The following is a 132,973-nucleotide window of genomic DNA, read 5'->3' as shown; positions in this document are numbered from 1 at the left end:
GCAAGTTCCTGCTCTTAGCACCTGGTGTCCCTGTTGCTTCACCTTGGTTCAGTGCAAAGCCTTCAATGACTGGTGGCAGTCACACCACAAAGGAGAGAACTCTCTCTCCTTCCCTCCTGCACCCCCCCACCCCACCCAACCCTCGCGGGCTAGGGCAGGAGCCCAGCTCTCCTGGAGGAAGGGTAAGTGTCGGGTAAGGGTAAGGCAGAAGGATGATGGGAGTGCCCCCTGGTGAGGGGCTGGGAGGAGGGGCCTCCTTTCCCAGAGCACGGCCTGGGCGGAACATCAGATCCCAAAACTGTGGGTTGTTGACCTCGCCAACATTTTCTTAAAGCTCAGAATTGCTCAGAAAACGATCACACACATGCACACAAAAACACTAAGCGTCGCTTGACATCACATTGGCACAGTGGCAGGAACACAGGAGCCATCCACTCACGGCTGTGAGGCTTGCCATCTCCCTTCTTTTTTTTTTTTTCTTGCGGCATCTTAATTCCCTGACCAGGAATTGAACCCAGGCCACTGCAGTGAAAGCACTGAGTCCTAACCACTTGGCGGGAACTCCTCGTCTCCCTCCTTTTTAACACGTTGGCCATCACGCCTTTGTCAATCCCCAGTGCAGGACTTTGCAAATTTTGTCTGCTAAGAACACCTTTTGGCAACCCAATGAATGTTCTATTCCCTTTTAGTGAGTCTAATTAATTAGCATCATTAAACTTCTCCTGTCGTGCTCCATCTCCGCGATCTCTCTCAGCCTCTGCTCTGTCTCTCGTCAAACAGCTGCCAGGCTCCTCTCAGCAAGGATTTAATGAGCTCCCACTGGACTCTGGGCTTACTTCTGCAACCACCCCCCCTTTTTGTCTCTAGAAGATTCCTTTGTCCTTGAGGTTCTCCTGCGGGTGAATAACCCTCATGGGCTCAGTGATTCCTCCTCTGGGGACACAGATCTAATATTCTTCTCATAAGACACGCAACTCCTTCGCCACCCACGAGGGAAGGTGGTTCAGGAGAAGCCTGACAGTGACAGACCGCACAGGCTTAGTGGAGACGTGACCCAGGGAGCGCTGGCATGGGGAGGGCCACCTGCCCAGCACAGCTGCCCTTCAGCTGCCCTTCAGCCACGCTCCTGCTGCAGCAGGTCACAGTGTCGCCAGCCTGGAAGGGACAACAGTATCTCACTTACAAAGGCCTGTGGTTACCTTGATGTTGCCCGGTCCCTGGCTGTCTAACTGGCTGTGCTGAGTGAGAGCCCCCGGGAAGGTGGGGCGTCCCTGTGACCTCCTGCCAGAATTGTGACACCTCCACGCACAAGGGAGCGGGGCTCACCATTTCTCTGCCACCCCATCTTTGGAAACATCTTGTAAAAGTGCATCCGAGGAAACAAGCTTTTCACTCTACCTCTTATTAGTTCCTGGAACAGGGAACTGTGCAGCCCGGCAAGTCACGCCAGAGATGGTGGAGGGCTCGCATGATGAGGGGACACAAGGGGCCAAACTACCATTTATCCCACTTCCAGGGATGAGACTGTTGACGCCGAGGTCAGGAATGAGCAACACTGACCCACAGTACCATGGGGTGCTGTGTCCACAGCATGTCCTCCTTGCTCTCAGGCACCACCTCTGGGGCTGCCGACGGAAGCCCTAGACTGGAGACTGGTGAACTGACCCAAGTGTAACAGAGAGTCAGGTCATGCTCTTCTTGAAATACTTCCAAGTACTTTATGACAACGGTCTCATTGATCTGACCAACATCCAAGAAAGGAAAGAAAGAAGGGAAAGGGAAATGGAAGAATAAGCCTTCTCATTTCATCGAAACAAAAGTGAATGGTTGGGGGGACTTCCCTGGTGGTGCAGTGGCTAAGTCTCCACACTCCCAATGCAGGGGGCCCGGGTTTGATCCCTGGTCAGGGAACTAAGATCCCGCGTGCATGCCGCAACTAATAGTCTGCATGTCGTGGCTTCCCTCGTAGCGCAGTGGTTAAGAATCCGCCTGCGCATGCATGGGACACGGGTTCGAGCCCTGGTCCGGGAAGATCTCACATGCCACAGAGCAGCTAAGCCTGTGCGCCACAACTACTGAGCCTGCGCTCTAGAGCCAGTGAGCCACAACTACTGAGCCCGTGAGCCACAACTACTGAAGCCCGCATGCCTAGAGCCCGTGCTGTGCAACAAGAGAAGCCACCGCAATGAGAAGCCCATGCACTGCAACGAAGAGTAGCCCCCGCTCGCCGCAAGTAGAGAAAGCCTGCGTGCAGCAACAAAGACCAAACGCAACCAAAAAAAAAAAGAAAAGAGTCTGCATGCCACAACTAAGACCTGGCACAGCCAAAATAAATAAATAAATAAGTAAGTAAGTAAGTAAATAAATATATATATATATATATATATATTTTTTTTAAAGTGAATGCGGAGGGGGAGCTTTGGGGTGAACCAGCCACTAGTCACCTGGGAACTCAGTGAAGAAGTACAAATGAATTAAAAAACCCTGACCCCAGCCCCATGTTTCCAGCAAATCAGACAGATAGCTGATGACATGCGTGTGTGTGTGTGTGTGTGTGTGTGTGTGTGTGTGTGTGTGTGTGTGTGTGTGTGTGTGTTGTGAGAGAGGGAAAGGGAGGGAGGGAGGGAGGGAGGCAGGGGTCCTCTCTGGTAATCTGCCAGTTCAGACTGACTTTAAAAGATGGGCTGGGGCTTCCCGGGTGGCGCAGTGGTTGAGAGTCCGCCTGCCGATGCAGGGGACAGGGGTTCGTGCCCCGGTTCGGGAAGATCCCACATGCTGCGGAGCGGCTGGGCCCGTGAGCCATGGCCGCTGAGCCTGCGCGTCCGGAGCCTGTGCTCCGCAATGGGAAAGGCCGCAGCAGTGAGAGGCCCGCGTACCTCAAAACAAAACAAAAACAAAAACAAACAAACAAAAAGATGGGCTGACTTTGACCCCTCTGTGCTGGAAACGATACCAAAGCACAAATCCCCACCCCCCCCAACCCCCCTTCCCCAAACTTTATAAATAACAGAGACGCTCACTAGAGTAATTAGAAGAAACAACTGTCAGCCAAGTGGTTTAAGAAGGTGTGGCTGGAAGCATTCTGTGTGTTTTCTCTAAAGCAGGACGTGTAGACAGTCAAACACACGAGTTTAATGAGCTTATGAATTTGGAGTGACTCTTCACATCTTACAGTGAGGTCTGGGCTTCAGCTATTTCACCTCTGAAATCAAAGAGGCTGCCCTGGGGTTCTCATCCCTGAACAATGCCTCCAGAGTCTGTGCCGAGGATTTCTTCCTCAGTTTATCTTCTTTTCCAGGGTAACTGACACAAACAATTCAGCCCCCAGTGTTTTTGCAGAGGGAGGTAATAATTCTTGGTATTCAGAGATGTTTTCTGATGTTTTATCTCTTTCCTTCCCTCCTTAGTCTGCCCCGAGCTACCTAAAATACATCAATCAGCACCGATATCCTTTAGGAACTTACATGCTTCTTAGAAGAGACAGGTGCTCGTCCTCGGTAACTCCTACAAATGCGCAAGGTTCTCTAATGCTCAAGTTCCAAGCACTCTAATCTCAGTACTCATTGTTTACTACAGTGCTTTTCTAGCCTTTTCTATCTACAGTATTTCTAAACATTAATTTAATTGAATTTAAAAGACATTGTACATAGTGTGCTACAATTTGGCAAACAAATAATGTCAATGGTGTCCTGCTGACAGGGTGAGTCTAAGGCGGGAAACAATGCTGTCAGCAGTATTGTCTCACATATGACTCCAAGCCCAAAACAGCCACAGGGCTCCCTGTGAGGGAGGCACACGTGCGCGATGTCATTCATCTGGGGCCTCGCTGCCCTGGCTGGATCTAAAGGTGCTCTCCCGCTCCAGGTGGTTTGTTCTGCAGAATTAACACTTGGGGTGCCACTTCAATATTTTACTCTCTGTCTGGTGCATGCCGGCCTGGACACGAAGACAGAGCAAGCCTGTAGCTGAATACTTTGTCACCTCTTTTTTTCAGAGCCCCAGGACAGCATTGCTAATATTCAGGGCTACACATGACCTTGCTGCCCTCACCATGGAATAATCTGTTAACTAAACAGATAGACAGACAATCTCATAACCAGGGCCACTACATATACTCCGACTTACGCCCTTGGTTCCATTCCTTTCTTTTTATTTATTTATTTATTTATTTATTGGCTGCATTTTGTCTTAGTTGCGGCACGCGGGATCTTTCACTGCGGCCCACGGGCTTCTCTCTAGTTGTGTCGTGCAGGCTCCAGAGCGCGCGGGCTTAGTTGTCCTGTGGCATGTGGGATCTTAGTTCCCCAACCAGGGATTGAACCCACGTCCCCTGCATTGGAAGGCGGATTCTTAACCACTGGACCACCAGGGAAGTCCCTCCATTCTTTCCTAAGATTATTTAGAGGGAATTGCTCACTGGCCAATAATGCAGAATTGTTCTCCTTACACCCCAAGGTGGACTTTTCGTCCACAGCCACCCTCAAGTATCCCAGAGCTTCTGTCATCTGCCCCAATAGTCTGAGCCTCCTCTGTGCACTTTTGTTTTCCAGACTCTGTCATTCTCATGAGTTTTTCTGTGCTTCTGAGGATATAACCAAGACAAAAGAGATGCCCCAATCCTGTGCACACTGGATGAATGGGTAAAAACTTTAAGATAAGGGAACTGTGGAGAAACCTTGTAACATCCTAAGGATTCTTGGTGCAAAAGTTCCCATTGCCACTCTCCCCCTACCAAACCAGCTGGAGGCACAGACCTGCCCTTCCCCAGGCTGATTTAGCTCGAACAGAGAGCCGTCTAAAAGCTGTGCTATCTCCCTCCCAACTGAATCAGTGCACAACCGGTTACCTCCCTGGACTCCTCGGAGACATCACCAAGCAGAAATCCTTTCTAGGGGTGACAGCACCCTTTGGGAAGCCTAGCATCACCCGAGAGTGCCGCCCCAATCCCTCTGCCTTTGGCAGGTTCGTAGGTGGACTCAGAAAGGGTCCTGAGGAGTGTCCTGGGAGGTAGCAGCCCAGGTGCGAGTGAGGAACTGTGCCCAGGGGGCAAGGAGAAGGCCTGAGAATGAAGGAGCTTCCAGAGACGCTGCTGCACAGGTCTGAGCTGGAAGGCTGAGCTAGAAACTGAATGATGAAACAGAAACGCATTCTTAGTGACGATCAAACTCCCAGATTAACTCAGCTTGCTTGCTTTCTTTTTAAATTCATCTCTGTAGCATCTGTTTCCCTCCAGGCACGTGAAACTTTTGCTTTCTCTCTTCTTGTTCAGTCCACTTCCAGAGGCAAGAGGAGTGAGAAGCACTGGCTTCTGATTCTGCGCCAGATTAGGTCACAAGTGGATGTACCGTTCTCCTTACATGCATCAAATCTAACCGATAAACACGTTGATCTGACAGTCACTGAGTGCTCTGAATGAGGAACCACAGCGGCGAGGAGCTGTGAAAGGCAGTCTCTGCTTTGAGGAGCTCCTGTGGGACCGATCAGGCCAGCATGGCCATACCTGGCTTTAGGCACCTGCCCTGAAGTCTGCACGGGTCAGATTTTTCTAAATGGAGGTCTCAGCCCTTACTGCCTCACTGGGTAATCAGACCCTTTGTTTTCATATAAGACTCATCTTCCACTGATAACAACTTTTGATAGTTAGCCTCTGGTTTTTCTGTTCTCCCTGCTACTTACATGCCCCAGAAAAGTTTCATATTTAAATAAGTCTAAGCATGAATCTCTGGTAAAGTGAAGACTGTTTCTGCAAAAAGGGTAAGTCTTCCCAGATTTGTGTGCCTCAGCTGGGACTGCCACAAATCTTTTTTTTCCTAGAATTGGTCTCCATTGCATGTTCCATTTTCTTTTCATCTTTGATTTTTCTTTTTTTAATCAAGAAAGAAGAAGTTGGCCACCTAAACTGAAAAAAAGGTAGATAACCAATTTCTGTCTTGCTGCATCAGAAATTCTTTCAGGTCCTACAAATGCAGGTAATTATTACCAAAAGACTTGCAGTTTTAGGGAAGAGGAGGAATTCAGCATACCCCGACGAGTGCAGGGACTCGGGGCTTCACAGCCTGGGTAAGGTCATTCCTGAGGAGATAACATCTGTCACACTGCTAACAGGCCTCTCCAATGACCACATTTTCAGAACTGAGAACTGGTGGCAGTCTGACGCGTGGCCTGGCAAAAGGCCAGTGTCTTCTGTCTCAGAAGCTGAGATTGTCCCAGAAAGCTGGTGCCACATGGCTGCCCACAGCACAGCGCGAAGAAACCTCTCACTGCTGCACTCAGCTTAGTAGGTGGACCCGGGGATCTCTCAATCGTTTCGCCCCCCAGTTCTCTCCCGCTGCCCACTCTCTTGGAGTACGTTCAAACAGTACTCCAAACTGACCTATCCACAATTTTCATTTTTATTTTTTCCCATCAAATCAGCGCCTGTCCCCCCCCTCCCTTTAAAAAGAGATATGTCAGCAGTACATGAACATAACTTCGGCTACTGATTCCCAGCAGGAGGTGTTTCTGCTCTCTATCGGACTGGCTCTTTCCAGATTAAAAAGTAATTCTTCCAAAAGAAGGTTTTATGGTTAAAATTAAACCACAGTCAAAAAAAAAAAATTAAACCACAGTCCAAAAGCTATTAGAACCTGGACTTTGGACAAATGCCAAAGACGACAGTCCTGGCCATCTTCCAGACAGAAGAGAAAAGAGACCCACTAGAAGGAAGAAATCTTCAATGATCACATAAAAAGGCTAGGTAAAATGTTGGAACCTGTTCAACCACCTTCAGTTAGAAGGTACTTTTTAACAACATTAGGAAAGCGAAACTAGCTGTGGGTGGGGTGGAAATGCTGCCAGGTCATCCCGCTTCAAGAAACCCCAAGACTGTGCCTACATGATGGACGTGCTGCAGTGGCACCACGGTGGCACCGCTGCACCACGTGGCCATGAGGATCACACTAGCATTTTCTGGACTCCTGCCCGGGGGGCTCTACCAGTGTTTCGGTGACCACTAGCTCATCACTTGAGGTCACTTGGGTTACTAGCCCTGATTTGTTATTCCACAGCATGATTAAGAAACAATCATCTAGGAAAACACAGATGCACACATCAGTGTGCATGAAAAGGCCCGAGGGTGCTGAGAGCTTGCTGGGTCAGGCGTCTCGGTGGGAGGGTGGGAGGGGAGTGGGCAGGAGGGCGGGACCCGGGGAGGTCTGGCGAAATGACTCCGAGGCCAGCCTAGCAGCACCTCCCCTGGAAGGCTGGGAGCACGCCATCTGGGCTGGATGGATGCCGACCAACCCGGCGCGTGCCTCCACGTCTTCTTCCAACCAGGTGTGCGACTGCCCTCTATTGGACAAAATGCTTTTCCATTTTGCCGGACAGATGGCTGAAGGGAAACATTGGCTATAAGGGCCGCCAGTTGGCATTAGGCAAGGCAGGACCTTCTAAGTCTCAGTTTCCACATCTATAAAATGGGAGTCATGGTAACAGTATCTGTCCTTGAAAGGGTTGTTATCAGGAGGAAATGAATGAAGTACCACTGTTTTCTACCTTTGCCTGCCTGCTCACTCTCTGCCCTGACATCATCCAGGTCCCTTTCCTGAGGTGATCTTTCACTCCAGTGTCTCTGAACCAGAGGCACGATGATAAAAACAATATAGTCATGTTATTCTAAGCTCTAATAGCTAGTGGCATCTCACTTCTGGTAGCTTTAATAACTTCACAAATGTTTTAAACATAATTTTCAAAGCATTTTTTCTTATAAGCATTTATATCATAATTTAAATCAATTTTCTGATAATTTATGTTCATTGTCTAAATCCCCCAGTGGATTATGAGTCCTCCAAATGCAGGGACCTGTGTGTCCTCTGTAACCCCAGGACCTACCTACCTACCTACTGCACAGCAGATGCCTGATAAACAATCTGCTGAATAAACACATAGATGAATCATAAGAACTGGAGAAGGCCAGCCAGGAAGGGCAGTCAGATATGGGGAAAAAAGTCCTTTTTCAAGAGTGGTGACATAAACTAATATTAAAAATGAAAAGGCAGGGTGATGACAAAATTTTGGAACTAAAGAGAGGTAGTCGTTGCACAACAGTGTGAAGGCACTAAATGTCACTGGATCATACACTTTAAAATGGTTAATTATACGTTATATGAATTTCACCTCAATAAAAAATGATAGGGCGGAATCGTAATATAATAATTACGATCCCTGATGATTTAGACATTCTACAAATACTTGATAAGTCAATATAAAGAGAATAACTTTGATACAGTGCCTGATGGTTTACGTAAATGTTTCCACATAAGTGATTTCATCTGTTCCTCACGACAAGCCCGTGGACTTGCAGAGGAGGAAACCGAGAAGTGCAGAGGTCCCGGCAGTGACTTCTGTTCCTCTGACAGACCAGACGCACTCGCCACTGGGAGGCGCTGTCCGCGAGTCCTCCTGCCTGAAAAGGACTTCCTCCAAAAAGGACTTCTTCCAAAAAGGACTTCCTACTTCTCTCTCACCTCCATCTGGGCCCCACTTGGAGAGTCACTCCATCAGAAAGGCCTTCCCCAACCACCTTATCTAAAAGAGCAGCCCAAACACCCCACTCTTGTCATTCTCTCTCCCTTGCTCTGCTTGGCTTTTCTTCAAAACTCTTAGCTCATATTACATATTGACACGATTTTTCTGTCTCCCCCTTACAGTAGCGTAAGCAACAGAACAGGGATATCTGTCAGTTTTGTTCTCTGTTACAATCGTGACTTCTGGAATAGTGCCTGGCAAATAATCGGTGCTTGATAAATATTTGTTAAAGAATGAATAAGGAGTAGAATTTTACCATGAACCTGGCTGGCTCTTCTGGGGAGCCTAGGCTTTTTAAGCCACACCACGAAAATGAAACTGTCATGTGCCTGCGATACAATACCAGTTGTTATAGTGGAAGCAGCTGCATTGCATGGAGGGATCAGCTCGGTGCTTTGTGACCAACTAGAGGGGTGGGATAGGGAGGGTGGGAGGGAGACACAAGAGGGACGGGATATGGGGATATATGTATACATATAGCTGATTCACTTTGTTATACAGCAGAAACCAACACAACATTGTAACACAATTATACTCCAATAAAGATGTTAAAAATAAATAAATAAACAGAGAAAGGTTAGGGAAAAAAAACCAGTTGTTAGAGCACTATGACAAAGTGCTACGTTGTTCAGGAATGAGCCCCTTCGTGCTCCTCTTGTCTCCAAGGGTGGGGCACCTGTCTGTTGTATCTCTGGCTCAGCACAGTGCCAACCACCTAGTATGGGCACTTGTCCATACGATATCAATAAAACATGGTGGATTCTGGGCAATACAGTCGAGAATGGAAGAACTGACCACAACACGCGTCTGGGACCCACCCTGGGAGTGTACACCGGGGAGTCTCTGAGGAGGAGAGGAAGGAGGAAGGAGAACGTGCTAGGCAGGGGTCAGAGTCCAAGGAGCACCAGGGTACGGCCTCGCAAGCCTTGAGTAATCAGGGTAGAAATGGTTCCTGAGACCAAATTGATCTGCAATGCCAACCTTGTACAATTAATTCAGGCTCTCAGGGAAAGCTTGCAGGGCTGGCCTCTTGACAGTTGGGTCAGGGTGGTCTGACAGGATGGGTGACCCTTGTGAGATGGACAATGAACCTCTGAGACCCAGTGGCCATCCCAGAATGGTACCCAGTGGCCTCTGAGAGATTCGTGCCCACAGCAGCAGCTGCCTTTCTTCAGCCTCTGAATCAGGCAGCCAGGCATGGTGGAAAACTGTCTGGGCTCACACCGATTAGGGGCCAAACTCCTGAAGCTCTGGTGTCAGCTCTGTTCCTTGCACCTGTTTGAACCTGTGTCTCTAAGTGCAGTTTTCAAATTGCGAACAAACTCACACAAGCATAAAAATCTATCATTTGTCCAAACTGACTGCTGCCATGGGCCTTGTTGCATGTTAAATGGAACAAAATATTTAACATGGACAGATACCTGTTTGCCATCCTGTGCCTCACATTCTAACTTAATGGTATGGAAACATGTTTTCAACTTTTAGTAAAGTCGTAAAACCTTTTAAAAATGTTCTGAAATTGAATTTCTGCAGAGAATTCCAAGCTATGTAAGCTACGATACACACACACACACACACACACACACACACACACACACACATTTTCTCTAGAAGCTTCCTTATAATACGTCCAAAGTACACAGCTCAAAATTCAAGCAAATTATTAATTACAAAACAAATTAAACAAAATAATCACAGCATGATTTGTATAGCTGCCACTACTTTGGCCATTTTCCATGGGATGATTGATATTTCATTTTAATCGGTGCTGGTGTCAGGAACCATGACCATTCACCTTTAGCCTACACTGCCTGTATGTAACCCTCCTCCCTGTGGGCACTCAAGCATGGGTGGGTATTTAGTTTTTCTCAATTCCCACAGCATGAAAGACAAAACAAACAAAGCAAAACACGTTACTGTTTTTATCTTATATTCCCTAACATTCAAAAAGAGTATTTGGTCATCAATGGAGGCCTCAGCTTGACATGAGATCAAATGCACAAGCACAGCTTGGCATCAAACTGGACCGGCAAACTCGGGCACCTGCAAAGGTGGGCAGGGACCCCAGGCAGGCAGACAGGCTCTGCCCAACTGCAGAGCACAGGAATGCAGACAGGCAGCAAGGGTTGCCATATGGGCCCAGGGTGGCCAGATCTTCTTACTTTTCAAGAAAAACCAGAAACCCAGGTTTTAATATGAACTCTAGGGTTTTAAACATTAGCAGTTCATTCTAAAAACTGCTTTAAGAATATTCTATCCAAGCACTACACGTCTGTGGTTTGATATGGTGTTTGGGCAGCCTGTTCCTGAATCTGGGGAGTAGTAGGTGGTTCCAGTGGGTTCCAGCCCGAACCTGCCACTCATTAACTGCTCCCTGGTTGGTTGCTTCACGTTCCTCCCTTGGGTTCAAATCCTTAGGTTCAAAGTGACGTACCTGCCTAGTCACTGTGATTGACCAGTCCAGGCTCCAACTTCCTCATCTATAAAATGCAGATAATAACACAACCCCGCTCATATGGCGATTATGGGAGTAAAGGAGATCCTGCAGGCAAAGCACCTAACTGCAGAGTAAGCATTTGGTGATAGATATCAGCCACGATCAGCTGTAAGCTTGGTGCCTCCCTCCTCACTGTCACTCACAATTAATCAGCAAATCCTGTTAAATAGGTCTCCTAAAACCCTCTCCAGTCTATCCTCTTGTTTTCATCCCTACTTTCTGTGCCGTAGTTCATAGCCTCGTCCCCTCAACCCTGAACTGTTCCTTACATCGATCTAAGGAACATACCTCCTGCTTTACTGAGCAGGGGACTCTGTGCCGGGGAGCTACTTAGTGTCCCACTTTGACCCACCCTCATACTGCGCCCAGCTGATTCGATCTCTTGGCTCAGCAAATTACTTAAAGCAAAGATCTGCTGGCGTCATTCTCCCTGTCACCTGCAGAACAAAGGCCAACTTCCTTAGTCCTGCATTCAAGGTTGTCCCCAGGCTCTCCCCCAGCTCACATCCTACCAGTCTCTATAATGCTCTCTCTGCTCCGGCCACACCAAACTACTTTTCTCGTCTTTTCCAGAACGAGCCACACGGCACCTAGTCATCATACATCAGCAACACTATTCTTTCTGCTTAGAATGTCTGTTTCTCTTCTTCTCACCCAACGTCAATCCATTCTCACCCTTTGAAGTCCAGCCTTAAATGGTCATCTCCTCCATGAAGCCTTCTCTGATCAGCCCCCTAACCAGCCCCCAGAGTCAGGCCCTCCCTCCTCTGCGTTTCCCACCACACTTAGTACCTATGTCCCTTGAAGCCCATCACACAATGTGTGGTAACTGGCTTACTGAGACATCTATCTCAACGTGAGATAGACAGGAGGCCAAGGGCAAGAACCTGGTCCCTTATATTTGCTGCATTCCCAACTAGCACATGGTGAGTTTTCAGTGCTGGCTGAATGAATTAATGGGACCAAGAGGGCATTTGAACAAAAGCCAAACAATGGGGTCACTTTTAATACAACCTGTTGTTAGAAACAGGGATCTTTGGGAATATGCAAACAAACAATAATAAAAATACATAAACTCACTCAGGAGCTCTCAATTGCCTGTGATGTGTGCATTTTGGTTAAGCTTAGTAAAAAAGGATATTTATATATATATATATATATATATATATATATATATATATATATATGTAAAGTTGTAACTACCCAGGTGATTGAAAATATCTGCACTTACAAAGCGGTGTCACAGTTTCTTGATCTTCACTTTTTCTTTCTGTGGTCTTGGTGGAATGCATCTGATATTCCAGGAGAAAATGTAATCCAGCCAAAGAACAAGTCTGATTATTTGGCTCACAATTTATATACAGCGAGGCGCAATCTGAGAGACAGACCCACACAACCGAAAACTGCTCGTCTTGACCTGGTGCCTGTGCAGGCTTCTTACAAGAAAGGCAACAATTTCTCGGTACTCAGATAATCACCAGAGGAGGCCAGCAGTGGATGGTCTTGGGAAGGCAGAGATCTGGGAAAGAAAATAAACATCATTTTTTTTGGCATTTATGTTCGTAAAAACTTGTCTCTGAAGCGCTCATTCAACAAGCATTCACTGGGACTTCCCTGCTGGTCCAGTGGTTAAGACTCCGCACTTCCACTGCAGGGGGCGAGGGTTCCATCCCTAGTCTGGGAACTAAGATCCTGCACGCCTTGCGGCAGCCAAAAACAAAATTTAAAAAACAAAACAAACAAAAAACAAAACAAAAACAACAAACATTCACTCAAGGGATGGAAGGGTGGCTCCACGGCCTCACTCCCCGCCCCCCAAGCAGGATGGCAGACCTCGCTTTGGCAGCCTAGGAGAACAGGTTGTGGGGTTTGGCTAGTAAGAACAGAGGCAGCTCAGCAGAGTGGTTCCCCATGCGGGTCTGGGGTCGGGATGCCTAGGCTCAGGGCCTGGCCCGCGGAAGTTTCTAGTTGGTAGAGCTGACAGAGTGATAGTTTTATCTCAGAGAGTTTTTGGAAGGAATAGACGATAGAGAACATGTAAAGTGCTCAGCATGGTGCCTATGAGATGATTCTGATTATTATAAGAAGTCAGTAAATGTTAGCAATCCTCATTTGTTAAAAAGATCCTACTAATAGGCTTGAGCCTCTGCAGCTTATCTTTGCAACTCTGCCCACACCCAATATCTCTACTTTATTGTCTTAACTATGAGATCAGAGCTCCTAGAGAATGGAAAAAAGAGCAAGCTATAAACTTCTGAGCGATAACTAAGCAGAAATAATGGAGCCAAGGAGAAGAAAACAGCCCACGTACACTGAACACCTGGTTGTGTACAGTGGCTCAAGCATAAAATAGATCTGGATGCTTGATGGCCATACTTGAAGGGAGATAACGAAGGGACATGCCTTCGAACCGCTGAAGGAAATTCTTTACCTAGACGAGCCTAGGCAAGTGTGGAGTAAGACATTTTCAGGCATTTGAGCCTTCAAAAAGTCTGAGATATTCTAAGGAACAGCATAAATTATTACAGTAACTTCTCAATAGATGTTAAATAGTATTGAGACAGGTAAAGTCACTGAATGTGAAGGACTGATTCATACCACAAATACATGCTGAGTGCCTATGATGTGTTGGTTACACAGTGGACTAGAACAAGTAACCCAACAGACATATGTCATTCCTTCATGGAGCTTACATTCTAGTGGGGAGAGATAGTAGTAAACAACCACAGAAGCGAAACTCCGATTCAGATGAATGCTCCAGAGAAAGAAACTGGGCCAAAAGCCCCAATTTTGGGGTATACAAGAACTATAGCTGATAGAACATCCAGCTAAATGACATCATCTAGACGCAATCAGATAAATCCAGAATGTTGGCCATCTATAAGAATACAGGTCAGAATTCGTTAAAAAGTCAAAGTTGTTAAAAACAAGTGGGAGATTAATGTAGATTAAAGAGTTAACAATCACATTCAACATGTGAGCCTTGATTGGATCCTGGACCACAGGAAAAATTTTATAAAACATATTTTGGGGACAAGGAAGGACATTTGAATATAGATTGAATATTAGATGATATTAGGGAATTATTCTTAATTTTTTTTTTTTTTTTTTTTTTTTTTTTTTTTTTGCGGTACACCGGCCTCTCACTGTTGTGGCCTCTCCCATTGCGGAGCACAGGCTCCGGACGCGCAGGCTCAGCGGCCATGGCTCACGGGCCTAGCCGCTCCGCAGTGGGATCCTCCCGGACCGGGGCACGAACCCGTGTCCCCTGCATCGGCAGGCGGACTCTCAACCACTGCGCCACCAGGGAAGCCCTATTTTTAATTTATTAAATTAAAAAAAAATTTAATTTGCTTAGGTATTACGGGTATGTAGGAGAATGTCTCTATTCTTAGGAGGTATATGCTGAAATATATAGAGATAAAGCAAATAGGGCAAACTGTTATCAACTGCTGAATCTAGAAGAGAATATTTAATTGTCTATTGCTCTAATCTTTCAACGTTTCTGTATATATTAAAATGTCCAATATAAAAAATTGGATAGGTCTTCCCTGGTGGCCCAGTGGTTAAGAATCCGCCTGCCGATGCAGGGGACACGGGTTCAAGCCCTGGTCCGGGAAGATCCCACATTCCACGGAGCAACTAAGCCCATGCACCAAAACTACTGAGCCTGTGTTCTAGAGCCCGCGAGCCACAACTACTGAGCCCACATGCCACAACAACTGAAGCCCACACGCCTAGAGCCCGTGCTCCGAAACAAGAGAAGCCACCGCAGTGATAAGCCCATGCACCGCAACGAAGGGTTGCCCCGGCTCGCCACAACTGGAGAAAAGCCCGTGAGCAGCAACAAAGATCCAACGCAGCCAAAAATATATATATGTATATATACATATAGATATATGTAAAACTGGATAAAAAGGAATGGAGAAGTAAGCATAGATAACTTTTTGGAGGAATTTAGCTGTGAAGGGAGTGTATTAATTTCCTAGAGCTGCTGTAACAGATTACCACAAACTCGGTGGCTTAAAAGGACAGAAATTTATTCTCTCACAGTTCTAGAGGCCCAAATCAAGGTATTGGGACAGGCCACACTCCCTGCAGAGGCTCTAGGGAAGAACCTATTGTGTGCTTTCCAACCTCTTGTGGCTATTAACATTTCTTGACTTGTGGCTGCATCACTCCGGTCTCTGCCTCTGGGGTCACACTGCCTCCTCCTCTTCTGTGTATGTCTGATCTCCTTCTGTCCCACTCCTTATAAGGACACCTGTGCTGGCATATTGGGCTCACCCAGATTATCCAGAATAAGCTCCTTCTCTCAAGGTCTTTAACTTAATCACATCTTTTACCATATAAAGTAACATTCACTCTTCTGCCACAGGGGTAATATTCACAGGTTCCTGGGATTAGGAAAGGAATATATCTTTTGGGGTCACTTCTGTGCCTAGCACAGGGAGGAAGAAAAATGGGACAGTAACTAGAGGGGAATGTGCGGCCAGAAAAGGTTTGGTTTTGTTTTAAGATATGAGAAATTATAGCATATTTACAATAACTGATATGGAACAGCTTGTTGTACACTGCAGTAGCAGTACAATAATACAATTTATTTGTTCATCGTGTTAGCCACTTGCACACAGGAAAATTCATAAAGAAAATAGCAAGGCCATCATCAAAAAGCCTACAAATAATAAATGCTGGAGAGGGTGTGGAGAAAAAGGGACCCTCATACATTGCTGGTGGGAATGCAAATTGGTACAACCACTATAGAGAACAGTATGGAGGTTTCTTAAAAAACTGAAAATAGAGTTACCATATGATTCTGCAATCCCACTCCTGGGCATATACCTGAAGAAAACTATAATTCAAAAACATACATGCACCCCAATGTTCACTGCAACACTATTTACAATAGCCAAGACATGGAACCTAAATGTCCATTGACAAATAAATGGATAAAGAAGATGTGGTATGTGTGTGTATGTATGTGTATATGTGTGTGTGTGTGTGTGTGTGTGTAATGGAATATTACTCAGCCATAAAAAAGAATGAAATAATGCCATTTACAGCAACATGGATGGACCTAGAGATTATCATACTAAGTGAAGTAAGCCAGACAGAGAAAGACAAATTTCATATGATAATGCTTATATGTGGAGTCTTAAGAAAAAGAAGAAGAGGGCTTCCCTGGTGGCACAGTGGTTGAGAGTCCGCCTGCCGATGCAGGGGACACGGGTTCGTGCCCCGGTCCGGGAAGATCCCACATGCCATGGAGTGGCTGGGCCCGTGAGCCACGGCCGCTGAGCCTGCACGTCCGGAGCCTGTACTCCGCAACGGGAGAGGCCACAAGAGTGAGAGGCCCGCATACCGCAAGATGAAAATAACAGTTACTCTTTGAGAATTTGATTAAGAGCAATGAAAAGGTAACAGAGGAGAACTTTTGTCAAACATGGCAGATTGAACAAATATATATGTTTATCTCCAAACCCCACCAAGATGAAAATAAAGGAATAGATATGGTATAAAACCACAAAGACAAAAGGAGCAGGAGAGCAGACAACAGTGGATCAGAGAGGTCAACAAAATTTTGGAGATGGAGGGGGAACTAACTTAGCAGAGTGTGGGAAGCTGGGACTTAAAGAGGAGAATACAAACCAAAAGAGTAACAGTTCACTCTACTTGTCCCCCCAAAAGTTCAGGACCTGAAGGGACCAGATACTTCAGGTGGAAGGAGAAAGTCATGGAGCTGAAAACAGGGAAATTGATTAGAAGTCTGTATATAAATCAGTTAAACTCACAAATCCCCTCTTCAGGCCTTTTTAGCCTGGCAATGACCCCTTGCAGGGTATCAGAGGGTTTATTCTTTGGAGAAATTGAGTCTTCAAAACATTGACTCAGGGCCACTAGGCACAGCTGAAGGTAGTGGTGAGCACTGAGCTGAAAACAAAAGGACTGGGTGAGAATAGGCGCGCTGAATGTTGGATCCAAAACCCTATCCTCCTTGCCCTGCTGCCAGAACCTCAGCAGTGGTGGCCATGCAAATGATCCCCAGACAGGAGACTGGAGAACCTTCTCTGGAGAAACTGAAGAGTTCCTGCAATGTGATCTACAGATTCTGACATTTGAGGGTACCCACTAAAAAACCCAATTCTCCAGTCACCTTAGAATGAAGCGCATCAATTAACAAGCCCCATCTGTGCACCTAGAGTTTCCAATTAGCTCTGCTCAGCGTCCTGTTCTTAAATATTAATAGACAAATATCAAACATTTGAGGAAAACCTCCAACAACACACACACACACACACACACACACACACACACACTCACACACCAGAAAGGGTCGAAGGGAATTCAGAGCAAACAATGTGAAAACCAGAAGAAAACTTAAAACCAGGAAAATTCCTCAGAGAGCTAAGAGCACATGTACATGAAACAAAAACAGAAATGCTATATGTAAAATAAGAAGCAATCAGTGAACAAGAGAGTTAAAATTAAAAATCCAATAGAAAGGATAAGACAAAGTTAATAACATTTTCTATCCAGAGAGTAGAAGAAAAAGAGGGTGACATAAGTAGAAAAAAAAATGAGTATAATGCAGGCTCCCACACCCTGAAAATCACAGAACATGGGGTGAGAGTGCAGGTTGGGCCGTGGCGTGGTAGAAAACAGGTAATTTACATATGAAAGGAAAACAGATCACATCCATAGAGTTTAAAAAAGAAGAAGAACAAAACTGTACTTTTAAACAGCAGCACTTGGAAGTTAGAAGAGTGTGCCTGTGAAATTCTAAGGGAAAAACATTGCCAACCTAGAATCGCACACCCAGTTAAACTATCAGTCAAATATGAGAGAAGAGTCAATATTTTCAGATAGATAAGGTGTTACAAAGTTTACCTCCCGTGGTTACTTTCTTTGGAAGCTATTAGATGATGTGGTTGACCAAAATGAGGCTGTGAAACAAAAAAGGGGAAGAAGATCTAAGATCCATGCAGTAGGAGAACCAACACAGAAAAACAGAGAGAAGTGTTAAGAAGCTCAGGAAAGCAGCTCTGGAACAAGCCTAGAACGAGCCACCCTACACTAGACCCAGAGGACAAAGGACTCCAAGAAGGAAATTTCCAGGAAAAAAAAAAAAAAAGGAATTGACAGATTATCTGTTAGATTTGACTATACGAACAAAATTATGGCACAGAGTTTAACAGCACTTTTGGAGATGGGAAAATTAGGTAGGGGTGTGTAGAAAACTTAACAATTAAAAAACATGAGGCTATTATAAATTTGTGTTATGAGACTTATGATATGATGAAGTTTCTACCCCTTAGAAATTGTATAGACTTTAAAAAGTATGTGGAGGAGAAAGGGTGACGTATTCCTTTCATCCTAAGTATCCATGACTGCTTTTTGCCACCTCTTAGATCCCTACCCAAGAGTCTTGATATTGATGCCTTGACACTAGATACTCAGAGAATCTTCTCTCTTACCTGGGGTGACGATGGATGGTGGATGACATGTGGAAGACATCAAAGAAAGCCCCAAAGGAGACAGACACAAGGGGAAAAGTCCATGTGATTAGATGCATCATTAAAAGTCAAAGATGGAAATAATAATAATAATACAAAATAATTGAGACCACTTCAAATTCAAAGTTGATGTGGAGGTAAGGGGAACTTGTGGAAATGGTGATCATGGTGAAGTGATTAAAAAGGTGGAGCCCAGGGCCTTCCCTGGTGGTCCAGTGGTTAAGAAACCCAGAAGCGGGTTTGATCCCTGGTTGGGGAACTAAGATCCTACATGCCGCAGGGCAACTAAGCCCACACGCCTCAACTACTGAGCCCGCATGCTCTAGAGTCTGCGTACCATAACTAGAGAGCCCACGTGTTGCAACGAAGATCCCTGCATGCCACAACTAAGACCCGATGCAGTCAAATAAATAAATAAATAAATATTTTTAAAAAAATAGTAGAGCCCGGGAATTCCCTGGTGGCGTAATGGTTAAGAATCCGCCTGTCAATGCAGGGGACATGGATTCAATTCCTGGCCCAGGAAGATCCCACATGCCGTGGAGCAACCAAGCCCATGCGCCACAGCTACTGAGCCTGAGCTCTAGAGTCCGTAAGCCGCAACTACTGAGCCTGCATGCCACAACTACTGAAGCTCACGAGCCTAGAGCCCGTGCCCTGCAACAAGAGAAGCCACTGCAATGAGAAACCCATGCACCGCATCGAACAGTAGCCTCCACTCGCTGTAACTAGAGAAAGCCCGCGGGCAGCAACGAAGACCCAAGGCAGCCCAAAAAATAAATAAATAAATAAATAAATTTGTATATATAAAAAAAAATAGTGGAGCCCAGCAATTATTCTGGATACAATCTGGGGGCTAGTTAGAGGGAAGATCAGGGAGGCTGGGCTCAGTCCAGATATACAGGGCCCTGCGAGAGGCCTGTCCCATTAAACTATAAAATTGGCTACATGGGAGAGGAGGGTACAGAAATAGTAAAGGAAATAACTTTAAAATCCAACAAACATAATCACTATTATGGGATTTGGCTTCTTACTTTTTTTCTTCACTTCTTTATTTTCTTATCTCTGCTCTTGCCTTTGTCACTTTGGAGCCCTTCATTATTCTTTAGGATCCTCTCTCAGAAACTGCACTCCAGCCTGCATCTCTGTCCACAACCTCCATGACCTATCCTTACCCTGCTGTACCTTTCCATTTTTCTCACTGTGCATTCTCCTACATCTCATAAACCCAATCATGTGTTAAGCTAAATCCTTCTAGCCTAACCTAAATCCATTTCTCAAACATTTCTCTATAAGCTCCTCAGTCACAGTTCTTTTCCAAGAAACCAATGTCCACTCTTCCTCTACCTATCAACACATTAACTAATCTTCTCTTTCTTCTCAAAATGTTCCATTTCCCTCTTTATCACTCTTCTTCACTTCCTTTGGTCCTGGTCTCCACCTTCATCCCCAGGAGCTCTTCATTCCCACTCTCTCTTCTCTTAGGCAAAGATGCTCTCCTTTCCCTCTCATATTTACCCCTTCAGGGTCAGTAATGTTCTGCTTGTCTCTAATTTCTCCTCTCTGACTTGCAATACTTCCCCTACCTGCTTCTTTCCTTCTTTACCTTAAATCCTTCATCTGCCTCATTCACTGGTACCTTTGTCTATAATCTTTCTCTTCCATAGAAATGGATTCATCAGTATTATCATTCACTTCATCCAAGACATCCTCCTCAACCCCCACCCCTTCCTCAATCTCTTCATTGTTCTCCTCTACCTTTTCAAAAGGAATGTCCATCTCAGCATCAGTAATTTCTATCAATCTTTCATCACCAGTAACTTTCACTCTTTCAATTTTCTCTTCATTTATGCTCCCCATTCTTGAACCGTCCAATTTCTCTCCACTAGTCCCCAGCTTCTCTCCCCTGGATCCCCGCCTTTCCCCGCTGAACACCAGCTTCTCTCTGCTCAACCTCAGCTTCTCTCCACTCGACCTCAGCTTCTCTCCACCTGACCTCAGCTTCTCTCCACTTGACCTCAGCGCCTCCGCATTCTGCCCTAGTTCGTATTCTCTGGATCTCGAGTCCTCTCCACTGGTTCCCACTCCAGTAAACTTCAACCTCTCTTTAAACCCAGGTCCCCCCCTAGACCCCGCTGTAGTCCCTGCATTCTCAGATTCAGCCCCTATTTCGTGTCTGACTTCTTGCTTTCCCCACACCTCCTTGGAGTTGTCTTTCCGCAAACCCGCGGAAGCCTGTAATGCACTTGCTACACTGAGCACTCGTTTCACATCCATCCTTCCCTGACTCCGGCCTGACTTTCCTCTCAAGACTGCCTTTTCCACATCTTCCAGTCTCCGGTCCTCAGACTCAAGCTTCGGGTCCCACATCCTAGGCTTTTGCGTGTTTCTACCCAGGAGCTCCATTCTCTTCCCGATCACGAAGAGCCCGTTCCAGGGCATCCACAATTTTTCTCGCATCGTCTGCGCCCCTCTGCTTCCAGGCTCCAGTTGCGACCGCCCGAGGGTCCGCGCCTGGCCTCGGGCGCCCTGGCCGCGGGCCCTGTCGCGCCCCCTCGCCGCCCGTTGCGGCTTACCCAGCCACTCCCTCATGTCCCAGAGCGGACGTCCAAACGGAACCCCTTTCTCCAAAGACATTAGCCCTTGTCCTCGTCCCCAGTCCGCCCCTCCAAACCAGCTCCCCCTTCCCCTCACCCACCCCGCCCTTCCCCCCAGCCCTCTGGCCTGCCGCCCCGCCCACCGCCTGGAGGGCACGAGACTAGGGTAGTGCGCACGCGCAGGCCGCGCCAGGCCGTTAGAAGGCGCGGCCCAGAGGGGCGGCGGGCGGGAGTCAGCCAGCCTGGGGCGTGGGCTGACGCGACAATAGACCTCTGCGATCCTAGAGCCCCCCCCCGGCCCCCGACTCCATTCTCCAAGCTGTGGGCTGTTCCCGGCCCTCTCAGTTCCGCGCTGCCCCTTAAAAGCTGGGGCCCAGGCACAGGAACGACAGGCGTTGCAGCCAATGGCGTCCCGCACGGTAAACCTGCTACCCAATCAAAAGGCGCGGCTGCGAGGGAACGGCGTGGAACCACGCCCGGCTCCAGGTGACTCCTTGGTAGGGAGGGGAGAGTGCCTCTGTCAGCTGATAGGATCCCCACTGGGTCCGTTCCTCGGGGCGATTTACCGGGGACCAACCTACGGGAGCGCGCGGGCAGTAACCCGCCGCGGAATTCTTGTGTGCTGTAGTCGAGAACGAGAGTGATGGAGGAGCACCTAGAGGCTGGGAAGGAGAGCAAGGTACAGAAAGGATGCAAACACCCTCCCAACCTTCACCTCACTCCATGATACCCAGTGATGCCCAATCAGGGAATGGTGTGTGTGTGTGTGTGTGTGTGTGTGTGTGTGTGTGTGTGTGTGTGTGTGTGTGTGTGTGTGTGTGTGTGTGTGTGTGTGTGTGTGTGTGTGTGTGTGTGTTCGTGCCCACGCATGAGCTAGAGAAAGGCGAGACCTGAGCAAGGGGGTGGGGCGCTTCCGTGGCATCAGCATGGGGGCTGGTGAGGATGTCAAAGGAGGCAGGGTTTACCGTGGCCCCGACAGATGGAAAAGGACCCGTCACTCTTACTCATCCCCTTCCCAGGACCGACTCATGCTGGTTTGATGGGGAAGAAGGAAGGATGTTAGGGATTGAGAAGGGGCTGGAGTACCCTCCTCCTTTCCCAAGGTGGGGGAATACTGTTCAGCACTAATGGCTTCACTTGTGTATCTATGTTCATGTAATCATGAGACCATTCATTCTTTCCTCTTGACTTCATTCAACAAATAGTTTCTGAGCATCCTTGTGCCAAGGATGGTTAGGGGTGGGGCATACAGAGGTGCACACTTTTAGGGGTAGGAGGAATGTGCCTAGTGGACTGTGACTGAGGATAAGGATGGAGCAGCTGTGGTTCATCTTTGAAGTCCCATCTCCCTCAAGCAGTTACCAAGCAGGAAGGAGACAGGGGACTTGGGGACCTAGTGCACCAATGAGCCAGACTTTGGGGGTGGGGGCAGTTGGACAGAGGCAGGGCCTGCCATGGGGGTGTCGGAGAAGCCAAGAAGTGAGGAATGGGGATCAGTGGAATTTGAAGAAGTGAGAGGGGTGAGAGACCAAAGTATGGAACAGAAAGCATCTGTTTCAGTGTTTATCTATGTTCATATTCATCGTTAAATTAGTTAACACAGGGACTTCCATGGCGGTCCAGTGGTTAAGACTTTGGCTTCCAATGCAGGGGGTGCAGGTTCTATCCCTGGTGGGGGAGCTAAGATCACACATGCGTTGTGGTCAAAAATCCAAAACATAAAGCAGAAGCAATAATGTAACAAATTCAATAAAGACTTTAAAAATGGTCCACATCAAAAAAAATCTTTAAAAAAATTAGTTAATATATATAAAATGCTTAGACCAATGCCTGGCATATAAGTAGAGCAAATATAAGTGTTAGCTATTATATTACTATTACTGTTACCAGTAATAGTGGATGCTATGTGTTCTAAGGATATACTGGGCTGTCAAACTCATGGGTGCACCCCTAACCTTTGTAGATGCCAGACTCTTTGAAAATCTGTTATTAGACCATGTCCTCCAGAGTAATCATTGGCTTCTTCAAAATTCTCCTATAAATATAGAGAAATGAAAAGAGTAATAAATGAATATGTAAGTAAAAATATAACAGAGAAAATGAAATAACATAAAATACTTGAGTAATCTAACAGAAATCAAGAAAGAAAGAATAAAGCAACTATACTCCAATAAAAATTTATTTTAAAAAAAAGAAAGAAAGAATAAAGGAACAAAAAACAGATGAGATGAAGAGAAAACAAAAAGTAAGATGGCAGGTTTATAGCCTACTATATCAGTAATTACAATAATAATGAATGGAACAAAAAGTACAGTTAAAAAACAAACATCTGGGCTTCCCTGGTGGCGCAGTGGTTAAGAATATGCCTGCCAGGGCTTCCCTGGTGGCGCAGTGGTTGAGAGTCTGCCTGCCGATGCAGGAGACACAGGTTCGTGCCCCGGTCTGGGAAGATGCCACATGCCGCGGAGCGGCTGGGCCCGTGAGCCGTGGCCGCTGAGCCTGTGCGTCCGGAGCCTGTGCTCCGCAACGGGAGAGGCCACAACAGTGAGAGGCCCACGTACCGCAAAAAAAACAAAAAAAAAAACAAAAAACCTGCTATAAGGACATAGAAATATTGAAAAACTGATGGAATATGTACACTATGAACACACTAACCAAAAGAAAGCTGGTGTGGCTTTATCAATTTCAGACTGGAAGACAAGAAAGAAGTATTACTAAAAATAAAGAGGAACATTTTATAATGATTAAAGAGTCAATTCAACAGGAAAACACTCCTCAATTTTATGCACCTAATAACAGTTTCAAAATATGCAAAATAAAAAATTACATATGCCGCAGAGCAGCTAAGCCCGTGCGCCACAACTACTGAGCCTGCACTCTAGAGCCTGCGAGCCACAACTACTGAGGCCTGCACACCACAACGAAGAGTAGCCCCTGCTCGCCACAACCAGAGAAAAACCGCACATAGCAACCAAGACCCAACACAGCCAAAAATAAACAAATAAATAAATTTATATATATATATATAAAAGTACTGAGAAAAATTAAAGAAGACCTAAATCACTGGAAAGATATTCCATGTTCATAGACTGGAAGATTCAGTATTGTAAAAACATCTGTCCTTCTCAATTTGATCTATAGATTCAATGTAATCTCAATCAAATCCCAGAAAGTTCTTTGGGGGTAGAAAATAACAAGCTGATTCTAAAATTTATGTGGAAATGCAAAGGACCTACAATAGCCAAAATGATTTTGAAAAAGAACAAAGTTAATTCTACCTGATTTCAACGTTGCCTGTCAATTACAGTAATCAAGAGAGTGTGATATTATCAAAAGTATAGATATATAGATCAGTGGAACAGAATAGAGAATACAGAACTGATCATACTTATGAGGTCAATTGATTTTCTACCAAAACAAATCAATAGTGAAAAAATAGTGTTTTTAAACAAATAGTGGTAAAATCACTGGCTATTTATAGGGCAAAAATGAATCACAACCCATACCTTACACTGCATCCAAGATGAATTAAATGGATCATAGACCTAAAACTGTTAATTTCTAGAAGAAAACAATAGGAGAATATCTTCATGACCTTGGGGTAGGAGTGCTTCTTCAAGAGTACACAAACCACAAAAGATTGATATGTTGAGCTTGTAAAATTATAAGCCATTAAGAGAGTGAAAAGGCAACCCATAGAGCAGGAGATATTGGCAAAACATATAACTGACAAAGGGCTTGTCTCCAGGAGATTTAAAGAGTTCCTGCAAATCAATAAGAGAAAGATGATCTGATTTTTAAAAGAGTATGGCAGGGAGGAGCAAAAGACATGAATAGGCACTTTACAAAAGAAGATATCTGAATGTCTAATAGGTACATGAAATGGTGTTCAATATCATTTCTCACCAGGGAATACAAGTTAAAGCCACTATGCACTATTTTTTTAAAAAAAGATTATTTATTTGGTGGCACTGGTCTTAGTTGTGGCACATGGGATCTTCGTTGCCGCGCGCGGGATCTTTGTTGTAGAATGTGAGATCTTTTTTTTTTAGTTGCGGCATGTGGGATCTTTCAGTTGTGGTATGCGGGATCTAGTTCCCTGACCAGGGATTGAACCCGGGCCCCCTGCATTGGGAGCATGGAGTCTTAACCACTGGACCACCAGGGAAGTCCCCACAATGCAGTATTACTGTACCTCCACCAGTAAGGCTAAAATTAAAAGGACTAACAGTTCTAAGTATTGGCAAGGATGTGGTGCAATTGGAACTTTCATTCAAAGCTGGAGGGAGTGTGAATTAGTACAGTCACCTTGGAAAACTGTTTGGCAGTATCTATGAAAGCGTTTTAAACACATGCCTACCCTCTGACGAAGCCATTCTCGTACCCAACAGAAATGAGTACTTAGGTCCCTCAAAAGATATATGCAAGAATATTCATGGCAGCTTTATTCATAATAGCCCCAAACTTGAAATAATCCAAAAGACCACCAACAGTAGAATGGATAAACTACGATACGGTCATATGATGGAACACTACACAGCAATGAAAAAGAAACATTGCACTCAATGACATAGATGGGTCTCACTGAAGAACATGGACACAAAATAGTATATACAGTGTAACTGCATTGATATGAGGCTCAAGGCCAGGTAAAATTAATCTATGGTGCTAGAAGTCTAAGAGTGATCCCACAGTGTCCCAAATAAGTGCTAAAGCCTGTGAGAGGAGAGAGGGAGGCGTCTGGGTGTGAGAGGTGGGCAGGTGTCAGTTTATATACTGGTGAGTAGTACTTGAAGGGAGAGTGGCTTTTGAGCCTCTGCCTCTCTCCCTAGTACCTCTTGGCACAATGGTGTGGACATAGCAGGTGTTCACTAAATGCTTGTTGAGATAGCTCAGTGTAAGGATGAACTAGTAACTTGGTGCCTCAGGGATCTTTTCACTTAGAGAAAAAATACAAGTGCTTGGCCTCCAAGTCAGTGCCTCTTGGTACCAAACGTAGTGAATGGAATGGTCTCAGGAGCCCCTCAAAAGGGGTGGGACCATCTTATCCAGCTCACTTTACACCTGGTGAAAGGTACCTGAGGTAACCAGCTGAGAAGGGGTGGGCCGGTAACTGAGGAAGTGCATGGGGTTTGGAACCGAGAAACTGTTCAAATCTGGCCCTGCCGCTTTGCACCTGTGTGATCTCGGCCAAGTTATTTCACCTCTCTGGTGGTCACAGCTTCCAGGCCTATCAAACAGGGAGAGTTCTGCCTACTTCAGAGGATGGCAGGGTGGGAAAGTGTCATTGTGAATCCCTGAGCAGTGACTTATCAGGATCCCTCGGGGGGTGGGGGGGAACAGCCAGCGACCCCAGGGCGTGGTGGGAGTAATGCTGCTGAGGTGGGCTCTGCAGGAGGACCAGAAGCCTGCGGCAAGGATGGGCGGGGGGGGGGGGGGGGGGGGCGTGGTCAGTCATGTCAGGGACCTCCCTTCCCCCACAGCCCTCCTCCTTGTCCCCGGACCTGCAGGGAGACAGCTCGTTACAGGTGGAGATCTCTGATGCCGTCAGCGAGCGGGACAAGGTGAAATTCACTGTTCAAACCAAGGTGAGGCTGCGCCGGAGCAGGGGGGGTTCAGATGGCTGCTTCAGGAGCCCGGCGCGGATGCCCGCGTAGCCTCTGGGCCCGGCTCCTCAGCCTGGCTCTTGGCCCCTGGCCCTCTGAGAAAGAGGGCATCTTGTCTAGTCTCGTACAGCCTTTGCCTGCCTAAGGCCCCAAGTACTACCATCCCCTGTCCACCCTCCTGAGGGTAGTCATGGACGCGTGAGCCCCAACTTGGGCCTCCCCTGGGATGTGGGATTGGGGAGGCCCAAAAGTGGGTGCCCAGGAAGCTTGGTGGGTGTAGGGTTTGGGCAGGGGAGGAAAGACACCTCAGCTAGGTTCCCTGGCTTCCAGAGCTGCGTCCCTCACTTCGCCCGGACCGAGTTCTCAGTCGTGCGACATCATGAGGAGTTCATCTGGCTACACAACGCCTACGTGGAAAACGAGGAGTACGCCGGTCTCATCGTGAGGAGGGGCCGGCCTGGGCACCGGGGGGCGGCCGGGAGGCTGGGCCAGGCTTCGGGGTGCGGGTGACGGCCTTCTCAACGACGAGAGGACTTCCAGCTCTGTCCCTCCTTGGAGCAGATCCCCCCAGCCCCTCCAAGGCCAGACTTTGAGGCTTCAAGGGAAAAACTGCAGAAGTTGGGTGAGGGAGACAGCTCTATCACGCGGGAAGAGTTTGCCAAAATGAAGGAGGAGCTGGAAGCGTGAGTGCCGCCTCCCGTTCCTGTCTGTGACAAAGCCCCAGCCCAGCCTCTCCTGACAGCCCCAGGGTTTCTCCCCTGACTGTCCCCCGTGGACGCTTAGGACCCTGCTCCTCGCTCCAGGGCTGCCGAGGGGGAAGGGGGCAGGAGGGGGGAAGGAGCCAGGGAGGGCCCGCGAGCTGCCTGCCGTCCTCTGCAGGGAGTATCTGGCCATCTTTAAGAAGACAGTTGCGATGCATGAAGTCTTTCTGCAGCGCCTGGCGGCCCACCCCACCCTGCGTCGAGACCACAACTTCTTTGTCTTTTTGGAATATGGCCAGGATGTGAGCTGGGCCACAGAGCTGGGGTCCCCCCGGGGGTGGGGGGCAAGGTTCTAAGTGGGCTCAGGCCTCTATCTCATCAGCTCGGCGAGTGGTATATGCCCGGGGTGGGAGGTGCAAATGCCCACCCTGACGTCACACCCTCCCCACGTGTGCCTCAGCTGAGTGTCCGAGGAAAGAACAGGAAGGAGCTCCTTGGGGGGTTTCTGAGGAATATTGTGAAGTCTGCAGATGAAGCCCTCATCACTGGCATGTCAGGGCTCAAGGTGACTTGGGGGGCCCCCTCTCTGGATTCAACCCAGGGCCTCAAGTCCCCAGCAAGGATTGAGACCCTGGGTCCCTGTGGGAGGGAAGCCACTGATGGGGCCCTGCCTAGAGGGAGATTGTGCCACGCCCGGGAGCCCGAGACTGCGCTGCTCCTGGTGACTCGGTGTGAGTGGGTCCTGTCTGGCTCCCTTAGGAGGTGGATGACTTCTTCGAGCATGAGAGGACCTTCCTGCTGGAGTACCACACCCGCATCCGGGACGCCTGCCTTCGGGCAGACAGAGTCATGCACTCTCACAAGTGTACGCAGGGCCCCAGGGGCCCTGGATTCCCCCCAGTGGCCCTACTCCCCAGGGGAGAGTAGAGAGCAGGAAATGCCCTGTGTCTGTCCATGGCCACAAACACCAGGGGTGGGACTTGACGTGCAGACCAAGGGGCTCTGATAGACGGCTCTTCCCCAACAGGCCTGGCAGATGATTATATCCCTATCTCAGCTGCACTGAGCAGTCTGGGAACACAAGAAGTCAACCAGCTAAAGACGTGAGGACACCCTCTTGCCCCTCTGCCCTCTTTCTTTGCCTGTAATACTGTGTCTGTCCATGAGGGGTCACTCCATGGAAGCCTACTATGAGCTCTAGTGGGAGATGCAGAAGCTCCTCTTGGGCTTTGGGAGAAAAAGAGAGGGAAGGTTCACCAGGGCAGGGAAGCTTTAAGCAATCCCTAAGACCCCTGCCCTAACTCCTCCCCACCGCCTCCTAGGAGCTTCCTCAAATTGGCAGAGCTCTTTGAACGACTAAGGGTGAGTACTGCCTTCTGTGTTGAAAGGCCACCCAATGATCCTTTGCAGGGAAGAGAGTGTCCCGGGAGAGGGGAAAGCTCCAGGGTCATTTTGGATTGTTCAGTGATAACTTGGGCTCAGTGAGGCCCTGGACTCACTCTGCAGACTAGTTTAATAAGAGATGGAGTGGAGACAGGGAATCCAGCCTCAAGTGTGGGTGTGTGGTGATGGGGGAGGAGGTGGGAAGTGGGCTTGGCGAGGCACTTACAAGGATGTGCCACGTGCCTCTGGCAGACTGTTCTGTGCTGCCAGCATCCTGCCCCAGACACGCTCTTTCTGAACTCCTCTCCAAGGAAGTCACCAGAGTGTGCCCGTCTTCCTAAAATGTCCGTTGGACCCCATCTCTTCCCTGCTCAGGGCCCTTCAGTGACCCTATCCCTCCTTGAATCTATCCAAGACACAAAGCCCCAAGTCTCTAGCTTGCATCTTAAGCCTGTTGTGATCTGGCCCACTGCTGCCCAAGTGCCCCACTGAACTTATGGTTCCCTGAAAACATACCAGGCTTGCACACCTGCAAAGCCTTTGGCTGTCGTCTAAGCCCTGCTCAACCCCCAAGATCCAGATCAGATGCCACCTCCTCTGTGAAGCCTTCCCTGGCCTGCTCCCCTGAACCACGGGGCTTGACATAGCGTGGGTATCAAGTGACCCTACTTGGTATTTAGATGAACAGCAGCACTCCCAGTCCTTAGCTGCCCCCCCACCAGCTCCCTCCCCAGCCTCCACTTTCCTGATTCAGAAACTGGAGGGCCGAGTGGCTTCTGACGAGGACCTGAAGCTGTCGGACATGCTGAGGTACTACTTGCGCGACTCACAGGCAGCCAAGGTGAGAGGTGGCCCCAGAGCAGACCTCAGGGCTGGAGCCACCAGGGAGGGCGGGCAGGTAGGCAAGGGCCTGGGCCAGGGATCCTGTGCCCCTGCCGGCCCCAGGACCTGCTGTACCGGCGGCTGCGGGCGCTGGCAGACTATGAGAACGCCAACAAGGCACTGGACAAGGCGCGCACCAGGAACCGGGAGGTGCGGACCGCCGAGAGCCACCAGCAGCTGTGCTGCCAGCGCTTTGAACGCCTCTCCGACTCAGCCAAGCAGGGTAAGCCCCACGGCCCTGGAGCCCCTGCCACTGCACTGCTGACTCTGCCGGGGTCCCCATTCCTCTCTTCTCCAGAGCTCATGGACTTCAGATCCCGCCGCGTCTCCTCCTTCCGCAAGAACCTCATCGAGCTGGCGGAGCTGGAGCTCAAACACGCTAAGGTGAGCCCTCCAGCCTCACCGAGCCTTCTTGCTGCTTTCCTGGCCTCCCACCACTGGGCCTCTAGGCCCTTATCAAGTGTCTTGGCGCGTGGAGGGTGCGGTGGAGCTCGGGGGGAGGTCAGGCTGCCAGGAGCAGCCCCAGCTGTTCAGGACCACAGTTCCCCATTTTGGATCAGGACCATTCCCTTCTGTCATTGGTAGTGAGGCCTCAATAAATGGTAGCTGTTATTGCTGAGAACAGGGATGGGGACAGAGGGGCTACCCAAGGTGGGGAAACAGAGGGGGTAGCGGCAGATGGGAGCCATCAAGAACCTCTCCTCTGCAGGCCACCACCCTGCTTCTACGGAACACCCTTGTCATCCTCAAGGGGGAACCTTAGAGCCACCAGAGTGCCCCCCGACCTCCCACCCCAGCAAGATGCCTCCTTCCCCACCCCAGGAGCCACTCACCATGCCCCGTGACTTCTCGGGGCAAGGCCTACCCCTACCCCAAGGTGCCAGGCCCTGCAAGATAGGGCAGCATGGGCACCACACTTGGCCACAGGTAAGCAGAGCCCTAACCTGGGGAAACCCAGGGGCCCTGACCTCCCTCCCCAGAGGCTATGGGGCAGCCTCAACCCACCTCTGGCCCCTGAGTTCATTTGTCTCCAGCTTGTTCACAAATAAAAAACCTGGTTCTGTAGCAAGGAGGCTTGCTTGTCCTGACTTCCCAGTTGGAGGGCCCACCAAGTACATCCTCTATCGGGGCACCATGGTAGAGACCAGATCCTGGGGGAACACGGCGGGGGACACCCCTGCAGGGTCTTCAGCCACTTTTCAGAGTGCCAGTGGTGCTCTCTGTGGGAAGGTACAAGACCCAGAACTTGGAATCCAGGCGCAGTCTTCAAGGCCACCACCCCCACAAACCCTGGCACAGACCACGCATAAAACGAATTATAAACTCTCTACACCCATTTCCTGATCAGTAAAATGGAACTACCCCTTCCTGCCTCCCTACCAGATACTGGCCAGCTCCAAGGAACTAAGGAACCAGCTCTTTAACTCCAGGTTTTTTTAGTTGATGGCGGGAGGGGGGGAGGGGGCAGGGTATAAATCCTCCATCACCACCACCCCTAGGGCAACACTTCCACCCTACCTGCAGGGCAGGTGAAAACCCAAAGCACAGGGCTGGAAAAGAGCCCACAGCAATGCCAGGAAGAAGCGTGGGGCTCCAGCCAACACTCTCTTGGTTAAACACAGGAAGGTGGAGCCCAAGACACCTGGGTCTGAAGTCCTGGACTCCACCTGGCTGGCCCCACCCTGGCCCCCAGCCACATCTGCAGAAGGCCAAAGACTCAACCTGGCTTTGGACTCACAGCAGCCACTGGACCCAGCCCTTATAAATGAGTCAGCCATCCAGGGGAGAGAGCAGAGCCAAAGACCAAATACTGAAAGTGGAGAAAAAGGTCAAGAAGCAACCAGTAACTTGCAGTCTCGGGGCCCACATCTGGGCAAGACTGCACAGGGGATCACAGAATGGGCCTCACTGTCCTACTGCCCACCTGGGTCAAGGCAACAGAAGAAACCAGTTCAGGGATTAAGCCCCTCTGTTCAAGGAACCCCTGCAGCCAGTAGCAGACACACCCTGGCTCAGCTACCTTCCAGGCTGGTGCCAACTATGACGCCAGGATATAGAGAGGGAACTGTCAGAAAGGAGACTCAGCTAGTCACTGGCGCCAAATGAGGGTGTGTGGGGCTGGCTGGAAGGAGGGTTAGGGAAGAGATGCTACACATTCTCCCAGCCTACCCGCCCCCAAGGTCCCCTGGGCCCCAACCTCCAAACAAACATCCCATTAGTGAGCCTTTTTATTGTTGTGTGTTTTTTTTGTTTTTTTAATTGAGGGTCCCTTACTGGTCCTGCTTCCATGAGTGGCTGTGACCAGGGGCAAGGGGGAGGGGAACCAGGTGGCGCAGGGAGGGGTCATCTCCACAACATTCCATTTATACACAGAACTAAACAGACAAGCACAGAGTCACTATTGTGGTTAGAAGTTGGCAGCATGGGAAAAGGGAGGAACAAGGGGGGAACTGGGGTGTCGTTAAAAAAAATACAGGTCCCCCCCAAACAGGGGTTCCTGGGGGGAACTTGGTCTGTTTCAACCCAAGAGGAATCAGAAGATCAAAAGCGGTTTGGGAAGGCCAGAACCGTCAGGGATGGAGGAAGAGGAGGAAGGTCCAGGGGGTGGGGGGGCTGTTTGGCAACTGGGGTGAAGGGACTGCCCTCCCCCTGCTGGGTTCCCCCCAGCCCCTCCGGTCTGGCAGGAAGGGGGCAGCCTGCAACCCCCATGGGCAGGTCTGGGGCTGCCAGATGCTCCAGGCAGGGGGCTGGAGGGGGCTCACAAAGGCTTGCCCTCCAGAGAGATGACGGCGCTGCCCCCCAGCTTCTCTGCCAGGGTGCAGCGGTCCTTGACCTCCTCATAGCAGTTTGCTTGCAATTCATGCTTGATCCCTGTGGAGGAGAAGGGGGAGCATCTGTGAGAGGGAGCCCTGGGGCGGGGGTGGGTGTGCTGCAGCTGGGAAGGAGCCAGCAGAACAGATGGCGGGATAAGGCTACATCCAGCAGGCAGGGAAGAGGAGACAGAGAGAGAGGGCTCTCCTCCACCATGCCGTCCACCCCACCCTGCAGCCAAGGCCTGAATGCAAGGGCTTACGGCACCACTAGCGCTGGCCCTTACCCGTCAGCTTCTTCTTGATGGCGTCCTTGGAGCTGGCGTAGATCATTTTGCTCTTAAGGGGTGCACACTCAGGGGCCCTGGAGGGAAACAGAATCAGAGAACTTACCGCAAAGTCCCCTCCTCCAAGTCCAGCAAGTGCCCTGAAGCGATACAGGACTTCCAGAAACCCCTGAGCTGGCCCCTAACATTCAAGCTTTTATCAAGTTCCTCACTGACAGGCATTTTATTACAACACCCTCCCCTGAAACGCACACCTCTGCGTTAACAAGGAGCCACAGACCTTCCTGTCCCGGGAAAGCAGGGTGGGGCAGAGCTACGGCAGGTGACAGGAGAAGGTGCCTGCAGGAGAAGCTCACCAGAAGATGAACACCAGGTCCTCCTTCTTGCTCTCCTTGGTCTCATAGGTTGCGTCATAGAGGGCGTAGCGGCAGTCCTTGTCTGGCAGCATCTTGACAAAGGTGGTGTAGGGGTCGTCTACAGTCTGGCCCACATCACCTACCAGGATCTCCTTGCCCTCCTCCAAGATGATGTTCTTCTTGTCCTCGCTCAGGCAGAAGAGCACCGCCTTCTTGCGCTTCTTCACCTCCTCTGGTGTCGACGACTTACGCACCTTCATGTCGTTGAACACTTTGATGACCCCATCAGAGACAGCCACGCCAGAGGCCTAGAGGACAAGCCACACGCACCTCATAAGGAACAAGTTTCTGGGACGTGCCCTGAAGTCCCTCCTTTGCTTTCTTAGGAAATCTGTCTAGATGTCAACAAATATAGTCCTCAGCCCCAAGAGATCATTAATCCCCTTCCCAAGACAAGTATCACTAGTTTCCCACCCAAGTCACTGTCAAAGGATCAGATGTGACACAACCCCAGAAGAGCCGCCACAGAAGAGACCTCTGATCACATAACTCAACACCATTCCTCCCCACTCCGACATCCTGCAGGCTAGATTAAAGACCTGTGAAAAGCAAAGTCTTGGCCAAGATGTGAACCCAGAATTAAAAGAACCTACAGACGCACGGTACTCAGTCTCAGCTTTTGCATAGTGCTGACTCAGAACTTCACAGAGAGTAGAAAGGGACCCAGACAACCAGGTCATAGTCATCTACGAGAGAACCAGGACCCACAACGCTAGAGGAGTCACCAACGGTACTCAACAGTTCTAGCAAGCCCATCAGAACTGTTCAACGCAGTTATCACACAGGTATCCCTTTCTCTGCTGGAGTCTTCCTAAACCAAAGGAAGAACAAACCCCTAATTACGGCCCTACCCGACAACTCCCTGTTCTCCGGAAAAAAATGCAGGCCCCAAAGGTCGCTGATAGAAGTTAGCAGTCCAAACTCAAAGGCCCAAACTCAAAGAGCTCCGTGAGAGCTCTTTAAACTTCTATTCTGGGTCGTATTGGGGTCCACCCTAGCCAGGAATGGGGGTGAGACTGTCCACGGTGAAATCGGCCCCCGCTCCCGGAACTGCAGAGGAAGCCGGCCACGTGATTGAGCCGCTTCCGGAGTAGGCGGGGAAAGGAGACCGGCTAGACTCAGCCCCCTCCCCGAAAAAAACCCGAACCTAGAGGAAGCAACACCTCCAGGGCCTCAACCCTAAGGAAGCGCCCTTACCGACAAGCTTATCGCCCCCCTGCGCTGCGGGCCTGGACAAATTACCCAACCTTCGGCTCTCGCAGCCCTCGGGCCGAACACAGGGGACGGGGTGGTTTCCGGGCGGTGCCCGCCTGGGTCACTTCCCTAAACTCGGCTCCACCCTCAGGCCCCATCCTGGAAAGCCGACAGCCCCGCTGGTCCACGGCTTCGGGCCCAGCAGCCAGGCCGGACCGTGTGCGCACGCGCCGGCCGACAGCGCCGTTCCAGCCTCCGCCGGGTGTAGTCTGCGAACCCAGCTCGCCTTGTGGGCTCGCTAGCTCCCGAGCACGGCCGTGATCTCCGCGCTGTCCGCTCTGTGCTGCGCGGTGCAAGTCTCTAATCCCAGGCGCCTGCGCTCGGACCCGGACACCCCCGCATCCCCGCCGCCCCCGCCCCTTGCGAGCATCCCTGCCACCTGCTCTCGAGACAGACCCGCCTGAGAGGGAGGGTGACGCGGAGATAGGAACAGCCCCTGGGTGGGGCGCGCGCGCCGAGACCGCTCGCGCGCTTTTCCTTCGCCGCCCCCGGGCCAGGTTTGGATGCCGCGTGCTCCCGTCGAGCGCGCCCCCGTGAGCCGACTCTCTTCGGCCCCGCCGCGACGCGCGACACCGGCTGCTCAGCGAGGGACGGGCGCGCGCGCCCTGGACCCCTCCCCCACGGCCCTTGTCCGCGCGGGCGCAACAGCGGGGTGGGGGAGGGGAAGGGAGTCCAGGGGGCGCGCGAGCGACGTCCAAGCCGGCCCTCACCGGCGCCCGCGGGCGCGCACGCGCGTCCCGGCGCCGCCCGCCCCTCAGCACGAGACCCTCATCCCGCCCGGGGAGCTGGGGGAGGGGATGCCAACGTCGCTCCCCCGTTCCCTTTAGCGCGCGCAGATGATCGACCCGCAGCCGCCTCCCCTCCGGCGCCATGGCCTGCCGCTCACCATGTTTCCGGAAGAGAAAAGGAGATAGCAAGGAGAGCCAGAAAAGACAAGAGCCGCTGCAGCTGCTGCCGGGATCCGACTGAACGCGGCCTCTCCCGGCCCCTTCCGTTTAGTACGAGCCGCACAATGAGGGGCGGGGCGGGCTTCCGGCGCTCCCCCCGCGGGCCGACGGGAAATGAAGTCCGACGGTCCTGCGCCGTCTTCGGGCTCGCTGGGTAACAGAGTCTTTTTCACCTGACGGCCTCCCTGCTCCACGTTGCATACTGGGAAATGTAGTTCAAAACAGCCGAGAGAGGCGGGGCTATGGCACGGAGAGCGCACCCGTTGGTCGAATTTCCCAGGAAATGCTCGGAGCTGAGCGAAGGCCTCGGCGTTGGGTAATATGACCTGAAAATGAGCCCCGACTTCGCGCTCTCTACCTCGGAGGGAAACGGTTTTCCTAAGATCCATCTTGGCACTATCTGGATCCTTTGGTCTGAAAATTTTCAGTGAGTTAGTATTTTGGTTTTCCGAATTGAAGCACCTATTCATTGGCCTGGAATCCAGCCCTAGAGCAAGGAGAATCGCCAGTATAAGGCACCTTCTATCCAATAAACATTTGTTAAGCATCCTCCATGTGTAAAGCCACTCTTGTCTACTGAGAAAAGGCCATATGCAACGTCAATAAAATAAGAGAAAAAAACGCAAGGGAAAGGCTACGAGGAAATCTTTGAAAATAGAGATTTGTACTTGTTTTTAGGGTGTTTGGCAAAATCATGAGGTAATAAGCCAAAATCATGAGACAGGGGTTTGTGCATTCAATTCAAGGATTATGTGCCTTTTACTAAACAGTGAAAAGCGGAAATAGATATTAAACCAAACTTGAGTCTCATTCTCGAGTTGGTAACCAGGCATATGGTTAATTAGTACCGGCAGAAATTGAGACAGAAACTCTGTGGGAGCATAACCTTCAAAAAAAGAAACTGGGGTGGGGGAGTCCGGGAAGATTTCTTTGGCCTCGAACAAAGGCCATGCCCTCTTTCTCTGCAGGAAGAGAAGACAGGGTCGCAAACAAGAGAATTGGGGGCGTTGATCCCATATGCAGAATAAAGGGTGTAAATGAAGAGCCAGAAGGCTGGGCTTCAGGACCCGGGGAGCGACTCCCGAGAGTGGGGTACGTCGCAGAGCATGCCGGGGGTTGTAGTCGGGGACCTTCCGCCGCATCGCCCACCAACCGAGCTCCCGGGAGCCTCAGCCGGGGGCCACAGCTCAACCGCCTCGCGCAAGCGGCCCTGCCTGGAGAGGAGGCTGGCTCCACCTTTTTTGAGCTTCGGAGTTTCCTAGAGCAACGACGAGGGGGAGGGAGACTTCGCAGTTACCCTGGAGACGCGCTCCCGCCCGCCCCTAGCTGCGGGATGCCCTAGATGTCCTTATTAGGACATGAGGCTAGAGGGGGCGGGGCCAAACCGAACGCCCGCTGGAGGCTCCTTATAAGGCAGCGTCGGGCGGGAGGCGGGAGTGTGGAGCAGGCTGGGGGGGGGGGGTGAGGGATCGAGGCGGGGCGGAGTTTGAAGGGGCGGGCCTGGAAGCTCTGGCGCCCGCCTCTCCGCTCCAGTAAGGCCTCAGATCCGCACCTCGCCACTTCCGGTGTAGCAGATGAGGGCTGCTCTCATTTGCTGGCGAGACTCTCGTGCTCAACTGGGACCCCTCTGCATAGTTCCCATCTTAACCTCCCTGAGGGTCCCCCACCTCCAATGAGTCTCAAAAACGATGAAGTGGGGCTTCCCTGGTGGCGCAGTTCTTGAGAATCTGCCTGCCAATGCAGGGGACAAGGGTTCGAGCCCTGGTCTGGGAAGATCCCACGTGCCGCGGAGCAACTGGGCCCGTGAGCCACAACTACTGAGCCTGCGCGTCTGGAGCCTGTGCTCCGCAACAAGAGAGGCCGCGACAGTGAGAGCCCCGCGCACCGCGATGAAGAGTGGCCCTCGCTCGCCGCAACTAGAGAAAGCCCTCGCACAGAAACGAAGACCCAACACAGACCCAAAAATTAATAAATAAATAATTTTTAAAAAAAACAAAAACGATGAAGTGTTTTCCCCTTGTCCGGGCTTCTTACTCCCAGGCTGCTACCCCGAATCCAACAACGCGACCACTTCAGCCCCTCCCACATATTCCGATGTCCAGTACCTCCTATTTGTTCCCTCTCTACTTGTCCTCTGTCCCCCTCTCCCCGTCCTGCAAGCTTTGGCCTTCCCTGCGTGTCCCCGACTTCGCGCCCCTCCCCCATGGAGGCCCCAGCTCGGGATCACCATTTCCTCGGAGGGTCTTTCAGCTGCTCTCGCGTTACCTTCGTGTCCTCATTCCCTGTACCCATTCCTAATGTCCCTCCGACGAAACTACCTGCAACCCATTTGTTCCCCCACCCCCCCGGACTCTTCATAAGCCCAGTCTCTATACCGTCCTCCGCTAGAGCGAGCCCGAAACTGACAGCCTTAGGTTACTCGGTATGCACCGCCCCAACCAGACCTCCCAGCCACAGGGCGACGCTGTCCATCTTCCTCTCTCCCGCACAAAGAGGACCCCACCCCTCCACCCCCGCTCTCGAATCTGGGGTGGGAGGAAGGGGCGGGTCAAGGCCTGGGGCGGGCGGGGCGCGTCCGAAAGGCTCGTCCTGTCCCGGGGCGGCGGGAAGGCGAGAGGCGGTAGAGACTGTGCTTGGCACCGACCACTTAGAGTAGTACAGGGGCGGGGAGGGCAGCAGAAATCAGTCCTCTTGGTTAGTTCCCCGCATGGGACCACGTGATTGGAGAGGTCCCGCCCTCCTCCGCCGGAACCAGGTGTTCGAATCCCGTCTCCAGAACTAGCGGCATTTCAGTCCTGCCGGCGTGAGGGCTGGGGCTCACGCCCTGGGGCTCATGGCAGCGCCGGTCCGCCTGGGCCGGAAACGACCGCTGCCCGTTTGCGCCAACCCGCTCTTCGTACGCTGGCTGACCGAGTGGCGGGACGAGGCAGCCAGCAGAGGGCGCCGCACGCAATTCGTGTTTCAGAAGGTGGGTTCTGGCCGGGCCTGATGGGGGACAGGTGCTGGCCGGGCCAGACAGCCAGGTCCACCCTGACCCGGTACTGTACCCCTACTCCGCCAGGCACTGCGCTCCCTACGGCGGTACCCACTGCCCCTGCACAGCGGCAAGGAAGCTAAGATCCTACAGCACTTCGGAGACGGGCTCTGCCGGATGCTGGACCGGCGGCTGCAGCAGCACAAGGCATCAGGTGGTGAACGCTGGGAGCAGGGGTCTGTGGTCCCCTGAGCCTCCCTCAGATGCAGCTTCTGTAACCACCTGGGATACTTTGGCTTCAGGCTCCCTGCTCCTGTCCAAGTTGCTGTTTGACGTCGGGCTAGTGGTTGACTTTTTCAGAACCTAACCGCTCTCACCAACCACTTGAGCTGGCCGCGTCACAGACCATCCTACCTGCTGGATTCCAGGGTCCAGGGTTGACTCTCTTCTACTCCCGCAGGTGACCACGCCCCATGTTCACCACCTGGAGCGAAGAGTCCAGCCCGGGAAAGGCCTGCCAAAGTCCAGGATCCTTGCATGCCAGTGAGGAGAGGGCAGGGGGGTAGAAGGGAAAGCGGGAGCACCAGGAGTAAGATTTTCTGGCTTGGGGGACTTAGCTGGGCTGGGTCCAAATCCCACCAGTGACACCTGGCTCTGGGCAAATGACTTATTCTGTCTGATGCTTAATTTTCTTATCTGTAGGTGTAGATAGTGAGTTATAATAGAGTCAGTTGAGAGAATTCCATGATCAAGCTATTTAGGGGGCCAAACCCAGTAAGTTATGGGATTTGCTGTTGAGTCTTCTTGTCTTACCTTCTCTGTCCTGTGCTAGAACTGAGGCTGGGCCAGGCCGATTACACCCCTACCCCACCCCCCACCCCCTGAAACTGTCCACCGTCTCATCCCAAGTTTGCAGGAGATCATACTATCACATGGCCTATTTTACAGATACAGAAGCTAGAGAGGCAGCTGAGTAATTTGCTCAGGGCCGTTTAGTCTGCTGAGATAGAACCTGAACCTCAGCTTTGCCAGGGATTGCGTCTGCAACAGCTGGCTGACTTTTGGCTTCAAAGGCCCCCTGTACCTTTCAGGGTCCAACCCAGCTCAAAGCAGGAGGCTCTGGCAAGTATTGGCCAGCTCGGCACTCGGGAGCTCGAGCAGTACTGCTGCTGCTGTACCGGGAACACCTGGTGAGCGCCTGACCAAATCGGGAGTCCGGGGAACTGAGGCCACGGGCCTGCAGCTCCTGGGGCAGGCTGCTTGGGCGCTGAACCTAAGTTGGTTACATTTCTGCCTTGGTTACAGAATCCTAATAGCCACGGCTTCCTAACCAAGGATGAGCTGCTGCAGAGGTGTGCCCAGAAGGCTCCAAGGGTGAGCACTGAGAGGGGGAAGGAGGGAGCCAAGTGGCTCTGGATCTGACCCTGAGCCCACCACAGGCTGCCCTTCTTGGGAGCAAGCAGCGGGGTGAGACAAGGGGGTGGGCAGGTGGTAGCCCTGGGAGCTCTCTAAGGGTCTCCTCCCGTACGAACAGGTGGCCCCTGGAAGTGCTCGGCCCTGGCCAGCCCTCCGCTCCCTCCTCCACAGGAATCTCATCCTCAGGACGCAGCAGCCAGCTAGGTGGGGAGAACAACGTGAGATGCAGGAGGCAGGGCCGGGGAGTAGGCGTGCCGTGCTGAGGTGGCCCTGCAGCCTGATGTGTACTTGTTGCCGACCAGAGGAGTGGCCCTGGGCAGGTCCAGAGGCAGCTGATCTGAGGGGCGAGAACGTGGCTAGCAGGAGGGGTATTGGGCAGCCACTGGCCTTGTTTGTGAAGTGTCGCCAAGGCTGGTGAGACCAGCCTAGCTGGGGGCAGGCAGGGGAGCCCGCCAAGTATGAGTGAAGAAGGGAGATCTGTGTTCTCTTTTTCCACCCACCAGGTACTCACTGACCCCAGAGGGTCTGGAGCTGGCCCAGAAGCTGGCTGAGTCGGAGGGCCTGAGCTTGCTGAGTGTGGGCAGCGGGCCAGAGGAGCCCCCTGGGGAGGAGCCTGCGGTGCCAGGAGCGGCCTCAGCTGAGCTGTGAGGAGGGGGAGGGGGGAGAACAGGGGAGCAGGAATCGTCCCCAAAATGAGGCCAGGACCCCACCCTGTCTCCATCAGCTCCAGCTGAGCTGTGGCTGCCCCACCTCCTAGGGGTTAGAGGAGCAGCAGCCCGGGCCTTGCACACACCGACTTCCACCCCTTCTCCCCAGTAGTGGCGCCAGCGAAGGGAACGTCCAACAGCCACCGCTGGAGCTGGGGCCTGGAGAGTACAGGGTGCTGTTGTGCGTGGACGTTGGCGAGACCAAGGGGTGAGTGAGGTGGGGGGAGGTGAGGGAGAGGACGCGGCGAGGGCCCTGGCCTGCCCTCCCTCAGGCCTCCCACCGTGCAACTCCAGGGCGGGATCCAGGCCAGAGCTGCTCCGAGAGCTGCAGCGGCTGCACGTGACCCACACGGTGCGCAAGCTGCACGTCGGGGACTTCGTGTGGGTGGCCCAAGAGACCAGTCCCAGAGACCCGGGTAAGGGGTGTGGATGGGCAGGTGGGGGGCAGAGGCAGGGCCTGGAGGGTGAGGGGACGCGAGCCAACGGGACACTTCTTGGCCTCTCGGCAGCACGACCTAGAGAACTAGTCCTGGACCAAATCGTGGAAAGAAAGCGGCTGGATGACCTGTGCAGCAGCATCATCGATGGCCGCTTCCGGGAGCAAAAGGTTCCTTCACTGGCCTCGCCACCCTCCCTGCCCCGGGCCCACTCAGGGGCACTTCTGGGTGGTATCCAGGCAGAGCTCCCACACCTCCAGCCACACCCCCTCTAGAGCTGCTCCAGGGCAGCCCCGAGATCAGACTCCACTCGGGCCCCTCCAGGCGCACAGTAGGTATGCAGGGTCTCTGGGCAGGGCTGAGGAGCATGTTAAGACCCCTAGGGTGTCCAGCCCCTGCAGCCTGGGGTAAACAAGGCTCACCCCTCCAGGAGTGGAACCGCAGCAGCTATGTGTCAGTGCCGGCTGCTAGGCTGACCCCATAGGCCACGTATAGGCCAAGGGAAGCTTGAAGAATGGGCATCGCTCAGATGGTGGCAGGGCTTTCTGTGCAAGAGTAGCAGCGTGAGCAAAGGTGTGGAGGCCGCTCTGAGGCAGGTGGAGAAGCTAGGGAGGATGAGGAGGCGAACTGGTGGGACCAAGGTCTTGTGACGGTTTTGAGGGTGACTTGATGGACACCTAGCATATGAGCATCCAGGTTTTGACCCACCTCACCCTCCCCAACTGCCTGCCCAGTTCCGGCTGAAGCGCTGCGGCCTGGGCCGTCGAGTATACCTGGTGGAAGAGCATGGCTCAGTGCGTAACCTCAGCCTTCCCGAGGGCACGCTGCTGCAGGCTGTCACCAACACTCAGGTGAGCCGGGAGGGCAGGGCCAGGCTGGCAGGGACCCTGTGGTCTACGGCTCCGCTCGGGAGCCACTCTCTTTCCCTTGGATCCTCTTCTCCAGGTCATCGATGGCTTCTTTGTGAAACGCACAGCAGATATTAAGGAGTCAGCAGCCTACCTGGCCCTGTTGACAAGGGGCCTGCAGAGACTCTACCAGGTGAGCAGGTGCATCCATCCGGCACTGGCCCCTTACTTAGGTCGCGTGTTCCCTCAGGGAAGGCGAGGTGAGTGAGATCCCTGTTTCTCAGGCTGGCCCACTGAGGCCTGGGATGGGGCAAGGCCTGGCTGGGGGTTGTCCCCTAGAGCTCTGGCCTGGCCTCAGTTCCCTCTTCCCTCAGGGCCACACCCTCCACAGTCGCCCCTGGGGAACCCAAGGGGACCCTGAATCAAGGGCTGGGCCCTCCCCAAACCCTCTCTGCTCACTCCTCACCTTCAACGACTTCAACGCCGGAGCCATCAAGAACAAGGTACTGCCTCTGCCCAGCCCCTCCTTACGAGGTCCAGCCCTGGGCCGCTCCTCACATGGTCCTCCCCCGACCCCAGGCCCAGTCTGTGCGGGAGGTGTTTGCCAGGCAGCTGATGCAGGTGCGCGGAGTGAGCGGGGAGAAGGCGGCAGCCCTGGTAGATCAGTACAGCACCCCTGCCAGGTAGGCGGCCACAGAGCCCCTGTCCTCTGCCCCCGCCCACACTGCATGGACGTCAACTCAGCCAGTGCCTTGCGGGTAATCTGGCTCTGTGAGGGCTGGACAGACCCAGCTGATACCTGAGGAGTTCACGGAGGTCCGGTGGTGAGGAAGACAGAGCCAGCCAAGACCAGACAGAATCTCAGGCATTGGGAGGAGGGGGAGAGAGACATTCTACAGTTAAGTCCTCTACATACGAACAAGTTCCATTCCAAGAGCACGTTCATGAGTCCGATTTGTTCGTAAGTCTAACAAAGTTAGCTTAAATACCCAACTAACACAGTCAGCTATATACCGCTGCTTTTACGCTTGCTTCTGGACATCCTGGGCTTGAAGTAAAGATACTGTACTACTGTACTCTGTACAGTACTGTAGAGTAAAGCACACCCACCTGTAGAGGATGCACGTGAGTGAGCATGTACACCAGACACATGAACTAACTTCCGTGATTGGACATGCGAGCATATGTTCATATCTTTGAAAGTTCACAACTTGAAGGTTCGTATGGAGGGGACTTCCTGTACCTGGTGCAGCAGAGAAGGCTTCCTGGAGGAGTGGGCGGGCCATGAAGACTGGGCCAAGAACAGCCATACTTGGGAAACATTTGCAGAAGCATGAAAGGAGGGTGAGCAGGATGGAGCAGGGCCTTGAATGCCAGGTTCAGGAAGTGCGGCCATGGTCCTGACTCCTCTAACCCATGCCAACCTCTTCCGGCCCGCCTCCCGTGACACTGGCCTGAGCCACTCGGGATGGGCCAGCAGTCAGCCATTGCCAAAACTTAGAAACTCATACTCCCCACCCCACCCTCAGCCTGTTGGCCGCCTATGACGCCTGTGCCACGCCGAAGGAAAAGGAAATGCTGCTGAGCACCATCAAGTGCGGACCCCTGCAGAGGTGAGGGCAGGAGACAGAACCTGGAGAGAGTAGGTGGGGTGCGGTTACCCTCACCCAGGCCTGACCCTTACGTGCCTTTCTCTTTGTGCAGGAATCTGGGGCCAGCTCTGAGCAGGACCTTGTCACAGCTTTACTGCAGCCACGGCCCCCTGACCTGAGCTATGCCACAAGACAGAACCCCGCCCCCATCTTCCCAGGCTACGCAGCCTTTTAACCGGGATCTTTGGGCTACAATAAAAATCTTAAGTGTTTGCAGCTTTATGTGTTAGGAGGAGATGCCAGGCCCCAGGGGTCTTGTAAGATATCCAGGTAGGAACTGGGGAGACCATTGGGTCCAGTTTTTAAACTGAGCTCCTCAGGACCCGTGGGGTCCCCTGGCAGGGCACTGAGACTGCCAGGGAGATGAAGTCAGTGAGGCGTTGCAACTTTGAATCTAGTTTATGTCATCAGAGTTCTCTGATCAAATAAAGTTTCCTTTGAGAAGAAGTTCTGTAGCTAGGAAAAGAAAAGTTTATAAAGCGCTGACAGTCCAGTTGCCTCATTTTATGGATTGGAACACTGAGGCTCAGGGAGCGATCGTTTGAGACCAAGCTAGGATTGAAACCCAGGGCCTCCTGGCACTGTCTAGAGCAGGATTGTTTGGGCCACTGCAGAGCAGCCAAGCCCACGTTTCTGGGCTGTGGCCTGGAGTCTGCAGCCTCATTACCTCTTCCCTCCTCAGGGTGATTCTGATGCCCATGGTATATAGGCCAGTTCCAGTCTTGGGGATGCAGCTCCCAGCTCCTGTGTATGGAGCCCTTCAGCCTGGACAGAGACACCCCCCGCCTTTAGGTGGACGTGGCCCGCCTCCCATGAGCCTGCCCTTTCCCCACTCTGGGGTTCACTGCAGTGTGACCCACCCACCTCAGCCACCAGGACTCCTTCTTTCTCCCTTTATTGCCTTTCTCTCTCTACCCTTCACAACAGCGTCTTCCCTTTTTAGCAGAACACAGTCATCCCTGAGCCCCAGGCTCCTCGGCTACAGGGAACCTCCCCCTCCCTGAGAGCTCCCCCGCCCACTCCTCAGAAGGTGTAGGCCCCCACGAAGACGGTGAGTCTCAGTACAGAGCTGGCCCGGTAGCTCATGAGGGAGTTCATGGTGACCATCTCGAGGTCCAGCACGTACTCCCGGGGGCCTGTCACAGGGCGCGCGAGGACCAGCATGGCGCTGACATTGTTGATTTGCTGCAGGGTACAGTGGGTGGGGGGACATGTAGATCGCGTCAACCTACGCACCAGGACCCTACTCCGCCATCACCTCCCTGCCCTGAGTCTGGTATCCACGACCAGTTGGCTGTGAAGTGGAGAGAGCCCTGGTCAGCCTGGGACCCCAGGCGCTCATCCAGACCTGTGACTCCCTCGACATCTGCACCCGGGCTCCTGCCCTCAGAAACATCCCACTGGTGCTCTTCCCACCCTTTCCAGCTAGTTCTTCTTTTGTCTAACCACGGTCAACTGATTCAGGACCAGGTGTGAGACTCGGGAGCAGTGGGGCCTTTGGTAACCTGGAGCAGGCAGACTCCCCTTCAAAGCACTCAATTCCAGAAAGAGAAAACCAGCACTGGTACCAGACAAACCCTTAACACCCCTCTCACTGTGTCACATCCAGACCCTGCCCTCCTCCCACCTCCACCAGCAGAGAGCTGGATTCTCAGACCCCAGGCCCCTGTGCCAACCCCTGCTGCCTCTGTCTCCAAGATCCAGCTCCACTTGTTTGCCCTTCCCAGACTCTGCTGTGTCTGTTACCTCCAGCCTCTCATGCTAGTCCTTTGTCCTAAGGGTGAAGCAGTTGAAGCCAGATACGCAGACCAGCACAGGGACTCAAACCCCAGTGTCTGAGTGCCTTGCTAGAATTGTATTTAACAATCTGTAGTTTGTACCAAGGGAATTTATAACACTTCTACCTTGCTACAGAAATTCTGACCCCTGTGGGGAGGGACACAGAGAAGAGGCGGGGCATGGTGGCATAGTTGCGTCTCCCATTTAAGGTTTCCTGGAATTCAGTTTTGGATTATGCAAGTCAGTTGAGGGATGGGGTTAAGGGAAAGCCTTACCCTAATGTAGAAGTCTCCCTGCGAGTTTCCAGCACGGATCTGAAAAGCATTGTAGGCGCCAGGGTAGACGGACGTCGCTTGGATTTGGAACACGTCGGCTGGTACGCTCCGCTCCGAGGTGATGCTCATGTAGCGGTGCACGATGGACGAGGGCTGCTCCCGGCACAGGGGGTTGGAAGCCGGACAGAGGCAGCGACTGGAGACCCCGAGATGGGAACACGAATGAGGTCATAGCCCATCCTCCAAATCTGGCCCACCCCCAGAATTAGGGATCCCAAAAGGATCCTCCCACTCCTGCTGTAACAGCATGTGTGGTTTAGTTGGACTACAACTCCCATCGGCCCTCAGAGCACTCGGCAGCCCGAACAGGCGCCAGTCAGCCGCAGAGCCCTCTGGGAGTTGTAGTTTCTGCTATGGCCTGGTGTCGAGTTGACTCACTTGTCCGACACCTGGACATAGGGCTCCACGCAGCGGTTGGTGTCCACGCAGCGGTAGCCCCCGTGGAAGTTGACACACGTTTGGGCCTCAGAGCACTGGTGCGCACCCGACTCACACTCGTCAATGTCTGTGCCGGGGGAGAGGGGCTTGGAACCCGGATACCAGGCCACCAGCTCCTGACACCACCCTGCCCGCTGCACCGGGGCAACCTGTACCTTGGCACAGGCGCGTGGCCAGCAACTGGTAGCCCTGCGGGCAGTGGCAGGAGAAGCGGCCTGGCTCGTTGACACAGCGGTACTGGCAGAGGTAACTGGAGTAGCTGCACTCATCGATATCTGAGGGGGGAGGGGGAGGGGGGCGGGGCTGAGGACTGGGCTGCCGCAGTCCTCCAGCTCAGCCCCACACATGCTCATCTCATCGACTGAGCCTGGCCCCAGGTTAGGCTCAGTGTAGAAAGAAGCAGAAGAGACAGGCCCTGCGGAACTCAGCAGCGGACAGAGGGTTCAAGAAAGAACTGCACAGGGGACTTTCCTGGCGGTCCAGTGGTTAAGACTCCGCGCTTCCACTGCAGGGGGCATAGGTTCCATCCCTGGTCCGGGAACTAAGATCCCAGAAGCCACATGGCAAAAAAAAAAAAAAAGAAAGGACTGCCCAGCTCACAGATCTCTCTTTGCCCCAGGACTATAAGGTGATACTAAATGAGAGCACTGGGAATCTAGAGGTTTGGCTTTATATCCTACTGACTGAGTTTGGGGAACCTAAGTTTTCCTGTCAATAAAATCAGTGGCTTAGACTGATGAGCCCTCGAGGCATCCCAGCCTGCTCTGGGTTTCAGTACTTTGCCCGAATCCTGCAACCTACAATCCGCCCAATTACAGTCACCTCCTGCCAACTGCGAGCAGCAGAGGCAGGAGCCAGGTTTTCTCCTCTGTGCCCCTTATGCTGCCCGGCACCTAGCCAGGTACCAATGCGGCCTTCCTCGCCAGCAAAGCACAAAGCATAACAGAAACAGGGCACGTGGCCGGTTGACATGGAGTGAGACAGAGCCCTGGCCCCATTGGGCAAGTCACTCAATCTCTCTTCACTGAAGTATTTTATCTTATTTTTTGTAATCCTCCCAACAAAACTTGAGGGAAGTATTATGTCAATTTGCAGAGGAGGAAAAACTGCTATTTATCTCATAGGATTGTTGGCAGGATTAAATAAGGCCAAATATGTAAGGAAAGCATACTGCACAGGGCAGTTTCTCAATAAATGCTAATTCACTTTAAAGCGTTGCTGCTTGGGACTTGAAAAAGTCTGTCGTCGTTTTCTCACTTAATTCTCAAGACAACCTATTCTACAGAAGAATAAATGGACTCAGAGAGAAGAGTGACTTGCCCTGGTCCAGGATTCGCACGCACATCAGCCTGATTCCCAGGGAGGGGGGCACCTACATCTTCGTTCAGTCTCCCTACTGAGCTTCGGTGGGGATCTGACTGCTCCCCTCTGTGCCTTCCCCACCAGGTGGGCAGCTCTGTAGGTGCCCAGCCACCAGCTGGGGTGGAGTACCAGGAGGCACATGGGTGCAGGATGGACGGGACGTGGAGGCATCAAGGGGAGGGCTGTGTGGCAGGAGGTGCAGCATGACACAGGGCCTGGGGGACCAGTGGAGGGACACGCGGCAGGGGTGGAGCTCTCACCACTGCAGGAGAAGCCATCCCGGTGCAGCTCATAGCCCTGGTGGCAGCGACACAGGAAGGTCCCATAGGAGTTGAAGCAGCGCTGCTCACACGGAGCCCCCATGTCACATTCGTTCACATCTGGGGGTGCCAGGAAGAGGGGGAGGGGTGAAAGCCGAGGAGCAGCCCAGAGCCCCCGCTGCCCCTGGGCTGGTCAGGAAGGGAGCTCCCCACCCACACACCACCCTGCGCAGGACCCAGGAGCCTGGCCCAGCCCGGCCTCACCCACACAGGAGCGGTTGTTGGGCCCCAGCTGGAAGCCCGGCTCGCACTGGCATCGAAAGGAACCAGGCAAGTTCACGCAGCGGTGCTGGCAGTAGCGGTAGCGGCACTCATCTATATCTGGGATGGAGGCAGGGGAAGGACAGCAGAGGGCAAATGTCAGGTGCGGCCCAGGCCAGCTGGGACTCATCACCCGTAGTCTTGCTTGTGTCTGGGCTGGGCCAGATCAGCCAGGACTCACACATACATGCACACAGTCCTGTGTCTGGGGACAGTAAGGCAGAGGTGGCAGGGGACTGGGGTGAAACCTGGGGGTGGGTTGGAACGGGGATCAGGTGCTAGAGTGAGAGCCAGGTCATGGGCACAGAGCAGGGACCAGAAAGGCCGCTCCCCAGACTCACCCACACACTCGGGCCCGATCTTGCGGTAGCCGTCGGGGCAAGTACACTGGTAGGAGCCAGGCAGGTTATGGCACTCCTGGCTGGGGCGGCAGTCGTGCAGGGCCTGGGCACACTCGTCCACGTCTGCAGGAGACACCACTCAGCCCCCGCCTGGCAGCCCATGCACCACCCGACACGACAGACACCTCAGTATGGGAGCACACAGGTCAGGTACCACTTACATGGATGTGTGGGTGACTGATGCACCCACAACAGGAACACGTGGACCCGCCCAACAGCACAAATAAGAGTTTACCAGCTTGGAGCCAATGAGAATGGCACCCCTACGCTGGGAGACCTCATGCCAGGGAAGCATAGGATAAGGCCCTGCCCATACTCCCAGGAGCACAGATTCCAGGGCCTTCCTCCAAGGCCCGAGGCACCCACGGGTGGGGTGCAGACCAGGAAGGGGCAGGGGCAGAGGCTGAGAGGCAGAGCTCTTGCAGTACGTCTGCAGCAGTCAAGGCGAGGGTCCCAGAGGCTGGCTGGGCAGTGTAACAGGAGCTGGGGCCCCCTGCAGCAGGCCCCACGCAAAGTGAGGGTCTGGACAAGGGTCTGGATGTTATCCTAGTGGCCCTGAGGAGGCTCTTGAGCAAGGGAGGAACATGAGGTGTAAGTTTTTAAGATGCAGTGAGAGACGCTCGGTAGAAGGGTTGGAAGCCTCAGTGTCAGGGTGACCCTTACTCACCCGTGCAGCTCTCTTGCTCATCGGGCTCATAGCCCGGGAGGCAGGGGTTGGGGTGCTCAGCAGGGGGCACTGGTGGTGGTGGTCCCTCGCCATGCAGGTCACTGATGACAGCAGCAGAGCGGGGCAGGCACAAGTAGCCCCCATAGTGGTTGATACATTTCATTTCCCCCTTGCAGGCCTCCGGGATGGTCAGGCACTCATTGACATCTGCGGAGAGGGGCCTGCTGGGCACAGCCAGTCTCCTGGGCCGGCCGTGGAGGGGGTGGGAGGCAGGAGCCCATCTCAGCCTTCTCTAAGCTGAGTGACCCGGGCAGGGCCTTCCCTCTCTACTCAAGAAGCTAAGGCTGCCTGCCCAGGACCCCTTCCCAGGGCCTGCCAGGGCTGATGGTGGAGCAGTTGTTCCTATAGTCACCCCCATTTTCTTGCCCCCAAGAGGGTCTCTGTCCCTCCCCAAAGCCCTGGCCCTGACTCAGCCTAACAGTGATGTGCAGGCCTCCTTACCCACCCCCGCAAGCACTGCTCTCCTGGAGCCGTGATAGGACAAAGCTGGATAGGACAGTGATTAGAGGAGGTATCCAGGACAGCGCCCTGTTGCTCTCTAGACTCCTGAGGGGGTGGGGAGGGGGGCGGGCAGGGTGTCCTGGGTTTCTCTGAGAGGGAGGGGCCTGGATGGTTTCTCCACCCCTAGCCGAGCTGGCCCCCTGAGAACCAGAGCTGGCCACGGCCAGGCAGAGCTGGGCAGGAGACAGAGCAGCTCTTGGAGGTGGGGTTGCAATCCCCTTCCCGGTTCTCGGGGGTGAGTCAGTCCCCCAAGCATCCTCACCCCGGCAGTGCTGGCTGTCAGGGTCCCACTCATAGCCGTCTGTGCATTCCTACAAGGGGACCAGAGGTGGCCAGTGGTCACCCCTGGCCGCCTCTAGCTGACCAGGCCAAGACCAGGGCCCAAGCCTGGCCACCCTCCCCGCCTGCTCCAAACAATGGCCCCAGCTGCTCCACCAACCAGGGGAGGGGAGAATCTTCCCCAGCAGCAGCCACCCCAGGATCCTGGTCTCTGTGTCCCTGCCCTGCTCAGCCCAGCCCAGGCCAGTGACCCCACTGTCCCCACCGTGTAGCTGTCGGGCTCCTCAGAATCCTGGGGAGACGCTGCCCCCAACAGCAACAGCAGCAGCGCCCAGAGCAGTAGAGACGCGGGGAGGCAGGAGGCGAAGGGGAGCATCCTGGGGCTGGGGGATGGTGGGCGGGGGTCAGGGCGCCTCTGCCGCAGCAGCCCGCATTCCCGGTACCAGGACTCAGAGCCGTGGCCCCGGTCGCCTCCTGCCCGGAACCGTGCTTGGGGCACCGGAGCCTCCCAGGGCCGAGGGCCGACTCCTCACGCAGGCCGGGGTTCAGGGCCCACCCGCCCGGGGCCGCCCCGCCCCCGCCCGGTCCCCCCGCGGCTCCGGCCGAGGAGCGCGGGCCTCTCGGCTCCTTGCTGACGCGACTCGGCCGAGACTCTGGCTCGCGCCCTCCCCCCATGGACGGCCACTCACTTGGGCCCGCGACGGCCCCGCGGCCCGCGGCTCCGGCGGCTCGGCTGGCTTCGGCACTGCCTGCGGCAGACGGACAGGCGGACGGCGCAGCTCCCTGGACGCGCGGCCCCAGGAAGCGCCCCCCGCCCGCCCGCCCGCCGCGGCGCGGCCCACCCCGGCGCCTCCGCCCGCCCCTCAGCGGATTCCTGAGCCCGCGCCAGGGGGAGGGACCCCGACCCCCCACTTCTCCGCCCCCAGCCGGCCGCAGGCCCCCACCCGGTCCCCCGCGGCGCCTCCCGGAGCCGCCTCCCGGCGCCGGGCCAGGGTCCCCTAGCGCCCGATCCTGGGGGCATTGGCCCTGATGCCAGGCCCCCGACTCACTTAGGAGCCCCCACGCTTTCACTTTGCGCACCCCAAAATGTCATCCTGCGCACCTAGACCCTACCTAATCTGCGCCCCCAAAATTCCTGTGCACTTAAGGCCGGGGCCCACAGACTCTTTCTGCGCCTCCCAGAATGTCATCCTGGGGACCTAGACCCCACCTAATCCTGGGACTTCCAGATCCTCACTCTGCAGCCTCCAGAATGTTATTCTGTGCACGCGGACAGTCACTCTGGAAATACCAGAACTTCGTCCAGGGTCACCAGACCCTCGCCCTAAGAAGAGACGCTCCCAGGTCCAGAACTGTCCATCTCGGTCCCTTCTCCTCTCCATCCCCAGGGCTGTCTTCAGCCAGGCGGTCCCTTCACTCCAGAACGGCCTCCTGCGAGCCCTCAGTCCGAGAGGCTACCTCAGTTTGGGGCGGGGGCGGCAGTTCACTTCTGGCCCAGAATGAATGGAAGCCCCTGAGAAGGCGGGCAGGGCCGAACTCGGGCGTGCAGGACGCCAGGGTCCGGTGCCATCGCCTTCCTGGCCATCCTCCCACCAGCGTCCCCCGACCCCACACACACACCCCGCCCCCAGTCCCCGGGTTTCTGCATCCTCTCCCAAGCAGAGGGAGAGCCCTAAGGGGAGGAGTTTGGGCGGAGCTGGCTCCCAGGAAGGGGTTGGGGGCTTGCCCTGGCCACGTCTCAGGGCGGGGCCAGACGGGAAAGGGCTGCGTGTCTAGGGGTCCCCTGCCTGGAGGCAGACAGGGTGTGGGAACTGCCGAGCCCTCGGTTCCCTTTCCCACCCCTGTTTATCTTCACTATCGCCCCGCCGGGGGAGAGGAGAGGACTTAACGGTGGGTCCTGGGGTGAGCCTTCCGGGTGCAGTGTGAACTGGAGAGCACCTCGCCACCCCCAAATCCTTCCCAGCACCATCCCCCAACGTGCGGGGAAGGAGCCTAAAAATAATAGTTCTTTAAAACCAAAAATACAGACAGTAACAAGTGCTGGCGAGGAGATGGAGAAATTGGAACACTCATACACTGTGGGTGGGAATGTAAGATGGGGCAGCCACTGTGGAAAACAGTCTGGCAGGTCCTCAGAAATGTTACCACGTGACCCAGCGATTTCACTCCTAGGTATATACCCAGGGGGATTGAAAACACAATCCACACACACACGAAATCTGTACAGTGTTCATAGCAACACTATTCATAAGAACCAAAATATAGAACCAATCTAATGTTCATCAACTGATGAAAGGATAAGCAAAAAATGGTAACACGGTGGAATGTTATTCAGCCATAAAAAGGAATGAAGTACTGATATATGCTACAACATGGATGAATCTTGAAAATAGTACACTAGTTGAAAGAAGCCAGACACAAAAGGCCACATATTCCACTTACTTATATGACATACCCAGAATAGGCAAATCTGAAAGACAAACTAGATGAGTGTTTGCCGGGGGAAGGGGAATGGGGAAATGACTTCTAATGGGTATGGGGTTTCTTTTCGGGTGATGAAAATGCTCTGATATTAGACAGTGGTGATGGTTACACCATTATGCAAATACATGAAAAACCGCTGAATTGTACACTTATAAATGGTGAATTTTATGGTATGTGAATTATACCTCAATAAAGCTGTTATGTGAACCTCCAGCTCTGAGGGCTGACATGGGGCTTTAGCCATAGGTCACACACAGCCAGAAGCAGCTTGGGACACATGCCTGGGATCTAGAATCATGAAGCCAGGTACCCCTCTGTGGATGGTCTGTCTACTGTATTTTAATAAAGGCAGCATCACTCTTTTTTCCAAATAGAGGAGTCCCTTGGCTTACTATCCGGGGTGTGTGGGTGGGGGGGGCGGGGGCTGGGTGCAGCAAAACGGGATCTCACAGCTTTGGGAAGATTCCTAATGAATGAAAAAAAGAGGTGGTGAGCTCATGAGTGGATGGATCCCTTCCCGTCGCTCCCATCCCCATGGAACCCCGAGAAAGCCAGCTTTTTTCTCACCCATCTCTTGTATTGGGTGCTGGTTGCCAGCCTGGAGGCCCATATGGGAGCTCCCTAGCCCAAGGACCCACTTAAAACCAAGGCAGAAGTAACAGGTGTGAACACCCCTGCCCAGCCCTTAGCCTCCGGCCTTACTCTGTCTGAGATGCCAACCCTGCTATCCTTCCGCCCCCTCAGGCCCACCCACACCCCTCATCCCCATCCCCAGACTGATAGGAATGAAGAACAGAAGGAGGTAGTAGATGCCACTTGCTGTCCCCCGGACCCTGAACTTTTCTATTTAAAGCCCATGACGACCAATCGCTCAGTCAACAAATCCCCACTGAGCCAGCTCTGTGCCCAGCCCCTTCCTGGGTGCTGAGGACACAAGCAAGGCAGATACCTCCGGTGCGGTTGGGACGCAGATGCCCAGTAGGCACAGGCACAGCAGGGGCTCAAGGAGCTGCAGGTTACACCACAGGATGGGTGAGCTGCTTGGAGGTGACTTCTGAGCCGACTGAGCTTTGTAATAGGATGAACAAGAATGCTCTCCGGGGGCCACTGACCACCACCCATCCCCCCAGTCATCAGGGCCTGTGGCTTCCATAGCCCCCTGTTTCCCGCTCAAGGCACTGATGGCCTTACATTGTCACTGCCCACTTAGGATCTGTCTCCTCCTGTCCCCTTAAGGACAGATCCATCTCCGTATCCCTAGAATCGCCCAGAACAGCATGGGCAGAGAGCCTCTGTTGAATAAACGGGTGGAGCGGGGTACAGGAAGGCAGGGGGCCATGTAGGGACAAAAGCCTGAAGGCCTCTTGTGCTCGGGGGTCCTCCTCCCCCTCGCAGCCTGGTTTCCCCTTTGTGGTTTCTCCAGCTCCACCCTCTCAGCCCCTCCACCTTGGTCTGCATAGCTTCCTGCCGCTGACACTCTGGTCTGCGGCGTCATGTCACTAACTGTCCATCTCTCCTGTCTCCTGGCCCTGTTGGTGGCAGGCCTGGCCCAAGGCATCAAGAGCTCCCTCAGGGGCCAGGTAAGCGTCCCCAGCCTGCTCCCCATGCCTGGGGCTCACCCCCTCAGAAACAGTGCTTTGCTCCTACTTCTCGGAGCAACTGAGGCTGGAGAGGTGATTGACGCGTCCAGGCCCACACAGGGAGAAGAGGGGGTGAACCGGCTGCTCCCCTAACCCAGTCCTGGCACATCTGGGAGCTGAGGTGGGGTCCCAGCAATGACTCCTCACCTCTCCGCCTCCCCACTGCCCTTGGTTGTTTTTCCAGGACCCAGGTCCCCAGCCTCTGGAGCTGAAAGAGGTCTTCACGTTGTTCCAGATCCAGTACAACCGGAGTTACTCACACCCAGCAGGTATCACGGGGCGCAAATGTCTCCGGTCCAACCCCCCTTCTCCCATTTAAGAGACAAGGAAATCAAGCCACAGGGTGGGGAATGTGCTTGGCCAAAGCCACTCAGCAGGACAGTGACAGGGCTGGGGGTGTACTCCCTGGTTTCCCAAATGCACAAGTGGGGACAGGATCATCCTTGGCTACGAACCTGGAGGGAGGCAGCAGCTCTTGGGGGTCTGACTGGTCCAAGAGGATCCTTCACCTCCAGAGCCACTTTCCTGTGACTGCAGGCAGCAGGCAGGAGGCCGCCATCTAGTCATGAGTTAATTCAGCAAACACCCAAGGATACCCATTTTGTCCCCAAGCTGGGGACTCCCTCTCCACCCCCAGGAGTTGCCAGCCCTGCCCCTGCCCTCTGGATCTCATCTCCCATAGGGGGATGGTCTGTGAGCACCTTTCAGCCCAGACTTCCTGTGCCATGGACCTGTACCCCACCCTCCCCCGCCTCGTTCCAGCCACAGACTTGCGGTCAGAGATGTGAAGTACAGAGAGCGATGACCTGGCAGGATGCTGATCTCTAACCATCCACTTTTCCCTTGAGTCACTCTGCCTTCCGACCCTTTACTTGGCTTCTCCCCCAGGTGGGCGGAGATACCCCTCTTCTGGCTTCCTAGGAAAACCCAACCCTAGGGGCGCTGGGGAGCCACTTCCTTGGCCCAGGTGTCTGTAGCAGGGCCTGCAAGGACCACGGGAAACACAGCCAGTGCTCACCTGGGCGAGTGTGGATGAGAAGCCAAGCCAGTGACCACTTCCTACCCCTGGGGGCTTGGAAGCCAGCCTAGGACAACCTCCTTTTGGTCTAGAGCATGCTCGCCGCCTGGACATCTTTGCCCGAAACCTGGCCAAGGCTCAGCAGCTGCAAGAGGAGGACTTGGGCACAGCTGAGTTTGGGGTGACTCCATTCAGTGACCTCACAGGTACCGGGACCCCCTCCTGGCCCCTAGGTGGTAGGTGGGGAAGCAGAACCTTCTCCAGGGATACTAGCAGATGGACAGGGCAGGTTTTTGGCTTTTGTTTCCCAGAGGGACTCTGAGGACCAGAGGCCTGGGTGCTTGGCCCAAATCAGAGATCAGGGGCAGGAACTCCGGAGGCCGGGGTCGCAACCCAGCTCAGGGGGAGGCAGCAGGTGCAGGGGAGTGCACCCCAGCAAGGAACCTGGCCTCTCTCTAGGCCTCAGTACCCTTGCCTTTCTGTCTCCCAGGGTATTAGGGGGACTCAGATGGCTGAGGATGTGGATGGCTGAAGTGAGAGGCAGACTGTGGGGGAGAGGGGGTAAAAACTGCAAAATTTGGGGGCCCCATCTGTCTCCCAGAGGAGGAGTTTGGCCAGCTTTATGGGCATCAGAGGGTGGCTGGAGAGGCCCCCAGTGTGAGCCAAAAGGTAGGGTCTGAAGAGTGGGGGCAGTCAGTGCCCCTGACCTGTGACTGGCGGAAGAAGGCTGGAATCATCTCACCCATCAGGAATCAGGTATCTGCCCCCTTGCGGCCTGGCCCAATCCAGTCCTGGTGGCGGGAGGGGGAGGGGAGGGGCAAGGCCTGCATTCCCTACCCCCACCCCCATCCTTCTACCACTAGCAAAACTGCAACTGTTGCTGGGCCATGGCAGCAGCAGGCAACATCGAGGCCCTGTGGGCCATCAAATACGATCAATCTCTGGAAGTCTCTGTGCAAGGTATGGCTGGGGGAGGGGACCTGTGTGACTGAGGCGGGGGTGCCTGAGGCCCGGGCACCCACACTGTCCCTGCTTGCACCAGAGCTGCTCGACTGTGACCGCTGTGGGAATGGCTGCAAGGGCGGTTTCGTCTGGGATGCGTTCATAACTGTCCTCAACAACAGTGAGTGCCTGTCTCTCCGGGCAGCTGTGTGTGTGTGTGTGTGTGTGTGTGTCGGGGGGGTGGGGGGTGGGATGTTCCGGAGCTGAGCCGAGTCTCCTCCGGGGCCTTGCTCATGTCCAGGTGGCCTGGCCAGTGATAAGGACTACCCATTCAAGGGGAACAGCAAACCCCACAGATGCCAGGCTAAGAAGCACAAGAAGGTGGCCTCGATCCAGGATTTCATCATGCTGCAGCCCTGCGAGCAGAGTATGGGCAGGATGGAGACACATGGGCGGGCCCAGGGGGGAGAATGACAGGGACAGACAGACCAGGACAGACAGGGCTACAGACAGAGATGGAGGGATTTGGGGGCGGGGGGTTGGGCGTGGGAAAGAGAAAGAGATAGAGACACCCATGAGCCGAGAGCAGGGGGCACAGGACAGGCAGGGCCTGACGGCACATTCCACCCCCAGGCATCGCCAGGTACGTGGCCACCCAAGGCCCCATCACTGTGACCATCAACATGAAGCTACTGCAGGTGGGATAAGGTAGGGAACTGGGGGGAGGGGTATATAGGGGAGGTGGCCCCCGACTCAGCCTCTCTGCCCCTGCAGCAATACCAGAAGGGTGTGATCAAGGCCACATCTACCACCTGTGACCCCCAGCTTGTGGATCATTCTGTCCTGCTGGTGGGTTTTGGTAAAAGCAAGTCGGTGGAGGGGAGGCAGGCAGAGGCAATCTCATCCCGGTCTCATCCTCATCCTCGCTACTCCAACCCATACTGGATCCTGAAGAACTCCTGGGGGGCCAACTGGGGTGAGGAGGTGAGTGTGATCTACTGGGGGCGGGAGGACAGGGCCGGACAGACCTCTCCCCGCCGACTGGCCCTGATGTCCCCTAACTTCCTAGGGCTATTTCCGGCTGCATCGAGGGAGTAATACCTGCGGCATCACCAAGTACCCACTCACTGCCAGAGTGGACAAACCCGTTAAGAAGCACCAAGTCTCCTGCCCTCCCTGAGCCCACCTGGCTGCCCCCCAGCTCTCTCCTGCTATGCCAGCTACCTCCCTGCCCACCCCACCCCAAGGTTTTTGCCTATTCTCCCAGTGTTTCTGCTACGGATTGAATAAACCTAGACAAGACCCCTGTCTTCGGAGTGGACTCAGCTGGGGTGGGGAAATAGATGGGGAGTACATAGATAACATTCTCTGACATGTCCTAGTCCCTGCGGGGCCAATGGACACATACATCCTTAGACACTGTGACACTCAGAGACACACGCGTGCAACCTGCACACACTCCCACACGCGGACCCATAATTGTACCCACTCACAGCCTCCTCCAAAGTCATGGCAACTTTATTGTCAATGTGGGCAGGGCAGGGGGAGGGGGCCTCAGTCATGACAGAGTCGCAGGAGGCAGCCACGGAGGGTGCCCATGTAGCGGTCCCAGAGGGCCTGGTGCCTGCAATGGTAACAGTAACGGGATCGGCTGACGTTTACTGTATGCCCCTCGTGTCATGACACTGCTCTAAGTGCTCTCTACACCCTCACTTGTTTGATCCTCACAATATTCCTATGATCCTCATTATTATCACCCCCAGCTTATGTACGAGGGGACTGAGGAAGGGAGAGGTTAAGGAACCTGTCCAAAGTCAGGGTCACAGCTTCCAAGAGGTGGAGCTGAGACTCTAGTCAACACAGACTTCCACCTCCAGGGCGACAGAACAGGGAACTCTGAGTCTGCAGGAGGGCTAGGCCCCAGAAGGAGGCCAGCAGAGTGAGGAAGCCTGGGGTGTCTCACCGGAAGCCATCCAGGGAGTGGACCGATGCCGAATACTGATTCAGGAAGAGTCGCACATCATTCAACGGCCAATGGTCGGAGCGGCAGGGTTCCACGAACTGTGGGTCCGAGGTAACATCTAGCACTGGTACAGCCCAGGGACAGGCCAGGATGGGGATCAGAGGGCAGCGGGCAGGACAGCTCACCTTCTCCACAAGGTCCACAAACAGGTCTCTGACATCCTTATTGTGGGTCAGCTTGGCGGCCACATTCACCAGCCCCCGGGACAGGTTCTGTGGGGCAGGGAGCCTGGGAGTTCTGCCTTCTGCCCAAGAGGCTGGTGGCTGAGCCCAAATCTATCCACCTCCCTCCATCAAATAACTCCCCATTGTTTAAGAGCTGGCTCCCCCTTCACAGGCAGGCAGAGGGAGCAGCAGCGCCACCTGCCGGTCAATCTCAGGCATGAGCAGAGCTGCCCGGAGGGGACAGTGCTCTGGAGGCTGACGATGCCAATGGGACAGAGGCTGGATTGGGCCACAGACCTTGAAGTTGGCTTCCATCTCAGAGAAGACCCCGAGCTTTCCCCGGAGGGCAGTGCACACCAGGCTGCAGGGAGACAGGGTCAAGCCCAGAGTCGCCTGGGCCCCCACTTCAGGCCCCGCCCCATAGACCCCAAGGGTCACCTCTTGTGCAGGTCCAGAAGGTCCTTGTCAGCCACAAGCACCTTGAGCTCCTTCAAGTCCTGGAGAAACTCCTTGTCTAAGTCCATGTCCATGTCATCCGCCTGGGGGTCTGAGTGAGGTCCATGAAGGGAGTTGGGGTGGGAGATAAAAACCCCTCCTGTGACATCCCGAGCCTTCCTCCCCCACCACCTCATTGCGCCCCATGAGACAAAAGAGCAAGTGGAGTGTGAGGGACGTGAAGTGACTGGCCCCAAGCCATAGGGAAGCCGTGGGCCCTTTGTCTGCAGACGTGTGGGTGGGAACACCGGACTGGGAGCAGAAGTGGCTGGGGAGGGGCCCTGAAGAAGAAAGGATGCTGGGAACGGGGGCCTACAGGAGAAACCGCTGGTGGGAAGCCAGGCCCTGAGAAGGTGAGGAGGTGTCCAGGCACCTGGGTCGGTGGGGGCCTCACCGACGGCTCCAAGGGTCCAGTTCTGGATCATGAGCTCAGCACAGAAGGCAAAGTCCCCAAAGCTCAGATACTGCAGTTTTTTCTTCCCTGTCTCAAAGCGATTGTTGGCAAAGAAGACGATGGCTGCATAGTCCCTGCAGGGAGGGGAGAGTGGGCCCATCAGGGCTTGAAATTCCTTCTTAGCGAGCAGCTCCCACCTGCAACACTGGCTGGGCATCCGAGTTCTGGCCTCTCTCTACCCTAACTCACTGTGTGATGTGTTTCAAGTCACTTTTCTCTGGGCCTCCTCATCTGGGGAAAGAGAAGGTTTCAGCCCAGGTCTCCTAAGGGACACAGTGGGAGACCACAGGGTAACAGCTACCATTCACTGAGTACATACTAAGCCCCAGGGGCTGTGCCGTCATGGGCTTTCCATGTGGCACCTCGCAACAGCCCAGTTGGTGAATGGCCGGGCTGGGATTCAAACCCAGGCCAGTCTGATCCAAAGTGCAGACCAGGAGTGGGATAACCATCCCCCCAGCCCAGCCAAGGAGGTCAAGTGGGTTGGTGTGGGGAATATGGACCAGCCTCAGGGGGCAAGGAAGGAGTGTGCAGGAGGGGGAGGCAGCTGGCTCCTCATCTAGCCCCTCACCTGGCCCCTCACCTGGCCAGCCGGTCGGACAGGAGGAAGTGTTGCTGGATGTTATCGACCAGGGAGCCCCGCATTTCCTCCACCACCTTGAAGACTCGCTTAAAGTTGTCAAACTGCAGGGCAGTTAGAGGAGGAGAGAGGACTGGTCAGAGGTTGCTCACCCAATAAGCTGTTTAGTGAACGTCCCTCTATCACCTACCCACCTATACAGTCAACAGACACTGAGGGAGCATCTGTTATTCCTTCAACAAACTATTAATTATTAATACCTGTTATCAATTCAACAAGTGTTCACCAGCTTCTGCCATCTTGCCTTGGATACATGTTTACTCACTCTTATCAATAAATTCACCCCCATTTTAGCATCATGCTCTCCAGTTCTTCACTAATTTGTGCTGAAACTGACCGTCCTGGCTAAGCCCCAGGAAAGCTAAGGTCAGATCTGGGCTTCTGAGAGGCCACTCTGGCTGAAGAGTAGGGAATGGCTTGGAAGGGCCAAAAAGAGAGCAGAGTGGATATGAAGCCACTGCCACCGAGGTGCTGGAGGAGCCTGGAGGTGGGGCAGTGACCAAAGGGATGGTGTGAAGGGGCGGGCTGCAGATGAGTGTAGTGTCCACCTGTCTCCGGCAGCTCTTGAGGGTGATGCCTGTTTTGGTGCTGATGTCATCCAGGTCTTTCTTAGTGCCCTTGGACAGCTTCTTGCCCAGCACCTCCCGCACAAAGGCCTCGTCAAAGGCATAGTACCTGTGAGGAGTCAGGGGACACTGCTGACTTTCCATAAAGGAGGCGAAAGGAGAACTGGCAGGACCTGGGTTTGGCCCCTTCTGCTCTCAACTTTCTCCCGGCCTAGATAAGCCCCGTCCCTCCCTGGGCCTCATTTTCAGCCTGCAAAATGGGTATATGGCCAGAGTGGTTGGCGTCCCCACCATCCCGCCAGGTGAGCACCTCTCGATGAGCAGCGCCTGTCGAGAGGGCGGGATCTGAAAGATGAGCTGGTGCAGCAGCTTGGGCGGGGCGTGTAGCAGGCGCTCAAGCATTTGGAAAGTACGGTAGTGGTCCATGGTGTCGCTCTGCAGCACCGCTGCTGTGGCGCCGGTCTGCTCCAGGATTCCCGAGCGCACCCTCAGGGCCACCGCGTCGCTCACTAGGAAGTGAGCGCTAGCATCAGGCTCCGCCCCGCCGACCCCAGAGGCCCTTCAGGGATTCCAGCCCCGACCCCTAGGTATTCGGTACTCCCAGGCCTCTGCCCACTGCCCTATAGGATGCCTACTCCTGGCTCTGCCCGCTCTCCCATCCAAAACAACAGCTCCGCCAAACCGGCACCCACAGACGGTCCCCCACAGACCCGAATAACCGTCCAGCCAGAGGCGATACACGTCCTCGTCGATGAGGGTCGTGTTCCCCACGAAGATGTCCAGCTCGCTGGCCATGGCGACGCCGGGACCCGGGCGCTACCGCAGCGCCCCAGCAGGAGCAAGCACTGCCCGGGCCCGGCGCGCCGCCGCCGGGCCACTTCCGTGAGCACAGGCATTCGGCTCCCGGCACCCGGAGCCAGAAAAGGACCACTTCCGGGACAGAGCGAGTCGGGGCAGGAGCGGCGAGGAAAGAGGCGGAGACGGAGGCAGTGGAGTAGCCCCGCCCTCCTCCCAGCGGGAGGGGGAATCTCAGGCTCTCAGTCCCCACCCCACCCCACCCTCACCCCGGCCAGGTTAGCGGGAGGGCGTCCAGAGTCAAGGTCTCCGGCCAGTTTGACCTATCCCGGCAACCTCTACCCTCACATCCTTCTGGTTTTTCTCTGCCCTTTTCGGGGCCTCCCTACTTTGACCTGTATCCTAAATTTAGGGGCTCCACTGGGCTCTATCCTAAGTCTTTTCCCTGAAAAAAAGGTGTCTGGCTCATCCTCAAGGGCCCTTGCTGGGTGGGAGCCCCTCAGTCCATCCTGCAGACGAGCCCCTCTCCTGAACATGGGGCACCTGTTCCTATGGTTTTAACCACCTCCCCCCCCACACTAATGACCTCTCTTATTCTGCAGCTTAGAGCTCTGTCTGCAAGTCCACATCCAGACGGCCACCTATGTGTGACTCCACTCTGTCCCCCACAGGACCTTCAAAAGCCAGACAGACCTGTCGGTCTCCCGAATCTGTTTCTTTCCTGCGTTCCTATCTTGGTGACAGCCCCACCATCCACGCGGTTCTCATACCAGAAACCTGGGCTTTCTCCCAGACTCCTCTCTCCCTACATTCAGTTCTGCCGATTTGCCTCCTGAATATTTCTAGTATCTGTTCTGTCCTCTCCACCCCCACTGGCACTGTCCCAGCCCACTCCTTCTGCATAGCTCTCCTTGCCCATTGACACAGTGTTCTTAGTAATCTCTCTGCCTACATCCCCTCCCTGTGGTCCATCCCACACAAAGCCGTCCAAACAACCTTTTTTACAAAATGCATATTTAAAAATGTTACTCTCCTGCTTAAATTCTTACTGGCCTGTGTAAACGCTCCAGCCTAGTATTGAAAACTCTTAAAAATCTGGCTTCTGATTACCTTTGTTACCTCCCTTCCTCTCTTACCACTTTCTCTAAGCACCTGCCTTTCCAAAACAAACAAATAAACAAAAAACCCAAAAAACAAGCTACTCTCACGGTTTCCAAAGCAGCAAGCCTCTTTCAGACCCCAGCGATTTTCATCATGCTATTCCCTCTCCTTGAAATAGCTCTCTCATTACTTGCCAAAGTCCTATGCATCTTTCAGGGCCCCTCGGATATCACCTCTTTTGGGAAACCTTTTGCAGGTAGGGGGCGGTCCCTCAAAATGTGCTCTTCTTCCATTTGCTTTTTGTTTAACGCAGCTCGTCTCCTCTGCCAGATTACGATCTCTTTAAGGACAGTATAAGGATATTGATCAAGTTTGTTTCTCTATAAGCCTTACATACAATAATAGTTTATTGAACAAAAGAATCCCTTGTATGGCCCTCCCACTGGGCAGGACACGGTCCGTGAGAAGGAGAATAGGCTGATGGTGAGCCAGGACGTTTGGACTTATGTTTCCGTGGACTGGGAGCGATGCTCAGTGAGCCGAGACTCTTGAGTTCGAGCAAAGCTAGGAAGGAAGAAAAGGCGATCCGTCTGGATTTCGCCCGGGGGTGGGCAGGAAAGTCGGGGGCCGACCCCCGAATCTTGGTTCTCAGAGGGAGCTCGAGCTTGAGGAGGTTTCGAATTGGAAGATACGAAGCTTCTAGTTGGCTGTTGACTGCCGCGGAGGTCGGTGACGCGGGTACCGAGTGTCCGCGAGCGTCGGGGACTCCGCGGTCCAGAGTGGGCGGGGAAGGGCCTTGCTCCCGGCTCCTAGGCACCGCCCCTTCCGAGGGAGCTGGCTCGGATTGGCTGTTCTTCCTTGACGCCCTGCAGTCCCGACCCGGCGCGCGCCCCGCCGCGTGCCCACCCACGCGCGGCTGCTGCAGCCTAAGCTATCTCTACCACAGCCTGTCCGCGGAGCGGGTGCCTGAGCCCCAGCGGCGAGGAGCTCGTCGTGGGGCTCCTGGGCCGCGGCGGCGGGCAGGCGATGCTCCAGAGGCTTGAGCAGCCATGGAGGCCGAGACGGGCGGCCTGGAGGAGCTGACGGATGAAGAGATGGCGGCTCTGGGCAAGGAGGAGCTGGTGCGGCGCCTGCGGCGGGAGGAGGCGGCGCGTCTGGCGGCTCTGGTGCAGCGCGGCCGCCTCATGCAGGAGGTGAATCGGCAGCTACAGGGTCACCTGGGCGAGATACGCGAGCTCAAGCAGCTCAACCGGCGCCTACAGGCCGAGAACCGCGAGCTGCGCGACCTCTGCTGCTTCCTGGACTCGGAGCGCCAGCGAGGGCGGCGAGCCGCTCGCCAGTGGCAGCTCTTCGGGACCCAAGCATCCCGAGCCGTGCGCGAGGATCTAGGCGGTTGTTGGCAGAAGCTGGCCGAGCTGGAAGGCCGCCAGGAGGAGCTGCTGCGGGAGAACCTGGCCCTTAAGGAGCTCTGCCTGGCGCTGGGCGAGGAGTGGGGCCCGCGCGGCGGTACCGGCGGCTCGGGGGGCTCTGGCGCTGGGCCGACACCCGAGCTGGCCTTGCCCCCCTGCGGTCCCCGTGACCTGGGCGATGGAAGCTCCAGTACCGGCAGCGTGGGCAGCCCCGATCAGTTGCCCCTGGCCTGCTCCCCAGATGATTGAGGGCACAGCTTCGCGCCGACGCCCGCCCGGATTGCTCCTCCAGCGCGGAGATTGCGGTGGACCTCGGCACCCGGACGCCGCCCCCGCTGCGCACGAGGGGCCGATGGCATGGACTTAGAAACCCTAACACTGAGGAGGGCCCCTGGCGCTCGCTGGCGGGGCAGGAGGGGGACTGGAGGCTGGAGCGGAGGGACTTGCTGGGGGCTGGGTGGAGGCTAATAAACTGAGGCGGAAGCAGAGCCCATGGCTGGGGCAGCGTCTGTTTGGGACTCGCCGGCGTTGGGACGAGGGCGGGGACGTTGAGACTGGGTACCATTCCCATCTGGAGGGACTGCAGAACTAAGGTGTCTGACTCCCCCATTACTTGCATCCTGGGGCGGGATGTGGGACCGTGGTAAGCCACTGGCTCCCCCCATCAGGCCCCAGGACAGGCCGTAATCCAGCCCCTGAAGTGGCTCCAGCTCCCTTCCCGGCTCCTTCCTGTCCAAGACAATGGGGCAGGAAGCAGGTGTTGGGGGCCTGAAACCCACTCAGCCGCCTCCCGGGAGGCTGGAAGGGGCATAACAGTGCCCTCCTGTGGGAGTACTGTGGGCCCCCACCAGGAGGAGGATGGTAATCCTCTTGGCTTGGCACCTCATAGCACTTCTGTGCCTCCTCTCAGTCCTGGAGCTGAGGCAGAACAGACGTAGCCTCACTTGTCAGATAAGAAAATCAAGGTCCAGAAATATCAAAGAATTTGTCCAAGGTCATGTAGTGAATTGGTGGAGCTGAAATGGGAGCCTAGGGCTTCTGGCTCCAAATCTTCTCCCTTTAGCCTCTGGGTCCAATGAGAGCAGGCTAGAGCTGCAAGCCTTTTATTCCATTTTGGCAGGTTTGTATAAAAATACTCTCTTTAGGAAAATAAATAGCAGCTGCCCACGCTGTGGAGGCTTGGAGCTAAAGTCTTCTCAGAGCTGGGGCTGCAGGTCAGCTCATCATAGAAACCTCTGGCACCTCCTGAGCTGTTCCACTTATGAGGGGCTGGCAGAGTGTCCTGGTTCAATAACCTGGTGCTGCTGGCAGTGGGGCTGGGTGAGTTAGTGTTCTCGGCGGGTAGAGCATCACCTCCTGTCAGGGTAGGGTTGGGTGAATCACAGGAAGAGGGTGATGGTGACTATAGGGGTGATCTGCAGGGATTTAGGGCTCCAGAGGACCTCTGAGAATCTACAAAGTCCCTTGGGAGCTGCCCGGAATTTTCTCCAACAAACAGGAACCACTTTGTCTCTGACTTAGTGCAAATTGTGCTAGAGAGGCCAGCTCTAGAGAAAGAGGGGGCAGCTTTGGTAGCCCCAAGCTGGCACTACCAGGAAGCAAAATATGCCCAGTCTCATCTGGAGGGATGGAGAAGAATCTGCTGGGGTTGGACATGAGATATGGTCCAGGCCAGCTGGACCAATGGGCAGGGAAATATTGGTGAGGGTAGCACCCGCAGGGAGTGGGGGCTGGAGTGCCTCATAAGGCCAGGAGGGTTGGGGAGCCAAGGGGGTCAGAAGAGGGGTCCCCACTGCTGCTGCTACTCCTGCGGTGGGCTGAGGCACAGGGCTCCGGTGTGCTGGGGTAGGTGAAGACCAGACTGGGGGTGAAAGGAGTCAGGGAGGGTGTGGTCATGAGCGTGGGAGTGTGCAATGCTTCGGGTTCAAGCACAGGCCCTGGGGAAAGGGAGATACGAGGCACAGAGCGGGAGGGGGCTGGTGGGCTGCTGGTGCCACTGGTACCGCCTGTGCCGCTGGTTTCGCTCTCCTTGGCCCCTTCCGGGATTTTGCAGATGGGGCGGTGGGCTTCCAGCACCAGCTCCAGGCGCTCCTTCTGTTTCTGCAGCTCCTCAATCTCTCGCTGCAGCCCGGATTTCTCGTCCTCCAGTTTGTCGGTCTCCTGTGGACGATCAGGAGAGGAGTCAGGAGGATGAGGGCTGAATACCGCGGAGCCTCCCACTGTGGTAGTGATTGGAAGGTTGGGGCGCGGAAGGTGGGTGGTGGTGGCGAGGGGGCGGGGGGGAGTGGGGAGTCTCCAGCAAGTCTGGACTACAACTCCCATGAGTCGATGGGAGAAAATGGGCACGACTCCCATCAGGCTCGGGGGGCATCTTCGAAGGACATTGTCGGTCCCAGCTTCAGCTCTTCTCTGTTCAGAGAGAGACCCGCTGCAATTAATTTTTAATCACATTTTCCTCGTCGGAGTGCGCCTCCGACAGGGAGCCGGGGGTGGGGCAGGGGACTTCATATACCGGCGCCCCCTGCGGCCCCGCGGGCTCTTGGGAACTGGGGGCCTTCTGAGGTTGGGTGGGCCGGGACCTGGGCACCCTCCGCACTCGCCGGTGCTCACCGCCTGCAGGAAGTCGGTCAGTTCTTTCCTCCGGTTCCTGCACTTGGCCGCGGCTAGCTTGTTCCTCTCGCGCCTCACTCGACGGCGTTCCTCCTCCTCGGGGCTGATCTGGGGAGGGTAGAGAGAGCAGTGAGGTGGACCCTGTGCTGCTGGCCCAGTGGTAGGAGCCTGGCCGAGGGCATGGCAGCGCAGGGGCACCCTCAGGCTGCGTTTTGGGACCTCTGCACCCCGACCGGTTCCCCGCTTTAGTAAGCTTGGATGAGTCATATTTCCTCCTCGCACCCAGCTTTTGCCTCCTATGATTCCTCTCGGAATGCCCTTCCCGTCCTTCTACAAACCTTAACCCTCCTCCTCTCCCAGGCTCAGCTAAGATTCCCCACCCGACCCCGGCCGTTCCTGGAAGCTTCTTTCATTCCGCAGCTATAAGTGGCCTTTCCTCCCATGAGCCTCTGGGACCAGGCCACTCTTTTTAAAAGGACCCTCATTCTTTTCAGTCTCTTGATAACCGAGTCTCCTCTTCCCCAGGGGCTGTAAGCACCAAGAGGGGCTAATGAGAGCTGCTAAATAGTTGTTCATCGGGAATCTACTATGTGCCAGCTAAGAGCTTTACACAGATTCCTTTTAATCATTTAAGTTTTATTTATTTTTTTTATACAGCAAGTTCTTATTATCTATTTTATACATATTAGTGTATATGTCAATCCCAGTCTCCCAGTTCATCCCACCCCACATGCCCCCCCACCCCGCCGCTTTCCCCCCTTGGTGTCCATACGTTTGTTCTCTACATCTGTTTATAAAGATTCTTAACCCAACTTTTCGTGTAAGGAACTGAAGCCCAGAGAAGAAAGAATAACTTGTTTGTGGTTCCAGGGCAGAAATTAAAATCCACTCACTCTATTTAACATTGAGAAAGAGGCCAGCTGATGGAGACCACCTCCCCCGAAAGGACCCCACTCACAGCTCACAGCCTCAGTCTAGGAGTACCCAGGATCATGGCTGAAGGAAGTCCAGGAGCCTGCCTCTGGGGCTTACACCATGGTCTCCTTCCAGTTGGTCACAAAAGCCAGCCATTCTGTTTCTGGGGAAGTCACCCCTGGCCGACGGCACATCTTTGTTAGGATCCTGACGTCTTCCCCATCCTCTACCCTGCTGTCAGAGCAAGCTCCTTAACGTGCAGACCTCACCCACTATAGTCTCAGATACCAAAATGCCCCAGGGAGAGGAAAGTGGAACCACTCCCTAAAGACCCTCTAGCTCTTATTCATTTATTTTGGCACGGACTTTATTAGCAGTGTGCTGCTAAGAACCGTGGTTTGGGAGGTAAGAGTTCCCAGCTCTCTAAGCTTCAAGCCTTCTCTTAACCTCCTGGTGAGACAGTGTGGATTAGTGGTTACGATCTGACTTTAGAATTGGACAGACCTGTCTCATTACTCACTACTTGTGTGATCTTGGGCAAGTGACTACCTCTCTGTGCCTTCATTTCCTTGGCTGTAAGATGGGGAATACCAGAGTTCATTCCCAAGAGGGTTTTCGTGAGGATTAAATGAGATAGAGAAACAGAGCCTCAGAGAGTAGCTGAAGAGAACCCTCCTCTTTCTGTTCTCTTCCCAGCAACATAGACAGCATAAGCCCGCCCTCTCCATACCTGTCAGCAGCTGGAGACCCTCTACTGTCCACACAACTTTCCACACATACACCTTGCATGTTCTCACTGCTACCTCCGTTCCTTCTCCTGCCATCCCCTCTTCCTGGAATGTCTTTTCTTTCATCTTTCTCTCTATTCAAATCCTACCCATCCTTCTAGGCCTGTAGGAAGCCTTCCTTGATCCAGAAGTGACTGCTTTGCCCTCTGGGTCTCCCCAGGGGGTCTCATCACTTTCTGTCTTGGCCAGTAGTCACCAATGGGTCTGTTCTCCCCATGCCCCTTCTAAGCCTGCGTTCTGGGCAAGAGCTTATGCTCTGCACCTCAGCATCCCTGTGGGCACAAGAACCCGTGCAAACGCCACTGCTTCTTACCTGTTCACAGGGCCGGCGACGCACTGCTGGAGTTTGGCCCAGGGCCCGTATGACTCCTGGCCGGGGCTGTGGGGGACTGTACTGGGGGTAGGCCAGAGGCCTGGGGTAGCTGCTGGGTCCCAGGAAGTGAGGCTGAACCATCCACTGCAGCTCCTGGCTGCCACTCACAGTGTTGATGCTTGGCACGAGGTGGAACTTCTGAGGGATAAGACATGGAGGGCCAGGGATAAGGTCTCTGTGAATTGAGGGGCTTCCAGTAATAAAGTGTGAATTCCAGGTGCTGTCCCAACCACTTTACAAATACTCATATACTTTGCACAAGAGTATCTTCATTTTCTGACAGGAAAACAGTTGTCCCTAGACACACAGCCAATAAGTGGGAAGTGGGGTTTGGATCCAGGCAGCCAGGCTCTTCTTACCCACTTTTGCACCCTGCCTGAGTCCCATCTACATAAAGAGGATAATGACAGCCCCTAACTTCGAGGGTGACTGTGAGAATCAGGTGAGAGAATGTGTGTGTGACAGAGCCTGGTAACTGGCAGGTGCCCAACACACAGGGGCCATGGTGGGCAAGAGCCACTGCTCTGAGTTCCAGCTAGCCCAGTTCTAATCTTAGCTCAGCCATTTACTGGCTGTCAGGGCGAATTATTTAACTTCAATGTGCCTCCGTTTCCTTGTTTTTAATATTGTCATAGGTGAGGATTACAGCATTTCACTGATGCTAACAAGTTCCCTTCAGTAGCTCTGAAATCATAGTTGAATTGGCAACTTTTAAAAAAAAATTAGTGGCACAAAATAATGGTGGGTTTTAAAATCAGTGGGGTCTTGGATTCTGTGAGGTGAAGTAAATGAGGTGGAAACTGCCCATCACAATGCAAGGCTGCACAGTATGCGCTCCAGGTATTACCTGTCATGATACTTTCAGCCAGAAACGTGAGGAATGGGTTGAGATGGGGGCTCAGTGTTCCGGAGGAGAACTGGGTTCAAGCCCAGGCAAGTCTGGACAGCAGTGTCCCCGGCTCAGCGCTGCGGGCCTAGTGACCCAGTGACCCCAGTTCCGGGCCGAGGTGCCGCCGGCGGCATCTCCCGGTCCCGAGGTTGTCCGGGCCCGGGACGCTCCGAGCCAGGAAGGGAGGGGCGCTCCGGGTGAGTCAGCCACCGTGACTCGCCGCCGTGACTCGGCGGAACGGACGCCGCTCCTTCCCTCCCCTAGCGACACGTGCTCACGGCCCCTCGACAGGAAATGGGCACCTGCAGCCTCCCGGGTCCCCCCTCAACCCTCAGCGGACGCCGTTCGGTGCCGAGAGTCGGGGGCGCGGGAGTTGCCGCTGCAGGACCTCGCGCACTTCCGGCACCTCGCGGTTTCCACCGGCCCCAACCCGTAAAAGGGTCAAGGGCCAGTCTCCCGGGGCCCACCAGGCTCCACTGCGCCGAGATGGGGATGAGGACTTGGCGACGGGGTGGGGAGGGACAAACAAACGGTCAGGCACACGGATGATCACAGACAGACTGCCGAGGATTCGCAGTCTGTCGGGGCTAGCCTGGCGGTGGATCCCGTGCGTAGGGACGTCTCGGCGGCCGCGGCTCAGACTCCGGACCTCGGAAAGTGAGTCCGAGATGGATCAGACCCTCTCTGATCCTGTCGGGGCTAGGACTAATCCCGGACTAAGGGGTCCCCTTCCGACGTAGATGGGACAAAGAAATTAGCGGTGAACAGGAAGAAGGAAAGAAGGTAACGGAGACGGAGGGACAGATAGACAGCAGACAGAGACGGGAAGGGGTACGAGCGCGAGAGGGGATGTTCGCAGATGTTTGCTCCGCCCGCCGCGCCCGTTCCGCTGGGGAGTGGGGGAGAAAGTGCCCTTAGACAGCGGAGAATGGGCATAATCCGCTGCCACTGCTCCGAGACCCATTCCCTGCTCCTTGTTCCCGGTCCCAGTCCCCGAGTGTGCGGGAGCGGCCCGCACAGTCCCAGGCTCTGTCCACCTGGGGATCCCAGGCGTCGGGTTCCTCTCACCTGCTGGCCTGTCGCCGGGGGCTGCGCCGGGCCGCCGTACGCACCACCGGCCCCGGAGCTCGGCCCGGGTTCCCCGTAGTCTCGGAACATGCCCTGGGCTGGCTGCTTTGTGGGGTCCGCGTCGGCGGCTTCGGTTCTGACTCACTCGCTCCTAGCGGAGTCTTTTCTTTTTATGAATGAGAAGTCCTCGGGCTGAACCACTTCCACTGGGGGTGGGAGCGGAGAGCGGGCGTATCGCAGCGGCTCTGGACAACTCTGGGCTCCACCTCTCCAGACGCACTGCCTTTTGTCAGTCCGCCCTGAACTTTTCATCGCTTCCTACGATCCAGTAGCCGACTTTTGTTGGGCAAAAGGGGAGGACTTGGCGGCCCCCAGAGACAGCGGCGGGTCCGCCCCCTCTGACGTAGCTGCCCATACATGGTGCAATTTCCTCGCCGCGCCCAGGTGGAGCGAAGGATTCCCCCGCGGACAGACGCACCTGAGAGCAGCCGGGCGCCCCGCCCCACCCAGCCCCTCCCAGGCCTCAAGCGCAGACCTAGACCTCCGCCGCCAGACTCCAGAGCCTCTCCACTGCTTGGTCTGGCCTCAGTGTTTGCATCCGTAAAATGGGACGAAATAATCACATAGCGAGCTTGCCACGCGTGGGAAGTTGGAATGAAGAATGTGAAAGTGGTCTGGAAACTGTAAATCGGATTATAAATGTGATTGATGTAATTATTGTCATCATCATCATTTACTGCCAGGGACCGTGCTACTGCCATTATTTCATGCCAGGAATCGTGCTAATACCATCCAAGTCTTGGGGTGAGGCCCACTCACTTGCATTGTTTTAGGGTTCAGGTATACTAAAAAGTGAATAAATGACAAACCAGGGTTACCAAAATGGTGTATATTTTAAATGCTTACAATGACATATTAATGCGTTGAACTACCCACAAATGCAATGCAATATAATTGCACTACTCTCAGGATAATCTCAGGAGCTATAACAAATTTTAATTCAGAGCCCCTATTAGCAGTGAGAGCCTGTGGTGGGACACAGTTGTCCTGTGCTCTGATAAACGCCATCTTCTTTAAATACTGTAACTGCTCTTCCAGGACTGCATAGTCACCACCCTTGTTTGGGGATTATGTCAAAGTTCTGTGTGAATGTGAGGCCAGGACCAAATGTCAACAACCAAAGACCAACAACCATGGGAGGTAGGTGTCGTTATCATCCCCATTTTACAGATGGGGAAACTGAGGCTGAGAGATGTTGAAATGAGGTGCCTAAGATCACTAAGCTAGTGGCTGAAGCAGGTTGCCAAATCAGGGCTGTGGGAGCTCCAAGCCCGGGCTCAGGCAAGGGTTTTCAAAGCCCTCACAGACAGACATGTTTTCACACATGCACAATATCAGTGCTGAGAGAACCACCCTGAAACTTCTTCTTTGCCTCTTCCCATTCTACAGATGAAGAAACTGAGGCCTGGAAAGAACAAGGAGCTGCCAGTGTCACACAACTATACAGAGAGAGAGTTGGGCTCTCCTGCTTTCCACTGGTACCTCCTTTTTAAAAATTTGTTTATTCATTTATTTTTGGCTGTGTTGGGTCTTTGTTACTGTGCGCGGCCTTTCTCTAGTTGCAGTGAGCGGGGGCTACTCTTTGTTGCAGTGCGCAGGTTTTTCGTTGTCGTGACTTCTCTTGTTGCAGAGCACGGGCTTTAGGCACGCAGGCTTCAGTAGTTGTGGCATGTGGGCTCAGTAGTTGTGACTTGCGGGCTCTAGAGCTCAGGCTCAGTAGTTGTGGCGCACGGGCTTAGTTGCTCCGCGGCATGTGGAATCTTCCCGGACCAGGGCTCGAACCCGTGTCCCTTGCATTGGCAGGCAGATTCTTAACCACTGTGCCACTAGGGAGGCCCTCCATTGGTACCTCCTTTTGATCAGCTCCAGTTTTGTCCTCAGGGAGGGAAGATTTCAGGAAGGTGGGGACCTGGGCTGCCTTCCTTGGGGACAGACGTCAGGGTCAGTTGACACATTCAGGACTTAGAGCCAAGAGGCCAGCTTGGCCCTGCGCTTCCAGTCTCAGTGCCACCATTTTCTGTCTCTGTTACCCTGGGCGGGTCACCTTCCTGCTGAGTCCCACTCCCAATGGGAATAATTGAGCCTCCTGCTGACCTCATGGGGTTGCTGTGGGATCAGATGAGATCACAAATGTGAAAGTGCTTTGTAGGCCGTAAAGTGATGTGCACTCAGAAGGTGGTTACCAGCCTGGTGCCTCTCCCTTGCCCTTATTCTACTCAATGCTTGTCATTCTCTGAAAAGAAAAGGAACCACCAGCAGTTTACCAGAATGAGAAATATATGGGTGTGTGTGTGTGTGTGTGTGCACGTGTGTGTGTGCATGTGCGTGCATGAGAGAGAGAGAGAGAGAAGAGAGAGAGATTTTTTGAGGCAGTGTGATTCACGGAAAAGAACAGATATGCTGGAATCAGACAAGCCTGAGGTCTGAATTCGAATTCTGGTTAGGCTGCTCACCAGCTGTGTGCTCTGGATGAGGCATACAGTCTCTCAGAGCCTCATCTGTAAAATGAAGACATAACGATAACTATATAGTGATAACGTCTCAGGGTTGTCGGAGAATAGATATAAAATGATGTCACATGCTTCATACAGCATATAGTAAAAATTTGACAAATAGCAAAAATAATTACGTGTTAATAAAAAGCCCCAGGGCTGGGAGCTCTGGGGGATCTGATCACATGCTAAGGTACTCATGCGCATGCACACACACTAACTGATATCTGAATTCCTCGGCTAAGTCCAAGCAGGACAGGTCGGAGTGACACAGGCAGCCAGGTTGGGGCACATGCGAGGCTTAACACAGGTCAGCCTTGACTGCATTCGTCTGCCGGCTCCAGAAACACCACCCTACCCCCACTCCCCAAGCAGCCTGGGACAGTGACTGAGCAGGGGCTCAGGTTTCGTGTGTGTGTGTGTGTGTGTGTGTGTGTGTGTGTGTGATTACGTGACTCTGAAAGTCCCTTCCTGCTCTAACCGTCAGTGGAGCCACAAGGAGGTCCTTTCAGAGGCAGCACATTCCAAGCTCCTCAGTCACTAACGCCCGCCTCGTGGCTGCAGTAACGTTCCTGGCCCCTGACCTCACCGGCTCCCACCCAGGGAGGCCTGGTGAGAATCCCAGGGGGCCACAGTGGTTTCAGGAGTCTGGGGGCTGGGAGGTCTGAAAGATCCAGGCATTGTCCCTTGGCAGCTGTGTGAGACTGGCTCAATCACTTTCCCTCTCTGAGCCCCTGACAATCCCCACCTCCTGGGGCTGCAATGAGGTGAAAGGAGGTGGTGGATGAGTGTGCCTTGCGCCCAGTAGGTTCTGTCAATGCTCCCAGGGCATTGTAGGTGATGTTTATGTTTTCCAGTTTCCGTTCACTTTCTACATTGAAGTTTATTTAGTTTTAAAATTGAGGTGAAATTCATATAACATACAATTAGCCATTTTTAATTAATGTTTTGTTAAAGTCTTTTAATTAATTAATTGATTTTTATTTTTGGCTGCGTTGGGTCTTCCTTCCTGCACATGGGCTTTCCCTAGTTATGGCGAGCTGGGGCTATTCTTCGTTGCAGTATGCACACTTTTCATTGCGGTGGCTTCTCTTGTTGCGGAGCACGGGCTCTAGGCGCGTGGGCTTCAGTAGTTGTAACTCGCGGGCTCTAGAGCGCAGGCTCAGTAGTTGCAGCGCACGGGCTTAGTTGCTCCGCGGCATGTGAGGTCTTCCCGGACCAGGGATCGAATCCGTGTCCCTGCATTGGGAGGCGGATACTTAATCACTGCGCCAACAGGGAAGTTCCTTCCTAGCCTTTTTTTTTTTTTTTTGCGTACATGGGCCTCTCCCGTTGTGGAGCACAGGCTCAGCGGCCATGGCTCACGGGCCCAGCCGCTCCACGGCATGTGGGATCTTCCCAGACCAAGGCCCGAACCCGTGTCCCCTGCATCGACAGGCGGAATCTCAACCACTGCGCCACCAGGGAAGCCCCTTCCTAGCCATTTTAAAGTGTACACTTCAATGGGATTTTGTGCATTCACGATGTTGTGCAACCACCACTTCTCTCTAGTTTTAAAACTTTTAAATTATCCCAGAAAAACACTCCATATCCATTAAGTAATGACTCCCAATTAGCCCCTCCTCCCATCCCCTGGTATCCACTAATCTGCTTTCTGTTTCTACAGATTTGCCTCATATGGACATTTCATATAAATGGAAAATTTATTGTACAATTTGTGACCTTTTGTGTCTGGCTTCTTTCACTTAACATAATGTTTTCCAGGCTGATCAGTGTTGTAGCAAGTAGCAACACCTCACTCCTTTTTATGGCTGAATAATATTCAATTGTATGGCTATACCACAATTTATTTATTCATCAGTTGATGGACGTTGGGTTGTTTCTACTTTTTGGCTATTATGAATAATGCTTCTGTGGACATTGTGTACAAGCTTTTGTGTGAACATGTGTTTCCATTTATCTTGGGCATATACCTAACAGTGGAATTGCTGGGTCATATGGTAACTCTCTGTGTAATCTTGTGAGAACTGCCAGACTGTTTTACACAGTGGTTGTACCCTTTTACATTCCTACCAGCAGTGCCTGAGGGTTCTAATTTCTCTACATCCTTGCCAACACTTATTATTTTCTGTTTTTAAAATATATCCTAGAGGGTGTGAAGTGATTGTGTCTCTTTTTCTTTTTTGAATTTTATTTTATTTATTTTTTTATACAGCAGGTTCTTATTCGTTATCCATTTTACACATATTAGTGTATATATGTCAATCCCAATCTCCCAGTTCATCACACTACCCCCTACCCCCCGCCCCCGCCGCTTTCCCCCCTTGGTGTCCATACATTTGTTCTCTATTCATTGTGTCTTGATTTGCATTTCCTTAATAACCAATCATGTTCCTTAATGACCAATGAACATCTTTTCATATGCTTGTTGGCCATTTGTATATATTTTTTGGACAAATGTGTATTTAAGTCCTTTGCCCATTTTTAATTAGGTTGCTTTCTTTTTGTTGTTGCTGAATTATATGAGTTCTTTATATATTCTGGCTACCAAACGCTTATCAGATATATGATTTGCAAATGTTTTCTAACATTCTGTAGGTGGTCTTTTCACATTCTTCATAAAGTCCTTTGATGCCCAAAAGTTTTTATAATTTTTTTGAAGTTCAGTTCACCTATTTTTCCTTCTGTTGCTCATGCTCCCAGTGTCCAATTGAAGAATCCATTGCCAAATTTGAGGTCATGAACATTCACCCCTATGTTTTCTTCTAATAGTTTTATAATTTGATTCTTATATTTAGGTTGTTGATGAAATTGAAGTTTAACATAACTACAGTAAAGTACACTCATCCAACATGTTCAGGTCAGTGATTTTTTACATGTATGTAAACGCATGTAGCTACCACCCTGATCAAGGTGTAGGGTATTTCCAACAGCCCAGAACCTCTTTGTGCCTCCTCCCACTCACCATCCCCCATCTATAGGTAACCACTATTCTGACTTCTAGAGTCATAGATCAGTTTTGCCTGTTCTTGAACTTCATGTAAATGGAAACATACAGCATGTACTCTCTTGGGTCTGGTTTCTTTTTTTTTTTTTTGGCCGCACCATGCGGAACGTGGGATTCTGGTTCCCTGACCAGGGATCGAACCTGCGCGCCCCCTGCATTGGAAGCACGGAGCCTTAACCACTGGACCACCAGGGAAGTCCGGGGTCTGGCTTCTTTTACACAGCATGTCTGAGGGATTCGTCTACATTGTTGGGTAAAGCAGTAGCTTGGTCTTTCCCATTACTGTGTAGCATTTCATTGCACAAATATCCCATAATCACTCTCTACATTCTGATGATGATATTGGGGGCTCTCCAAGTTTGGGGCTCTTCTGAATAAGGCTGCTGTGAACATTTTTTTTTGGCTGTGCTGCGCGTGACTTGCAGGATCTTAGTTCCCCAACCAGGGATTGAACCCGTGCCTCCTGCAGTGGAAGCACGGAGTCCTGACCACTGGACTGCCAGGGAATTCCCTCATGAGCATTCTTGATATGTCCTTCGGTGGCCAATTGCACTCACTTCTCTTGGATATGTGCCCAGGGTGGATTTGTGGGTCATAGGGTACCTATAAATTTGGCTTTGATTCTCTCCAACAGTTCTCCAACCCACCAGCAGTGGGTCAGAATTCCAGTCTCCCCACATCTGGAGGTGACATTTCAGTTCATTTCAACAAAAAGATTTTTTTCCCTTGGTCCTAGTCCCCTCCCATCTGTTCTGGACACTCTCCACAGCCTCCAGCTTGCTCCCTCCCCTCCACTTCCCACAAGCAGCCTGAGGAATTTTTAAAATCCTGACAATGTTCACAGAAAAATCTCTTACAATTCTGACCATTTCACCCTCAGACTTGGACCCTTCCGAGCCACCATGCTTCAAATTGCTACACAGGAGGGTCTGAGGTTTGGGAAGGGGTGGGGTCAGGATGCTTGATACACTCTGTGTTCTTTTTGGTTGTCCGTTGATTGGGGGACTTGGAGGGCTAAAAGGGTCACACTAGTGGCTCACGCTCATGTAGCTCTTATGAACCAGGCACTGTTCAAAGTAATTCATTAATCCTCACAACAACCCTGTAGAGACAGATAATAATATTATACCCATTTTACAGATTAGGGAATGGAGGCATAGAGAAATTAATCAACTAGCTGAAAGCCACACAGCAAGGAAATTGTGGAGCCAGGATTTGAACCTAAGCAGTCAGTCTCCGGAGCCTGAGCTCCTCACTGCCTTACTGGTCTGTCCTTTGAAAACAGCCAGAATCCTTAACATGGCATCCCAGGCCCTTCCAGGTGTGGGCCACCTGCCCAGGGTCCTCCCTCAGCAGCACCCAGTTACTCTCTCTGCACCAGGCTTACTACTGGACCAAGCTTCTCACCTTTGCAGAGGCTATTCTCTCTGCCCACAATGCCCTCCCTCATCCCCTTGCCTGGGCAACTCTCATCTTGCAGGTCTCAGTTTCCCCATCACTTCCTCAGGAGGCCTTCCATGAGTCCATGAGTCCTTTATTTATTTATTTATTTATTAGCTGCATTTGGTCTTAGTTGCGGCATGTGGGCTCTTTCTTTGTGGCATGTGGGCTCTTCTTTGTGGCACGCGGGCTTCTCTCTAGTTGTTGCGTGCAGGCTCAGTAGTTGCAACGCTTGGGCTTAGTTGCCCCACAGCATGTGGTATCTTAGTTCCCCGACCAGGGACTGAACCCGCGTCCCCTGAATTGGAATTTTGATTCTTAACCACTGGACCACCAGGGAAGTCCTCATGAGTCCTTTTTTTTTTTTTTTAATTTTTATATATTTATTTATTTTTGGCTGCATTGGGTCTTCGTTGCTGCACTCGGGATTTCTCTAGTTGCGACGAGTGGGGGCTACTCTTCATTGTGGTGCGCGGGCTTCTCATTGTGGAGCACGGGGTCTCGGTGCACGGGCTTCAGTAGTTGTGGCTTGCAGGCTGCAGAGTGCAGGCTCAGCAGTTGTGGCACACGGGCTCAGCTACTCCGCGGCATGTGGGATCTTCCTGGACCAGGGCTCGAACCCGTGTCCCCTGCATTGGCAGGCGGATTCTTAACCACTGCGCCACCAGATAAGTCCCATGAGTCCTTAACCTAGGTTAAATCCCTCATGTAATAGAGTCCCATAGCACTATGCAGGGTATTACATTTTTTTTTTTAAACCTGCTCAGAATAATTTTTAAAGATTTTCTGTTTGGGGGAGACAAACACAAAACACTATATATATATATATATATATATATATATATATATATATAGTGCATGTAAGAGAAAAAATTATTTTAAAACATGATTTTTATTTTTTACTTTGCCTTATGTTTTAAAATTTTTCATTGCATTTGTTTTTCAACTAGGTAATACATTTACATGCTTCAAGATCCAGAAGCTACCCAAGGGTGTACAGTGAAAAGCCTCCCTCCCTATTGTATTCAGTCTCTTGCCTATCTTTTTACCCAGAAGTTAGCCTGCTCTACACCCTGTTTTGCTCCTTGCTTTTTTGTTTTCTTATATCTTGGAAATCCTTCCACTGAGTATATGTAGACCTGCCCCATCAAACAAAAATCTACTTCGTTGAGGTATATTTTACATTCAGTAAAATTTACATTTTCAAAAATGTGCCGGTCTTATGTCTGACCATTTGTATTCACTCATGTAAGCACATTCCAGTCACGATATAGAATATTTCCATCCACCAGCAAATTTTCTCCTGCCCCTTTGCGGTCAATCCTCCCTACCCCAGAAAGTCACTTATCTCGGTTCTATCACCATAGATCAGTTTTGTCTCTTCTAGATTTTCACATCAGTGGAATCATACAGTGTGTACTCTTTTGTGTCTGGTTTCCGTTTCTCACCATTATGTCTGTGAGATTCATCCAGGTTGTGGGTAGCAGTAATTCACTTCTTTTGATTTCTGAGTCTGGTCCCGTTGCATGATGGACAAGTTTATCCATTCTCCTGAATTAACAGAGTTAAAGTCGAATGGAACCAGCAGTCGGGGAGGTAGGGAAGCAGACTTGGTCCTGGCCCCAAGGTGTTTACAGCCCAAAAAAGGGATCAGCTGCTGAGGAAAACATCCCTGGTGGAAGGTAGAGAGTGCTGGGGCCGGGAGCTGGAGAGCGCCGGGGGAATTACAGGAGCGCCCAGGAAGGAAGGATGCTTTCCTATTGTGAGGGTAGGGGCAGCAGGTTTCCTGGTTGAGGGGTATCTGAAGATGGAGGAGATATTTCTGGATTTGGAGTCAGTAGGCTTTACAAAGGCCCGGGGGGTTGGGAGAGGCGAGGCCTGGCTCCCTGTTGTCTAGGGCATGTGGTAGAATGTGTATTGGGACCATGATGGGAAGGGTGGGCTGAGTGAGGCCTAAGCCAGGGCCCTTAGTCCCGTGTGAGGGGCTTGACTTGGGCTAGAGGACAAGAGGACCCCTGAGTGCTATTTGAATGGGGAAGGGACCTATGCTCACTTTACTGAGGCTGGAGTCTGGGGAGGAGGGGGCTGGAGTCCCTTATGGGAAGGTCTTCTGGCCCGTGGGGTGGAGGGAGCCATTTGGTGGGGCCTGGGCCGAGGAACAGGGTGGGATGAGAAGGGGCTGGGCTGCTGCTTCCAGGGCCTAGGTATCACCCTCCTCATTCCCCAGATGCCACTGAGCACTGGTCCCTCTGCTGTCCTTTGAGCCTCATGCCACCCTGCTGTGAAGGCAGTCCTGTCCCCATGATGCAGAGGAGCACATGAGGCTCCAGAGAGGGAAAGGAGCTGGGCTAAAGGGTTGCAGGGAGTCTGTGCGGGGGCAGACCTCTCCATCCCAGGGCACTGGGGAGAGTGTTAACTACATGGTCCCAGCTCTGGCTGCACCTCTGATTTGTTATGGGACCTCAGGCCAGTCTTTTTCCCTCTGGGAGCCTCAGTTTTTCCTTCTTGCAGATTAGTGGTTTACATACAGTGATCCCTAAAACCAGAGGTTTCCGCAGAGTTGCGCTGGGGGAAGGGGCAGGGCAGAATGGGCCGTCATCCCTCTTCCAACCAGCGCGGCTCAGGGAGGCAGGAGGGATAGCAACGTGAGCTCTGGAGTTGGATGGCCTGGGTTTGAGTCCTGGCTGTGTGACCTGGGTCATTCTCTTCTTTATGCTTGTTTCCTCACTTTTAAGACGGAGATCATAATGATTGTACGCGCCCTTCAGTACATGAGGCAAGGTATGGATGGCACTTAGCACAGGACTGGTACAGTAAGCGATCAATACACGTTAGTGAGGGTTTTCTTGCTGTTATGTTTTGTGCCACGTGGACCATTTCCTCTGAATGCAGGACATCGAGGGCTCTGCTGTTGGTGCCCGTGATGGCGCTCTGCCCGCTCAGCCTGGCCTCTTATTTCTTAGAGTAGCTGCTGTTCCCTGCAGACCCAGGCCCAGGGAAGTTGGGGACTGTCACTCAGTTCTTGGACTCTCCTACCCTCCCAGGCCTGAGGCTTCCCGCCACCTCCAGGCTCCAGGCTCCGGGTGCCGGCTCTGGCTGTGGGCCAGGAGGGGGATGAGACTCTCATCCAGGGGTGAAAGGCTGGTAGGCCTGGGCTGGGCTAATAAACCGCCCCACCCTCGCTGGGAGGACCTCTGGGCACCCGTGTAAACTGAGTCATGGGGGACAAGGGGGTGAGTCATCCGCTTGTGAGTGGGAGCCAGATGGGCAGAGGTTGTCTGCGTGGGGCCCTGGGCTACACTCCACAGAGCCACACCCTCAGCTCCCCTCGAGTAGCCAGCGGGCCCCTGGCCCAGGACAGAGGGCGCAGGGCCGGCCTGCTGAGGGGCAGTGGCCTGGAGGCTGGACTCTCTGTGTGCACGTGTGTGCCTGTGTGTGCGGGCATGAGTGTGTGTGGTGTCAGGGCCGGGGGCAGGCAGACAGGAAAGGGAGGCTCTGACGCAGGGATGGGGGGGCGGGAAAGGATTGGTCTTTGGAAAGGAGTCAAAACCCTCCAGAGGAAGATTTTGGCGGGAACGCCTCGCTGCCCTCTCCTGCCCTCTGTGGGTTTGGCTGATTTTTTTTTCTGCAGGAGCCAGCTTTCTCCCTTTAGCCTCGGAGGAGCCAGGGTCCCGTGGGTGACCTGCCTGTCCTCTAGGGTTCCCAGGGGCCTGAGTTGGGACGTGAGGATAAAGGGTCCCCAGAGACCACTTCAGACTTCACCCCAGGGAGGTCTCTGGCCCCTGGGGCCAGAGGTGCTCAGGGAGAGGGGGGAGCACCCTGCCGTAGGGGTGTGCACAGTGCTCGGGCGTTGTGGAGAGCCTCCGGAGCATTTCCAGCCTTGACTGTGGCCTTTACTTACCCCCTTTCTGCTCAGTTTACTCCTCAGTAAAACGAGGGCTGTGAGGACCAAAAGGGGTGAATGCGTACAAACTGCTTAGAGTAGTGTTTGGAACAGAGCAGGTCTGCATGTGTGTTTGTTCTTGCTATCTGAGCCTCAGTTTTCTCATCTGAAAAATGGGTAAGGGGGGGGAAATGCCTGAGGTGCCCCTTGTCCAGCCGTCGCTCTGGTTCCAGTCTCTGCCTCTATTCCCTAGGAAGCTGCCCCGATGCCCTGCCACCCTGCCCAACTCTGTCCCTCTGTCCAGCCTGGGGGCGTTTCAAGCCCTACTAGGAGGCCAGTAATCAAGGAAAGGTAGGTTTCTGGGCTAGGTGCCCTCAGGTTACTCCTCAGCACCTGGGGGATGCGCGTCAGAGAAACGGGGAGTTTCCCTCCTCAGATGAATCAGCTGTGTGACCCAAGCCTGGTCTCTGCCAGGGCCCCTCCCAGTGGGCGGGAGTGGGGTGCAGTTGCTGGGAAAATCCCCCAAACCTCGCCAAAGCTCTGGCTGAAGCTTTCTCCCGACTCAGCTGTTTCCTGTCCTCCCCGATTCAGCCCCTCACCCTAGCCGGAATCAGGAGGTGGGTAGAGATTCTCCCCATTCACAGGCTAGCCCCTCTGGAGCCTCCTGCCTGGGGGCTGGGGTTCGCGGTGCATACGAGCGGGAGTAGATGCAGTGCAGGTGTCCTCCTTTTCCTGGCTCAGTCATCCTTCTGTGGTTTTATAAAAGGGAGCAGAGCACAGCGGCTTGTCCAAATTTATCCAGCCTGGCCTACCCCGGGTCAGGGCTGCTCCCTGATGCCTGTATGGGAACGGGCCAGACAAACAGGACACAATTCCCTGCCAGCCTGAGTGGGTGTGTCTTGGGAGCTTTTGCCCTGGCAGGGGAGCAGTCCCCGCTGTAGGCCCGGGAGATCCTTCCTGCTCAGTAGGCTTAGTCACTCTACTCTCTGGGCCTCAGTTTCTCCAACAGTAAAATGGGAATCTTAGTCTTGGCCCAGCCTCTCTCTCAGGTGGTTCTGAGGGCCGAACCTGTGTGCTTTACAAATCAGATCCTAAGTCGTTGCTGGATCTCAATTACCTCGGCAGCCCCCCTCCCCACAGCACTTTCACATAGTGGGGGCTCAACAGTGCGCTGGGTGCTGTGGAGCTGAATGACCGGGATTCAAATACTGAACTCTGTAACCTTGAACCAATTACTGAACCACTCTGGGCTTCAGTTTCCTCTTCTGCAAAATGGCAATAATAGTAGAGCTGGGTGAGGCTTAGATAACGTAGGTACACACTTAGCACAGTGCCTTGCTCTTGTTATGAATGGAATGAGGAAACTGAGGCCCAGAGACAGAGGGCAACTTTCATTCAGTCACTCAGTTATTCAATCATGTTTATTTGGCACTTATGCTAAGCCAGGTACTATGCTGGATGCTGAGGACACGCTGGGGGATAAAGCACAGCCACTGTCCTGGAGGGGCCTCGGATGCACAGCTGAGAGCCACAGGTGCGTGTGCATTACGGGAGCCTGGGGTGTGCATGGCTGGGGGAGGGGGAACCTCTGAGTGGATGACACCTGAGCATGTGCATCTGAGATCTGGAGTCAGCCAGGGAAGCGGGTGAGGGTCAGGTATACCAGGCAGAAGCAACAGCATGAGAATAGGCACAAAAATGAGGAGGCCAGCGGGTGTGCAGGAAAAACACAGGCAGCTCATGGTTCTGGACCCAGAAGCAGTGAAACAGGGAGTGGAGGAGATGAGGCTGCAGGCAGTGGCAGGGGATGGACTTGAGTCACTCGTTCATTCATTCAATAATTTATGAAAAGGTTGCTCTGGCCACAAACTGTGCTAGGCCCTCTGGGGACAGGGCTGAGATTTAGGCATTGTTCTGCCTTCACTGAGCATAGTCTGGGCATGTGGCTTAGGGGCCAGCAGCGGGAGAGAGACATTAATCCAGTGGTTACATAAGTAACCCCTCGATCCTCACTGCAAGGCAGGTGTTCAAGCAGAAGGAAGAGCCTGAGGTCCAGGGCTGCGTGCCAGGGGTGAAGGGAGAGCCAGTTGGCTCCGGGCTGGGGGGCGGGGGTGAGCACGGGCAGAAAGGGACGCCTGAGGGAAGCTGGGGCAGCTGGGGGCGGGGGCTAGGCCATACCGGGCTCAGGAGAGTGGACTCTAAGTTGCAGGCTGTGGGGAGCCACAGAAGGGCTTTGAGTAGCAGACGGACACAGGCCGCTCTGCAGGACAGCTGGCAGTGGGGGGAGGGAGGGGGAATGGGGCAGAAGAGGCAAGTTGTAATGGTTTGGGAGAGAGAGTGAGGAAGGGGCTAAAGCAGGGCCATGACGATGGAGGACAGGCGCTAAGTGTGTGAAATGGCTACTTATGGAAGAAGAACCAGGTGGTGTTGACACCACTTGGGCATCTTTGTGGGACCCACAAGGGCCTGGCCAGGATCCTCCCACACCTTGGCCCCATTTGGGTAAGTGCAAGGCACTGCCAGTCTGAGGGGCACCAGGCTTTGACCTGGAGACCACCCAACCCTGGGAACTTCCCAGGGCTGGGCTGAAGGGGACTCAGCCCCGGGTGCGGAGGAGGCTGGGGAGGGGGCCAAGCCAGCATCTTATGACTCACCTACTTCCACCCAGTCAGCCTGGTGGCATCTCCGCTCCCCTGCTCCAAATTCCAATTTGATGAGGCTGCTGGAGGCTGAGTCAGCTCCAGCACGGCACGAGAGCAGCGTCCCAAGGGGCTCCCTGCCAGGAGCCGCCAGCCAAGCCCAGGGCCCTCCCAGAAGCTATAGCAGCCTCAGCTGAGCGGTATGGCCCAGGGAGGTCATGTTGAGTGAATGTGCCTGCTGGGTTGCAAAAAGCTAACTGCAGGTGAGGCCAGGGACGCCACTCTGCCTGAGGAGAACTGGGGTGCAAGTCTCAACTCTGCCCAACTCACTGCATGACCCTGAGGGATCATCTCTCTCCCCTCTTGGCCTCAATTTTCTTGACCATAAATTGGGCCCAAATCTTCTCCTGTTAGGTTGCGAGAATTAAGTAATCCATATGGAAGTGATGTGCAAACAGTCCAGTGTCCTCTGTGATGGTCAGGGAGGCGGGAGAGGTGAGTAGAAATGGGAGGACTTCCAAGGCTCCCTGAGGTTGTGCAGGTTGTTCACTGCACAAGGATATCCAGCCTAGGCGGCTGAAACCCAACCCATCCTCTGTTCACCAGACCGTGTGCCCTGGCCTAGAACTGCCAGGACCAAGCAGGTACCTTTCTCTAGTGGGCACAAATATACCCTCTGAGCTAGCAGTAGCCCCTCAGACTTTGCTGGGCCAAATCTCTGAATTTATGGGAAGTCACTGAGAAACTGATTCTGATTCTTGGGATGGAGGGGAAACAGGGCCGGCTTTGCAGAGGCTCTCAGAGAGGCTCCAGCCTTGGCTGTGAGGCATATCTTACTACTGGAGGCAGTTGGGGGGGCCCAGTCAGAACAGAGGGGCAGTCTCTCCTGGCCCTGCCTCTCTCCAGCAACCAAAGCAGGTAACCACCAACACAGTGTCTTCAAAAACACTCAAGACACAGACCCAAGCTGGGTTTTATTGAAATGCCAGGAGCAGGCATGTGACAAGGTAGCTGAAGAAAGGAGGAAGGTGGTGTGGGCTATGAGATGGCAGGGAGGGGCAGGCCCCGTATCCATGGCCCTGGCAGCCCCTGTCTCTGCCAGGAGCTGAGTGGAACAATCACCCACCCACCCCCAACAAAATGGCATGCTCAGGCCTGCAGGGCCTCTGCCCGCTGGACTGTGAAGGCCCCAAGGAGAGGGACTGGAAGCACTAGGTTTTCTCTCCTGTGAGGGAGGAAGAGAAGGGGAGGATGCAGGAGGAGGGGGAGGTACAGCCAAAACTGAGGGTGTGGCCAAGGAAGGCTCTCCTGCTGGTGTCCGCGCCCAGCCTGTAGTCCTGGATGACCAAGGGGCGCAGCAGCGAATAGAGAGGCTGAAGGTCTGGCACTCAGGGAGCCAGAGCCTCCAGCCAGTGGGGACTTGAGTCAGCCCTGAACACAGGACAGAAGTTCAAAGGGTTCGTAGATGCAGGCAGTTCCCGAGTGACCCAGTCCTCAGAGCAGGGGACGCTCAGCCTCCTTGGGACAAGGAGGGGAAGACAGACAGGAGGATCCATCCCTAGCAGGGGCGGCAGAGGGTGGTCTCCCCCATTTGGCCCCACTAGGTCAGTTCCACATTGTTGGCACGGTCCAGCACACGGGAACCACGGGTGCTGCCCCCAAGCTGGAAACGGCTCTCATAGAGAGTGGGGCAGAGGTGCCAGCGGTTGGCCCGGTAGATGCCCAGGTAGGTGTAGACGTCAGGTTTGTAGGTGAGCAGACACTTAACGCCTGCTGCACGGATGGCTGCATCTGCTTCCAGTACACCCAAGCGGTCCGTGAAGTCGTCTGTATAAACACAGATGACCTGCCGCCCACCCTCCTTGGCCCGTGGGCTCACCTTGGCCACCTGAAGCCGGCCCTCGACCACGGCTCGAGCAATGCCAGCCCAGGCGTGGTCCAGCTTGAAGCCAGGTGCCAGGTGTATCAGCCATTTGCCAGAGAGCACCTGGTGGGTGATGGCCAACTGGCGCAGGGTACCTGGCGTGATGGGCCGCCCGCTGGTCTGCAGAGCCTCCCAGGCTACCTGCAGGCCCTGCACATCACCCGAGTTGGGGACATAGCCCTGCCCGTATGCTGCAATCCAGCCCACGGGCTCAGAGTTGGGCGAGCCAGGGTCCCCGTAGCGGGTAACTTGGGATGGTGGGTACTTGGCCAACCAGGCATCCAGCTCTGTGGCAGGTGTGGTGCGGGCATCAAACACCAGCCAGGGGTCCATGTCAGCTGCCATGGCCTCTGCAGCCAGGTGCTCAGCAGTGAAGCCATCTTCACGACCACCTGGAGAGTCCTCGTCCTCCAGCTCCTCACCTGGTTCCATCCTGCCGTAGGGAACTGAGTTAGGGCAGGTCCACGACAGACCCAACTTGCTGGGCCCTAGTGGGTGCCAGACACTGAATTAACTGTGTGGCCTTGGGCAAAATGTCGCTGTGCCTCAGTTGCCTCATCTTTACAATGGATAACAACTGTTCCTGTCTCAAACAGCTGTAGAGAATTAAATGCCTGAAGTGGAACAAAAGCTGTGAAGATGTTGTTAATGTCATTACTACTCTCCCTGACCTACAGACGAGGAAACCGAAACTCAGAGAGACTGGACTCACCCAAGGTCACACCTGCAGTGAGTGACAGGGCCGAAATGTGAATTCAGGCGTGGGAACCTCCCGGCCCTGCCAGAGGATGGCAGCTTTCCCGGGCGCCGGGAGTTAATGGAGGAAGGCAAAGCACACGTTCGCGCAGCACCGCGGCAGGCCCCATGGCGCCAGGCCTCCAGGTGGGCGTTATCCAGCCCATTTAACGACGAGGACACTGAGGCCAGAGACGGCAGTGACCGATCCGAGGCCAACGGGGCGGTGTCCGGACTCGAACCCACAGTCGATAGAACCTGCAGGAGGGCCAGCCTCCCGCCCCGCCGCGCCCGCCGCCATTAGCGCCCACGGCCCTAGCTGCGCCCCCGCCCCGCCCCGCCCCGCCCTACCCCTTCCCGCCGCCCGGGGTCACCTCCGGCCTTCGCTGCGCTCGGCGCCGGCCCAGCCCCGGGCCCGGCTCCGCTCCTGCCTGGGATCTGCGCCGCCGCCGCCGCGCCCCGCCCCCGCCACGGCTGCCGCCGCCGCCGCCGCCATCTTAGCGCCCCGCCGCTTCAACAACAACTTTATAGACAAGCGCAGCACAGGGAGGGGCCGGGGAAGGGGCGGGGCAGTAGGGGGCGGGGGCAGTAGGGGCGGGGCAGTAGGGGCGGGGCAGTCAGGGAACGCGAGGAGAGGCGGGCCTGCGGGGGGCGGGGCTAACGCTCTCTCTTCTGGCCTTGGGGGCGAGCGGGAGTGGCGGTCCAGTCCGCGACAGACGCGCACCGCCTGGGAGGCTCTAAGGCGAGGGCGCTCGGGCCCTGCGGCGGTGTCGTGACCGGCGGCGCTAGGACCCTGTGGGCAGCGGCGGGGGCGGAGCGGGCGGCACCAGGACCCGGGGGAACCGCGGCGGGCGGGCGACGAGCAGGCCCGTGGGCCGGGAGGCTGCGGGCGGCGGCGCTGGGCCCGGTGCGGCGAGAGAGGCCCCGAGATGCCGAGCAAGAAGAAGAAGTACAACGCGCGGTTCCCGCCGGTGAGCACGTGGCCAGGCCCCGGAGGAGCGGGCCGGGCTCTCGGGAGGCTCCGGCCCAGGCCCGGCTAGGGAGTAGGGCGCATCGCGATGTTCGGGGGCCCGGACGCCCCGCCCCCTTCCGTGCCCTCTCAGCGTCGGTGCCCCCCGCCCCCTTTCTCCTGGGATACTCCCTTTCTCTCCCCCCACTTAAGCACCCCTTCCGGGACGGAGGCGACGGGGTACGAGCTCTCTACCCCCTCCCCAGGCACGGATCAAGAAGATCATGCAGACGGATGAAGAGATTGGGAAGGTGGCGGCGGCTGTGCCTGTCATCATCTGTATCCTGTTGGGGGCTGGTCGGATTGAGGGAGGTGGGGGAGGCCGGCAGCCCGGGGTCGCTTTGTGTGGGCTGGTACACCACCGGGCGTTCTCCTTGACCCCCCTGAGCTCGGGCGCTCGAGCTTTTCCTGGAGTCACTGTTGAAGAAGGCCTGCCAAGTGACCCAGTCCCGAAACGCCAAGACCATGACCACGTCCCACCTGTGAGTGGCTCTGCTCTGGGAGGGCCCGGTTGGGGTCCTCTTCCAGGAGTTCACACGCTTAGGAGAGGCTGTGCCCTGATAGTGCGGGAGGTAGGAGGTGCTGGGAGATCAGCAAGGCCTCAAAGACTAGTGGGTTTGAACTTGGGAGGAGGGGTTGAGTGTTCTAGCAAAGGGGGGGATGGTTGGGATTGAAATTTTCCAGGCTCCATTCCCCTGACATCCAGAGAGCCCCTTGCTGAGGGTGCAGATGGCTGTGCCCTACCTGAGTGCCATCCCCTCCCCACCTCTTCCAGGAAGCAGTGCATTGAGCTGGAGCAGCAATTTGACTTCTTGAAGGACCTGGTGGCATCTGTGCCTGACATGCAGGGGGACGGGGAAGAAAACCACATGGATGGGGACAAGGGTCCCCGCAGGTGGGGAGCCAGGGTCCAGTGTCCAGGTGGGGAAGGCCAAGGCCCTTGGGGTTGGGGGTGGCTGGCGGGTGGCAAAGGAGGGGAGAGACCTCTGGGCAGATGCACTATACTTTCCTGAAGGGGCCGGAAGCCAGGGAGCAGCAACCGGAAGAATGGTGGGATGGGAAGCAAGGGCAAGGACAAGAAGCTGTCGGGCACAGACTCGGAGCAGGAGGTGAGTGTGGCCCCAGCCCTCTGTCCTGCCCCGCAGGGCAGCCTTGCATCCGGCCAGGCCAAGCTGGCTGGAGGCCTGGTCCCAACCTCACCTGTGACCTTTTCGTTTTGGTTTGTTTGCTTGTAAATTGGGACTACGGAGGTCCATCTCCTATTTCTGCTTTCCAGTGATGAGCCCATGCCTTTCTGGTCATTTCTCATTCCTGCCTTATTCGCAGGATGAGTCTGAGGATACAGATACTGACGGCGAAGAGGAGACACCACAGGCCCCACCCCAGGCCAGCCTCCCCCCTGTCCACTTTCAGAGGTAAGCAGTTCAGTGGCACCAAGAGAGGGCTAGCCGACCCCAAGGCTGACTTGTCCCTCCTGGCCTCCCTGGCCACTTGGTTCTGTTGGTTGTAGCAAATTTCAGGGATAGGAGGGGAGGAACTGAGGAGACCTTAAAGGCTGAATACTGTGCTCTCAGAAGGTCCCCTCCCCCTGGGTGAGGCTGTGTGACCTGCCCTGGATCCTTCCCCTCTCTCGGCTTGGCTCCGTGTTGGTACAGAGGGCGCTGGGCTCCAGGGCTGCCTGTGTGGAGGACCGGGTGGGGCTGAGTGGGCAGGAATCTGCACCAGAGAGTGGCCTGATCTTCCTTTCCTGCTTTCTGCCCTGCAGCCCCCCGACACCCTTCATGCCCTTCACCTCGACTCTGCCTCTACCCCCAGCACCCCCAGGCCCCTCAGCACCTGACGCAGAGGATGAAGAGGATTATGACTCCTAGCGCCCTCTGCCCCCCAGGCCCCACCCCCTTTTAGTTGGTTTTAGTTGCTCTGGGGGGAGAGAGAAGTTAGAGCTGTTCTTAAATTTATTAATAAAACAACAATAAAAGGGAGCACCAGTGTCTGTCCCAGCTTGTGTCCAGCGCTTTGTGGCCTCCTTCCCGTCCATCCACCTCCTTCCCCACGCTGAGCTGGGGCCAGGAGCCGTGGTGGTCTGGACAGCAGCTGACTGAAGGGAGGGGCCGGAGGCCACGGTTCTGCCAGAGCAGGACCGGGGGGCTGATGGAAGGAAGGCGGATCAGAGTGGCAGAGGGCCTGAGCCAGCTGGTGCCAGTCATGCTGGGAGACAACCTGTCTCATTGTGCTGTGTGAGCCTGGGCAGGTTTCTGCTCTTCTGTGAGTGGCCTCTTCTTGTCTGTCTAATGGAGACCATTCTGCTCACTCTGGGCTGCTGCAAAGGGACAGACGGGACAGGAAACGGCAACAGTCTTGTAAACAAGAGCTTGGGCCAGTTGCCTTGCAGGGCGTGTGGGGAGGGGCAGTGGGAGCAGAGGTACTTGGGGTTGTGGCGGCCTTGAAGGCTGGCTTGTGAGCGAGCAGGCTGTGACCCTGAGCAGACCCTGGAGCTGCGGGCGCGAGGTAGATGTGTGTCTTCAGGGAGCAGTGGCTTGGTGAGGCGGGCGGGGAGGCATGGCGTGCTGTCGGGAATCCTGGACGCTGATGACTGACTGCATCAGGGGCAGGGGATCCTCAAGGACTCCCAGGTTTCTTTGGGTGGGGCTGGGGGAGAATAGGAAGAAGAGGGTTAGCAAGATCTCGAGTTTGGCTGTGATGGGTTTGGGGTGCCTGTGAGGCCACTGAGGAGAGGAGTGAAGTGGGCGCTTGGACATAGGGGGCTAAAGACAGGTGTGTGAACCTTGAGCATCGGGGAGAGGGGAGGGCTGGGGCAGACCACCAAAATAGACTGAAGAGCAGCCAGCCCAAGGGCCCCCCAGGAGCCACTGCGGTGCCCACCCAGGGGCATGTGGGAGGAGGGAGAACTCAGCTGTCGGATGCCTCAGTGGCTTGGGGGTTGTGGACGGGACAGCGAGGTGAGAAACTTGGAGGTGAGTGGAAGCAACACTCAGAACCGTGGAGGGGAGGTGGGAGAGGGCAGTGGCTCAGAGTGAGGACGGAGGAACGGATTGGGGTTTATTTATTTATTTTAATTTTATTTTTTTGTGGTATGCGGGCCTCTCACCGTTGCGGCCTCTCCCGCTGCGGAGCACAGGCTCGGGACGCGCAGGCCCAGCAGCCATGGCTCACGGGCCCAGGCGCTCCACGGCATGCAGGATCTTCCCGGACCGGGGCACGAACCCGTGTCCCCTGCATTGGCAGGCGGACTCACAACCACTGCGCCACCAGGGAAGCCCCGGGGGGGTTATTTTTTAAGATGGCAGAAATGCAGACTGAAGGGGCTGAAGGGATGGGAGGGGGGACTGATGGAGTGAGGTGGGGTTGCCCGAAGCCAACCCCAGCCTAACTGGGGAGAGGGGTTGAGTAGGTTTTGGTGGGGGACTGAGGTATTCGGTTTTTATCTGATGGCGTATGACTTCTTTGTGAAGTGGGAGGCACCATGGCAGGCCTGGGTGGGCCCAGGGCAGCTGGAGCCTGAGGGCACATGGGTCTTGTCTGCTTCTCATCTGCTCCTGCTCTAGGTGTAAGAAAGGAAAGCCCCCGGTTCCTTTTGGGGAAACATCCCTACTCAGCCTGTGGTGTGTGCAGCTGACTGCACTCCGTGGGGTTGAGGCATGGGAACTGCCAGCCTGGCCAATCAAACAGGCTCTGACCGCCGTGAGTACGTAGGCAGTGTCATGACCCCAGTGGGCAACACACCTGAGCCCTGGGACTTTAGGTGGGACCCTTGGGAAAGGGGTTTGACAAGATCGCCGCTGGCTTCCGCGTGGCTCTGGTGGCAGCAGGGAACCCTCTCAGGAGTCCAGGTGAGGATGACAGTGGCCACACTGGGGTAGCAAGGCTGGCGGAATGGAGGCTGGTGGGTGCTGAAAGCTGCTTCCCACCCCAAAGGGTGATTTTGACTGAGCACAGGGCCAGCACAGCAGTGCCCGGAGGCTCAGAGGCACCATCTTCTGGTAACATCTGATAACCTGGACCCTGATGCCTGTATACCTTGGACTTCCTAGTCACGTGAGCCAATAAAAAAATTTTTCTCCCTAGAAGCCAGCTGGCTTTCTGTTACTTGTAACTAAGAGAGCTCTGGCTGGCAAGGACTGTGCATGGGAGGTGCTTCCTGTTGGCCCCGGAGAGGGAGCAAGCGGTTTTCTCCAGCAGCAAGTTGGGCACAGTCCCAGGGAGGGTGAGCTTCTGGGGTCCACGGAGCCGAAGGCCTGCCAAGCCATGCAAGGCACGTGGGTGGGAGACAAAGAGACCCTGGGAGCCCGTTGCTGGGATCTGTCCAAAAGGTGAGATTTTGCACGGAGAGGGTGGGCGATGGCTGGGGAAGGCGAGGAGGCAAGGGTGCAGGGAGCAGCCTCCCTTCATCCAGGAGGTGCAAGTGGGAGTGAGACGCCCAGGAGCCGCTGCCCTGGGTCTCTGCATCCTCAGCCTGTTGACTCAGTCTTGACAGGGTGCTTATGAGTAGAACCTCATTAGTCCCGGATTCAGATCCTGGCTTCTCCACTTATTAACCTTGAACGAGTTCTCAGCTTCTCTGTCTCAGTTCTCTCATCTGTAAAACGGGGCCTAGTTATTACCTGTGTTAGTTATATGTACTAAACTCTATGTACGAGTTATACCTATTAGTTAGGGTAAAGGGTAATGTAACAAACTCAATATGTGTAGGTTGAAATACAATAGAAATGTATTTCTTGCCCACGTAAGGTTCATAACGGGTTTTCTCTGCTCAGTGGGCCGTGCTTCTCCAAGAGGAACTTCTGGGCCCAGGCTCCTTCCATCTTGTGGCCCCACCACCCTCAACTCATGGCTTTCAAAGTCACTGCGGAACGGGGAGTCTCAGCCTGCGGAGGTTTTCCTGGGCCAGGGCTGGAAGTGGTCCCATTGCCTCTGTTTACTTTCCCACTGGACCTGTCACAGGGTCCCACCCGAGGGAGGCTGGGGAAGGTGGTCTAGCCAACCTGGGTGACCAGCCAGCTTCTGCCGCAGGACCTCATGGGCCATTGGGAAGGGCCTGACCCAGCCTTTGACGAGTGTTAGGAGTGTGGCCTCCTGAGGCAGAGGGCAGGGGCCCCAGGGAGACAGTGCTTCTGGCGGGGCCTGGCCTCTGGGTGCCTCCTGGGAATGGGAAAAGATGGCTCTGCCCTGCCCTCTGGGTACCACTGGGCACAGGGAGAGGCAGCCTGTCAGTACCCCATCTGCAGAGCTCTTCCTGGGAACCAGATGATTGTCATTCTTTATTGTCTGTCCACTGGGGAGCCTTGAGCCTGAATGCCTCAGCCCGGCATCAACTGTGCCCCAGGGTGTAAGTGTGACCAGTGTGTGAAAGAGGGAGCAGCTGTGACCTTCATGTGAAGAGTACAGACCCACCCCTCCCTGCCAAGTGGAAAGCCCCCCCTCCACAGCCCATTTAAGGATCCATTCAACAAACGTTTATTAAGCACCCAACATCATCACCCAGCAGGGAAATGAGTTACCAGTCACCCACCAGAAGACAGAAACTAAGAAGTCTGGGAATTCCCTGGTGCTCCAATGATTAGGATTCCACGCTCTCACTGCTGCAGGCCCGGGTTCAATCCCTGGGTGGGGAACAAAAGTAAATAAATTAGATAAATAAACAAAAAGCTCTTTTATTAAATAAATAAAATCTGATACCACCTATGCTAGGGTAGAGGTGGCGACACCAGAACTCACACTGCTGGGGTGAATGGCAGTGGGTGCAACCACCTTAGAAAACGGTTTGGAGGGAAAAAAAGAAGGGACTTCCCTGGTGGCGTGGTGGATAAGACTTCACACTCCCAATGCAGGGGGCCCCGGGTTCGATCCCTGGTCAGGGAACTAGATCCCACATGCATGCCGCAACTAAGAGTTTGCATGCCACAACTAAGGAGCCCTCCTGCTGCAATTAAGACCCTACGCAACCAAATGAATAAATTAAAAAAAAAAAGAAGAAAGAGAACGCTTTTGCAGATTCTCATCGAGTCTATCAACATACGCTTCCGTGTGACACGGCGATGCCACTCCTAGGCATACGGCCACCAAAAGACACGTACAAGAATGTTCATAGCCCCCAACTGGAAACAATCCAAATCCGATCAACAAGAGCATGAATAAATAAATGATAGGATAATATATAATAAAACAGAAACACAAAAGAACAAACCACTGTGACACGCAGTATCAGGACGAATCTTATAGACATTATGTTGTGCAAAAGAAACCTAACAAAAGAGTGAGTGCACGCTATGACATAATTCATTTAAATAAAGTTCAGGGACAGGTGAAACTAACCGATGGTGATGGAAGTCAGTATAACAATTACCTTGGGCTGGGGGCTGATGGGGGTGGTCACTGGGAAGCCTTCTGGAAATGTTCCATAGCTTGAACTGGGTGATGGTTATATATAAAAATATACTAAGCTGCACACTTAACGATACACACACCTTTATGATACAACATAAAAACTTTATTTTATCTACATGGCCATTGAGAACCTACTGCACACCAGATACTATTCCAGGCAGTGGTGATTACACGAAGAAAGCGTTTCTTGGAGTTCGTTTCTGATGGAGAGAGACAGACAATAAAGAAGATAAATAGTATGTCAGATGGCGATAATGTGTACTGGGGAAAAGGAAGCATAATAAAGGAGTGGGGAATCCCAGGCAGGACAGGACGGGTGGCCCCAGCCATTCTATGCAGCGTTCAGGGGAGACTGATAAGGTGAGATTTCAGTAGAAAGCCCTATTAAGTGAGGAGTGTGCAGGCCACAGGCTATCGGTGGGGAAAGAGCAGAGGGGACAGTGAGAGCAAAGGCCAGGATTGAGATTTGATCCGCTCAGCTTTCCCTGTGGTCTCCCCCAGCTCCCACGTCCTCATCCACCACCCGGGACCCAGATTCAGGAGGCACCAGCACTGTACTCAGCCCACCTTGGCTAAGGGGTGTCCTTCTGGCATTGACGGACCCTCAGGGTCCCAGAAGCTTCGTGGAGGGAGAGAAGGTAGTGGTGTGGGCTCCTCCCCGACACCTGCCCCCCCCCGGGGCTGGCACACCTGGAGTCCCCAGGGGCTGGAGGAGGAGGTGAGGGGGAAGGAGGGAGAGAGAAGGGGTGGGAGTGACCTCACCCACCGCCCACTGGCCTGGTGGACTGATCTGCAGCGCTGTGTATCTGAGTGCAGCACGACCCAGCGTTGTATCTGAGTCCACTCTCTCGGAGAGGTGTTCCCATCACCTCCCATTTTACAGAGGAGGAGACTGAGGCTCAGGAAGTGGGACGAGTGCCCCGAGTTTGCTCATTGGCACAGAGATGGGCAGGGGCTTGTACACTGGCCTGCCTAGGGGTCCAGAGTGTGGGGAGGTGGAGTTCTGAGGTCCCCCCATTCCTTCTTGGGTGTGGTAAGCTTGTCTCCAGGACGTGGATGGGACCAAGTTCCCACTCTTCTAGGCTATAGGAACTGCGGCAAGGGAGTGACACCTGTGATCCAGGTGCTCCACCAGGGTCCTGGTCCCTCCTCTCCTTGGCAGAGTGTTTGGTGAGAGTGGCAGGTAGCTCTGGACTCTCTCAGGGGGTTCCTTGAAGCTGGGGAGTGGGGCAGGACCTGGGCGACACTCACCTCCCATCACCAGAGTGAGCTTTCTTTATTCTGAAATCATGTCCTTCCTATTTTGTGTGCTTGTGTGTATTCAAATGTTATTTTTAGAAATGGAATAAGCGCTAAGATTTCTGCACCCACCCCAGTAATCAGAAAGCTACAAAGGAAAACACAGGGTCTCACATGAGACCCGTCAGATTGGCAAGAACAGAAAGTCAGATAAGGGAATTCCCTGGCGGTCCAGTGGTTAGGACTCCACGCTTCCAATGCCGGGGCCAATCCCTGGTCGGCGAACTAAGATCCCACAAGCGCCAAAAAAAAAAAAAAGGAAGAAAGATAAAACTGATGGCTGGTGGGGAGGTGGGTACACAGAAGTCAGGTGCTTCTGGCGTGTTTGAAAGGTCAGTATGATGGCTAAGTGACTTCCGGAAGTTCCACTCGTGGGTAAAACCTCTCCCAAAGAGAAAGACATGCCCTAGGCATGGTTAGAAGTGGTGAAGTATTACAGGCTGCCAAGCTGTCTGTCACTGGGGTGCTGCATGGCAGGTAGCAATGTGGACAAAGCTTCAACGTATCAGAAAAACAGAAAAATGTAGAACAAGATCTATAACACAGCAGTTTTTATGGAAAGTCAAAACACAGACAAGCACAGCAATGCCGTATATTTCTGCCATTTATTCTGTGACCTTGGGCCAGTGACTTAAGCTCTCTGTGCTTCAGTTTCCTCATCTGTAAAGTGGCGACAATAATAGCACCTCTTGGGCTTCCCTGGTAGTGCAGTGGTTAAGAATCTGCCTGCCAAGGTAGAGGACACGGGTTCGAGCCCTGGTGGAAGATCCCACATGCTGCGGAGCAACTAAGCCCGTGGGCCACAACTGCTGAGCCCGCAGGCCACAACTACTGAAGCCCACGCACCTAGAACCGGTGCTCTGCAACAAGAGAAGCCACCGCATTGAGAAGCCCCTACTCGCTGCAACTAAAGAAAGCCCGCGTGCAGCAACAAAGACCCAACTCAGCCAAAAATAAAATAAATAAATTTATATATAAAAGAAAATAATAGCACCTCTTTCAGGGACGTATGATGAATAAATGAGACGTGACATATAAAGTGCTTAGCACAGTGCCTAGCACATGGTAAGCACTCAATAAATGGTGCCTGTAATTGACACAGATGGAAATCAATGCCTGGAAGGCAGACTGGAAGGACATGCTCTAGACGCACAAGAGTGGGGCGCTGTGGGGAGCAAGAATGGGATTGGGGATGGGCTGAAAGGGAAAGTCCATTTTATTTAATTAATGTATTTATTTTGGCCACGCCTCGCGGCTTGCAGGATCTTAGTTCGCTGACCAGGGGTCGAACCTGTGTCCCATGCAGTGGAAGTGCGGAGTCCCAACCACTGGACCACCAAGGAATTCCCAAGCAAAGTCCATTTTAAAGGAAGGCTTTTCAGGACCCTGGTGGTGCCTGAAGTGCTCAAACCAAAGAGATGAACAGCTAAGTCTATGCATGCCATGTTTAAAGCAAAACCAAAAAATATTGTCAATTGTCATCTTCAGAATGGGCCAAACGAATTGATCCTCCTAGACAGTGTCCTATAAGGACAAGTAAACAGTGGCCCTGCAGTGCTCTTGGGGTCATAGGTATTTCCTTCCTTCACTCACTCGACAAATATTTCCTGAGCACCTACTCTGTGCTAGGCACTGCTCTGGGCTCTGGCGAGAAGAGCACAAAAGAAAAAGGTCAACCTGCTCCGATGAACAAATGTGCAAACAACCAATTTGGGTGGGGGGTGCCAGTGAGGCCGGTGTGTGGAAGCAGCAGCCAGCAGGTATGCAGGGACTCTGGCCATTGGAGTCCTCACCCTTCCTTGTTCCTGTGAGGGGCTGGGGTGCTGCCCTTTTTTCCAGCCACTGATTCTCTCCCACCCCTGCCCTGTGCCCAGGGCTGGTTTCACTTTCCCCTTCCCCTAAATTCTCTGAGTTTTGTTTCTGTCTGTGGGTTCCCCGCCCCCGCGCACCACCTTTGTCTGAAGTTACATCTGAAGTAGCAGGGAAGCCAAACAGTTTCGGGGCGGGGGACGGAGGATGAGGTAGGGGCCGGGGCCTCCATTGCTCCTCCACAGGCCCCACTTCATCACTTACCTGGTCCCATCTCCCCGTCAGGATCCACTTCCCTACCATATTCCAGGGAGCAGAGCCCTCACCCCCACCAAGGAGTCTGGGCTCTGGGCTATACTCCTTGTATGTATTGTGGTTCTAGCACCACCCCTTACCAGCCTTGTGGCTTTGAGCAGATAACCCCACCTCTCTGTGCCTCAGTTTCCTTAGTATAAAATGGGCCTCATAAAAGCGTTGTTAACAGAGATATTTATAGAGATCTGCTGACCACCTGCTTAGTGCCAGGCTGTGCTAGGTGCTGGCCTTAGGCTGTGAGCAAACCAGTTCCTGGTCCCCGTGTACCTGACCCAGTGGAGGCGCGGAGTCCTAACCACTGGACCGCCAGGGAATTCCCTTAACCAGTTTTAAGTGAACAGTTCAGTGGCATTAAGTACTGTCACATTGTGCAACCATCACCATTCTCCATCTCCAGAATTTATTTCATCATCCCAGACTGAAACTCTATTCTCATTGAACACCAACTCCCCATTCCCCACTTCCCACAGCCCCTGGTAACCACTGTGCTGCTTCCTGTCTCTATGTCATCGACTATTCTAGGCATCGTATATAAGTGGAATCATACAATATTTATCCATATGTGTCTGGTTTATTTCACTTAGCATAAAGTCTTCAAGGTTCATCCATGTTGTAGCATGTGTTAGAATTTCTTTTTAAGGTTGAACACTAGTCTATTAATGTATATACCATATTTTGTTGATTCATTCATCCCTCCACGGACATTTGGGTTGTTTCCTACTTTTTTTTTTTTTTTTTTTGTGGTACGTGGGCCTCTCACTGTTGTGGCCTCTCCCGTTGCGGAGCACAGGCTCCGGACGCGCAGGCTCAGCGGCCATGGCTCACGGGCCCAGCCACTCCACGGCATGTGGGATCTTCCCGGACCGGGGCACGAACCCGTGTCCCCTGCATCAGCAGGCGGACTCTCAACCACTGCGCCACCAGGGAAGCCCTTGCTTGTCTTTTGAATATATCCTGGGCAAATAAGTTTGACTAACACTGCCAGGGAGAGAGGTGAATTTAGTTCATTCACCCAACAAATATTTATTGAGCACTTTGGTTGTACCAGACCCTGACAGGGGCTGGGACACAGTAGGGGCTTCGTGGAATCTCTGATGAAGTTTCGTAGATGATGCTGGACACAGGCAGTCTTTCTCATCGGGGGAACAACTCAGATGTCTCCACTTGTGGAAAGAAAGTTACACAGTGTACAGATCGAGGCCCCAGGAGGGAGGGATATTCGTCCATGCTGCCCACTGCCCACCTGTGAATGGCTGCAGAAAAGAAGAAATTAACACGTCCCCTCCCCGATGCTGGCCAAGCCACGCAAAGCTAATAGCCTTTTTACTTTACTTCCTCACTTGCTCCCCATCTCTGTTCTATAAAAGAAACCGGCATTCAGACCCCGATAAGATGGTTTTTTGGGCACACTAGCCCGTCATCTTCTCAGTCTGCCGGTGTTGTGAATAAAGTCACTACTCCTTGCCTCAAAGAAAAAAAACAAAACAACAACCACCTAAATCAGGGACTTCCCTGGTGGTTCAGTGGTTAAGACTTTGCCTTCCAATGCAGGGGGTGTGGGTTCGATCCCTGGTCAGGAAGCTAAGATCCCACATGCCTCGCAGCCAAAAACAAACAAACAACCCCCCCCCATAAAACAGAAGCAATATTGTAACAAATTCAATAAAGACTTTAAAAAAAATGGTCCACATCAAAAAAAATCTTAAAAAAAAAAAAAGGCCCTGAATCAGCCCCCATCACTTCCTCCCCTCAAAATCTTCTACTGTGAGGCTACTGTGACAATACAAGATGCGCGGGATATAATAAAGGATAATTTGTCTCCCAATGTCCCTCTAAAATTCCAAAGGAAACTTCTCTCTATGCCCTCAGATGAAGTCGTGACTTTCTGTGCCATGTTTCTCCACAGTGCTGGCCAGTTCCCACCGTGGCTCCGCAGCCTTTCTGGAAGTCTCCTGTACCCTTGATCCACTGGGCTGCCACGACTTCAGGTAGCCCATCTCAAGCTCTCCAGGCAGCTTTCTTGAAACACCTCTCCCCAGATTTGGGATTAGAAGGCAGACCCCAGCCCTAGTCCCTGAGGGGAGTGTTGGGACTCCCTTTCTAAATCAATCTCATCACAAAATTCTCCTTCCAGAATCCACCCTCCCAACCCTTTATAATCTTCAAGTAGACCGGGGGTTTTGCGTGACAAAATGGGTCTTCTAACATCCTCTCACACTTTCCATCATGCTTAGGACCAATCCCAAGACCTTCCCGTGGCCACTGGGCCACATGACCCGACTTCCGAGCCCCCAGAGAATTTAAAATGCCATAATATCAAAGAATATTACAGAAACTGACACAGCAGTGTAAAACAGCTGTACTCCAATTTAAAAGAAAAGAATGTTACAAATAATTGTATGTCACCCAAAATAAAAACTTAATCAAAGTGAAGGCCTTTTCAGAAAAGTGTGAAACGCCAAAATTGGTACAAAACTATCAAAAACTTCAATAGATCAATAACCAGTAAAGAAGATTATAATCTAAGACTCCAGTGCCAAAGGTTCCCAGTGGAGCCCACCAGACTTTCAAGGAACAGAGAGATGGTCCTTATCTTATACCAGTTGTTCCAGAAAACAGAGAATGAGAAAAGGCTGCCCACTTCCTCAGGTGACTCCCAAACCAGAAAAGAACAGTATCAGAAAAGGAAAAGTGTAGAGCATTTCACTCTGAACACAGATGTTAGATTATGATCTAATAGCATAAAATAGAGAAGAATGCCCCACCTAGGGGTAGGGAAAGGACTTCTTAAGACATCCAGAATGCAAACCCTCATTCAAAACATTTATGGATCTGAGCACATCAAAATTAAGTATTTCGGGCTCCCCTGGTGGCGCAGTGGTTGAGAGTCCGCCTGCCGATGCAGGGGACGCGGGTTCGTGCCCCGGTCCGGGAAGATCCCACATGCCGCGGAGCGGCTGGGCCCGTGAGCCATGGCTGCTGAGCCTGCGCGTCCAGAGCCTGTGCTCCGCAACGGGAGAGGCCACAGCAGTGAGAGGCCCGAGTACCGCAAAAACAACAACAACAAAAACAAACAAACAAAAACAATTAAGTATTTCTGCTCCACAAAGGCCATCAGAGATAATGTTGATAGATAGCTGGTTGCAACCTAGTGAATGAAGAACTCCTGCAAGTCAATAAGAAAAAGCCAAGAAACACAATAGAGAAATGGCCATGAACAGAAACAAGTACCCCTGAACTGAACTGAACTGAACTGGCCCAAAGGCAAAAAATTAATGAAGATGGGGTCAAAGAAGTAATCAGCACAATTCAGTTAAAATTACAATGAGATACCATGTTTTTAAATTTATTTTTTCATTCATTTTATATATACATATATGTATTTTTCTTTTGGCCGCACCGCGTGGCATGTGGAATCTTAGTTCCCTGACCAGGGATCGAAGCCGTGCCCCCTGCATTGGGAGCACGGAATCTTAGTCACTGGATCTCCAGGGAAGTCCCTAAAATTTATTTTTTTATTGAAGTGTAGTTGATTTACAATGTTGTGTTAATTTCTGCTGTACAGCAAAGTGACACAGTTATACACATATATACTTTAAAAAAATATTTATTTATTTATTTGGCTGCATCGGTCCTGGTTGTGGCACACGGAATCTTCGTTGCAGCATGCAGGATCTGTTGTTAGGGCGCATGGGCTTCTCTCTAGTTGTGGCACACAGGCTCAGTTGCCCCATGGCACGTGAGATCTTAGTTCCCCCACCAGGGATTGAACCCGCATCCCCTGCATTGGAAGGCAGATTCTTAACCACTAGACCACCAGGGAAGTCCCATATATACATTCTTTCTTGTATTCTTTTCCATTATGGTTTATCCCAGGGAGATACCCTTTTATAACTATCAGGTGAGTAAAAATTCATCAGGTGAATACTGATGTTTGGTGAGGGTGTGGGCCGACAGAACCCCTTATCACTTTTGCAGGCATATAAACTGGTACAACTTCTTTTTCAAGCAATCTAAAAAGAGATATACATTTGTTTCAAGATCCCACACTCTCAATCCTTGGTAAATAAGCCCCAGAAATTCTCGTGCAGATGTACAAAGAGGCATATACAAGGGCGTTGACTGCAGTGTCCTGTGTGGAAACAGAAGTTGGGGGCAACGTTGGCATCCAACCTCAGGGGAATGCATAGTAAAGCGTAATGGAAGCAAACTACAGAACTTTAGGCAACAGTCAGAAACAACAGACAGCTTCTCAAAACGTGGCGTTCAGAGAGAAGAGTAAGGAACAAAAATGAGGTCAACAGCATAATACATTTATATAAACTAAAACCACCAATGCATAAACATGATATTAGATACTTCACAGAGCCATTCCTATTTAAGTGAGATGGGAATGAATAGCAAAGATAAAGGAGAAAAAAATGCTAAACCAAAACAAGAGATTGACCTTGTATCCATTGGTGATTCTCATACACTGTGAAATAAGGAACATAATCAACTCAGCGCCCTGTGTCCGAGGACCAGAAGAGAAATGTGCAAAGGACGCGAACAGGGAATTCACAAAGGAAGCACAAATGGCCCATAAAGATAGGAAAATATACGAATCTCACAAATAATGAAGGGAATGCAAGTTATAGCAACGAGTTCGTATTTTTTCACCTATGAGATTAACAAAGATTTTTTTTTAATATGGAACGCTTCACAAATTTCCATGTCATCCTTGTACGGGGTCCACGCTGATCTTCTCTGTGTCGTTCCAATTTTAGTATATGTGCTGCTGAAGTGAGCACAGCAAAGATTTCTTTAAATTATACTACGTTTTGCTGGCGAGGGTGTAAACACTGTGGATTGAAATCTATATTGATTGAGCATTTGGGGACAGTGATTAAGCGTTATCAAAATTAAATTGCTGACAGCCAGCAAGTTTGCTTAAAGGAACTTATCTTGCAGAAATACCTCACGTGCAAAGGCGCATTTCCAAGGACGTCACTGCTGCAATGTCTGTCCCAGGGAAGCTAGCAGAAGCTGTGTGCGTGTCTGACAGGAGGAGATGAGTTTAGTACATCATGTCAGACATATGGTGACAACCAGTGTGAAGGCTGAGGTAGCTCTGCATGTACTGACATGGAAAGATAAGCATAATATACTATTAAGCAAAAAAAGTATGATGTCACTTTTGTTGAGAAATTACACACACACACATGCAAAATCACAAGACATTAAAAAGGTCCACGGTTTCAGGTCTGTTTTGGCATCGAAGGCCAAGCATAAGTCAACAGTTCAACGGCTCCCGTGTTCCGAAGCAGGTGCTTGTGGTGGGACCTGCAGGTAGATGGGGCAGATGGATCACACAGGACCTAGTAGGCCATGGTAAGGACTTCTTCTTTTACTCCTCAAGAGATGGGATCCCGGGAATTCCTTGGCAGTCCAGTGGTTGGGAGTCGGCGTTTCCACTGCAGGGGGCCTGGGTTCCATCCCTGGTTGAACTAAGATCCCGCAAGACGTGCGGCGCAGCCAAAAAGAGAGGGGGTGGGAATCCATCGGAGGGTTTTAAACAAAGGCAGGACAGACTCCGGTCTTAACAGGATCACTCTGGCTGCTGAGTAGAGAACAGACTTGGGGCAAGAGCAGAAGCTGGGCGCAGGGGCTACTGCAGTGATCCGGATGAGAAAGGGTGGGGGCTTGGGGGAGCGTGCTAATGGTGGTGGAGGGGAGAAGTGGCTGGATTCTGTGTGTATTCTGAAGGCGGCACCAGCAGGGTTTGCTAGTGCTTGGGGTGTGGAGTGTGAAGGAAAGAGAGGAGTCCACAATGACACCAGAATTTTGGCGTGAGCAGCAGGAAGGATGGATGTGGCCTTGACTGAGATGGGGCAGATGGAAAGTCTGAATTTCAACATGTCAAATTAACTAATATGCTTATTCATCATCCAAGTGGAGTTGTCGAATGGGCCATTGGATACGAGTCTGGACTTTGCGGGAGAGGTCAGTCCTGAGATATGTAACCTCGGGCAGACCTGGAAGGTGATAGATGGCTTTTAAGGCCAGCAGACTGGAGGAGCTCACTTGAGGAGTGAGTGTGGCTGGAAAGGTCTGTAGACACCTCGTGAAAATATTTACCTGAGGAGCCCAGACCTGTCCTCTGCCAAGGAAGGAAGTAGCCCAGAGTTTGTCCAAAAAATCAGTTCGATGGGGGTCTGGAGGGGACTTGCTCTCTGAAAATGGAGCAGCCCACACACTTGCCCTCCACCTGGGGTCCCACGGGTGACATTCAGCAGAGGAGGTGGATGCGCGGGGCTGGCGGCCCACCAGAAAGAGCAGAGTTGACCTATTTTGAATGGAAAAGATCTTTCCCTGGAGCGTTACTTAGGTTGTTCAGTGAAATGTGCTCATTGCAGAGGTGCTACTGGGATGGAGTCTGCAAGCAGACAGGGGTCCACAGCAACAAAGCTCTGAGCAAAACACGCCCGTAGGGCATCTGCTGGGATTTACTTCCACGAGCAGTCTCACCGGGGCCGCACTGTTGGCTGATTAATAACAACTCTCACCTGGCAGTTGTGACGAGCTGTGGAAATGTTCCATGATGCATGTGTGTATATATTAACTGATTTAATCCTTGCCACAGCCCTAGAAGGTAGACACTGTTATAACCAGCCCCATGTTGCCCATGAGGAAACAGAGAAGGTACGTGACACGTGGAGGGGCTGGGATCTCAAACCCCCGTGCTTCCTCTGTTTTTTGGGGTTTTTTTTTTGGCCATGCCCCGCAGCTTGCGGGATCTTAGTTCCCCCAGCAGGGGTCAAACCCGTGCCCCTGCGGTGGAAGTGCGGAGTCCTAACCACTGGACCGCGGGGAAGTCCCTTTCCTCTGTACTCCTGACCATCGTACTCTGCTGCCTACCAATAGTCATCAGTGATTTTTAGCAGTTTTAACCAACATTTACCGAGTGTGTTGCCTTTGTGATTTCATCGAATCCTTGCAACAAACCTACGGGATGGGCCTCTGATTCCAGTTTGGCAGAGGGGAGAAGTGACTTGCCCAAGGTCACAGACCGGTGAGAGGCTAAGCCACGCTACTCCATCTCCAGGGCCTCAGCTCGGCACCACGTCCCTATACTGCTGGTCATAGTGGTCAGCTCCCGGCATCTCACGGGGATTTACCGTGTCAAGGCTTTTTGGCGATGCTTAGAACTTTGGAATGAGAGCTGCATGTTCTCCTTCCAGAGCCTCCTCAGTGCTCTGGTTTGCCTGCTGCCTTGTTCCTGGACGTGGTATTCAACTTCCTGGCCTTTCCTGTCCTGTCAGGGCCTCGGAGGGTAAGTGGTTTGAACAAGATCTTGTTGTGAGGGTTCAGTTTGCCCCTTACATGGCCTCAGCAGGGGCTGAGGGGCAGCAAGGAGGCAGGCAGAGGGAGAGGGACGAGGCAGGCAGAGGGAGAGGGACACGGCAGGCGCCATCTGCCATCTTCATAGGGTGTGAGAACCCTCTGAGATGGGGAGTCCTGAGACCCCTTTGATAGATAGATGGTGAAACACAGGCTGAGCAAGGGCAGGGGGGAATTGTACTCGGTCAACGGGGAGTCCTGCAGAGTCAGGAGCAGAGGCAGGCCTTGGCCCTGGATCTCTGGACTCCCAGGCCTGGACTCTTTCTCAGCATCCTGCCCAACTCTCCCCTCCGGAAGGAAGTAGGACTTATATATATACCCTTCCTGGCCTGCTTTTGCCAGAGCCCTTGAGACTGGCTGAGGACTGGTTGCCATAGAGACGGTCGGACAGGGAGTTCCAAGGTTGGCAGATGTGGGGCGGGGTGGGGGATGGGACAAGACACCAACATGCTAAACGCCCACCAACAGTTGGTAAGGACCGCATCGGGGAGACCAGGGCAAGACACACCACAGCAGGCTCCAGGGACGGTCCCATGTCTGCTCAAGCTTCTCTCAAGCATCCCCCAAGCTGAGCAGGTGAGGGGGGCTCCTTGGGGGGATAGCCAACGGCCCAGAGGCAGGTTGGCTCTCTGGGGTGGGGAGGCTAGGGCTGAGGGAAGCCCTTGAGAAGCCACAAGACTGGAGCTGAGGCCCAGGTGAGAGTCAGGGAGGCCCCAGGCGGGCAGGGACTACAGGGAGGCCTGCAGGATGTCGGATGAAGAAAAGGATGATGCCCAGGGATGACTCCCAGGCTTCTGATGGAGCAACTTCTGCAACACTGCGGGAGGATCAGGATTTCGGGAAAGACAATGCATTTTTCCCACTTTGGCTTAGTAAGTCCAGGGCCCTGTGGGGCATTCAGAAGAGCTATCCGGAGCCCAGAGGCAGTACAGTGCAATGGTGACAAATCTGGGCTCTGGAGACAGACTCAACACACTCAGGTCCTGGCTCCACTTACCGGCTGTGTGACCTTAGCCAAGTGATTTCACCTCTCTGAGCCCCAGTGTTCTCATCTGCATGACAGGGGTGATAGCGAATATCTACCTCATGGATCCTTGGGAAGGTTAAACGAGTTAATACTTGAAAGTCCTGAGCACCCAGTAGATGCTCAGTAAATAGCAGTTGTTGCTATTTTAATATTAATAATTCAGGTCATGATCAGTCAGTTTCAGTGGTAACAAGGGCCCAGAGGGGCCAGCCTGACAGAAAAGAATGGTCCTGGGACTTCCCTGGCGGTCCAGTGGTTAAGACTCCGAGCTTCCGCTGCATGGGGTGTGGGTTCGATCCCTGGTCAGGGAACTAAGATCCCACATGCCGTGTGGCACAGCCATAAAACAAACAAACAAAAGAACAGGAGGGTCCCCTGGGGGAGCTACTCAGAGCTGGGCCTCCTCTCCTGTCTTTGCCCAGGGGAGTCTTGGGAGCAGTGATGGTGTAATTCAGGGCCAGCAGCAGAGGTCTGTGAGCGCAGGGCAGATGGCAAAGAAGGACCGGAGGCCCAGGGACCGGAACAAGAAGGGGCAAGGCTCCGCTGAGGCTGAGGAGTAAGCAGCTGCGGAGGGGCCGGGGGGCTGCTGGGTGCCAGGCCCCAGTTGGGGCCAGCGCACAGACCCTGACCCCTGCCCCTTGCCCTCTCCCTCCTCAGTCTGGTCCCCTCTCCTCCTCGGAAACCCTCCTTCCCCTTCCAGTGGGTCTGGGAGAGCTTCACCACAGATGGCCGGGCTCCGCTTCAGCCGGGCTCCGCCTCGGCCCCTGGCCACCAAGCCCTGCCCTTGCCCCCAGCGGTCCACCGGCACAAGTCCAGGCGCAAGTCCACGGCCAACAACCCAGAGGCCCGTGGCTCCTGCTGGAAGACAGAGGCGCCAGATCCGGAGAGGAGACAGCAGCTCAGGGCCTGTAGATGCATTCCCATCCCTCCTGGCAAAGCGGGGGGCCAAGAGCCGGAGTCGCCTGGGAAGAGCTCAGGATCGGGGCCGGAGGCCGAGCCAGAAGGCCTGGGCGCTGAGGTGGCCGAGAGGGCTCTGAGCCCCGGGGAACCGCCCCAGCTCCCCAGAAGGGGGTCGATCTTGGAGGAGGAGCCATTTGCAGAGGCCACAGACGAGGCCGAGGAGGGGGAGCACAGGGTCCCCCAGAGAAGGAGGGCTAGTTCTCCAAGAAAGGGGCGGAATTCTGGCGAGGAGGCCTGGGACGAGAGTGAACTGCGGAGCCAGGGGAGTGGCTCTGGCTCCAACAACCTCCGAGGACCACAGAGGAGGAGGCCAAGGGCCAGGGAGCTGGAGGGGCCGAGGAACCTGGAGAAGCTGCAGAGGCAGCTGCAGCAGGACTTGGACTGTGGTGAGCGTGGGGCTCAAGGCCCGGGTTCCCCCACGAAGCCGCACAGTGCGGAGAGGGGCTGGAGCCAGCCACCTGGCTGGGCTGGGCTGGGCTGCGCTCCAGGTGCGGGGAGGGATTGCCCAAGGGGCCAGGAGAGACGGCAGTGCCTGATTTGTCCCTCTGTGCACAGATCCCGAAAAGCTGCCCTGGGAGCCATCGCGGGCTGCTGTTCAGGCCTCCCGCTGGAACAGGAAGCCCCATGCCTTGGGAGCTGATGAGACTTGCCTGTTTGCACACTTCCCTAACCGCACCTTCCACAAACGACAGGAGGCCACCAGGTGAGGTGGAGACGAAGAAGGGTGGGAGCAAAGCACAGGGACTAGAGAAGGAGCTAGTTCTTCAGGAGACAGTCATTCATCCTCTCATTCATTCCTTTATTTATCCATTCACCAGTCTTTCTGATCATCCAACCATCTGTCCATCCATCCACCATCCACCATCCATCCAGCCAGCCAGCCACCATCCATGCATACATCTGTCTGCTTGGCCAACTGTTTATTGACACAAGCCAGTTTTCATTCACTTCCCATCTTCTATCCATTCATTAATTTATTAGCTAAGTGATTAATGCGACATATATCAGGTATCTGCTCATGGGTCCTCAGGATATAAAGGTAAAAAGACTTGGTTTCAGCCCTAAGAAGCTCAAGGTCGGCTGGAAAAGGAGACAGATGGGCAAAACAGCGACAATGGCAGAAGAGTTAGATCATTACTATACTTAGGGCTTGAACGAGAGACAGTGGGAGCAGAGGGGAAGACAGATGGGGGCTGTTGACAGTGTCTAGGTGAGGGTTGATGAGGGCTTGGACCGGGTGGCCATGTGAGTAAAGAGAGGGGGATTTATTTAAAAGATATTTGGAGGCTGGCTCAGTGGGCCTTGGTGACAAGTTAGAAGTGGTAGGTGAGAACCCATTCAGCATCCTGATATCACCCTTCAAGTCTTATCCTGTTATCCTTCCTTGAGACCTTTCCATGCTTCCCAGTGCCCTTAGGACAAAGCCCAGATTCCTTGGTAAGGTGTTGGGCTGTCTGTCCATCCCTTTGTACAGATTGAGGGCTCCTCCACGGACAGTGTCAGTTCTTTTTTTTTTTTTTAATATTTATTTTATTTATTTATTATGTTTTTGGCTGCATTGGGTCTCAGTTGCGGCATGTGGGATCTTCTGTTGTGGCGCGTGGGCTGCTCTCTAGTTGTGGTGTGAGGGTTTTCTCTCTCTAGCTGTGGCGTGCTGGCTCCAGAGAGTGTGGGCTCTGTAGTTTGTGGCACGCAGGCTCTCTAGTTGAGGCGCCTGGGCTCAGTAGTTGTGGCACGTGGGCTTAGTTGCCCCGCAGCATGTGGGATCTTAGTTCCCCAACCAGGGATCTAACCCGCGTCCCCTGCATTGGAAGGCAGATTCTTTATCACTGGGCCACCAGGGAAGTCCTGGTGCCAGATCTTTTTGATCACAGCCCCCGTCTGGCATCCTGAAAGGACCTGGCACATAGTTGGTGCTCAATAAACATGTGCTGAGTGTATGTCTGCCCATCTGTCCATCTTTCTATCTGACCATGATTCAGTTGTGCATGAACTCATCAATACTGAGTTTCTGTCTGTGTCAGGCACTGTGCTAGGTGCTGGGGATACATTGGTGGTGCAGAGGACAGACAAAGGATCCTGCTCTCATGAGGCTCACATTCTACTTGGGAAGGAGGATAATTGATAAAGAAATGAACAGAATGTACAGCTAGAGATAGACAGTCCCTGGGAGGTAGATGGGGTGCTGAGGTCTCATTTTCTCTGACCTTTGAGCAAAGACCTGATTGACCAGAGGAACTGACCATCACATCTAGGGGAAGAATGTTCCAGGTGGATCTAGGTGCTGTCTATTCAACCGTCCACACCATCCATCCATCCTTTCATCCTTTCATCCACCCACTGATCACCATTTGTTTCTTTTTCCCATCCATTCATCCGTCTGTCCCTCAAACCCGTAGGCATTACCCTAGCTCCTACCAGATATAGGGGTCAGAGAGAAGAAAAGATCTGGGCCCTCCCCTCAAGGAGAGCTGCTTTGCAAGGGGAAGTTGGCGATACAGGTGAGGTCATGGGTGTGTGTGCTGAGCTCCACAAGGCTAAGGACTGTCCGAGTTGGGGTACACCCCTGGCTGGAGTAGGCAGGAAGCTTCCAGGAAGCGTAGGGAAAGACCTTGAGCTAGGCCTGAGGGCTGAGCCCCCAGAGTCAGCCTGCATCCTGTCCAACTTCCACAACAAACCCCATTCCCCAGGCCCCTGGATCTCTGGGCTGCAGCAGTCCCTCCCTCCAGGCCCCCGGATCTCTGGGCTGCAGCAGTCCCTCCCTCCAGGCCCCCATACGCCCCTACCTGCCCCTGGCCCTCCATGAGGCTCCTGGTTCCCTGCAGACTTCTCCCACCCCTCTTCCTTTCCTCTCCCCACCCAAGAAACCGGCTGCAGGCCTGGGAGCAGCAGCAGCAGGAGAAGCGGCAGCAGGCCGAGCTGCGGCGGGCCCGGGAGCAGCGGCTACAGCAGCGGCTGGCTCAGTGCCTGGCAGCCTACATACCCAGAGGGAGCCGGGGGCCGGGGGCCGCCCAGCGCAAGCTGGAGGAGCTAAGGTAGGCCGGAGCTGCGGGGGGCCTGGAGGGGAGAGGGCAGGGAGGCGGTGCTGGGTGTCAGACCAAAGGACCAAGGGGAACCTGCCCTCACCTTCCCACGGGCTGAGCTTCCAGGGCCAGCCTCCCCACCAGGTGGGCAGGTCGGGCCGCTTTACAGATGAAGACACTGAGGCCTGGGAGGAGAAGGGGCTGGGCCAGGATCACCTTGTTAATAATAACAATTCCTGCAGCTGTCGAAGGCTGAAGTTTAAAATGTTCTTCTTGCATTATCACACTTTCAAATCTTGTTTTCTGATTTCAAATGCCAGGCGTGCTTACTATAAAAATTCAAATATTACAGAAATAGTTCATGGAGAATGTGAATAGTGCCTGTGATCCGGCTCCTGGAAACAGCCATTGTTCGTGGTCAGGGGAAGAGTCATCTGTTTCATTTTCTTCCTACATTTTGATCATAAAAAAGCAAATTCATATTTAAAAGCAAATCTTTCTTAGACTCATAAGAGGAGAGTGAAGTAGGTATCATCAGCACTCCCATAATTTTACAGATGAGGAAAGTCAGGCTTCAAGCGCTTAAATAATTTGTCAAAGGTCACAACAGAGGGGCAAAGCTGGGATTCCAACCCAGGCAGCCATTCATCTGCCCTGCTATGCTGCCTCGGAGAGCTCAAATGCCCAATCTTCAGATAAAGTGCACGAGGATCTTGCCCCCAAAGCCCAAGCTAGGGAAGGAGATAACTCAAGTAAATATGATGACCGATGCCCTTGACACTGCGGACCTACGGGGTGCGGCTGGCACCAAGGCAGCCCTTTCATCCAGGGAGAAGCGCTAGGGCAAGGTGAGTTGGGCGCTGCTGAGAGACTACAGGGTTCCTGCCCTGCGATGGGGCCCCTGAGGACTCCGGGGGGCTCTGATCACCTACTCTTTGAGGCTCAGCCTCATCACTCCCAACTTTACAGATGAGGAAACCAAGACTCGAGAGGTCGCGTGTACTTTAAAGGAATCCTTGGCCAGTGATCGGGGAGATGCCTTCTCCCTGCCGGACCTCAAGTTCATTGTTTCTTCACACGGCAGGAAGTGGAAGGCCAGACTCCAGTGGCAGATGTCAGTGAGAGGAGCGTTCCAAACGCACTCCTTTCATTTTCGACTGGGGAGAGGATATTTCCCACGGGGTGTCTCAGCCCTTCCAGCACATGAACTTTGCTCTGAGCTTCATGGGAGACTCTGCCCTTCCCGGGAGGGTGGGCACAAAAGATATCTCCCTGTGGTAGGGAAGCTCCGTACTTTACTTTTATTCTGAGACAGGGCTGACATCCACTGACATCACTTCCTTTCTCGCTTAGAGCTCCAAGACATGGGCTTCCTCTCAATTCTAACAGAAATAGCATCAAGAACCAAGCAGGAAAAATGTACACAACCTCACGGGCAAGACCGAGACTGAATGCAGCTCATGCTTCCCCCACTCCCCACTCCTTGTAACTGCTGTAAAATCCCCTCTTGAACAGTGAAGACTTCTCTTTGCAGTGACTTCTGTTCCTGGCCATGGTTTTCAAGTCCATCTTTTTCTCGAACGGAGGAGGTTTCCTTCTCTGGCACATAGCCAAGGGGCCTGGCCCAGCAAGCCAGTGTTTTCCACAGGGCTCAGCATACTTGCCGGAAGTCCCAGCATGAGTTTTGGAGTCTTGTGTGCCTCTCCCCTCCCGTTCTGTCTGTGGGTGCTGCCACCATGCCCTTCGGCCTCTCTCGTGTGCTCTGCAGAAGGATGCCCGGTCCCGTGTGTGGTGTAGCCAGAGGGCCCCTCACTGCCAGGATGCACGGCTTGCGAGCAGACAGATTTCCGACAAGCGCACAGACTGGGTTTTTGTAAATGGGATTGTGCTTCTCCAGTGGAACCTAGATCTTTCTGGGATGTGTTCTTTCATTTGCAATACATTTCTTAAGTTCCTCTGTCCCATTTTCTAAACTATCGGCTTATAAGAACCACAGAGAATGCTGGCAAGCTTGTCCCATTCGGGCTATAGCACAGAGAAGAAAACTGAACCCAGAGCCCAGACTGGGATTTTGCCCAAAGCCACAGCCAACAGTCACAGTGTCTCCTCACAGGCAGAGTGTGAGAGGGTGCAGGGGTGGATGCAGAGAGGGGAGGGCTGTGCATGCAGATGTCCAGTTGCTCAAAGTCAGTGCTGGCCCCTCTCCCTTGGTGATGGCTAGGAGGAGGGGCGAGCCTGGCACCGCCTGCAGACCTGGGTTCAGCGCTCAGTCCCTCACTTCCCAGCTGTGCAACCTTGGACAAGTCCCTTGACCCTCCTGAGCCTCAGGCGTGTCATGGGTAAAATGGGACAGATGATTCCCGCCCCACTGACCTCAGGAGAAATCCAGGGCAAGGATGGAAATCAAATGGTTTTGTAAAGCTAAGGGCAGGAGGACAGAAACCGAAAGTTCTTAATGAGGACAAGTGGGCTCAGGAGGGGGCCGGCTCATGTCCACAGTTAGCCGCCCAGAGGCCCGTCTCCCCGCAGGCGCCAGGAGCGACAGCGCTTTGCTGAGTACCAGGCAGAGTTGCAAGGTATCCAGCAGCGGGTGCAGGCCCGGCCCTACCTGTTCCAGCAGGCCATGCAGGTGAGGCTAGCACCTGGGCAAGCACGTGGCTCCCCAAGACCAGAGCTTCTCACTGGCCGAGTGGGTGGGGAGATGAGGTGGGCGTGGGCCCCCTTAGCGGGACCCCTGGGCTGCTGCCCATCTGGAAGCCCTGGGACCCCCTCGGTAAGCAGAGGCTCACTGTGTCCTCAGCAGCCCAGGTGAGAGAGGAACCCCGCTTCTCTCTCCTCAGGCCAATGCCCGGCTCACTGTGACCCGGCGCTTCTCCCAGGTGCTGTCGGCACTGGGACTGGACGAGGAGCGGCTGCTGGCTGAGGCAGGAAAGGGGGATACGGAGGGCACCCCCAGGAAACCCAGGTGAGGCCCAGCTGTGGGGAGGAAGGGCATGGTCACCAGCACTCTGCCCTGCAGGGCCTCATCCACCTGTCACCCTGCCCTGGGGAAAGGCCGAGGGGACTCCTTGAGCAGCCAAATGGATCTACCGTGAATTCAGTCCTGCCCCGTCCACCCCCTGGCCTGGAGGACTCTGTCTAGCTTTCGCAGTCAGCAGGGCCTTCCCCAGGCGCTGTCCTCCATGTCACCCAAGGAAGGCGGGGCCAGGGTTATTTTCCCCACTTCCGATGAGGAAACTAAGGACCCCAGGGGTAGGGTCTTGCCCAAGGACACAGGAATGAATAAGCAGCAGAGCCTATCTGGGAACCTGCAGCCACCTGACTGGCCACACATCAAGCCCCCACTGTGGGCTGGTGCCACGCTGGTCACTCCACCTACCCTTATGCTTTAGAGCAACTTGGTGCAGAGCAGGGGTTATGAGGCTTGAGGAGGGGAAGTCACTTGCTCAGGGTCACACAGCATAGGAGCCAGATTTGAATCCACAACATCTGTGATGATGGCCTTTCCCCTTCTACAGCCCAGGTCTCCTTGGTTATGGGGGTGGGGAGCTGCACAGCCCAATGGCCTCTATCTGTGTCTTTATCTTTAAGGAGCCACAGGTCAGTGGGAGTGAGAATGGAGCACTCTTCTCAAGAGTCCCCCAAAGAAAGAACCCACTGGCAGCCAGCCTGACAAGCACTCCGCCCCAAGCCCAGACCGAGAGTCCAGTCCCTGAGATAAAAATTAAATGCCTTATGGAATATACAGCGTGGGATTCCTGGTGGTAGTGGAAAGAGGCTGCAGGTTGGGAGTAGGTGGTGGCAGGTGGGTATGCAGCGCTCTTGGCTGGTTCCCAGGACGAGGAACTCTGGCTGTTCTGGCTGCCCCCTCCCAGCACACACGGCTCTGCCTCTGCCCTGAGGACTGAGTGGGGCATCTCCAAGAGCGAGAGCTGCAACTCCTAAAAATGCTGGGTGCTGGAATTCAAGAGTGAATAGGACACAATGGCTTCCGCCTTTGGGAACTCCCAGTCCTGTGGGGGAGGGGGTCGGACCATTAAAGGGGCGCACGGTGTAACAAACGGGCCGCCAGAACGAGCAACTGTGAGGCGGGGGTGTCAGGAGGGATTGTGTGGTCTGAGCTTTCACATTTAAGCAACTTCAGGTTAGAGCCCCTCTCCTCAAGGGGGAAAAAAACCCCTCAAACACACGGACATGCCAAATTTTACATTCAATTTCAGGGGACTCAGACACCCAGAAGTTCATCTCGACCTCCGTAGCAGTCACAGGGCGCAGGTTAAAAAATCCGATCCAAGGAACGGGGGAAGGCAGCGTTTGCAGACAGTACTAGTTGTAGGGATTGGGAGGAGGCTGGAATGTGGAGCTGGGGGGGTCTCAGGAGAACACGCTCGTCGTTGAACACCTGATGGAGCCACGACCCCAGGGAGTTCACTAGGAGGACGCCTACTGGAGCGGTGGGCGCTGCCCACGGAAAAGTCCGTGAGACAGTGACTGTCCCGTGACTGAGGGTGTGCAAGCGGAGAGAAGCCTGAGAGGGGCTTTTCTGTGTCGGCGGTGCTGACTTAGATGGCCCCTAGGTCCTTAAAGTTCTGGGATGCCGTCTTACCCAGACCCAGTCGCACAGCACCTTGAGGCGCGCATGCGCAATCGGGCGACCTGCTCAAAGACTGCACCACGGCCCGAGGCGGCCGCGACTGCGCAGTCGGGCTCCGATCCCGGCTTTCCCATGAACCTTTGGGGCCGGCCCCGAGGCAAGCGACGGAAGCAGCCGCTCTTGGTTTCCGGCAATACGACACCGGCTGTCTGGCGACCCGGAAGTGTTCCCATTTTGCGTTGTCGGGGCTCGGCGGTAGCCGGGCTCGGGGTGCACACACCACCATGGGGTCGTCAAAGAAGCACCGTGGGGAGAAGGAGGCGGCCGGGACCACGGCAGCGGCCGGCACCGGGGGCGCCACCGAACAGCCGCCTCGGCACCGGGAACACAAAAAACACAAGCACCGGAGCAGCGGCGGCGGCAGCAGCGGCGGCGAACGACGGAAGCGAAGCCGAGAGCGTGGGAGCGAACGCGGGGGCGGGCGACGCGGGGCCGAAGCTGAGGCCCGCAGCGGCGCGCACGGGCGGGAGCGCAACCAGACAGAGCCCTCCGAGCGGCGGGTGAAGCGGGAGAAGCGGGAGGACGGCTACGAGGCCGGTGAGGGGCGGGGCCTGTGCAGGGGGCGGGGCGATGGGGGGTGTCTGGGGGTGGTGGGCTCTGGGTTTGGAGGCCGAGCACACCAGGCCGAGGCATCGCCACACTCTCTTCGTCAGTACCGTAACAGGTCTTCCTGTGGTTATTTGGAATTAAAGGTTGTTTTTCTCTGTTAAACTTCGTGAGGGTAGAAATTTTCTGTTTTCCTCAATTGGCATATCTCAGGCCCTCCCTAAGCGTGTTGAGTGAGTGAATGAAGTGGTGCCAGCACGTGCAGAGGCAAGAAGAAACCTGATATTGTGCAAGTTGTGGAGTTCACAGCAGAGACACGAGGCTGTGAGATAGGCCCTGTTAAGAAATTTGAACTTTGTCTTGAGAGTCGTAGGGAGCCATGAGTTTGAGCTGAGGAGTGCGCTGATTATATTCATATTTTGCAAAGATCATTGTGTTGAGAACTGGGTCAAGGGCAGTGAAGATTGGAGGTGAGGTGAAGGCTGATGGTGGCCTGCACCAAGGCAGCAGCAGTGGGATGGAGGGGAGATTGGAAAGGTGTTTCGGAGGACGATGTGACAGAGCTTAGCACTTGGAAGAGGACGGGAAGGAGAAGAAGGAATTGAGGATGCTCCTTGAATTTTGGCTTGAGCGATTAGGTGGGTGGGAGTGCTGTCGACTGAACTTGAGGAGTTTGGAAGAGACGCAGATTTTTGGAGGGAGACAACGAATTCGCTTTTGCAGAGTGTTGCATTTGATGTGCATGGAGCAACCCAGCTTTGGGGCCAGATAGAGCAATTTGGGAATCATGAGAGTTCAGGTGGCAAATGAAGTCCCTTGAGAGACTGAGGAGTGAGAAGCCAGGGTTGGGAGTAGAACCTGAGAGATGCCAATGTTTTAGTAGTAGGCAGAGCAGGAGACTAGAAAAAGGAGGTAGGCTATTCTCCAAAGCAGGAAAACCGTAGAATCTTGTGTCATGGGATCTGTGGGAGTGATCAACAATGTCACACACCACAGGAGATCAGGCGAAAACCAGAGCTGAAAAGAATCCATGGGATTTCGCATTAAGGAGGCTGGTGACCTTGGAGAGAGCCTAGAAGGGTTGGGATGCAGGGTCCAGGTGGGATAAAAGGGAAAGAGGGAAAGAGGTAGGTTGTGAGGTGGGCCTGCCGGAAGGATGAGCACGTGGTGGCAGCTAGTTGGGGCAGCTCCGCCTGATGGGGTCTGGCTGTTGTCTCTGGTGTTCGGTGAAGTTATTTGCTGTTTGTGAGGTGGGTGGAGGAGGTCCGAAATGCCCCTTTATCTCTGTGACCCCGGTATCATCATAGAACAGGCACCAATAAGTGTGTTTCTTGATTGCACGAATTACATAGAGGACACAGTTATGTTGCCAAGGTGGTTCCTGCCTTGTGAGGAGAAACAGACCCAGAAATGACTGACCGTACTATGCAGTGCAGGGGAGAGCAGTTCATGCTGATCAATAATCGAACAGGACTCCACGAAGGAAGTGGCATTTCATTGTTGCATTCGGATAGGATTTTGTTAATCAGGGTGAGGCCAGAGAGGGCAGTGCAGGTTGAAAATACAGAATGTACAAAAGTGAAGAGGCGGCAAAGTGAAGGATGTAGAGAGCTGGACCTTTTGGATCAAGAAAGGAAGGTGTGTGGAGAGGTGGCCTTCTCAGAGCCTGGGACTCAGGTAGAAGGAGCTCCTGGGGAGGAGGAAGCAGGCCCAGGTGCTGGTGAGGGCCTCTCGTCTTCGGCCCTGCAGCTGGAGCCAAGGCTGTGGCTGCAGGCCCTGTGTTCAGCTCCTGAGCCTTGCTGCTTCTTGTTCCAGCTGCCAGCTCCAAAGCAAGCTCAGGTGATGCCTCGTCACTCAGCATCGAGGAGACCAAGTAAGTACCGTCTCCTTTATGTTTCTGTGTTTTCTTACAAGCAGTTTCAGGGGCAGCTGTTTCGGGTGGCTTTCGCACAGTAACACGTTCTGATTGAAGTTGGAAGTTGCCACGTAAATCATCTTAGCCAACCATTTGAGTTACAGAAGTGGGCAATTAAGAGCCAAGAGGAAGGATGGCATTTCACTGGTTAGAGGCAGGCCAGGCCTTCCGCCTGATTGGGAGGCCAGTGCTCTTCCCAATGCTGGGTCAGGCCCTAGGTTTGGGACCCTTAGGACCACTCAGTCCCCTCATGTTTTCACCCCGTCTGTCCAGAAATGCATTCGGTGCTCTTTCTTTGACAGTTCCTAACACTTGTATCTCTTGCCTTCAGTAAACTCCGGGCAAAGTTGGGGCTGAAACCCTTGGAGGTCAATGCTGTCAAGAAGGGTGAGTGTGGGGCTGAGGGTGGGGGAAGGGAGGGCATTTGGGACCAAGGAGAGAGGCCATCTGAAGGGGTCTTTGAAGAAAGTGGACACAGGTTCAGCACCATTCAGCGGTCCTGTGTGTGTGCTGGCAGTGGGCGCGGGGCCCTCCTTGCTGTTGTGTGGCAGATCTGGGACTCAGCTGCTTCTTGTAGTTTGAGCAGTTGGCGTTGCATCCTCAGTCTGGCTGTGAGGTAGCATTAGATGGGCTGAGAGATGTGCACAGTTCCTGCAAACGGATCTGGGCTGTGCAGGTGCTAGTTTTTTCATTTTGTTTTGTTTTTGAAGTATGATCAGAGGGACTCTGGAAGGCATGGAGGGTCCCATTGTGCCGTGGGGAGACATGGGAGGGTGGGGTCGCGTGGGAGTAGGGAGGCACGGATTCTTCCCCCACCCCTGGCCCCTCTGGCCCCCTGAGCTGGACGGGGGCAGCGTGAGTGGCTCCCTCCTCTCCCCACCAGCCTTGGGCAGGCATAGCCTCACGCCTGGGCCTCCCTTCCAGAGGCGGGCACCAAGGAGGAGCCCGTGACCGCCGATGTCATCAATCCCATGGCCTTGCGACAGCGAGAAGAGCTACGAGAGAAGCTGGCGGCTGCCAAAGAAAAGCGCCTCCTGAACCAAAAGCTGGGGTGAGGGTCCCAGCCGGGCAGGCAGGGGGAGGGCCCGAGGAGGCGCCAAGCAGCTCTGGAGTTGGGGTGGGGGAGCAGGAGCTGGCTCCCGGAGCATCACTGTCTTCCCTCCTCAGGAAGATAAAGGCCCTGGGGGAGGATGACCCCTGGCTGGATGACACTGCAGCCTGGATCGAGAGGACCCGGCAGCTTCAGAAGGAGAAGGACTTGGCAGAGAGGAGGGTGAGGTGCTGGGAGCTGGGGTGTCGTTCAGTGCCTCTGGTGGCCTGACCGGCTGGTGAGGCAGAACATGGACCCTAGGGAGGTGAGGCTGGGCTCGGGGCTGTAGGAGTGGTCAGTAGTGCCTGCGCTGGGTTTTCAGCAGCGTGCCTCCAAGTCCTGTGCTCTTTGCACTCACATTTAGTAAGGCCCCGCACCTTCTGCTGATCCTGAACAGCCTGAGGTCAGACGTCACCCCCTCCCTGTCCCATAGGCCAAGCTGCTGGAGGAGATGGACCAAGAGTTTGGTGTCAGCACCCTGGTGGAGGAGGAGTTCGGGCAGAGGCGGCAGGTGAAGCTGCAGCAGCTGGGGGGTGGGGGCGGGGGGTGCTGTCCTTGGTGCTGGGATCCCAGGGCTTGGTGGGTCAGGCTCCTGACCCGGCTGGACCTTCTGCCTTCCTTCTAGGTCCTGTACAGTGCCCGGGACCTGCAGGGCCTCACTGTAGAGCATGCCATTGACGCCTTCCAAGAGGGGGAGACTGTCATCCTCACCCTCAAGGACAAAGGTGGGTTGAACTGGGGTGCTCTGGCTGGGGCCACAGGCACTGCTGAGTTGAGGGCAAGCGTGACCGGCCACTGCTTCCGCCCTGGCTCCAGGAGTGCTGCAGGAGGAGGAGGATGTGCTGGTGAACGTGAACCTGGTGGATAAGGAGCGGGCAGAGAAGAACGTGGAGCTGCGCAAGAAGAAGCCTGACTACCTGCCGTACGCAGAGGATGAGAGTGTGGATGACTTGGCACAGGCAGGCCGGCAGTGTGGGCTCTGGGCGGAGACGGTGGTGGCTTTTCAGGAGCTGGGTTCGGTCCTAACCTGTACTTCTTGTCTTGCAGCAAAAACCCCGCTCTGTCCTGTCCAAGTACGATGAGGAGCTCGAGGGCGAGCGGCTGCAGTCCTTCCGTCTGGAGCAGGGCGGCGTGGCCGATGGCCTCCGGGAACGGGAGCTGGAAGAGATCCGGGCCAAGCTGCGGCTGCAGGCTCAGTCCTTGAGCACAGCCGGGCCCCGGCTCGCCTCCGAGTACCTCACGCCTGAGGAGATGGTGAGCCCCGAGGCCTCCACCTGCACCTGTGACTAGGGTGGTGACCCTCCCTCCCCTCGGAGGTCACAGGCTGCCAGAATGAGCTAAGGAGGGGGATCAGGTGATCATGTGGTGCTTGGTCCCTGGGGATGCGCAGTCACTGGCAGCCCCGAGGAGGAGCTGTGGGCAGGCAGTTGGTGTAGACAGAACAAGGACCGTGAGCCAGGTGGCCCTGAACTGGTGTTCAGACCCTGCCGCTTAGCCAGCCTGTGCCTGGGGTGAGTGATGTAAGTACCAGGCGCCCCATCTGAAATAGGGATGGCGGGAGCCAGCTCTTGGGGGATGATACAAGGATGGGTGGTGATCTGGTAAGTGGTCATTCTACAGCTGCGCGTGGCTGTCGCCTTTGGGATGGCTGTGTGAATTCGCAGGTAGACCACTGGCTCAGTAGGTTGCTTGGCTCTGTGGTTATGAGCAAGACTCTGCAGCCAGACTCCTGGGATTCACAATCCCGGCTCTCCTGCTTAGGAGCTAGATGACTTTGGACGAGATACATAATCTCTCTGTGCCTCGGTTTTCCTCATCTCACAGGCGGGAGAATAATCGCCCACACCTCATGTCTTGCCCATGTACGTAAACTACGTAGGACCACAGCCAGCGCAGAGTAACGCTAAGGCAGCATTCGCTCTCATGGGCTTGTGCTGCCTGCTTTCCCCCCACCGCCACCCTGGCCTTCACATTTCTCTTTTCTCTCTCCCCTTCAGGTGACCTTTAAAAAGACCAAGCGGCGAGTGAAGAAGATCCGCAAGAAGGAGAAGGAGGTGGTAATACAGGCTGATGACCTGCTGCCCCTTGGGGACCAGACTCAAGATGAGGACTTCGGTTCCAGGTGGGTGTGGGGCCAGGGGTCGGTGTTGGCGCTGAGCCAGCCCCGGGGCCAGGGCTCACACAGAGGCCTCTCCACACAGATTGCGGGGCCGCGGTCGGCGCCGAGTGCCTCAGGCAGACGAGGAGGCCCAGGAGGAGGGGGAGAAGGAGCCTGTGTCTCAGCCCCTGCAGTCAGATGACCCCCGCGTGGAGAACATGGACATCAGCGACGAGGGTAAGGGCCCAGCCAGCCCGTTTCGGGGGGTGGGAGGGCAGAGGGGGAGTTGGGGGCAGGGGTGGAAAAGCAGGGACAGGAGCCCAGGGCCCCTGGAAGTGATCTGAGCCGGCGTCTCCCGTGTTTCCACCAGAGGAGGGCAGAGCACCGTGGTCTGGGTCACCTGAGGTGCTGGAGGAGGATGAGGCGGAGCTGGAGCTGCAGAAGCAGCTGGAGAAGGGGCGCCGCCTGCGGCAGCTACAACAGCTGCGGGACAGCGGTGAGAAGGTAGGGGGGCTCCTGAGGCGTGGGTGGGCGCTGGGCCCTTCGGTGACAGGTGTGTCTGTAGTGGCCTGTCCTGAGGAGCACGTGCTCCCGCGCCATTGTAGGCAGCACCCGCATTTCAATTTGCATCCTCTCTTTTGTTTCATATGGTGTTACTGGTAGATATTGGTAGATTTCTAGGTTTCTGCAGCGTTTCCACTAGGGGATGCTTTAGTGGTTGGATCTTTCCCTCCTTTCTTTCCTTCTGGAGTGTGTATTGCATGCCTTACTGTGTGTGAGGCATTGTCCCAGGGCTGGGGAGTCATTGGAGAACAGGACAGCCAAAGGCCTATGCCTTTCATGGAGGCAGAATTGGCGGTGAGCTTGTGAACACGAGCAAATGGTAATTTCTGATAGTGACTAGAGCTGAGCAGACCAGACAGGAGTCACCAGAGGGTTGGTCTCTTGGTTCGGGTGTTCAGGAAAGACCTTTCAAGGGGAGACATTTGAATTGAGACTGAAATGACACAAAGGAGCCGGTCTTGTGCAGATTCAGTGTGGAGGTCGCGTAGACAGACGCGCAGACAGACAGCAGATGTCCTTTGGATAGACAACTTTAGAATGTTGGAGGACCAGGTAGGCTGGAGCAGAGTGAAGGGCTGGTGGTGTGAGCTGAGGTGGAGAGGTCAGCGGGGCCTTGAGGCCGTGGTCATCGCTGACCCTCACGGGGCACTGGCACGTGCCGGGCACTGCTTAAGTGCTTTATGTGCTGCTTCATTTAATTCTCACAGCAACACCCTATGAGGAAGGTTCTGTTTTCTCCATTTTACAGTTGAGGAAAACTGAGGCACAGAGGCGTTAGGCAAGTTGCCCAAGGTTACATGACTGGTAAGTGGCCGAGCTGGAATTTGCACAGCTTGACTCCAGAGCCCACACTTGTAACCCTGCACCTCCCACCGAGGGAGAAAGTGGGGCTGGAGACAGAGGCTTCAGCAGCGAACCTGGGGTGCCTACTGTGTGGGGTAGCGTAGGAGGGGAGCCACAAGAGTGAGGCCTCCCTGAAGCCGAGGAGGGGTTTCGAGGAGAGGGAGGGTGGCGTCATCTAACACTGCTGAGGGGCAGGTCAGATTTGGCACCAGTGGAGACAGTGCCCTGGCAGAGACAGTAGCTTCTGGAGGATTGAGGAGAGATGGGACTCAAGGAGGTGAGGGCAGCAGCTGGGGATGATTCCTCAGCGCAGGAGCGTGAGGGCTTTTTGTTAAAGGGCCAGAGAGTAAACGTCTGAGGCTTAGATCTTGGTAGCAGCTGCTCAGCTGCTCAGCTGCTCTGCCAGTGTAGCCAGTGGGCATGGCTGCATGCCAATACAGCTTGCTTTACGAGGACAGGCAGTGGGCCCCAGTTTGCCCAACCCCACTCTAATAGAGGATGGGAAAATGGGGCAATAGCTGAAGGGGGCGCGAGTTGAGGGAAGTTTTTCTCTTTCATAGTTAATGCGGAATAGCGTTAATATTTAAAAATTATGTGCGAGTGTCCCAGAGTCTACGGCTGAAAGGATTGTAAAGGTTACGTGGCCCGGTGGGATTAATCACGATTGGGTTTTCTACTGACTGGGCCATTTACTGAGATGGGGGAGACTAGGGGAGGAACAGGTGTGGGGAAGAAAAGCAAGTGTTTCCTTTTGGTTTAGTTAGCTTTGAGGTGCCTCCTTATTGGAGGTGATTGATATTGAATAGGCAGTTGGATATATGACTTTGAACTTCAGGGGAGAGGCTGAGATGAGAGATACAAGCATGGAAGTCTTTGTAGCTGGGATTTAAAACCAGAGGACTGGATGGAATCACCAGGAGAGTGAGTATAAATAAGGAAGAGAACGTAGGGCTCCAAGCGAGGAGGGTAAAGAGGAGAGGGTGCCGTCCTGGAAGCATGTGAAGAAAGGTCTGGAGTGGAAGCGTGTGAGCAGCTGTGGCGCATGCTCCGGAGAGTTTGGGTATCAGGAGGATGGGAACTGACCTTGGGATCGGGCAGCACGGAGGCCACTGATGCTCCCATCAGGTCAGCTCTGTGGGGTGGTGGGAAATGGGGACTAGATCATGCAGGCTTTAACAAGGTTGCTGGACACAAGATTAATAGATGAACGTTGATTGTGTTTCTGTACACCAGCAATAGGTAGAAAATGTAATTTTAAAAAGGACACCATTTATGAAAGTGATATAGATGGTGAAGTAATGTGGATAAGCAAGAGAAGGCAATGTGAGAAAGGCGTAATCAGCATAGCAACAAAATAAAAAGGAATGAATGATTTGTAAGATCTATATGGGGAAAATTATAGTCCATTTTCGGAAAGCATTAAACAAGACGTGTTGTTTTAGTTACCAAGGGCTACCATAACAGAATACTACAGGCCGGGTGGCTTAAACAACAGCAATTTATTCTAACACTTCTGGAGGCTGGAAGTCCAAGATCAAGGTGTTGGCAGGTTTGCTTTCTCTTCAGGCCTCTCTCCTTGCCTTGAGATGGCCATCTTCTCACTGTGTCCTCACATGGCCTTTGTGTGTTACTCCCTGACATCTTTCCTTCTTGTAAGGACACTAGCCCATTGGATTAGGGCCTACCCTTATGACCTCATTTGACCTTTTTTATCTTCTTAAAGGTCCTGTCTCCAAATACAGCCACACTGGAGATGAGGGCTTCAACATACAAATTTTGGGGGGGACACATTTCAGTCCATAACAACCATGTTAATGGATACCACTAATATTGTAAAGATGTCTATCTCCTCCAATTAACCTATAGATTAAATGCTGTTCCAACAGAAGTCCCAATAGAGATTTTTGTGGAAGCTGGCAAGTTGATTCTAAAATTTACACAGAAGATCAAAGGGACCAAAATAGCCAAGACGCTTTGGAATAATAATGTGGTGGGATTTGCTGTAACAGATATCAAGTCTTTTTAGAAAGTTGAAATTGAAACAGCATGATATTGGCATAAGTGTGGACTAATAGGGCTGAGATTGAATACAGGGACCCAGAAACAGACTACTGAGCCAGGACACGTGGTGTCCCAGTGTGAAAGGTGCTCAGCTCAATAAGGGGTGGTGGGACAATCAGTTACCTATTTGGAAAAATGTGAAATTGGGTTTGTACTTCACACCTTATGCAAATTCACTTAGATTAAGAACTTAAAAGTAAAAACTTAATATTTGAGGCCAAAGTAAAAGAATTACGTTTATGACTTCGTGGTAGAGATTCTTTTTTTTATTGTGTTAAAATACACATAATATTTACCATCTTACCCATTTTTAGGTGTATGGTCTGTGGTATTAAGTATATTCACCTTGTGTGCAGCCGTCACCGCCATCCATCCCCATAACTCTCTTCACCTTGTGAAGCTGAAACTCTGTCCCCATTAAACCCTAACTCCCCATTCTCCCTTCCCCCCAGCTTCTGGCAATCACCATTCCACTGTCTGTCTCTATGACCTTGACTCCTCTAGGGACCTCCTATAAGTAGAATCATAGAGTATTTGTTTTTATGTGATTGGATTATTTCAAGAGAAAGATTTCTTACAATATAGACGTAAAGCATAACCCATGAAGAAGAAAACAGACATTTTACTTAGAAATAAAAATTTTTAATTTTTTTTAAAAAATTTACTTATTTTTGGCTGCATTGGGTCTTTGTTGGTGCACGTGGGCTTTTTCTAGTTGTGGCGAGCAGTGGCTACTCTTGGTTGTGGTGCGTGGGCTTCTCATTGCAGTGGCTTCTCTTGTTGCGGAGCACGGGCTCTAGGTGCACGGGCTTCAGTAGTTGTGGCACGTGGGCTCAGTAGTTGTGGCTCTTGGGCTCTAGAGTGCAGGCTCAGTAGTTGCGGCGCATGGGCTTAGTTGCTCCGTGGCATGTGGGATCTTCCCGGATCAGGGCTCGAACCCAAGTTCCCTGCATTGGCAGGTGGATTCTTAACCACTGTGCCACCAGGGAGGCCCCTTAATTTTAATTTTAAAACTTTGTTTTATTTAAAATACATTATGAAGGAGAATTCCCTGGCGTCCAGTTGTTAAGACTCCGCGCTTCCACTGCAGGGGGCATGGGTTCCATCCCTGGTCGGGGAACTAAAATCCCACATGCCTCGATACGTGGCCAGGAAAGAAGAAAAACGACATCATAAAGAATGTAAAAAGACAGGCCAGAGGGAGAAGATGTTTGTCCGTATGCAGAATGGCATTCAGAGAATTAGAAGGATAAATGACCACTAGAATCCCCCGCGAGGCCCAACCTCAGTAGTGATCAAGGAAAGGTGAGCTGAAACAATGACAGACTGTGTCACACGTGCATCATTTGGCAAAAATGTCAGTCTGACAACATCAAATGTCAGTGAGGATGTGGAGCAGCCAGAATTCTTAGCCACACTTTTCATGGACGTGTAAATGAGTCTAATCAGTGGGAAGACACTGACGAACCTTGCAGAATGAAAGTGAGTATGTTCCGTGCGGCTCACCGGTCCGCACTCTCACGTGTGCCCCAGAGAAATGCTTGCATCAGATTGCTTCAGCTGCGTTACTCGTGGTAACAGAAGAAGAACATCCTTGGTGCACTAGAACTAAATTGAGGTATGATCGTGTCACGGAATATGATTCTGTAGTTAAAAGCTAATGAACTATAGCCGCTCGTGTCAAGATTAACCTTAAAATACATATATACTTACATATATATAAAAACAAGTCATAGTAGAATCATACAGTACGATTCAGATTGCATAATGTTTGAAAAATGCACAACAAAATAACAGACTGTTCGTGGATAGGTCTTTATGTGGTAAACTATAAAGGAAAGCCAGTGAATCATGACCACGGATATGTGGGGAAGAGACACTTGAGGTTAATAATGTTTCTCAGCCAGGTGATGGGGACATGGGTGTTTGTTTGGTGGTTGTTATTTTTAAAAATATGCATGTATTATAAATAACCCTTTTTTGTGTAGGATGACATTCATTTAAAAATGTAACATAATAAAATGAAAAGGGTTGCAAAAGTGGACATGGAGACTAGAAACTTCTCGGAGGAGTTTGCCGTCAGGGGGCAGAGCAGGAGGGCTGCGGTATTGAAAGGAGTTTTTTTTTTTTTAATTTATTTTTGGCTGTGTTGGGTTTTTGTTGCGCGCGGTCTTTCTCTGGTTGTGGCGAGCGGGGGCTATTGTTCGTTGCGGAGCACAGGCTTCTCACTGCGGGGGCTTCTCTTGTTGTGGAGCATGGGCTCTAGGTGCACAGGCTCAGTAGTTGTGGCTCGTGGGCTCTAGGGCGCAGGCTCAGTAGTTGTGGCGCACGGGCTTAAGTTGCCCCGCGGCATGTGGGATCTTCCCAGACTAGGGTTCGAACCCGTGTCCCCTGCAGTGGAAGCACGGATTCTTAACCACTGTGCCACCAGGGAAGTCCAAGGAGGAGTTTTTAAAAGAGGGGAGAGCGACTTCAGGGAGAAGTAGAGACCGGTCTGGTCTGCCGTGAGCAGTGGGAATGGCTTGTCATACTGCCACCACGGAGGGTCTTGGGTTCCTGGGTCTCTGTGGCCCCACCCCAGAAACTTTCGGGTTTGCCCACAGCCACTCCCTCCCTCAGGTGGTGGAGATCGTCAGGAGGCTGGAGTGTCGCCAGCGGGGCTGGGAGGAGGAGGAAGATCCGGAGCGGAAGGGGGCCATCGTGTTCAACGCCACATCAGAGTTCTGCCGCACGCTGGGGGAGATCCCCACCTACGGGCTGGCCGGCAACCGGGAGGAGCAGGAAGAGCTCATGGTGGGTCCTCGGCAGCCCAGCGCCCACACGCTCCCCTGGCCTGCCCTGCTCCGGAGGCGGGGGCAGGGGCAGGGGCGCGGCGTGGGCGGCAGTGCTGAGCCCCAGTGCTCAGGTGGGACGGGCCGGCTGAGGGCTGGGCCGCCTGGGCTGAGCCTGATCTGTCCTCTAGGACTTTGAACGGGATGAGGAGCGATCGGCCAACGGCGGCTCCGAATCTGATGGGGAGGAGAACATTGGCTGGAGCACAGTCAACCTGGATGAGGAGAAGCAGCAGCAAGATGTGAGGACAGGGAGGAACGGGGCTGGGGCCGGGAGGACACGAGAGTGGAGACCCCGCTGCCTTGGGGTCAGGAGCTGGGCTGGAGGCCCAGCTCTGTGCCTTCCTAGCCGTGGGGCCTCCATGTCTCAGAGCCTTGGTCTCCTCATGCGTACATGGAGTGTATAAACCTCACGGGGTTATTGTGGATTAAATGAGACGTCTTGTCATGCAGGGCCTGGTGCATAGAGAGGTCCACAGTCCAGTGGGGGGTGACTGTTGGGTTGGAGGGTCAGAAGAGCCCGTGTGGCCCGCTTACCACCCCCATCATTCTGTGCCACCCCCAGTTCTCTGCCTCCTCCACCACCATCCTGGACGAGGAGCCCATTGTGAATAGAGGGCTGGCAGCCGCCCTGCTCCTGTGTCAGAACAAAGGTAAGGGGCTCGGGGCAGCCTTGCTGGGGCCTGGGTGCTGTGGCGGGAAGGGCAGGCGAGGCAGGTGCTGGCGCGGCTTCCCCTGGTCCCTTCTGCTGCCTCTTCCTCGTTTCTGATGCCATGAGCCACTCCTTCCCCTGCACCCTGGTTCCAGGGCAGTCTTAGTAGCAGCTGGCCTTCTGTGCTGCATCACCCCATTTTCAATGCCCGTGCTCACGTATTCCCCTGCAAAGCATCCTTTGAGGCTTGGTGTCTCCTCTGGGGAGGAGTGTGGGGAGCTGAAACAGTCCAGGCTGTGGCACAGAGGCCTTGGCATTAGGATCCCAGTTCTGCCTTTTACTTGGCCAGTGGCCCCTGACAAGGACCTGACTCTTGTCTCCGTTTCCTCTGTCTGCACAATGGGCCTGATGTCCGTCCACTCCCACAGCACAGCTCTGAGGGTCTCCCAGTGGCCCCGTGCTGTTGGTGGGTGCTGGGCAGCCTGGAGTCTCATAACCCCTGTCCTCAGGGCTGCTGGAGACAACGGTGCAGAAGGTGGCCCGGGTGAAGGCGCCCAACAAGTCCCTGCCGTCAGCCGTGTACTGCATCGAGGACAAGATGTGAGTGGGGCACCAGCCGGGGCCGCACTGCCTGGAGCCTGGGCCGGGGGGGCAGCAGCTCACACTGAATCCCTATCCGTCTCGGGCAGGGCCATCGATGACAAGTACAGCCGGCGGGAGGAGTACCGAGGCTTCACCCAGGACTTCAAGGAGAAGGATGGCTACAAGCCTGACGTCAAGATAGAGTACGTGGACGAGACGGGCCGGAAACTCACTCCCAAGGAGGTGAGCGGGGCCTCTGAGGCGGGGCCACGAGGCAGAGCCGCACCCCAGGGTCTGGGCTGGGGGCTGGTGGTGTCTGTGTCTCTGGCAGGCCCGGTGGTCCCCCTCGCAGGCCTGGCGGAAGGGTGCCTTTGCTGGCCTGACCCTTCACTCTCACCGCCGGCGGCCCTCGCGGGGCGGCCGACTCTCCCATCTTTTCTTTGTCTTCCAGCCGCCAGCATTCTTCCCCACATGCTCCCTGGGTGTGCTGCCCCCTCGCTCCAGCCCCAGCCCCGGTGCCCCGACAAAGTCCATCCCCCCCACTCTGCTGGGGGCCCCAGAGGGTGCTGGGGCCGCTGGCCTTCTCCCATCCCCTCCCAGCCACCCCACCCCACCCTGGGCCTAGCGCTGCCCCTCCCCTATCCCGTGCGGCTTGGGCGGCTCCAACACGGTCCTGCCCCCCTCCCCCATCGCAGGCTTTCCGGCAGCTGTCCCACCGCTTCCATGGGAAGGGCTCGGGCAAGATGAAGACGGAGCGGCGGATGAAGAAGCTGGACGAGGAGGCGGTGGGTGCCCGAGGAGTTGCGGGGGGTGCCTCGGGATGCGTGGCGGGCAGCTGAGGTGCCGAGGCCCGCTCCCACCCGTGTTGACCAACCCTGCCCCCGCAGCTCCTGAAGAAGATGAGCTCCAGTGACACGCCCCTGGGCACCGTGGCTTTGCTCCAGGAGAAGCAGAAGGCCCAGAAGACACCGTACATCGTGCTCAGCGGCAGTGGCAAGAGCATGAACGCGTGAGTGGGGAGGCGGGGCGGGCACAGGGCCTCGCGGTGCACGCGTGGGGTCGGGGAGGCGTGCAGCCGCTCTGCAGCCTCACACCCCTCTTCTCTCCGCAGGAACACCATTACCAAGTGAAGCCGACCTCCCTTCTGATCCCCTCCCGACTTTAATATTAAATAAAGTTCCCTCCTTATTTTTTCCCCCCCTGGTCATGGTGCAGATTCCAGGGTTAGACCTGGGAGGAGGGCAGGTGGAGGAGCATCAGTGACACTGCCCTCCGGCTCCATCCATTATCACTTTTGTGACCTTGGGCAAGTCACTGAACCTCTCTGGGCTTTAATTCTGCCATTTTGTACCATCAAGACACCTCTGCTTCACAGGATGTCTTGTGACAATTAAATGAACTCATTCGTTCGTTCACCTGCAGTGCGAAGGTGAGCAAGACCCCTCAGAGGTGGCTTAGAGTGATGGCCTCTGCCAGGTGAGACATGGTCATAGGCGACACAAATAACTGAACGGAGATGCAGGGCGAAAGCTAGCCTGGATCCTCTAAGGCGGTTCTCCAGCCCACCCTGGGCCCCAGCCAGCTAAAGAGAAGCCAGCTGGTTCATTTTCTCGCCCCCTCCCCTGGCCTCCCCGGTGTGGTTGCATGGGTCCTGGCCGTCTGTTGAAGGCCGTGCCTTATCCTCTGCAGGGCTAGCTTTTGGGTAAGAAGTGGAAGGTGTTTTAGAGGCTCAGTCACCCTGGTCTCTCCCAGCCTCCAGAGCCACAAGTGGCACTGCCCTCCCCGGCCAGGGCGGGCAGGGCAGGGACTGGGGGCAGCGCAGGGCGGAGGCGCTACCCGAGGCTGCTCCGTGATCCTGTACCGCCTTGGTGTGTGTGGAGTGAGAGGCTGAGAGTTCCTTGGAGCACCTCCTGGGAGCTGTGTCCAGTTAAGCAGGGAAGAACTCTGTGAGGGGCGAGCAAGAGCCTGAATCAAGGGAAAGGTGACAGCTGGCTCCCATGGGAGTCCGACCAAACCAGCGCCCACCCTGACGTACACCTGGATGCATTCCAGACGCTTCACGGATTTTTTTTTTTTTAATGAAACGAAGAAAAGAGTGGATAACCTTAGGGTGAGAGAAATGTAAGCAAGGGACAAAAATACAGTTGCTTAGCACATTGCCTTTGATGACAGTTTTTGCGTGGCAGACCCAGCAAGCACCAGCGCCTCGTGCTTTCTTGCGCTCATCTCCTCGTTTTGAGGTCTGATTCTGATTTAATTTTCATCTGGGCTGCTTCCTCATGGAGGGTCCCCGTAGGATGCCTAGCCCAGATCTGGGATTTGGGGAATCTCAGTCCATTTCTCCTGGAAGCCTCTGAGGCACGTCCGGTGTTACGGATGGGCAGTCCAGTGTCCCTGGTGGCATAGCACCAGCTCTGGCCGAGCTCTTGTCAAAGTTCACACCGTACGCTGTGCAGCCTGTTAGGAGGCTGTCACCATCATCAGAGCCAGAAACGACCAAGGCCTAAAGCAACGGTGGACCAGGGTCAAATTGACCAGGTTTGGCCCAGGATGCCTCCCAACGCTGACCCTGTGACTGAGGAGACAGTAAATAGTGCACCAGGGGCTAGGAGGGGCTTCCAGGGACTCGCAGGGGCCTCTCCAGGAAGCCTCCCTGCTTGGCCGTCTGCTTCCTCTGAGACATCCTGTGGCCTCTGGTCCCCAGGCCCCGTGCTTGCCCTTCCCGGCCCGAATGCATGCTAGCTAGTCCCCTCCCCAGGCTGTGCTTGCCCCTGCTGGGGGCTGGGAAGCAGCAAGGCGTCAGTGCAGCTCCCTGGAGGTGGGAGGGGCTGGGGGCCACCAAATCTTTTGAAGCCTGAGCCCCCAGCACAGACAGAACCATGGGAGAAGGTGGGGCCCTGCCAGCAACACCTTCCCTCTCAGGAACTGCAGGCAGTGATGCCTCCGCACAGGCTGGTGTGAGGGTCACTGAGGTCTTAGCCAGGGCCTGGGGGCAAGCTGGCTGGGGCACTAACTCATGTGGACTGCTTTTCTATTCACAAGCTGTCTGACCTCGGGCGAATTACCACTGAGTCCGTGTTTCATCTCAGACTTCCAGGGCTGGTGTAAAGCAGAGTTAAGAACGTTCATCCTTACATTACTTCAGCAAATGTTTACTGAGCATCAGGGCTGCTGGGCCTGAGGGTAAGGAGCAGGGCCAGACTGGCTGCCTGGGCCCGTGAGGATCTGATGGGTGAGCAGCCGTCGAGCAAGGACACCACCAGACGTGAAGGGGATGGGGGGAGTCCATGCCCTTCCACGTGACACAAGGCCTTCAAAGGGGCTCAGAGAGCCCAGCTTTAATTTACAGAAGCCCATACATCTGCCTCTCTGCCACCGGCCCACGTGGCACCCTCACCAAGGTATAAAGGCCTGCCCAGGACCCCTTCACCACTCCCAGCAGCTTCATTCCCTGGCCAGCCCCCAAGAAGGCCCTTTCTTCTGGGCCTGGTGATGGGAACCTCGGTCCAAAAGCTGATTATCCGGAGTGGGTGTGGCCTGCAAGTGAAACGGGCAGGATGGGTCCCCTCCTCACTCAGGTGGTCCTCCTTCTGAGCTGTGCCCACACCCTGCCCAGGTCCACTGAACCCCTTCAAGCCCCAGCAGCCATACCCAGGCTGTGGCTCCTGTCAGCTCATGGTCCAGTTCTGTCGTTTCCCCGCAGCACTGGGAAGCAGCAGGGTGTCCCCTGCCTTCTCCCCTCCCCCTCCCCAGGGCTGCCTGATGAAGCCTCCCCAGTTCTTACCCTGGAGGCCCAGGTAGGGCCCTGCCAGTTCAGGCACCCTTCCGAGATTTGTTCTCTGACCCCCTGGGATTCTGTGAGTGTATCAGAGTTCTCCAGAGAAACAACCGTTAGGATATGCACATATATGAGGAGGTTTATCATAGGAATTGGCTCACGTGATTATGAGAAGCCCCAGATACGCCATCTCCGAGCTAGAGACCCAGGAAAGCCGGTGGTGTGAGTCTCAAGTCTGAGCCTGAAGGCCTGAGGAGTGAGGAGGAGACAGGTGTCCCAGCTCAAACGGAGCAAACGCCCTCACCGCCCCCTCCCCGTCCTCCTCAGGCTCTCGGGGCGCAATGGGTGAGGCCCACCAGCATTGGCGAGGGGGCCTTCTGTACTCAGTCTACTGCTCCAAATGCTAATTTCCAGAAACACCCTCACAGACATACCAGAAGTAACGTTTTGCCAGCCATCTGGGAATCCCTGAGCCCGGTTAAGTTGACACACAAAATTAACTATCACAGTCACCTAAAGTGGTCTAGAAAATCCCTTTTCTGCTTAAACAGAGTAGTTTCTGTTCTATACAAGTAATACTTTGTCCTGTTTCTCTTGTTTTTCTCCTTTGCTTTCTTTTTGAGTGATTGAGTGTTTAACACCTTTTCTTCTTACTGGCTTGGAAGTTATCCACTCTTCCTATTCTTTTGGAGATTACCCTTAACGTTTCAATGTGTGTATTAAAGTCTAAACTTGGTCAATAGATCTATCTCCCTTCAAACTATACAGGCCTTTAGAACCCTTTAATTAGGATTGCTCCCTCTCTATCCTTACATGGGTTTTGTTTTTTTTTTTTTTTAGTTTTGGCCACATGGCTTTCGGGATCTTAGTCCCCAACCAGGGATGGAACTGGTGCCACCTGCAGTGCAAGCGCAGAGTCCTAACCACTGGACCGCCAAGGAAGTCCCTATTCTTAGGTGTTTTTATCCTCCAGGACCTTATCTTGACTTTCTAAGAACCACCCCCTAGTCAGACATCATCATCATTAATGAACTTGTTCCTCGTTCCTTCTTGCCTCTCAGATCTCTCCTCTGGAGTCATTTTCATTTTTTTCTGAAGTTTGTCTTCTAGAAGTTCTGTCTGTTGGTGATAAACTACCATATTCTGCTGCTCTGAATGTCTTCATCTTGGTATAGGATGGAGATGGCTGTCCTCGCTCACAGGGCCGAGGTGAGAGCCAAAGTCACTCCCCCACGGCCATTTCTCCGAGGCCCTAATGCCCTGGGTAGTCAGCCTCACTCGGGGTTTTCACTCTGGTGGGTCCCAGCCCTTCCTGCGACACCCATTTCCCCCTCTCTGACTCCTGACGCACCAGGTCCTGCCATCTCAGGTGACTCCCATCAAAACCCCCTAGGCTGGCACTCCAGGCCTGTACCTGCCAGACAACATGGCCCTGCCCAGTGAGACCACGTTACCTGCCCTTCCTCAGACCCCTGCCCTTCCCCTCCTCTGTACACCTGCTCTGGGGACACTAAGAAAAGCAAAATTGCCCTCTGTGTCAACATATGCTCCCCTGCGGGGGTGGGCGGAGACAGGAGGGGGTCCCAAAATGTGTCTGACTTGTCAGCCTTCGACAGAAAGGGAAACTGAAAAAGGGGAGGATTTCCCTGCAGAGGCCCCCTCCCGCAAAGCTCTGTGTGAGA

The 132,973-nt window shown here is 53.8% G+C and overlaps 12 protein-coding genes, 2 long non-coding RNA genes and 1 other non-coding gene across 37 annotated transcripts; 9 read left to right on the top strand and 6 right to left on the bottom strand.

Moving 5' to 3' along the window:
• Positions 1 to 21,382: 21,382 nt before the first annotated feature.
• On the top strand, positions 21,383 to 32,614 carry SNX32 (sorting nexin 32). 5 transcript variants are annotated; one of them, XR_009542316.1, is made up of 14 exons: positions 21,383 to 21,592; positions 21,802 to 21,852; positions 26,657 to 26,761; positions 27,110 to 27,220; positions 27,341 to 27,462; positions 27,659 to 27,782; positions 27,941 to 28,045; positions 28,240 to 28,345; positions 28,508 to 28,583; positions 28,803 to 28,842; positions 29,618 to 29,968; positions 30,044 to 30,129; positions 30,455 to 30,672; positions 31,368 to 32,614. XR_009542316.1 is itself a non-coding variant. In XM_060158602.1 (14 exons), exons 1-14 carry the CDS (start codon positions 21,578 to 21,580, stop codon positions 30,506 to 30,508), a joined length of 1,320 nt encoding a protein of 439 aa, XP_060014585.1. In that variant the 5' UTR covers positions 21,383 to 21,577; the 3' UTR covers positions 30,509 to 30,639. The 5 variants fall into 5 exon arrangements, 1 of the variants encoding a protein (XP_060014585.1); XR_009542314.1 differs by having other exon boundaries at positions 21,383 to 21,670; XR_009542315.1 differs by having other exon boundaries at positions 21,383 to 21,670; positions 31,245 to 32,614.
• CFL1 (cofilin 1) lies at positions 31,959 to 35,863 on the bottom strand. The gene is made up of 4 exons (XM_060158603.1): positions 35,399 to 35,863; positions 33,199 to 33,506; positions 32,843 to 32,919; positions 31,959 to 32,616 (listed from the first exon to the last, which is right to left on the bottom strand). Exons 1-4 carry the CDS (start codon positions 35,846 to 35,848, stop codon positions 32,504 to 32,506), a joined length of 948 nt encoding a protein of 315 aa, XP_060014586.1. The 5' UTR covers positions 35,849 to 35,863; the 3' UTR covers positions 31,959 to 32,503.
• LOC132525627 (uncharacterized) lies at positions 35,015 to 37,509 on the top strand. The gene is made up of 3 exons (XR_009542318.1): positions 35,015 to 35,886; positions 36,428 to 36,551; positions 37,203 to 37,509. It is a non-coding gene; the product is annotated as an uncharacterized LOC132525627 (long non-coding RNA).
• A 515-nt stretch (positions 37,510 to 38,024) lies between these two features.
• On the top strand, positions 38,025 to 43,709 carry MUS81 (MUS81 structure-specific endonuclease subunit). 8 transcript variants are annotated; one of them, XR_009542311.1, is made up of 17 exons: positions 38,025 to 38,427; positions 38,521 to 38,647; positions 38,894 to 38,976; positions 39,525 to 39,623; positions 39,739 to 39,807; positions 39,968 to 40,053; positions 40,353 to 40,493; positions 40,666 to 40,764; positions 40,851 to 40,972; positions 41,066 to 41,163; positions 41,728 to 41,844; positions 41,939 to 42,034; positions 42,216 to 42,344; positions 42,421 to 42,524; positions 43,045 to 43,185; positions 43,371 to 43,454; positions 43,546 to 43,600. XR_009542311.1 is itself a non-coding variant. In XM_060158588.1 (16 exons), exons 1-16 carry the CDS (start codon positions 38,293 to 38,295, stop codon positions 43,610 to 43,612), a joined length of 1,653 nt encoding a protein of 550 aa, XP_060014571.1. In that variant the 5' UTR covers positions 38,025 to 38,292; the 3' UTR covers positions 43,613 to 43,709. The 8 variants fall into 8 exon arrangements, 4 of the variants coding, with proteins under 4 accessions (XP_060014571.1, XP_060014570.1, XP_060014574.1 ...); XR_009542310.1 differs by having other exon boundaries at positions 43,045 to 43,454; positions 43,546 to 43,709; XM_060158588.1 differs by lacking the exon at positions 43,045 to 43,185 and having other exon boundaries at positions 40,669 to 40,764; positions 43,546 to 43,709.
• A 232-nt stretch (positions 43,710 to 43,941) lies between these two features.
• EFEMP2 (EGF containing fibulin extracellular matrix protein 2) lies at positions 43,942 to 57,122 on the bottom strand. 2 transcript variants are annotated; one of them, XM_060158593.1, is made up of 11 exons: positions 50,586 to 50,710; positions 50,162 to 50,279; positions 49,880 to 49,928; positions 49,057 to 49,263; positions 48,330 to 48,452; positions 47,932 to 48,048; positions 47,668 to 47,787; positions 46,201 to 46,320; positions 45,986 to 46,112; positions 45,548 to 45,743; positions 43,942 to 44,678 (listed from the first exon to the last, which is right to left on the bottom strand). In XM_060158593.1, the coding sequence occupies exons 2-11, from the start codon at positions 50,270 to 50,272 to the stop codon at positions 44,517 to 44,519; spliced, it is 1,332 nt and encodes a 443-aa protein (XP_060014576.1). In that variant the 5' UTR covers positions 50,273 to 50,279; positions 50,586 to 50,710; the 3' UTR covers positions 43,942 to 44,516. The 2 variants fall into 2 exon arrangements, with proteins under 2 accessions (XP_060014576.1, XP_060014575.1); XM_060158592.1 differs by lacking the exons at positions 49,880 to 49,928; positions 50,162 to 50,279; positions 50,586 to 50,710 and adding exons at positions 53,330 to 53,450; positions 54,476 to 57,122 and having other exon boundaries at positions 49,057 to 49,298.
• CTSW (cathepsin W) lies at positions 53,863 to 57,277 on the top strand. 3 transcript variants are annotated; one of them, XM_060158595.1, is made up of 10 exons: positions 53,863 to 53,960; positions 54,205 to 54,289; positions 55,131 to 55,244; positions 55,640 to 55,794; positions 55,902 to 55,998; positions 56,081 to 56,161; positions 56,282 to 56,407; positions 56,614 to 56,678; positions 56,755 to 56,964; positions 57,050 to 57,277. In XM_060158595.1, the coding sequence occupies exons 1-10, from the start codon at positions 53,874 to 53,876 to the stop codon at positions 57,158 to 57,160; spliced, it is 1,131 nt and encodes a 376-aa protein (XP_060014578.1). In that variant the 5' UTR covers positions 53,863 to 53,873; the 3' UTR covers positions 57,161 to 57,277. The 3 variants fall into 3 exon arrangements, with proteins under 3 accessions (XP_060014578.1, XP_060014577.1, XP_060014579.1); XM_060158594.1 differs by having other exon boundaries at positions 55,640 to 56,161; XM_060158596.1 differs by lacking the exon at positions 57,050 to 57,277 and having other exon boundaries at positions 55,640 to 56,161; positions 56,614 to 56,688; positions 56,738 to 56,780.
• Positions 57,278 to 57,482: 205 nt separating this feature from the next.
• Positions 57,483 to 61,230, bottom strand: FIBP (FGF1 intracellular binding protein). Of its 4 annotated transcripts, none has more exons than XM_060158600.1 (10): positions 61,033 to 61,230; positions 60,633 to 60,831; positions 60,305 to 60,431; positions 59,700 to 59,800; positions 59,036 to 59,190; positions 58,606 to 58,714; positions 58,465 to 58,528; positions 58,129 to 58,215; positions 57,944 to 58,041; positions 57,483 to 57,604 (listed from the first exon to the last, which is right to left on the bottom strand). In XM_060158600.1, exons 1-10 carry the CDS (start codon positions 61,115 to 61,117, stop codon positions 57,535 to 57,537), a joined length of 1,095 nt encoding a protein of 364 aa, XP_060014583.1. In that variant the 5' UTR covers positions 61,118 to 61,230; the 3' UTR covers positions 57,483 to 57,534. The 4 variants fall into 4 exon arrangements, with proteins under 4 accessions (XP_060014583.1, XP_060014584.1, XP_060014580.1 ...); XM_060158601.1 differs by having other exon boundaries at positions 59,057 to 59,190; XM_060158597.1 differs by having other exon boundaries at positions 57,944 to 58,215.
• Positions 61,231 to 63,079: 1,849 nt separating this feature from the next.
• CCDC85B (coiled-coil domain containing 85B) lies at positions 63,080 to 64,115 on the top strand. Its single transcript, XM_060158586.1, has one exon. The coding sequence runs from the start codon at positions 63,268 to 63,270 to the stop codon at positions 63,874 to 63,876; it is 609 nt and encodes a 202-aa protein (XP_060014569.1). The 5' UTR covers positions 63,080 to 63,267; the 3' UTR covers positions 63,877 to 64,115.
• A 599-nt stretch (positions 64,116 to 64,714) lies between these two features.
• Positions 64,715 to 70,522, bottom strand: FOSL1 (FOS like 1, AP-1 transcription factor subunit). 3 transcript variants are annotated; one of them, XM_060158584.1, is made up of 5 exons: positions 70,271 to 70,522; positions 68,254 to 68,451; positions 66,238 to 66,345; positions 65,631 to 65,787; positions 64,715 to 64,983 (listed from the first exon to the last, which is right to left on the bottom strand). In XM_060158584.1, the coding sequence occupies exons 1-5, from the start codon at positions 70,358 to 70,360 to the stop codon at positions 64,769 to 64,771; spliced, it is 768 nt and encodes a 255-aa protein (XP_060014567.1). In that variant the 5' UTR covers positions 70,361 to 70,522; the 3' UTR covers positions 64,715 to 64,768. The 3 variants fall into 3 exon arrangements, with proteins under 3 accessions (XP_060014567.1, XP_060014568.1, XP_060014566.1); XM_060158585.1 differs by adding an exon at positions 69,161 to 69,851 and having other exon boundaries at positions 64,840 to 65,787; positions 70,271 to 70,427; XM_060158583.1 differs by having other exon boundaries at positions 64,840 to 65,787.
• Positions 70,523 to 71,375: 853 nt separating this feature from the next.
• On the top strand, positions 71,376 to 81,515 carry LOC132525100 (uncharacterized). Its single transcript, XR_009542181.1, has 3 exons — positions 71,376 to 71,479; positions 71,734 to 71,808; positions 81,406 to 81,515. It is a non-coding gene; the product is annotated as an uncharacterized LOC132525100 (long non-coding RNA).
• Positions 81,516 to 84,729: 3,214 nt separating this feature from the next.
• On the bottom strand, positions 84,730 to 86,957 carry C9H11orf68 (chromosome 9 C11orf68 homolog). Of its 2 annotated transcripts, none has more exons than XM_060157602.1 (2): positions 86,825 to 86,957; positions 84,730 to 86,148 (listed from the first exon to the last, which is right to left on the bottom strand). In XM_060157602.1, exons 1-2 carry the CDS (start codon positions 86,944 to 86,946, stop codon positions 85,392 to 85,394), a joined length of 879 nt encoding a protein of 292 aa, XP_060013585.1. In that variant the 5' UTR covers positions 86,947 to 86,957; the 3' UTR covers positions 84,730 to 85,391. The 2 variants fall into 2 exon arrangements, with proteins under 2 accessions (XP_060013585.1, XP_060013586.1); XM_060157603.1 differs by lacking the exon at positions 86,825 to 86,957 and adding an exon at positions 86,428 to 86,754.
• A 307-nt stretch (positions 86,958 to 87,264) lies between these two features.
• DRAP1 (DR1 associated protein 1) lies at positions 87,265 to 89,441 on the top strand. Its single transcript, XM_060157601.1, has 7 exons — positions 87,265 to 87,421; positions 87,666 to 87,738; positions 87,848 to 87,941; positions 88,235 to 88,354; positions 88,475 to 88,568; positions 88,786 to 88,874; positions 89,225 to 89,441. Exons 1-7 carry the CDS (start codon positions 87,380 to 87,382, stop codon positions 89,328 to 89,330), a joined length of 618 nt encoding a protein of 205 aa, XP_060013584.1. The 5' UTR covers positions 87,265 to 87,379; the 3' UTR covers positions 89,331 to 89,441.
• A 12,529-nt stretch (positions 89,442 to 101,970) lies between these two features.
• On the bottom strand, positions 101,971 to 102,077 carry LOC132526648 (U6 spliceosomal RNA). Its single transcript, XR_009542639.1, has one exon. It is a non-coding gene; the product is annotated as a U6 spliceosomal RNA (small nuclear RNA).
• A 3,019-nt stretch (positions 102,078 to 105,096) lies between these two features.
• TSGA10IP (testis specific 10 interacting protein) lies at positions 105,097 to 113,407 on the top strand. 3 transcript variants are annotated; one of them, XM_060157599.1, is made up of 9 exons: positions 105,097 to 105,243; positions 106,117 to 106,250; positions 106,352 to 107,040; positions 107,210 to 107,357; positions 109,519 to 109,689; positions 112,207 to 112,306; positions 112,435 to 112,450; positions 112,495 to 112,642; positions 113,269 to 113,407. In XM_060157599.1, exons 1-9 carry the CDS (start codon positions 105,097 to 105,099, stop codon positions 113,348 to 113,350), a joined length of 1,635 nt encoding a protein of 544 aa, XP_060013582.1. In that variant the 3' UTR covers positions 113,351 to 113,407. The 3 variants fall into 3 exon arrangements, with proteins under 3 accessions (XP_060013582.1, XP_060013581.1, XP_060013583.1); XM_060157598.1 differs by lacking the exon at positions 112,435 to 112,450 and having other exon boundaries at positions 112,518 to 112,642; XM_060157600.1 differs by lacking the exons at positions 106,117 to 106,250; positions 106,352 to 107,040 and having other exon boundaries at positions 107,254 to 107,357.
• Positions 113,408 to 114,485: 1,078 nt separating this feature from the next.
• Positions 114,486 to 129,674, top strand: SART1 (spliceosome associated factor 1, recruiter of U4/U6.U5 tri-snRNP). Its single transcript, XM_060158582.1, has 20 exons — positions 114,486 to 114,868; positions 116,693 to 116,750; positions 117,124 to 117,179; positions 117,717 to 117,843; positions 117,960 to 118,065; positions 118,316 to 118,393; positions 118,508 to 118,607; positions 118,699 to 118,841; positions 118,930 to 119,136; positions 119,880 to 120,004; positions 120,084 to 120,217; positions 120,351 to 120,484; positions 126,068 to 126,241; positions 126,411 to 126,521; positions 126,845 to 126,932; positions 127,441 to 127,531; positions 127,621 to 127,756; positions 128,209 to 128,298; positions 128,401 to 128,522; positions 128,625 to 129,674. The coding sequence occupies exons 1-20, from the start codon at positions 114,556 to 114,558 to the stop codon at positions 128,641 to 128,643; spliced, it is 2,412 nt and encodes an 803-aa protein (XP_060014565.1). The 5' UTR covers positions 114,486 to 114,555; the 3' UTR covers positions 128,644 to 129,674.
• Positions 129,675 to 132,973: the final 3,299 nt, after the last annotated feature.

The sequence above is a fragment of the Lagenorhynchus albirostris genome, chromosome 9, assembly GCF_949774975.1.
Source record: "Lagenorhynchus albirostris chromosome 9, mLagAlb1.1, whole genome shotgun sequence".
NCBI classification, from domain to species: domain Eukaryota; kingdom Metazoa; phylum Chordata; class Mammalia; order Artiodactyla; family Delphinidae; genus Lagenorhynchus; species Lagenorhynchus albirostris.
Note: the sequence above shows the minus strand (reverse complement) of the source record. Positions and strands in the feature narration are given on the sequence as shown.

Coding starts and splice junctions, on each gene's coding strand:
- EFEMP2 (XM_060158592.1), bottom strand. CDS start 54,587: ATGACTAGATGGCGGCCTCCTGCCTGCTGCCTGCAGTCACAGGAAAGT. Junction 48,049..48,329: donor GATCGGGCCCGAGTGTGTGG/GTGAGTCTGGGG, acceptor CCTCCATCCCAG/ATATAGATGAGTGCCGCTAC. Junction 44,679..45,547: donor AGGGAGACTTCTACATTAGG/GTAAGGCTTTCC, acceptor TGTACCCTGCAG/CAAATCAACAATGTCAGCGC.
- DRAP1 (XM_060157601.1), top strand. CDS start 87,380: ATGCCGAGCAAGAAGAAGAAGTACAACGCGCGGTTCCCGCCG. Junction 87,422..87,665: donor ACAACGCGCGGTTCCCGCCG/GTGAGCACGTGG, acceptor CCCCCTCCCCAG/GCACGGATCAAGAAGATCAT. Junction 88,569..88,785: donor GCACAGACTCGGAGCAGGAG/GTGAGTGTGGCC, acceptor CCTTATTCGCAG/GATGAGTCTGAGGATACAGA.
- MUS81 (XM_060158587.1), top strand. CDS start 38,293: ATGGCAGCGCCGGTCCGCCTGGGCCGGAAACGACCGCTGCCCGTTTGC. Junction 40,054..40,352: donor AGGACGCAGCAGCCAGCTAG/GTGGGGAGAACA, acceptor TCCACCCACCAG/GTACTCACTGACCCCAGAGG. Junction 40,765..40,850: donor GACGTTGGCGAGACCAAGGG/GTGAGTGAGGTG, acceptor GTGCAACTCCAG/GGCGGGATCCAGGCCAGAGC.
- TSGA10IP (XM_060157599.1), top strand. CDS start 105,097: ATGGGACAAGACACCAACATGCTAAACGCCCACCAACAGTTGGTAAGG. Junction 107,358..109,518: donor AAACGACAGGAGGCCACCAG/GTGAGGTGGAGA, acceptor TCCCCACCCAAG/AAACCGGCTGCAGGCCTGGG. Junction 112,643..113,268: donor GGCACCCCCAGGAAACCCAG/GTGAGGCCCAGC, acceptor TTTATCTTTAAG/GAGCCACAGGTCAGTGGGAG.
- FIBP (XM_060158597.1), bottom strand. CDS start 61,117: ATGGCCAGCGAGCTGGACATCTTCGTGGGGAACACGACCCTCATCGAC. Junction 60,832..61,032: donor CTGGCTGGACGGTTATTCGG/GTCTGTGGGGGA, acceptor CTCACTTCCTAG/TGAGCGACGCGGTGGCCCTG. Junction 58,529..58,605: donor CTTCTGGACCTGCACAAGAG/GTGACCCTTGGG, acceptor GTCTCCCTGCAG/CCTGGTGTGCACTGCCCTCC.
- FOSL1 (XM_060158583.1), bottom strand. CDS start 70,360: ATGTTCCGAGACTACGGGGAACCCGGGCCGAGCTCCGGGGCCGGTGGT. Junction 68,452..70,270: donor CCCCGGCGACAGGCCAGCAG/GTGAGAGGAACC, acceptor CTTATCCCTCAG/AAGTTCCACCTCGTGCCAAG. Junction 66,346..68,253: donor GTCGCCGGCCCTGTGAACAG/GTAAGAAGCAGT, acceptor TACCCTCCCCAG/ATCAGCCCCGAGGAGGAGGA.
- SART1 (XM_060158582.1), top strand. CDS start 114,556: ATGGGGTCGTCAAAGAAGCACCGTGGGGAGAAGGAGGCGGCCGGGACC. Junction 126,242..126,410: donor AGGAGCAGGAAGAGCTCATG/GTGGGTCCTCGG, acceptor TCTGTCCTCTAG/GACTTTGAACGGGATGAGGA. Junction 126,522..126,844: donor AGGAGAAGCAGCAGCAAGAT/GTGAGGACAGGG, acceptor TGCCACCCCCAG/TTCTCTGCCTCCTCCACCAC.
- CTSW (XM_060158594.1), top strand. CDS start 53,874: ATGTCACTAACTGTCCATCTCTCCTGTCTCCTGGCCCTGTTGGTGGCA. Junction 56,162..56,281: donor CATAACTGTCCTCAACAACA/GTGAGTGCCTGT, acceptor GCTCATGTCCAG/GTGGCCTGGCCAGTGATAAG. Junction 56,965..57,049: donor GGGCCAACTGGGGTGAGGAG/GTGAGTGTGATC, acceptor CTAACTTCCTAG/GGCTATTTCCGGCTGCATCG.
- CCDC85B (XM_060158586.1), top strand. CDS start 63,268: ATGGAGGCCGAGACGGGCGGCCTGGAGGAGCTGACGGATGAAGAGATG.
- CFL1 (XM_060158603.1), bottom strand. CDS start 35,848: ATGGATCTTAGGAAAACCGTTTCCCTCCGAGGTAGAGAGCGCGAAGTC. Junction 32,920..33,198: donor GACCTGGTGTTCATCTTCTG/GTGAGCTTCTCC, acceptor GTTTCCCTCCAG/GGCCCCTGAGTGTGCACCCC. Junction 32,617..32,842: donor CATCAAGAAGAAGCTGACGG/GTAAGGGCCAGC, acceptor TCTCCTCCACAG/GGATCAAGCATGAATTGCAA.
- C9H11orf68 (XM_060157602.1), bottom strand. CDS start 86,946: ATGGCGGCGGCGGCGGCGGCAGCCGTGGCGGGGGCGGGGCGCGGCGGC. Junction 86,149..86,824: donor GAGCGCAGCGAAGGCCGGAG/GTGACCCCGGGC, acceptor TCCCTACGGCAG/GATGGAACCAGGTGAGGAGC.
- SNX32 (XM_060158602.1), top strand. CDS start 21,578: ATGGCGTCCCGCACGGTAAACCTGCTACCCAATCAAAAGGCGCGGCTG. Junction 27,783..27,940: donor TTTTGGAATATGGCCAGGAT/GTGAGCTGGGCC, acceptor CGTGTGCCTCAG/CTGAGTGTCCGAGGAAAGAA. Junction 28,584..28,802: donor GAAGTCAACCAGCTAAAGAC/GTGAGGACACCC, acceptor ACCGCCTCCTAG/GAGCTTCCTCAAATTGGCAG.